The following is a 144179-nucleotide window of genomic DNA, read 5'->3' as shown; positions in this document are numbered from 1 at the left end:
TCCGTGCAAATCCAGGAGTCACGAAAGGCCACCCCGTCCCAAGACTGGGAGTCTTTAAGTTCTAATCTTAGCTTAGAAACTGACCCACTCACATTTTCGGGCTCAGGGACACAACATGAAAGGTCTTTGGGTAGAAAAAGACTTAGTCCTAAGGAATCAGACATCACACCTCCGCCCAGTAAAGTGTGGGATCAGACGTGGCACAGACTTGCCCAGGCAATGGTGAATCTATCCCTTAAGGACAGCCCAGTGTATGGGACATGTAAAATGCCTATGTAACATGTATGTCTCTAATCCATTTTTGAAGGCTATATGAAGACTTTATGAAAGTAAAAAGAAAATATTGACTTTATAAACAGTGTCTTTTCCTTAATAGAAATTTTCAACCTCAAGCTTGGGTTTGAACCAGTATCACGCCAGAACGCCGATATACTAACATATGAATATCTTATGGCGCCATCTAGTGTCTAAGGATTATATAGCCAATCTGCTCTACTAAGAATAAGCAGCCAAGTGATGAGTCACTGAATTCTACTCCTGAAACAAATATTAATTACACTGTATGTTAACTAATTAGAATTTAAATTAAAAATTTAAAAAACAATAAACATCTCTATCATAGGTATCTAGAGATTTCATGAGCCGTTGTTTGGAAGGGCTATGAACGCCTACAATGTTAGGTTAGCAGTTCTGTATTTCTGTTAAAATCATGTTCTATACATATTACCTGTGGAATCCATATGTTTTTGCTGCCCACATATCCCTACCCATTTCCACTGTCTGCACATGCCGGAATCCATTCTCATTCATGTCTGTGGCTGCCATGCTATATATACAAACTAGGAGGTAAGTCAATCTGCATGGATGAGAGTAGAAATATCAACAATTTGGTAGAATTACACTGTCATTTAAAAGGAAAAATTTTGATGCCCAAAGAGATTGCCTTATAAGAAAAAGGTGTATTTTTTTTAAAGATTTTATTTATTTATTTGACAGAGAGAGAGACAGATCACAGGTAGGCAGGGAGGCAGACAGAGAGAGGAGGAAGCAGGCTCTCCGAGGAGCAGAGAGCCAGATGTGGGGCTCGATCCCAGGACCCTGGGATCATGACCTGAGCCGAAGGCAGAGGCTTTAACCCACTGAGCCACCCAGGCGCCCCGAAAAAGGTGTATCTTTACAAAGAATGGCAATAGTCTCTCGTGGTAAAACTATATATAATCATTTCTTCTGTAAATTGCTTAACTGAGGCTTTCAGCATTTGAGGCTTGATAGCCTGCTTGTCTTGTCAAGGGTCTTTCCTTATTCACAGAAAATGCTTAATATTTGTGTGGTGCTCTGGAGGGATGAACTGAAGTCAGTGAGAGCATCTGCCCAACGAGAAGCTTGTGATCTCTCTCCTTAGGGCCGGCATGCCCAGTTTCAGGGAAGAAGAAACCCATTCGCTTCGTTTGCCTGGGTTGGCTTGTTTGTTTTTCAGGGGTAGGAATAGGTTTCCTAATTGTAAATTGAACTGTCTCCAATATTTCAACAAAACAGAGTAAAAAATTGATATTTTCATCTCTTGTGAGAAGTTGCCAGCTACTGGTAATAAGGGTTTTTACATGTTTTACATTTTCCATTTCTTTCATAAGCAAATGCCTGTTAGAGACCAATAACTTCCCCCAACTTGCGTAAAGACTTGACCGAAGCTTACCTAAAAGCATACACAAGTTGCCAGATCCACAAAACCGAGTGAGAACAGTGGCAAACACTCCAGAGTAACAATAAGGCCAATTCCTTTCAGCTCACACAAACATGGGAGCAAAGAACAGGCTAATCCTGCCGCTGCCTCCAAGTGAAGGTCATGAACCATCACTGCTAATGTTCCTCCAGGCCTGAGGTCTCCACCTTGACTAGGAAGTGCCTCCTTGGCCCCATCCAGGCTCTGAGGTGTGCGGTGTACAGTCAAAGGCAGGACAGGGCGTTACCAAGAATACCTCATGAAAATAAACTATCCTGTACTATTTGTCAATAAATTATAGAACAAGCTGTTACAGGTCTGGATTTGTTTGTCTTATTCCTGATAGGCTAAGGGGGGCAGAGGTTGAATTTAAAAAGCTTATCAAAATAACACATCATCCTTTCATACATGTCTTACTTCTGTTCTCTACTCTCTAATTCATCTTCGGGATCATTTGCAAGTGGAAGGGAAAGGAATCCAAATTAAATCAAGATATCATTTTTCATCTTTTTGAGTAAGATTCTTTTTCAATTACCAATATCCAGTATCTTGGCAAGGGTGCAGGAGGCATTCATTTATACAAGTTTTCTAGAAAGTAAAAAGTGCATGCCCTTTGACCCAGCAATTCCATTCTGGAGATGTATCCCAAGAACAAACGTGGAAAGAAGAACAGCACCAGGGTTTTTATTATACTATTTATTTGCAATAGAAAAATTTTGGAACAACCTGAATCTTCAAAAGTAGGATAATGGTTAACTAAGTTATGAGATGGCCACCATGCCATCATTTTAAAAGTATATGGAAGATTATTCAAAAGATAGAAAAATGTCACAATATAAAAGTGGAAGGGAAAAAAAACCACCAAACAGTGTGTACATGTTTATAAAATATGACAAGGTGAGCAATAGATATCTCTAGGTATTGGTATGGGCAATTTGATTTTCTTCCTGGGGTTTGTAGATGTGTCCAATGAGCACGATTTCCTACTATAATCTGAAAAATAAACAATAGGTTATGTATAAAAAATGCCAAAGTAGAAGAGTCATGTGTTGGATAGAGTCACAAGCCTGAGTGAAGAAACAAAAATATCCATTGTTCTTCCAGATAATCATGACTTTGTAATTGCAACTCAGCAACCGTCACAGGGGCCAGCCAAGTGTCGTTGCTGTTCATAATTTACGTGATAAGATTCCAGGAATCTACTTCAGATTTTCTTTTCAAAACTTACACTAGTAGAGTCCTATGGAGAACTGCATTAAGGCATGCAGATGTGTAAGATAAATTCGATTCGGTCGTGGTGAACCATCCTTTTAATATACTGTTAGATCCTTGTGGTGAGAATTTTTGCATTCATATTCATCAGGGATATTGGTCCGTAATTCTCCTTTTGGGTGGGGTCTTTGTCTGGTTTTGTGATCAAGGTAATCTTGGCCTCATCAAAAGTGTTTGGAAGTTTTCCTTCCAGTTTTTTTGTATGTTTGTTTGTTTTGTTTGTTTGTTTGTTTGTTTGTTGTATAGTTTGAGAAGAATTGGTATTAAATCTTTTTTAAATGTTTGGTAGAATACCCCTGGGAAGCCATCTGGCTGGTGCTGGGCTTTTGTTTCCTGGGGGATTTTTGATGACTGCTTCAATTTCCTTGCTGATTATGGGGCTCTTCAGGTTCCCTTTTCTTCCTGGTTCAATTTTGGTCATTTCTAGGTTTCTGGGAATGCATCCATTTCTTCAAGACTCCCTGATTTGTTGACACAGAGTTGCCATCCTATGCTCTTATAATTGTATTTCTTTGGTGTTGGGTGTGATCTCGCGTTCTTCATTCATGATTTTATTGATTTGGGTCCTTTCTCTTTTCTTCGGAGAAATCTGGGGTGTATCAATCTTATTAATTCTTTCAAAGAACCAGATCTTAGTTTCACTGATCTGTTCTACTGTTCTTTTGGTTTCTTCTCCATTGACTTCTGCTCTAATCTTTATTATTTCTCTTCTCCTTGTGGGTTTAGGCTTTCTATACTGCTCTTTCTCCAGCTCCTTTAGGTGTAGGATTAGGTTATATATTTGAGACCTTTCTTGGTTCTTGAGAAAGGCTTATAGTGCTATATACTTCCCTCTCAGGACCCCCTTGGATGCATCCCGAAGATATTGAACAGTTATGTTTTCATTCTCATTTGTTTCCATGAATTTTTTAAGTTCATCTGAATTGACTGATTGACCCATTCATTCTTCAGTAGGATGCTCTCCAGCCTCCATGTATTTGAGTTCTTTCCAAATTTCCTCTTGTGGGTTGAGTTCCATTTTCAAAGCATTATGGTCTGAAAATACGCAAGAAATGATCCCAATCTTTTGGGACAAGAATGAATATGGCTGCCTCCCAATCTCTGGCCCTGGAGCTGAGACCTTGGGGCCCCACTCCTTAGTGTGCCTCACAGAAAAGTGATCAATCCTTCCTGTCTCCCTGGTCTCTGTCTGCACTCCGTGCTGACTGGTCCTGTGACCAAACATCTCTACCTCTGGCCCACGACCCTGTTTGGGGTCTCCAAACCCAACAGACTCCTGCAGCATGCTCAAGGACCACTTCTCCTGGGGGAAGAAGGGGGCTCTCTCCAGTTGTGCCACTTCTTGGGCCCCTTCTCAAAGAAGAGTGTCAGACTGTGCTGTGGATCACAGTTTATGGCAACCTCCAGCTTAGAGTCTACTCCTGGGCTCACTCTATACAGCTGGCTTCCCCACTCTGATACCTGGGAGCTCTGCTGCCCTCAAGAACCCCTCCTCTTCCTGGGACCCCGAGGATCCTGAGAACACACTGTCCCATCAAGGATTCCACCCCTTGCTTTGCTGCCAGAGCAATGTCCCTCACCAGAGCAGACTTCCAAAAATTCCAATTTTGTGCTCTGCTGCCCCTAGCACTTGGCAGTAGTCGGCTGATGGAGGCTCCCCCCATTCCACGGTTTATCTTCCCTCCTAGAGACTTAGACTCACTTTTCTGTACCTCCTACCTTGTGGAAAGTGATTGCTTTTCTGTATAAAGAGTTGAAGCTATTCTTTTCCTTGATCTCTGCTTGAATTTATAGGTTTACAGAATGGTTCTATAGCTATCTAGCTAAATTCCTTGGACCAGATGAAATTAAGATCTCCTACTTCTCTCCATCTTGGGCTCTCTCTCTCTTCTTCTTTATTCAGATTGCTTTGGGTGTTTGAGGTCTTTTGTGATTCCATACAAATTTTAGGATTGTCTTCTATTTCTTTTTTTTTTTTTTAAAGATTTTATTTATTTATTTGACAGACAGAGATCACAAGTAGGCAGAGGGGCAGGCAGAGAGAGAGAGGGAAGCAGGCTCCCTGCTGAGCAGAGAGCCCAATGTGGGGCTCAATCCCAGGACCCTGAGATCATGACCTGAGCTGAAAGCAGAGGCTTTAACCCACTGAGCCACCCAGGCGCTCCTTGCCTTCTATTTCTTGGAATCATGCCATTGGAATACAGATGGGGATTTCATCACATCTGTAGATTGCTTTGGGTACAGTGGACATATTAACAGTATTAACTCCTTCAGTTAATGAGCATAGTGTATACTCCATTTATTGTGTCATCTTCCAAATCTTTGGTCCATACATTCACCCACCAACACACACATATTTTTCCTTCCTTCTCCACCATGCATTCAGTATACCAGGTCTTTCTCATTCTTGGTTACTCTTATTCCTAGATTTTCTTTGCTTGATGCAATTGTCAATGGCATAGCTTTCTTAATTTCTCTTTGTGAAAGTTTGGTATCAGTATATAGAAATACAAGTTGGGGTACTTGGGTGGCTCAGTCAGTTAAGTGTCTGGCTTCAGGTCAGGTCATGATCCTGGGGTTCTGGGAATGAATCCAGCATTAGGCTCCCTGCTCAGCAGGGAGTCTGCTTTTTCCTGGCCCTCTTCTGCTCCCCCTGCTTGTGTTCTCATTTTCTCTCTCTCTCTCTCTCTGTCAAATAAATACGTTCTTTAAAAAAAAAATGCAACAGGTCTCTGTATATTGACACCGTATCCTGCAGCTTTTCTGAATTTGTTTATTCTAACAGGTTTTGTGTGTGTGTGTGTGTGTACTCTAGGGACTTCTATATATGGTGTCATGTCATCTGCAAATAGTGACCATTTTCTTTTCCTATTTAGATTGCATATATTTTTTTGTTTTGTTTTTTGTCTAAATGGTTTGGCAAGGGCTTTCAATACTATGATGAACGAAAGTGGTAAGAGTGGGCATCATTATCTTGTTCTTGATCATGTAGAAAACTTTTCAGCATTTCACCCTCTAGTATAATGTCAGCCATGGGCTTTTCATATAGGGTCTTTGTTTGGTTGAGGTATGTTCAATCAATACCCAGATGGTTTAAAGTCTTTATCATAAATGCATATTGAATCTTGTCAAGTGTTCTTTCTGCATCTACTGTAACAATCCTAGGATTTTTATCTTTTATTTTGTTAAGGTGGTGTATCCCCTTGGTGGATGTGCAGATGTGGAATCATCCTTGCATCCCTGAAATAAATCTACTGGATCCTGTTGTGTAATTCTCCTGATGTATTGTTGAGTTCATTTTGCCAATAATTTGTTGAGGATTTTTGCATCTCTGTTCATGAGGGATATTGGCCTTTCCTTTTCTTGTAGCGTCTTTGCTTATTTTCGCAGCAGAGTAATGCTGCCTTTATAAAATGAGTTTGGACATACAGCCTTTTTTAAACAACTTGACACAGGGTTGGTATTAATTCTTCTTCTACTGTCTGGCTGAATTCCTCAGTGAAACTGTCTAGTCTTGGGCCATTTGTTTTTGTTGGGATGATTTGATTATCAAATCAATGTTTTTACTAGTGATCAGTCTATTCAGGTTTTTTTTCCTTCACAGTTCAGTCTTTCTATGTTGTTGTTAGGAACTTATCCATTTCTTCTAGGTTGTCCAAGGTGTTGGCCTCTCCTTGCTCATAGTACTCTCTTATGATCCTTCGTATTTTTGTGGTAATCATTGTAATAGCTCATCTTTCTTTCTTTTTCTTAAGTTTTTCTCATTTTTTAATTTAAATTCAATTAGCCAAACTTTAGTTTTTGATGTAATGGTCAATGATTCATTACTTGCATATAACACCCAGGGCTCATCACCACATGTCCCTTCCTTAATACCCATCACCCAGTTACCCCACCCCCCAGCCTACCTCTCCTCTAGTTTGTGAGACCACGCTGTCCCATCGAGGGACATCGTGTGTGTCATATGGAAGATGAATTGAAAACAAAGGAACCAGAGGCAAACCTACTAGTATGAAAGGTACTGCAGTAGGAATTTAGAAAAATAAATGAAAATTCCTGAAACGGTTGGACAACAGAAATGGGAAGAAGGAAACATATTAGAGAGCCATTGTCGGGGTAGAAGGAACAGGGCTTGATGACCGTGTGGAAGCAGAAAGTGACTAAGAAGACACTGTTCAGGCCCTGATGGTGCAGTTATCACAAACCTTGGATGTGTTTACCCTCACTGTCTATCTGAATAGACAATTTCCACTAATCTGTTCCCCTTTAACAAGTGATACTGTGCCATTCCACTCCTAGTTTATTACAGCTATAAAGAGCCCCTTCCAATCTGGGAGGACATGGCATTTGTTACAATATGTTATTATATATACTATTAAGTATGTTACATACTATATGTGTTACCACATATGCTCTATGCAGTCCAGCTACCTCTGCAGTAAGCACAAGGTTAGAGGAGCAGTGGTATGAATAATTTAAAAATAGGATCTTTTCCATTTTTTATTAATTTTTTAAAGGATTTTATTTTATTTATTAATTTGAGAGAGATAGTGACAGAGATAGCGAGAGAGAGCACAAGCAGGGAGGAGAGGGAGAGAAGCAGGCTCCCTCTGAGCACGGAGCCCAACGTGGGGCTCTATCCCAGGACCCTGAGATCATGACCTGAGCCGAAGGCAGATTCTTTTTTTTTTTTTTTTAAAGATTTATTTATTTGACAGAGAGAAATCACAAGAGAGGCAGGCAGAGAGAGAGGAAGGGAAGCAGGCTCTCCGCTGAGCAGAGAGCCCGATGCGGGACTCGATCCCAGGACCCCGAGATCATGACCTGAGCCGAAGGCAGCAGCCTAACCCACTGAGCCACCCAGGCGCCCCCCGAAGGCAGATTCTTAACTGACTGAACCACCCAGGCACCCCTAGGATCTTTTTAAAATACAGTTTTAGAATATAGGTATGTTTATAAAGAAACAAATTTTGACCTAGCCAAAACAAAAACAAAAAAAGAGAATTCATTGTATTTATATTTATAATTTTTTGTTGCTGTTGTTGCTACTGCTGCTATTGTTTTTCTGTTAAGTGATGTGTGAAGCAGACGTTCTCAGCTCTTCCCTGAGCCTCATTCAGGTGCAGAACCTGGATGGGCCAGACAGAAGGAAGCCAAATGGTGGGGTGGGCAGGGCTGGGTAGTCATCATCTGGTAGATAAGCCACAGGTGACCAGGAGTCGTAGGTCTGCCTCACTGGCTTCTCATGAAAGGGTATAACCATCTCTAAGCAAAGTGTGTATTTTCTGGTCATTGACTTTTACAGGCCACATCTCCCTTTTCATGTTCCTCTTGTTGCTTTACGATGGAAATGGTCATTGAAACAAATTTCAGAACTACCATATCTTTCAGAGCACAGAGGTGGTTGCCAGAGGTAGTGGGTAGGGATATGTGAAATGGATGAAGGTGGTCAGAAGATACAAACTTTCAGTTATAAAATAAATAAGTTCTGGACATGGTGACCACAGTTATCATACTGTAATTGATATTTGGAGGGTGCTAAGAGAGTAGAATTAAAATTCCTTATCATAAGAAAAAAGATTTTCCAACTATGTGTAATGGTGACCATTAACTAGAACTATTGCCGCCATCATTTCTCAATATGTACACATCCTGACTCATTCTGTTGTACATCTGAAACTATTACGATGTTATTGTAAATTATATCTCAAAAAAAGAACTAGCATATTTTTTGAAAGTATAGTATTTATAATATTTATCATTATTTGAAAATGTTACTGCAATCCAACGAAGACTTAAAATAGAACTGGTAAGCATACAGTTATATTTAAAGTTTGTTTTAACAAGACAAAACTTTTTAAGATAAAGCCTTAAAATAATAGTGCTTTGTATATGGAGAAAGCTTAAAAAAAAAAAAAGATGCTGATTGACTAACAAGGTGATATTCTGCTCCCAGAACAACTGGAAGGAAACTTGAGCTTCTGCCTCTCTCATTATCTTTGTAACATCTGCAAGTTGGTTCCTTCTCTCTGTAGCTAGAGGTGGTCTTCCCCATTTTTAAGAAAGCAATCAGTATCCCAAGTAGAAAACTATTAGCTTATTAGCTGTTACAAAGAAAATAATGGCATTTTCCATTTTCTCTTCTTGATAAATGTTAATAAAGTTGTGTTCATCAGTTTCCCCCTTCTTCAAAGGCTTGAATGGGTGGAAATTTTGAGGACTCAGTTCTGACTGATCTTGTTTATCCATTTTTCTTTCTTTTTCCACCCAGTGGACACAAAATATACTTTAAAGACTTTAAAGAAAACCCTATTTTCAGAATCACCCCAATCTGAACATAGAAAAACAGTTGCTCTGTCATACTGTCTTCCATGGAAAACAGTTCCCATGGGGACAACCCAAGAAGACCGTTCTCTGCACTGGCCAGGGGGCTCAGGACTTCATAAAGGGTATTTGTGCACTGTCCTGTTCCCAAACCACCCTGTTCCTCCCTGGCTTCCCTGACAAAGAGCAATGAGAGTGGCCCCTCAGTTGTTAGTGTCTCCTGCTGTGTCTGCAAACCCACTGAAACAAGTCCCCCCTTAGAAAGATGCAGGACCCTGGATTAGTGAAAACCTGCAACCTGAACTGGAATTCCCAGATTACTCGAGGACAGCTTCTCCACTTTGGAGGGAGACTTTGCTTCAACCTGATTCTGGCTGGGAAGAAGAGTCCCTCCGTTTCTTTATGCTAGAAAGGGACCATGTCCTTGACTTTCTTCCCTTTTATTTCCTGTTTCCATTCTGAGCATAAATCTCTCCTAAAAGGCCATGAAGTTCACTCTCACACACCATTCATGCCCTTCTCACTGCTCAGCTTGTCCCTAACCCACACTGGTGGGTATGGTATTTATGATGGCAGAAAATGTTCTTAGAAGAAAAGTGATGTTAATGCAAAGCATCTAGCCCTGAGCTTCACTAATCACTTTAAAAGGCCAGCTCTGGTATGGAGTGAAACAAGGTTCTTCTGAAGTTCCTCTACGCTGTGGCCAGAGCTGCCTCTCAAATCTACCCTTAGATGGTTTGTGAGAACAAACAGAACTCTGCCTCTAGGTCCAGAGGAGAGCTATCCAGCTCAACCTTGCAAGCTAGTCCCCTGGACAGCCCACAAACATGGAACAGCGTCTGTACCCATGCTCCATACCCTCTGCTCCACTATTTTAATACTAGAAGTACTGGTATTAAAGTGGGCAGGAGGTGTGAGCCGTCAAGGACCCAACATAAAAGTCTATGATCCTTCCATCATCCCAAACCATTGCAGCATCATGGAAAACAAATGAAATTGCCTTTTCTGTGGACTTGCTCTGGCATAAAGTAACGAAGAAAAAGGGTCTTGCTCTTTTGCTAAAACAAAGATTTTCTCTTCTCAATGAAGAATTGTCTTCTATCTATAGCTAGATCACTTATTTTTTTAAGCAAATGTGTTAGTAATTGGTAAGGAATCCAATACAAAATAAAACTAGGGGCGCCTAACTGACTCCGTCAGCGGACCCTGTACCTCTCGATCTCAGGGTTGTGAGTTTGAGCCCTGTTTTGGGTGTGGAGAGCCCTTAAAAATAAAACCCTAAAAACAAGTAAACAAAACAAAGTCATAAGTAGTCTTTTTAAAATGTAGCTTAAAAGGCGCTATTGTCACAAACTAGGTATGATGTTAATAGAGAAATGATTCTACCACCTGGTATCTGCTGGAAAGAAGAGCTAGTAATCATTTAAAATCAAAGTGATCCTTTTTGTCAGATAATCCTCAACTTTTAACCAGAATAAAGATATTAATTCTAGACAACATGCTAATTTATTGTTACCTTACAAAGAGTTCTTGATGCCATGTTACTACAGAAGAAGGGACACTAAGAAGGGATAATACCACCCCTCTAGCTTCTGTGAAACAGGTTGACATTTTTTTATATCTGAAGTAAATACTTTTCCACAGCGATTTAAAGATTTTTCAAATATAAAATTACTCACACCATGTGCGGTAGAGTTGTGGTGTCCCTGTTGCCCCTTCCTTAGGGCAGTGTAGCAGGCTCCAGTTTCTTTCCTGTGCCTTCATCCTGTCTTGCCCTGAGGGGCAGCTTCTCTTCAGCACGTGGGCACCATAGCCTGACGGTCCAACCTCACTGGCCGCCAGCTGGAGTATATGACAGTACCCTGAATTGGCACTGCGGGACAGTCACCCTCCAGCTTCTTGTCACAAGTAGAGCCTGGAATCACTACTGCACAATATAAATCAAAATAGTGCTAAGAAACCATATTTTGGTATACGCATTCCTTTAGATTTTCAAGAAATCTCTCTCTCCAGCTATTGGGACGAGCAAGCTCTGTGCCTGGACCATAGGCTTTTGAGTGCGCTGGAATTTTCACAAATTACTCCTTGGCCTACATTGAGGGACATCACGAACAAGGAACTTGTTGAGTCTCTCAGTGTGTTTACTGTAAAGAGGTTGCTAATTGCATTGCACATTCTCTCCAGGAGATCCCACAAGAAATTTTACTTTGAGTCTCAGAGTCAGGAATGAATATGGTTCCTCTATGTAACTAATTAAAATTAATTTGTTTTAATTTTATTGTCACTTTGAAGCATGTTATCTTTCTTGTTTGAATGGACTGCTAGAAAACTGAGAGTCAGCTTTTCTGAAGTTTATCCTTAGCAAACTATCCTCTACAATATTCAGTTTAAATTTTTAAAAAATATTTTCTGCACAGTGAAGGAAACAATCAATAAAACTAAAAGGCTGAATGAAAGATGATATTTGCAAATGGCATATCCAATAAAGGATAAGTATCAAAAAAAAAAATAAGGAACTGACACAACTCAACAGCCAAAACCCAAATAATCCAATTTAAAAATAAGCAAAAGACATGAACAGTCATTTCTCCGAAGAAAACATATATAAGGCCGATAGACCCATAAAAAAAGACGCTCAACATCATTCATTATCAGGGAAATGTAAATCAGAACTACAATAAAAAAAAATTAAGTGAGATATCACCTCATACTTGTCAGAATGCCTAAAATCAAAAATGTAAGAAATGAGTGTTGGTGAGGATGGGGAGAAAAAGGAAACCTCTAGCACCACTGGTGGGAATGTAAACTGGTGAAGCCACTGTGGAAAACAGTATGCAGCTTCTTCAAAAAATTGAAAATAGAACTATCCTATGATCCCAGAATCGCACTACCGAGTATTTACATCAAAAATACAAAAACATTAATCCAAAGGGATACAAGCACCCCCACATTTATTACAGCATTATTTACGGTAGCTGAACTGTGAGAGCAGCCCAAGTGTCTGTCAACTGATGAATGAATACAGAAGATGTGGTATAAATAGGTAATGGAATATTACTCAGCCACAAAAAAACAATAAAATTTTGCCATTTGCAACAACATGAATGGAGTTAGACAGTGTAATGCTAAGAGAAATAAGTTAGTCCGAGAAAAACAAATGCCATATGATCTCACTCATATGTGGAATTTAAGAAACATAACAAAGAAGCAAAGGAAAAATGAGAGAGAGAGAGACAAACCAAGAAACAGACTCTTAACTATAGAGAACAAATTGATGGTCACGGGGCGGGGGCGGGGTAAGTGGGGGATGCCTGAAATAGATGATAGGGATTGAAGAGTACACTTATCATGATGAAAATAAAATAAAAATAATAAAAATTTTTAATAGTTTCATTTTTATTTATAATTTTTATATACTAATCTTACCTTCTAGTTTTTTCCTATTCTTTCTACTCTCATTTTAATTTTTTCCTGCTTTTCTCTTCCATTCAATTCAGATTTTTACCTCAGTTTCATCTATTTATATAACTAAAAACCTTTGAAACAGGAAAAAGAATAAATAAAGACTGGAATACCCAGTTATTTTCCAGTGACAAATAAAATATCTCTTTTCTTCCTGAATTAATAGGAAAGAGAATGCAGTTATAGAATTTTATCAAGTTGGAATAATTATATAGAATGGTGTTGCAAACAAATCCACTGTTATTGCTCAAAGAACCATTGTATGAAGGATTGAAGGTGAACCCAAAGTCAGGAGCAAATGCTACAGAAAGAGGAAGACAATGGTTTAGGAAGCCAGAGCTAAAGGAAGATACCCAGCATTACCTCCAGAATGACAAACCATATGGGCTAATTCCTATCTGTAGCGAGTTGAATAGTGACCCCTTAAAGATATATCCAAGCAGAACCTTGGAATGTGACCTTGTCTGTGTTCAAAGGAAATGCAAACGAAGACCAGACTTGAAAATTCCCTGAGCAGACCAAACCAGCTTAGTCATACAAGGGAGGCTTAATTTAGTTTATTTTGCAAGACAAGCAAGGCTAACTTGACCGTGTGTCACTCCTTGCTTGAGCCTGTGAAGATCATAAGTAACAAATTGTTCCCAAAAATTGATATGAGGTAACCACTGACCAATTCCTTTTTATTTAAGAAGATTCTAATATTGCAACCAGTAGCTTTGAAGAGTACACAGCCACTGCCTCCAGATTATGTGAACTGCGTTCTAACAACATACCTCTGAGCATCATTCCATGTTTTGGTTTGGGTGCTCCTGGTCAGCAAACTGCCTATTTGATGTATACACGATACATTTTTACTAATTACTACTTCAGTGATTTATTGGTTTTACATCTCTTTTTTCCTGAACTTTTGGAATAAGTGTCTTTCAAAATGTAACGAAGGAAAGGATCTAGGAAGGAGATCATCCTAAATTAAGGTGGATCCTACCCCCAATAGAAGCATCCCTGTAAGAGACAGAAGGGAAGACAGAAGGAAAAGCCATATGAAAACTGGAACAGCAATCGGAGGGCAGCCACCAGCTAAGAAAAGGCAAGGAGATCATATGATAGTTGTCTTTCTCCGATTGACTTATTTCACTAAGCATGATACGCTCTAGTTCCATCCACGTCGTCGCAAATGGCATGATTTCATTTCTTTTGATGGCTGCATAGTATTCCATTGTGTATATATACCACATCTTCTTTATCCATTCATCTGTTGATGGACATCTAGGTTCTTTCCATAGTTTGGCTATTATAGACATTGCTGCTATAAACATTCGGGTACATGTGCCCCTTCGGATCACTACGTTTGTATCTTTAGGGTAAATACCCAGTAGTGCAATTGCTGGGTCATAGGGTAGTTCTATTTTCAACATTTTGAGGAACCTCCATGCTGTTTTCCACAGTGGTTGCACCAGCTTGCATTCCCACCAACAGTGGAGGAGGGTTCCCCTTTCTCCACATCCTCGCCAGCATCTGTCATTTCCTGACTTGTTAATTTTAGCCATTCTGACTGGTGTGAGGTGATATCTCATTGTGGTTTTGATTTGTATTTCCCTGATGCCGAGTGACGTGGAGCACTTTTTCATGTGTCTGTTGGCCATCTGGATGTCTTCTTTGCAGAAATGTCTGTTCATGTCCTCTGCCCATTTCTTGATTGGATTGTTTGTTCTTTGGGTGTTGAGTTTGCTAAGTTCCTTATAGATTTTGGATACTAGCCCTTTATCTGATATGTCGTTTGCAAATATCTTCTCCCATTCTGTCAGTTGTCTTTTGGTTTTGTTAACTGTTTCCTTTGCTGTGCAAAAGCTTTTGATCTTGATGAAATCTATCATATGATCTCCCTGATATGAGGACATGGAGAAGCAACATGGGGGGGTAGGGGGATAGGAGAAGAGTAAATGAAACAAGATGGGATTGGGAGGGAGACAAACCATAAATGACTCTTAATCTCACAAAACAAACTGGGGGTTGCTGGGGGGAGGTGGGATTGGGAGAGGGGGAGGGGGCTATGGACATTGGGGAGGGTAAGTGCTATCGTGAGTGCTGTGAAGTGTGTAAACCTGGCGATTCACAGACCTGTACCCCTGGGGATAAAAATACATTATATGTTTATTAAAAAAAAAAAATTGGTATATATACCACATCTTCTTTATCCATTCATCTGTTGATGGACATCTAGGTTCTTTCCATAGTCTGGCTATTGTAGACATTGCTGCTATAAACATTCGGGTACACGTGCCCCTTCGGATCACTATGTTTGTATCTTTAGGGTAAATACCCAGTAGTGCAATTGCTGGGTCATAGGGTAGTTCTATTTTCAACATTTTGAGGAACCTCCATGCTGTTTTCCAGAGTGGTTGCACCAGCTTGCATTCCCACCAACAGTGGAGGAGGGTTCCCCTTTCTCCACATCCTCGCCAGCATCTGTCATTTCCTGACTTGTTAATTTTAGCCATTCTGACTGGTGTATCATGCTTAGTGAAATAAGTCAATCGGAGAAAGACAACTATCATATGATCTCCCTGATATGAGGACATGGAGAAGCAACATGGGGGGGTAGGGGGATAGGAGAAGAGTAAATGAAACAAGATGGGATTGAGAGGGAGACAAACCATAAATGACTCTTAATCTCACAAAACAAACTGGGGGTTGCTGGGGGGAGGTGGGATTGGGAGAGGGGGAGCGGGCTATGGACATTGGGGAGGGGAGGCGAACCATAAGAGACTATGTACTCTGAAAAACAACCTGAGGGTTTTGAAGGGTCAGGGGTGGGAGGTTGGGGGAACAGGTGGTGGGTAATAGGGAGGGCACGTTTTGCATGGAGCACTGGGTGTTGTGCAAAAAGAATGAATACTGTTACACTGAAAAAATAAATAAAATGAAAAAAAAAAAAAAGAAAAGGCAAGGAGTGCCAGCAACCACCGGAAGATAGGAGAGAGGTATAAAGCAGATTCTCCCTCACATCCTTGAGAAGGAATCAAACCTGTCCATACACCAATTTTGGATTTCTGGCCTCCAGAACCACGAGAGAACAAATTTCTGTTGTTTTAAGCCATGCTGTTTGTGGTAACTTATTACAGCAGTCCTGGGAAACTAATGCACCATCTTAAATCTCCAGATTAAAATTCACACCAATTTGGGATCCCTGGGTGGGCCAGGTCATGATCTTAGGGTCCTGAGATTGAGCCCCACGTCAAGCCCTGCTCTAATCTTCATGTTGGGCACGGAGCCCACTTAAGATTCTCTTTCTACCGCTCCCTCTGCCGCTCCCTGGCACCACTCACATAGGCGCTCTCTCTCTCAAAATAAGTAAATAAATACAAAAATAAATATCACACTAATTCATGTTTTAGGTTTTAAAAACTTTATCTGTGAATTAAACTCTTGATTAAAGTGACTTTTTCTAAATGAAGTAGTTTAAATATTAAATATTTAGAAGAAATATTCCGAATACAAATCAGTAATTATTTGTCATATTAAGCTGAAGATGTTTACATTTCAGCCTAAATATTTTAACTTCCCAGAAGTGTATACACATAAAGACTACTCACCATCACATTTGTATTTTAATAGACAACAGTATAATATACAAGGGAAAAATACAACTCATGTGTGCATGATTTCTTTTATTCAGATTATGTCAATCAAGTATAGAATTCCTCAAAATATGGTTATTAACCTTGTGTTCATATCATGGAATGTAGATCTTATTGACAAACACTTTTAAAATACGCAAGTCAAGTTAATCATAAGTCATTACATACCCACCAGGAGAAAAGGAGAAAGGGTAAGAGAGAATTTACTAAGACAAGAAAATTCAGGACATATAATAATACAAGACAAAATCTAAATGGATACTAGACAGTGATGAAAGGTAAATTAATACTATTGTATTAATTAACAAGGATAAACTTGTTTTAGAAAAAAATAGAAATCATCTCATAAAAGAAATAAGAAGGAAATACAAGGTTTCTTGTATTTTTTTTTTACAAAATAGTTCGGTGTTCTTTTTACTCTATTCATGTTAAGCTCAGTGAAGTAAGAAAAGAATATCCAAATATTTAGAGATTAGTTTGCAATACCTAATTTCACCAGAGGATGGTAGAATAGGGTCAAAACATGAAAAAGTACTACTTCATATTTTTCTCCCAGTTCACACAGTGAAGTCATATGATATGTCTAACTTGGAGAACTATCAAAACCTTTTTATTCAAAAACAGATATTAGTGGGGCACCTGGTTGTCTCAATCAGTCAATGGAGTGTATGATCTTGATATTGGGGTTGTGTGTTTGAACCTCACGTAGGTACAGAGATTACTTAAAAAAATAAAATCCTTAAAATTAAAAAGAAATAGGTAGATAATACATGCATACTGTTGGCTGTTAGTTTGGTTGATTTGCTTGTTAGTCTGATTCTTCTGGGGTAGGGGGAGAAGAGTGGGGAACACTCCACCCTGGGACATTACAATATGACCTACAAGTTCCTTGTCATATCAAATCAACAAGAAATTAAGCCCCTGAAAGAACGGTTTTCAGAGACAGTTATAAACAAACTGAGTTGATTTGTAAGAACTTTACAAAAGTTGGAGGGAAGGGAACTTATTAACCAATCACAATCTTCCATTCAAAACCCTTAAAGCGTTTGGGGACACGCTGGGAGGGGCCAGGAGCAGCCAGCACAAAAGAGAAGGGTATTTTTTCCTACTCATGAAAATTCCCAGTGTGCACCCTACTAGGCCTCTTACACTCTTCTCATCTCATCCACCCAACTTCTAGCAAAAGATCAAGAGAATTTGATCTTCAATAGGAACTTTTGCTGCTGAATGGGCGAAAACTGGGGGACAAGGGTAGGCAGTAAATGGTCCACATCTTCTTTTCAAACAGTAACTGAGGTCCTGTTAGCTGCAGCCTACCACATTCTGGGGTTTCAAAGATAAATAAGGTCTGGTCCCTGCCCATGAGAAGTTAAAAACATTGAGAGTTGGGGTGCCTGGGTAGCTCAGTCGATTACGTCTGGCTTCAGCTCAGGTCCACCTGATCATTGCCCCACATTTGGGGGCCCCATCTAATGGAAAGGCACCCCTTTCCTGACCCTTCTTGTCTGGTTCCTGCTGCCCCAGACAGCCTCCCTGGATAACTCCCTGTCTGCCCATCTCAAGGACATGACCCATCTTCCTAAGCCTCTCCTAAACCTGGCTCTGCACTCCACAATCAGTTTCCTCTGTTGGCTGCAATAACCTAGTACTGACTTTGGGCCAGAGGATGCCTGCAATGGGCTCTTTAAGTGTTGCCTGAATAGGAAAGCACCTCAGTATCACCTGCTGTTTTAGGTTTTAAGCAAAGAACATGATAAGTAAACTATTCATGGAAATGACAAATAATTTACATCATAACTTCTGGCAACATTGTATCCCACTATTCTTTGTGTCAATATAGGCAAACTTGAAGGCATCAGGGCCTGCCTTTTGCATTCTTATCTCCTGGAACTGATCCAACATAGAGACTGAAGGAGGAGTTCTGAGCTTCTAATTCCAGATCTGCTACTTTCATGCTGTGTAACTGTGCAGAAGTTACCGCACATCTCTGAGCCTAGGCTTCCTCATCTGTAAAGTCAAATTAAGAATAATACTAACTTCACAGGTTTGTTATGAGAAGTAAATGAGATAATGTATGTTAAGGGTATTGGGCATAGTACTTGGCACAGAGTGAGCAATAAATGGTAGGACAGAATAACACAGCTACAGTTTAGAGCTAATTTTTTTTTACTTAAGAAATCTGAAAGTACTACCATTAGAATTTTTATTGCTGGAAAGTTTCAAGTGGAAAATATATAAACTATCCCATTAGATAAAGAACCAAGTTTCACATCTGATTACTCAGTCCCCAATTTCTCGAGGGCTCCATATTCAGGCTTCTCCCTTTTTTTTTTTTTCCCCTCCTGCCACTTGCATTTTTGACTGGATTTATTTCTTTTACTATAGATTTAAAGAAAATGCATCAATTTTAAAACTTTTAAAGTAAAAGTTTAAAATGAAAAATAAACCTTTCTCTTCCACCAGACTTCCTATTCTTTTTCCCCTGAGATAATTACTCTACCAAATTCTTACAAATCTTCAAGCTTCTGAAAATATTTTTCACACAAATAAGATCATATTATAATACCCTTCTGCACCTTGCCCTTCCATTTAATACAATAGCATACCATATAACAAAAGATATAGAGGTACCATGTCATTTTTTTTTTAAAGATTTTATTTATTTATTTGACAGACAGAGATTTCAAGCAGGCAGAGAGGCAGGCAGAGAGAGAGGAGGAAGCAGGCTCCCCGCGGAGCACAGAACCTGATGCGGGGCTCGTTCCCAGGACCCTGAGATCATGACCTGAGCCAAAGGCAGCGGCTCAATCCACTGAGCCACCTAGGCGCCCCACCATGTCATTTTTAATGTATAGTAGCTCTTTGCTTAAATGTAACGTGCTTTATTTGAGTTCCCCTATTAATGGAAATTTATTTGTGATTCCTGTTTATATAAATGCCAATGTTTTATATGCTTTTATACACATGTCTTTGCACACATTGACAAGAATCTGGGTAGAACAAATTCCTAGAAATGCCACTATTAGGCCAAAGGGTCAATGCATTTTTAATTTGACTATATTGCTGCCAAACTCTTACCCTCTGAGGTAGAATCAGAATGCATTCCAGTCTCTCAATGGAGCATGACACTATCTGCTTTCCTGTAACCTTTCACCAAATGTATTATAGAAATTTTAAACTGCATTAATCTGAGAGATGAAAAGTTATTGTGTCTTTGTTGTTTTAATGTCCTTCTTTTTAATTAGGAGTGAAAGTGAGCATTTTTTCACATGCTCATTAGTCATTTGGATTTTTATAAACTACCTGTCAAAATATTTGCCCACTTTCCCATTTTTTTAATGACTCTGAGTTCTTTAATAGTAAAGGAACTAACCCATTGTTTGCCATACGTGGTGCAGCATTACAATTTATAGTGAAAATGCTGTTGTCACTAATGACACATTCATATCCATATGTCACATATAATTGTTCCACTTATGAAACCTAAAAGAGAAAAATAAATTAGAAAATTAAGACTGATTTTATAGTTATAGAAAATGTCACTCTAGCATTTTATTATTGTACTCCATTAAACAAATTAAGTGATGTCAACTGATGAATCATTATTTACTATATCCATTCATACAAGTGTCCCTCAGATATACTTAATAGTAATATCATAGTCTTCATATCACTTTATAAAAATTTACTGTACTAGGGATCAGACCGTATGTGCCTTGCCTGGAGAATGGAGTTTTAGAGGTTACTTCTTTTTTTTTTTTTTAATCTTAAAGATTTAATTTATTTATTTGACAGAAAGAGCACAAGTAGGTGGGGGTGGGGGGGAAGCAGGCTCCCTGCCAAACAGAGAGCCCAATGCAAGGCTCGATCCCAGGACCCTGAGATCATGACCTGAGCCGAAGGCAGAGGCTTAACCCACTGAGCCATCCAGGGACCCCAGAGCTTACTTCTTTTAACAGACCATTTATAATTATTCTATGGTAGGTATTTAGGGCTATCAAGGTATTTGATTAAATGATTCTAGAAGAGAGCTGTGATAACCAGAAAGAACTGACAGTAGAAGAATGAAGCAAGATGATCACGTACTATTTTGTGAACTACAGTATGTGATAAAGTCTAACTGTAGAAAAAAATCACCATTGTCTGATTCCACAGAACTCCCATGTTCCAGTGAATACTGCCCGGATGAAACTGAGTCTCTTATGGATAGAAGAGATATCTTAAGATTCTTTTTAAAAAATTTTATTGTGGTAAGATGAACCTAGCTTCTTAACAAAATTTTAAGTGTCCAATACGTTATCATTGACTCTAAGTACTAGGCTGTACAGCAGAGCTCTAGAGTTTATTCATCTTGTTTAATGAAACCTTTATACTCATTAAGTAGTAACTCCCCATTTTCCCTCTCCTCGGCCCTTAGCAATGGCCTGTGAGTTTGACTACGTTAGATATTTCATACAAGTGGAATTACGGGGTGTTTGGCCTTCTGGGACTGGCTTCTTAAACTTTAGCATAATGTACTCCGGTCCATCCATGTTGTCACATACGGCAGAATTTCCTTACTTTTTAAGACTGAATGCTATTCCATCACATGTGGATGCCACATTTTCTTTATTCATCTGTTGATAGACATTAAGCTTATTGCCACATATTGGCTTTTGTGACTAGGGCTGCAGTGAGCATAGCCTTGCTAATATCTCTTCCAGATCATGATTTCAATTATTTTGGACAAATACCCAGAAGTGGGATGGCTAGGTCATGTGGTATTTCTATTTTTAGATTTTTGAGACTCCTGCATGTTGCTTTCCGCAGTGGCTGCCCCATTTTGCATTCCCACCCACAGTGTATCCACATCTCACCAACACTTCTGGTTTTTTGGTTTTCTGATAATAGCCCCCCAACAGGCACAGAGATATCATTGGGCATTTGACCTCTTCTTTGGAGAAATATCTATTTAAATCCTTAGCCCATTTTTAAAATCAGGCTATTGGTTTTTTTTGCTAATGAGTCTTAGGAGTTTTGGAGATATTTTGGAGATCAACCTCTTATCAGATATGTGGTTTGTAAATATTTTCTCCCATTCTATCCTTTGCCTTTTCATTTTGTTAGTTGTTTCCTTTGCTGTGCAGAAGATTTTTAGTTTGAGATAGTTTCACTGTTTTATTTTTGGTTTTGTTGCCAATTAAGTTTCTCTATATGCTCCATAATTAGCAATTTCCATTAATAATTGCTGACTAAATATGAACTTAAGAGGTATTTGTAATTATCTTGTTATTGTAATTTGTAATTTGTAATTACCTTGTTATGTAATTATCTAGTGGTTATTAACACCATACAGTGGTCATAAATATAATTCAGTAATTTCAGTATCAATACATTTAATTCCTCATTTCTAACTATCACTAAGTCTCTGATTCTTCATTTCTTCATATATATATCCCTTATTCCTATTATCCCCCTCTTTACTTAATCCATCAATTCTCAAGATATTTTCTTCATCTATTTCTAATTACATAAACATATTTAGTATTTACTATTTATCTTTCACAGAAGTATATTTTGGGGAATAAATACAGACATAGGAAACATTACAGACAAAAAGTGTTTAAAATTAAGGTCTACCTTTTCCAACGATAATCACATGTTCCCAGGTCCACGGAGCTTTCTTAGGTGCTTTAATCCTGATCGAATGGTCCCTACTGACCTAATGCTATCAGTGTTGATCTGCCTTAAAATTGGTTAAAGTGGTTTTGAAGGTTATCTGTTCCCAAAAGTGCAGACAGTGAAGATTCCTCTACTCTTACGTTTCTCATGCTCCGTATGTGCTTTGATTTGTGATAAGAACGTGACCTAGAAGACTGCGCAGACTCAGGACTCTGAGAGGGGAGAGACGCCCTGCGCATGAGGTTCCTGGATATGACCCTCTGGAGATTCTTCATGGAAGACCCGGCAGCCCTGGTGATCACCCAGGGATGATCCAGGGCCTGCCCAGCTGACATGCGATGACTAGCCTCGAACATAAGCAACTTGTCTATGAAGTCCTTCGCCAAGTGGGAAATATGTGGCCAAGGCTAGAAGGAAAAATAGATAAAATAGAATAAAATTAATAAAATAAAAATACATAAACACACATAGAGCATCATCTTCTTTATTACATGATTAACACATATCACACCTGGAAGACTTTTTCAAATAAACAAGTTAAATGCTATATCATTAAATATATTGGGAACCAGAAAATCCACTTTTGAGAGAGGAAAAAAAAAATCTATTTGGTGAAAGGAAAAGCCAAACACAAATTGTCTTCCAAATTCTCTGTTCAGTGAAGGAAACTTCCTTTCCAGAAATCTGTCCAGTGTGCTTCAATTAGCAATGTGAGTTCCCACATCACATTTATGTGGGCTGGACAAGGCAAAGCAGCTGTCTTCCATGAAGTACACCAGCCTTGGGTTAGTATTTACTGCACTCTGGTCATCTCCTAGAGTTTCCAGAACTCCAAGAATCAGCTAGAGTGGAAAGTGGAATGAATTGAGAAATCATCAAATTTTCTCTCTGAAAGCTTACTCTATACTTAGGATGCCTCCATCTCCCAGCCTCCAGAGAGAAAGGGCAGAACAAAATGGCCCTTCAGGGAAGACTTCTCCTGCTGTGCAGATCCTCATCACCCTCTGGGCCGCATTGTTCCCCATCAGGTAGCTCCAAGCGGGATTCAGCATGGAGCAGAGATACTGCAGGATGTGATGTGTATACCAGCTAGTTGATGTTTCAGGGATTTGTTCTGGTGATATTTACAGCTTTTGCACGTATTTTAAGTACAATAAGAGCAATTCATGGTGACTTTTGTGAGGATGGAGACGAGAGAGCTGTTGCTTTACACTTGTTTTCTGCATTATCTATCAACACATACCATAGACCAAACAAAACAAAACAGTAGTTCTGTATCCTTTGTCATCTACAAAGTAGAAACATTGACAAAATTACGTACATTTGCTGTATCTCAAACATTTTCTGGTTGACATGTGTTTTTAAAAAGTTGCCTCTCCCAAGAAAGATAAGGAAATCCTTACAACCTATTGTCTTTGTCCTTGTGTTAGGAAAAATCAGACTCAATGCAGAAGTCACACTCTCCAATCTCTTAACAGTCTACTAACCTAGAATTTGAATCAGAAGAAACCAGTAAAAGGAGTTGCTCTTTTTTGTTCCTTCAGCTTATTTAGGCAAATGAGATCTGAGAAATACTTTTCCCCAAAATAAAATGCATGAAATAAATGAACACATTTGCCAAATACTCAAAACACAGGGAAAATAAAATGTAAACACCACATGTCTAGACAAAGTACGTCAGTGGCTGACACTCACAATGGCATATCCTTTGCTTTGGCTAGACATCTATTTGGCTCTGGATCCAGACACATTTATCTAGGCTCAAGGTTAAGTTAGATGTCTCTAATGGAACGTTATAAGACAAGCAAGTGAATCTTTCTGGAAAATATAAAATATGTGTAATGAGATTTATGAAGAGCTCATTAAGAAGACCCCCCCAATGAATTTACACTTAAAATGCAGTTGCAGAAAAAAGGTAACATAGAAAAAAAGTTCTTCAGCCAAAGTGCATTATTTCAACATGGGTTAGAAATTACAGGATTCCTGAGCCATAAAGAACAACTGGAGAGTACCTAGAAGTCAATTATATATTACACAGTAGAAAATGACAGGTGTAGAAAAAAATGTCAGAACTATCTATTTTTACCTTCTTAATCTAAAATTTATTTTTGCCTATGTTGTATCAAGTATAAAATAAATTAATATACTATATGTATATATTCTATAAAGGAATACAAATTGAGTGCGCATGCTCATAATTTTTTGACTAATAGAGGTATATGACCAAAAAACGATTTAGAAGGGCATCTGGCTGACTCAGTCGGTAGAGTATGCGATTCTTGATCACGGAGTTGTGAGTTCGAGTCCCACACTGAGCATAGAGATTACTTTAAAAATTTTAAAAAATGATTTGGAGGCTACACATTCAATCAAGTTCATATCATGAACCAAATCTCACTTGATGACATTATTCAGTCCCTTCACCAGTCTGGACATCCACCTCGCCATTGCCACTCTTTACCTTGAAAATTCCTCTGTTCAGCTTTTCTCAGCAGTCTCAAAGAGACACTGCCATCAGTCAGCTGGTTACCCCATCATAATGTGAAGAAAGACTGGGAGTGAGCCGAGTGGATCTGGATTACAGGGCTGACCAGCCCTATACAGCTCTAAACAAACTCAGTTTCTTCATCCAAAAAATGGGCATCATATCTCTTTCACAAGATCCCTATTGGAACCAAATTAGATCAAGTATGTGAAAAATGGTTTTCAAAATATAAAATATAGGGTAAGCTTTAATTGCTCTTGTTCTTTTACTATTAAATCATAATGAAACTCCTTCAGTTCTTTTGCGGACATATCCACCTACTATATTCAGAGGACTGGAAGATGAAAATTACCTAAAACTTCTCATACTGAGTCCACTTACTATTATCATGATAAATGTGTGTCCTCAAAACAATGTTCTCCGTTCAGAGGTAATGAACCAAATAAGAAGAAAGGTAGCAAGACATACAAATGGCTAACGAACACATGAAAAGATGCTCAACATCACTCATCATCAGAATACAAATGAAAACTACAATGAGACATCACCTCACACCTGCCAGAATGGCTAAAATTAACAACCCAGGAAACAACAGATTTCTGCGAGAATGTGGAGAAAGGGGAACCCCTTACACTATTCGTGAGAACGCAAGCTGGTGCAGCCACTTTGGGAAACACTGTGGAGCTTCCTCAAAAAGTTAAAAATAGAACTACTCTCCAATCCAGCAATTGCACTACTAAGTATTTACCCAAAGGTTACAAAAATACTGATTTGGGGGCGCCTGGGTGGCTCAGTGGTTAAAGCCGCTGCCTTCGGCTCAGGTCATGATCTCAGGGTCCTGGGATCGAGTCCCGCATCGGGCTCTCTGCTCAGCAGCAAGCCTGCTTCCCTCTCTCTCTGCCTGCCTCTCTGCCTGCCTCTCTGCCTACTTGTGATCTCTCTCTGTCAAATAAGTAAATAAAAAAATCTTTAAAAAAAAAAAAATACTGATTTGAAAGGATACACGCACCGACTGTTTATAGCAGCGTTATCAACAAGAGCCAAATTTTGGAAAGAGCCCAAGGGTCCACTGACCAATGGAGAGGTAGTTTATGTATACAATGGAATATTACTCAGAAATCAAAAAGAATGAACTCTTGCCGTTAGCAATGATGTTGATGGAGCTACAGTGTATTATGTTAAGCAAAATAAGTCAGTCAGACAAAGACAAATACTACATAATTTTTCATTCATATGTGGAATTTAAGAAACAAAACAGATGAACATTAGGGAAGAAAAAAGAAAGAGGCAAATCATAAAACAGACTCTTAACCCTAGAGAACAAACTGAGGGTTGATGGAGGGAGGATGAGGATGGGCTAAGTGGGTGATGGGCATTAAGGAGGACACTTGTGATGAGCAGTGGATGTTATATGTAAATGATGTATCACTAAATTCAAGTACTAAAACTAATGTTACACTATATTTTAACTAACTGGAATTTAAATAAAAACTTCAAACTACAAAATAAATAAATAAATAAAGGTAGCACTAGGGGTGCCTGCATGGCTAAGTGGGTTAAAGCCTCTGCCTTAGGCTCAGGTCATGATCCCAGGGTACTGGCATTGAGTCCCGCATAGGGCTCTCTGCTCAGCAGGGAGCCTCCTTCCCCCCACCTCCCCACCTGCCTCTCTGCCTGCTTGTGATCTCTGTCTATCAAATAAATAAATAAAATCTTTTAAAAAAGGAAGTTAGATACTACAAACACACACAAAAGCACACACAGAATACACACAGTTCCTAAAATTCTAGATGCAACATCTCAAATTTTAAGGATTATAATTAATGTTAAAATTTGCTAAATATAGAGCTAACTGAAATACAGGGTAATAATTATTGACGGATTTAATTATAGAGTTTTCAGAAAACTACAAATATCTATTTTTAAGTGAATGGATAAGCTATCATTCAAATTCTTGGGCTAAGAGCACTCTAAGTAGCATTTATCTCCTTAAAAATAGTAGCTTTTAGGGGCACCAGCTGGCTCTGTCAGAAGAGTATGTGATACTTGCTCTCAAGATGGTGAGTTCAAGCCTCCCACTGGGTGCAGAGTTTACAAAAAAAATTAAATAAATAAAAAATTTTCTTAAACTTTTAAATAGTAGCATTTATTATAAAACTTCTACTAGGGGCACCTGGGTGGCTCATTTGGTTAAGCATCCAATTCTTGGTTTCAGCTCTGGTCATGATCTCAGGGTCCTGGTATCAAGCCCTGTGTAGAGCTTTGCACTCAGCCCAGGGTCTGTTAGAGATTATCTCCCTCCCCCTCTCTCTCTGCTCCTTCCCCTGCTCACCCTCTCTCTCTTTAAAATAAATAAATCAAATCTTAAAACAACAACAACAACAATAACAGAAAACAAAACAAGCAAACAAAAAAACCTACTGATGATGGTTCTCTGACTAGCATTTCTCTTCCCTTAAACTTTAGTGTAGGGCCTTGGTAGGACTTCACTTAAGCTCTGCAATTAAATTTTATGTAAATGTGCCCCAAAGTACCAGTGAACGCTCTATAACTTTATTACTTGAGACCAGGAAAATCACTCTTCCTTCTATCAGAAAGCAGGAGATTCTGTACATCATTATGTTATAAATATTTAGAATTTAAAATGTTTTCTTCCCAATCTGAGAGCAGACTTTAAGTTGTTTTTATCTTTGCCAAAGCTGAAATTGTTCAAAGACAAAGCTAATTATGTCAGAATGCTATATCCATTGGGGCATTTGTAAAACCTGGGAAAAGTCAGGAGATATATACAAGTTTATTACAGGTAACATCAAATTAAAAAACGGAAAAAGAACCAATTAATCATATACCAGGTTCATAAAGAGAATATTTTTGTGAGCTAAGGGGTTCTTGACATGAGAGAAATGATGCTTCCAGTTTTTCTTATAAGGAAAACACTGAAATTTAAAGAAGCTTGGACAAAGTCTAATTTGTTTGCATACCTATCATAGGTTAAAAAGAGATGTGTTCAATATTCTTCAAAAAAATTAACAAATGGGGCACCTGGGTGGTTCAGTGGGTTAAAGCCTCTGCCTTCGGCTCAGGTCATGATCCCAGGGTCCTGGGATTGAGCCCCACATCAGGCTCTCAGCTCAGCAGGGAGTCTGCTTCCCTCTCTCTGCCTGCCTCTCTGCCTACTTGTGATCTCTCTCTCTGTCAAATAAATAAATAAAATATATTTCTTTTAATTAACAAATAAAAAGTAGTAGAAGAAGAAGAACATAAGAGCAACAAAAAATTCAATTGGCCTTTGAAACCAACCATATATTGGGGCGCCTGGGTGGCTCAGTGGGTTAAGCCTCTGCCTTCAGCTCAGGTCATGATCTCAGGGTCCTGGGATCAAGCCCCACATTGGGCTCTCTGCTCAGCAGGGGTCCTGCTTCCCTTCTTCTCTCTCTGCCTACTTGTGATCTCTGTCTGTCAAATGAATAAATAAAATCTTTAAAAAAAAAGAAACCCACCATATATAGTATGTTCTTCCATATATAATATATATTAGAACTAGTTCTATTATAAACCCTATAAGCCAGAACAGAAACAACATAAGCATAACATTAAAATTAGATATTTCTCGGTTAGCAAGAGCTTTACACAAATAGTTCTTTTCTCTTCAACTCCATGAATTCTACTGATGATATCAAGGTCAAAAAGTGCAACATAATCAAGAAAACAGATAAGTACTTTCCAATCTAATCACTACCCCTTACACCAAAGGTAACATCTACATAGCCAAAGTGAAAGTGAAATGCACATGGTCTCAATTCCAAGAAGCACTCTGTGTGCTTGAGTTAAAGGTAAGACAGAATATACTTGTACAATTTAAGTCAGAGAAGAGATGAAGAAAGTGATAAGCAGAAAATGAAATATATTATGAAAGATCTTATAACCATTAAAATTATTTTCTGTAAAACTTTTAAAGTAAAAATATCACTGAAAAAGTTGAGCACCACATTTGTGTGAGCATAAGTGTTTTAAGAACTAAATCACAGGAATGGGAACCAAGTTACAAGAATTATGACCTAACTAAAATGTGGTTCATTTCATTATTGAAATTCTAGTCGTGATGAAAAGAGAATAATAGGGAATTGGGAACCAGATCTTCTGCTCTCCTTTCCCTTTTTCCTACTTAATAACCTGAATGGAAAAGAAATAAAGCAAAGAAAAAATAAGAGAAATTAATGGAGATAAGGATACAGAAAGAAAATTGGGGTCATGGCTGGTGAGTAAAATTCATCAGATCTATTCCTTCTAAGGGAGTGAGTGCATCAATGAATTTTTCCTACCAGTACGGCAATCACAGGTGAATCTAAGTTTGTGGGGACCATTTTCTATCAATATCTATATGGAATTTTTATTTTTTTTTTTAGTTTTTTAATTTATTTTTTTCCTTGTGGGATTTTTTTAAAATATGTTTTTAATACCAGTGTTTATCTTTGCTGGCTGGCTAATATGGCTATAAGACTCACTTTAACCCACTGAGCCACCCAGACGCCCCCTATAAGACTCACTTTATTATCAACTTTTTTCACATCAAAAAAAGATTACTGTGATACAGTGCAATATAATTGGGTAGTAATACAGGATTTCCAACTCATGGGCAAGAATGTGTAATTTTTACTAGCATTAAAAAGTTAATATCTCACTTTTCTCACTATTCCATTTAAAGGATGAAAAAGGTATACTTGGCACTGTAATAATATATTTATATATTTTTATATATAATAGTTATTTAAGCAAAATTCAAACTTGTATTTCCACTGTTTCCCAACAGAAAGAGCTAACACATACATAGCCCTATGGATTAATATGTGAAACTATTCTAAGCACGTGACATCTTTTAGCTCATTTGATCTTCACAACAATGCTGTTAGGTAAACACTATCATTATTACTGTTTCACAGATGAAGGAACTTAGATACAGAGAAATTAAGAAACGTGCCCAAAGTTACACAGTTAGTAAGTGGCAGAGCCAGGAAAGGACCCAGCCAGCATTGCTCCAGATCGTGCCCTTGACACTGCACCTTTACAAAATACCCGCATAAATATACACTCACCTGCACATAATGCTCTAAAATTCTTGTTTTTTACTACTATGCAACATATTCCCTTTTATGTGCTTTTGCATGTGTTGTTCTACTGGGAATGTGCCAATCTCCCTTTCAGAAACTCTTTTTTTTTCCTTAGTATTTTTTTTTAAGATTTTTATTTATTTGACAGACAGAGATCACAAGTAGGCGGAGAGGCAGGCAGAGAGAGAGAGAGAGGAGGAAGCGGGGCTGGATCCCAGGACTCTGAGATCATGACCTGAGCCTAAGGCAGAGGCTCTAACCCACTGAGCCACCCAGATGCCTCTCCCTTTCAGAAACTCTTACCCCTCCTCCAAGACACAGCACAAATGTCCTCTCCTTCATGAAATCTGACCCAAATTTCCTAGCCAGTAAGAGACTATCTTCCTTTGTTCCGTGGACTTTGCACCTTTGTTCCCACATGTATGAAAGCACTTACGTTTGAAGAGATACATAAGAATACTTGGTCTCTCAGGCACCTGGGTGGCTTAAGCATGTGACTCTTGATTTTGGCTCTGATCATGATCTCAGGGGTGTGAGATTGAGCCCCATGCTCAGCAGGGAGTCTGTTTGAGATTCTTTCTTCCTTGACCTCTCACCCCTGTTCGCTCTCTCTCTCATTCAAATAAATAAATAAATCTGAAGAAGAAGGAGGAAGAGGAGGAGGAAGAGGAGGAGAAGGAGAAGGGCGGGGGGAAGGAGGAGGAGGAGAAGGAGAAGGGGAGGAAGAGGGAGACAATGATGACAACAACCTGGTCTCTCAGACAAGATTACTTGAACCCACAGAGCAGGGACACTGAACATTTTCACGTGGGTATTCCCAGAGCTAAGCATGATTCCTGGCTGGAGGAAGACCAGATAAGAAGGAGGGTGGAGACCTCTAAGGACGTTTTCCAACAGTCTCTGGGAGAAACGATGAATGAGTCTTAACTCTCTCCAGCATGAGCCCTGCCACCAAGCTGAAAGCCATCATGATGGTATTGGTAATCAAAAAGATAAGTAAAGGCCTCCTTCACACAGTAGACACAGGGTTTCTTTTTTCTTCACCATGTGCTGTGTCTTTCTAGCCTGGTTGCCTCTCAGGCATTGCAGGAAGCAACTGGAAAGGGGAACTCCTACCCCTACTCTCAAAGCCCCATGAGTAGAGTAAATGTACCCTTCCAAACCACCCTAACATTCCAGAATGAATCTAATAAATTTAACAACTGAAGGTATAAGTTACCTAAAATCCAACTTACTCACCAAAGATATAAATGTAGTAATCTGAAGGGGCATCTGAACCCCAATGTTTATAGCAACAATGTCCACAATAATCAAGTTATGGAAAGAGCCCAGATGTCCATCAACAGATGAATGGATAAAGAAGATGTGGTTTACGGGGCACCTGGGTGGCTCAGTGGGTTAAAGCCTCTGCCTTTGGCTCAGGTCATGATCTCAGGGTCCCGCATCAGGACTTCTGCTCAGAGGGGAGCCTGCTTCCCCCTCTTTCTCTGCCTGTCTCTCTGCCTACTTGTGATCTGTCTGCCAAATAAATAAATAAAATCTTAAAAAAAAAAAAAGAAGAAGTGGTTTATATATATAATGGAATACTACTCAGCCATCAAAAAAATGAAATCTTGCCATTTGCAACAACATGGATGGGACTAGAGAGTATCAGGCTAAGCGAAATAAGTCAATCAGAGAAAAACAATTATCATATGATCTCACTGATATGTGGATTTAAGAAATAAAACAGGATCATAGAAGAAGAGAGAAATAAAAAAGATGAAATCAGAGATAGGCAAACGATAAGAGACTTGATCATAGGAAACAATCTAAGGGTTGCTGGAGGGGAGTTGGGTGAAGGAATGGGGTAACTCTGTGATGGACATTAAGAAGGGCACCTGATATAATCATATAATGGGTATTATATAAGGCTTCTACCTCTGAAACTAATAATTCATTATATGTAATTAATTGAATTTAAATTTAAATTGAATTTAAATTAAAAACCAAAACAAAATAAAATAAAAATAAATAAATAAATATAGTCCACCTTACTATAAATTAAAATTTGTATTCTATGCTCAATGCAGTTATAGTTGAGATACAATTATTCATACAGTTAGAAACCAGAATCTCTTAATTTTTTAAAAGCAATTGTTTTTCTTAATGCAGTCTCTATACTTAACTCTTCACGATATCTTATTGGATATAAGGCGGAAAATATGATACAGTCCTAGCCTTCAAAGAGTCAACAATGTCTTAGAAAGATGACATACAGATTAAATGTCAAACGAAAGAAATTTATTATAATCCTTAACACTATTCAGAAAAAGGAAAGAATAACACAAGTGGAATGGTCATCAAAGCTCCGTGAAAAGTAATATATTTCACACCAAAATCAAGAAGAATTAAACATTAATATTATAGCTATTTTTTTTTTTTGCTTATACATGGTTGGAGTCAGAGTATATCTCTCCCAGGTGTCTACAAAATATTTTCTACAAATAATAAACATCATTCCTCTTCACTATAAGAGATACAACACTCAAATCTCTGGAAGTTTTGTCCCATTTATTGCACTTCTTCACCTGACTTCTAGAGAAAAGAAGTGATTCACACAATGTGTCATACTTGGAATTTTAGTTATAGACAAAAGAACTTTAATAAACACCCACAATGGGATCCCTGGGCAGATCAGTTGGTTAAACGTCTGCCTTCGGCTCAGGTCATAATCCCGCATCGGGCTCCTGGCTCAGTGGGGAGCCGCCTTCTCCCTCTGCCTGCCACTCCCCCTGCTTGTGCTCTCTCTCTCAGACAAATACATAAGTAAAATCTTTAAGAAAAAACAAACAAACAAAAAAGGACCCATATTTATCTGACAGTTCTGCAGGTCAAAATGGGTCTAACGAGCTCAAATCAGGTATCAGCAGCGCTGCCTCCTAGAGGCTCCAGGGAATAGTTCTTTCCTTGCCTTTTCCCATTTCTAGAGACTGCACATGTTCCATGGTGCATGGCCCCTTCCTCCATCTCCAAAGCAAATCATTCCAATCTATGTTCCCTTCATCACATCTCCTCTACCTTTGACTCTCCCACCTACCTACTGTAAGGGCCCTAGTGATCACATTGGGTTCATCCAGATAATCCAGGATAATCTCTCTATCTCAAGATCCTTAGTTTAGTCACATCTGCTAATTCCTTTTTGCATGTAAGGTGGCCCACCTATGGATTCTGGGTATTAGAGTAGGGACATTTGGGGGGGGGGGGGGTGGTTGTATTCTATCTACCACACCTATGCTTCCAGAATTGATGGTCACCCCAGCATTTAAATAAAATTGGTGCATTTACAAATTAGTATGCTTGTTAATAAATGGCAGTTATACAATAATATGACAGAGAGAACATGATGATAGGCTTTTCTAAGTCTATCAATCTGTTACCCTGACATTATGGACTGAATGTTTGTGTCCCTCTGAAATTCATATGTTAAAGCCCTAATCCCTAGTATCATTATAGTTAGAGATGAGGCCTCCAAAGAAGTAATTAAGTTTTTTTTTAAAGATTTTATTTATTTATTTGACAGACAGAGCTCACAAGTAGGCAGAGAGGCAGACAGAGAGAGAGGAGGAAGCAGGCTCCCCGCAGAGCAGAGAGCCTGATGTGGGGCTCGATCCCAGGAACCTGGAATCATGACCTGAGCCAAACGCAGAGGCTTAACCCCCTGAGCCACCCAGGCACCCCAGTAATTAAGTTTTTAAATGAGGTCATAAGGGAGGGGTCCTGATTTGATGGGATTAGTGGACTTTTAAGAAGAGACACCAGAGTTCCTTCCCTTTCTACCCCATCTCCGCCCCCCCAGCACACACACAAAATAAGTCACATGAGCACACCATGAGAGGGCAGCTGCCTACAAGCCAAGAGAAGAGGCATCATAAGGAAACCTACCTTGTTGGCATCTTGATCTTGGACTTCTCAGCCCTTAGAACTGTGAGAAATAAATTTCTATTGTTTAAGTCATCCAGTCTGTGGTATTTTGCTATGGTATCTTGAGATGGCTAAGACCCTTTGTAATATTATAAAAGAATATGAGTATGATAGACATGGGTGCCTGACAAACACAGGAAAGAAAGTCAAGGGGATATTAACCCAGTATTACAAGCAGCCACAATCCTACTTTGTTGTCTGAAGTTACAAATAGGCACTTCCTCAAGAAGTAGAGATTGCCACCATGGAGACAATCTCAGTACTCCATCCAGACCCTAGCCCCTCTTTTCCGTATGTACACACACCCCCTTCCTTGGGAGTGCTTTCCTTCTAAAAGCCAACACCTTATTGTTGTTGTTGTTGTTGTTTTTCTCAGTGACCATCCAGGGGCTCCTGGAGCCACTTGCCTTTGATCCCCAGAGAATGTAAAAATTTACCACCAGCTCCCTACCATTATCACCCTCATTGACTAACAAAGAGTGACAGGTATGAAAACCCAGCTTGCCTGCCTCAGGTTGGAAGAATGCTGAAGAATCCTTCCCTGCAAGATGAGACTTACCCTTATGACTGGGGCCTCCTCATCTTCCCTGCCCTCCTTGCCCCAGTCCCTTACCTGTCTTCCTGGGAGTCTACCCTTACTTTGCTGGATCTAGTATTATCTCATTAGATTCTTAGAAATGGAATTACCAGAACAAAATATGTAAACTTTTAAAAGTTCTAGATGCGGGGCGCCTGGGTGGCTCAGTGGATTAAGCCACTCCCTTCAGCTCAGGTCGTGATCTCAGGGTCCTGGGATCGAGATCTCGGGGTCCTGGGATCGAGCCCCGCATCGGGCTCTCTGCTCCGCAGGGAGCCTGCTTCCTCCTCTCTCTCTGCCTGCCTCTCTGCCTACTTGTGATCTCTCTCTCTGTCAGATAAATAAATAAAATCTTTAAAAAAAAAAAGTTCTAGATGCATAATTTCAAACCGCATCCCAAGAAATCTATAAAATTTGCCCTCTACCAACAGTGAATGAGATGGTTGAACTCTTAATAGCAATGAGCAGAGTTGAAGTGCTTTTTTAAATCTTTTTTATTTCTTTTTTTAAAAGACTTTGTTTTCATTTGTATTTTTTGGTTATTAGTGAGGCTAGACATCTTTTAAACTTTTAATAGTCAATGGTACTACATTGTCCGTAAACTCTCCCCATCCTTTCCTACTTTCTCATGTAAGTCTTAGGTCTCAATTATCAGTTTATATGAGTTTTTTTTTTTAATGTACATATGTACAATAAGATATTAAAGCTTTGTCAAAGTACACAAAATACAATATTTAAATTAGTTATTTAGCTTTTGATTTTGCTTAAGATGTTTATATATAGATGTTATCCCTTAAGTAGCTATAATCAAACTATCAATATTTTTCTTCATGACAAAAAGAACCTTTTATAGTTGAACATATATTTGATCACTTGCTGAACATGAAATGAACTTCTCCTTTTGTCAAGCTTCCTACACACAAGCATTAACAACTTTCCTTCTCTACCCGAAAACAACAAGAAGTGAACACATTCATAAAAATTGGGAGTTCTAAGTTTAAACAATGGATAAATATTTTACACAAGCTATGAGGTTAAACATTTCACTAAGGAAACATTATATTACAGAAAGGGCTTGGATCATCTAGACTCAGGCAGAAAATCTCTCACCAGACACCCAAGTGTCATGCTGAGCTTCTGAATACACATCAGTCTACTCAGCTGATGAAAGAAAAACTACAAACTTCCCTTGTCTACTTATCAATGTCATGTGCTAACCACAGACAACTCAGTAACATAGGCTCTTACTACCTTGAGACCAATGGCTCTCAGCCAGGGGTGATTCTGCCCCGCAGGGGACATTTAACAATGTCTGGAGACAATCTTTGTTAGCACAACTTGAGGAAGGTGTTGAATCTAGTGTATTTACTAGATATCCAGCACCTACCAGTATCTACCAGTAATGTATGGAGGGTGGAGTAGAGGCCAGGGCTGTGGCAAAACACCCTGCAATGCACAGGACACCCCCACTCCCATCCCCTTCCCCCCAACTCACCCTGGCTCCGTAAAGAATCACCCAACCTGTCTCTCCTGCCCCGCCCCCGCCCCACAACCTCACCAACCTCACTGTGTGGCTCTGGGCATAACACATACCCTCCAGAACTTGTGAGTATAAATTACTAAATCTTATTTTGTTCAAAGTTTAAAAAAAAAGACTTATCCAGCCCTAAATGTCAACTAAATGTCAATAGTGCTGAGGTTGAGAAACTATAGTAGGTTAACTCAATAGGAGTGAAATTATTTCTTACCTCTCCTGTGTAATTATATTTGCCCTTCAGAATCTTCCTGTAAAGTCTTGTATGGCTTTCATCATCAAAAGGCAGGACTCCACTAAGTAAAACATATGTGATTACGCCAAGAGCCCACATGTCCACTGCACTGGTATATGGTTTCCTTAGCAAAATCTCGGGGGCTATGTACTCTGGGGTCCCACAGAGTGTCCTCATCGTCCAGTCTCCACTTTTGTTCCCAGAGTGTGCCAAACCAAAATCTGTGATTAAAATTTTTGACTCAGCACCTGGATGATAATATAAGAGATTTTCAGGTTTTAGGTCCCTGTGGGTTATTCGCAAGGCGTGCAGATACCTGATGCCATCAGCAACCATCTGGAGAATTCTGACAGCATCCTGCTCTGTAAAGGAGCCCTGAGTCATGAGTCGGTCCAAGAGCTCTCCTCCTGTAGCCAACTCCATCACCATGTAAACTCGATCTTGGGCCTCAAAGATCTCCACGAGCTGAACAATGTAGCAGTGTCTAACCCGCCTCAGGATGGTGAGCTCGGATTCACATGCTTCCCGGCCTTCCCTCACTCTGGTTTCCACCACTTTTATTGCAAAAGGTTTCTTGGTGGTCTTCTGCTCCACCCTGACGACTTTGCTGAAACTGCCTGTCCCAATTAGAGCCTTGATGTCGTATCTATCAGGAAGAAAAGCCGAATCTGTTATCCTCTGAAGCGAAGATTCTTAAAATCACCTAAATTGGTGCTTTCTATCATCTCTTTTTATCTTTACATCCCCCATCTGACTCCCTTGCTCATTGTTGCTTAATTGCATTTCTTATTTTTGAAAGCCTCCCCAGATTCTTCTTTGAAATGGAGGTAAGTGATAGAAAAGTAATTAGTTGGTGGAAAGGTAACTATTAAGACAACAGTCTTAATAACAGCAACGACCATTTATTATACATTTATTGTGTGTCAGAATATTTATTTTTTGAAAAAAATTCTAATTACAATATCCCTATTGGCTATCATAATACTATCCCCCTTTTTCAGATGAGGAAATTAAGAATTACAAAAATTAAGTGATTTTCCAAGGTCACACAGATTGTGGTTGAAATGGATAGGATTTAAATCCAACCCCTTCAAAGGTATTTCACCTACTGAGTGCCTATGCCCTATCTCGTCCACAGTGGCACCTTGAGAGACAAGCAGTGATAAACACATCAGATGGGGACAGTGTTACAGCCACAGTTTTCTCCCAGCTATCCCCCTGCACTTGCAATTTCTACACAAAAAAACAGAATTTTAACATGGGATATATGTCAATGCATAAAGTTATTCTCTCTCTCTCTCTCTCTGGGAAAGGCCAGAAGGTCAGCTAGGATTTCAAAGACTGGTGATCTTAAACTTGAATTATCTGTGTAAACGCCTATGTCAATTTGAGAATTCTATCAAGTTCAACCCTCTATTTAAGAAATGTTGAGAAAGGGGTGCCTGGGTGGCTCAGTGGGTTAAGCCTCTGCCTTTGGCTCAGGTCCTGATCTCAGGGTCCTGGGATTGAGCCCTGAGTCAGGCTCTCTGCTCAGTGGGGTGCCTGCTTCCTCTTCTCTCTCTGCCTGCCTCTCTGCCTACTTGTGATCTCTCTCTCTGTTGAATAGATAAATAAAATCTTTTTTAAAGAAAGAAAGAAATGTTGAGAGAGTGCTCCACTTAGAATCATGATTTTACAGCTGGAAAAAATATTAGAGAATGACTTACTCCAACCCCTCATTTGACAAATGAAGAAATTTCAAGATCAGGTTAGCAGATTGGTTGTTTAAATTCTACAGTGAGGGTGAGAACCCAGGTCGCATTACTTTTATTGTAATTTGCTGCTCTCCGACTTTGTTAAAATTTGTCCCTGGAAAGGATGCCAGCAAGTGGAACGTGCTCTGGGAGTATGTACGGAAAGGTAACACTTTCAGTTACATACTCAGTAACAGAGATTCAAATGCAAACATCAGTCTGTGCTGAAAATAGCCTCACTTCTTTTTGCTGAGTTTATTCTTCCAGTAATTCTTCCCTTTACCTATCTGTTCTTATAATCCTGTGCTTCCTGAATAAAAGTGTCATTTGGCTGTACCAGCTTACAGAAAACAGCTTTGTTCTATGCAGTGCATTTAATTTTCTGGCCAATTACTTTATCAAAACAGAGAGCAATTTACTCATCTTAAGTGGATTCTGTTGCCTCTTCTCTTTCCAACTTTGCTTCTTTATTCACATGCACTTTCAGGTTGATTTTGAAGATAATCACGGGCATTTCAAATTCTGTTACTTTGCAGACTAGCCAAAATTTACATTTACCTTTAATGGAGATGAAAGCACTTTGCAAATACTGATTTATCACTATGCCTTCAAAACTGCAGGCAAATTCATTTGCTCATGAAATTAATCATCAGATATCAGATGAATTACCATCTCTGAGGAACTACACTCTTTTGTTTAAAGAAAAGGAGCTTTATTCCGTACTGCTAAGGGGCCTTCATACACCAAATACTTGAAAAAAAAATGCTAGTAATTTGGCACTGAAGGGAACAGTAGGCTTTAAGCCAAAATGTAGAGTAGTGGAAATAAATGGTTTCAGATTGAATAACCAATGTCTCATAACAAATTCCTATAACTGCAGCCTTGCTTGTGATCCCGTGATGGTCATGGACGGTGACTATTTTTATGCTTTGAGTGGCTATATCTTCTGCAGCACCTGGTACAGAGTGTACAGCAATAAATGTTGAATGAAAGAATCACTCATTGAATACATATTATTTCCAAATGATCACATATATTTTGAAAACATTAAGGATCAAATCAAGCATTAGAGAAGGCATTTACAAGGCCATGCCATTCCTTCCCCTTCCACTCCTCCACTCCTCCCACCACCCAACAGGGCAGCCTCAACATTACTTTTGTAGGTGGTGCAATTTTACATCACCTTCAAAACCGAAATTATTACTTTAACTACAGCTGCTACAAACTGGAAATTTTTTCAACATGTGTAAAAAAATGAAACTCAGAAACAATAGTAATATCACAACCTGTTTGACAGAAGCAATTGAGAAAGGGCATATAGTCAGATTTAAATTCTATTGTCTCTATTCCGCAAGAATTCTAAGTGGATCACAAGGAAGAAGAAAGACAACTGTATTCTAGACTCAATTCTGTCACTAACTTGGGCAAGTCACTTAATCTTTTGGGACTTAACTCCTCATCAGGTAAGGAGCCTTGAGTTAGTCACTAGGGCCCTTACAATGTTGTGACCCTCCACCTCTATGACCCCTTCACACTCTAAAGGACTAGGACTACCCGCAGATGGAGGTTATGAGAGTAGATAAGACTGGACCACAGCAACCTCATTCTCTCTGGCTATAGATGACCAGAGATGCCATCTAACCAGTTCAGTCATGATAAGATCCCATGTCCATTCTGATTCAAGTTCAATTGGATCAGCCAACTTTGTCTCTAAGCTTAGCAGCTACTGGAGTAATCCAAAATGTTTCCTTGTATTAGAAGGTCCCAAGTAGGCTGGGAAATGGCTCTGTACAGACTGTGTTCACAGCACTGCAGTAAAGTAAGCATATCATTTGAGGGCTAGAAATGTCCCTGAGGGGGCGCCCTCAGGGTGGCTCAGTGGGTTAAGCCTCTGCCTTTGGCTCAAGTCATGATCTCAGAGTCCTGGGACCGGGCCCTGCATTGGGGCTCAGCAGGGAGCCTGCTTCCCCTCTCTCTCTCTCTGCCCGCTGCTCTGCGTACTTGTCATCTCTCTCTCTCTGTCAAATAAGTAAATAAATAAAATCTTAAAAAAAAAAAAAAAGGAATGTCTCTGAGAAGCCAGATGAGCCACCCACCACTGTGTCCCACCAAGCCCTGCAGAGTAGAAGGGACTTCATGATTTTCTTCCTCTTTATGGCCAGCATTGGTATGTTCTGAGGAAGGTAGTTTTCAGGTCCAACCAACCTGTCATCCTCGTTCATTTCTTACAGGGAGTCAGCTAGGTCTTTTTTTTTCAAAAAAAAATTTTTTTTTTAAATTTATTTGACAGAGATCACAAGTAGGCAGAGAGGCAGGCAGAGAGAGAGAGGAGGAAGCAGGCTCCCCACTGAGCAGAGAGCTTGAAGCTGATGCTGGGCTTGATCTCAGGATGTTGGGATCATGACCCAAGCCAAAGGCAGAGGCTTAACCCACTGAGCCACCCAGGCACCCCAAGTCAGCTAGGTCTTATGTGTGCCTTAGGAAGACAATAAAAAATACTGCACTGATATCTCAATACAGACTTGTGTCATGCACTGTTCACCACAATTTGCATATATTACGTCAATTATCCTCACAACATTTGTATGGGGTAGATATTATTATTATTCCCACTTTACTGAGGCAAAACCTGAGGGAGGAGAAAGGCTAAGGAACATTCTCAACACACATGATAAAAAACACAAGAGTGGAACACAAGTCTGGCTGATTCAAAGACTTGTTTCTATTCCATGATTTATGGTCTCCTTTTCAAGAATGTGGTAAAGATCCTTCACAAACATACCTGTTTGGTCCCAGCCCCAACATATCTGTGGCAAGGCCCCCATCAGCCCTGTAGGGGTTGGGAGGCCTTCCTGAACTTCCCCACCTCTGAGTCAGGGATTCCCTCCCCTTCCTTGCTTTTGTTCCCCCTCTATTTTCAGTCTGGAATTTTCCTAATCCTCTGCTCTCCCTGCTCAGAGGTGTCAAAGAGAATTTGTCCCAACACTTGCTAAAAACAGTAGGAAAGACTTTATTCCAGACTATTACAACTGGAGTCAAAACTATTGCAGTAGGAGAGACAGACTGACTTCAACTCTGTTGAAACAAAAGGCAAGAAAGTACTCAGCACTGGGCAAGCTAGTATAAAAGTCCTAGAGGAATTTAGTGGGGGGGCTGGGGCGGGGCGGGGAGGGGAGATTGGTACACGTGACTAGGCCACCTGTGTTTGCTAATTAGTGCTTAGGGAAACTGGGCTCCTGCCTTCCCACAGAGACTGGGAGAAAGTGGCCTCCTGATTACATTTCAAAGGGATAGACCCCTAGTCCTTGGGAAAGACATTCCTAGGTTGTAGAAGACTTACATCTCAAAGAGGCAGAGAAAGTGGGGACATCAGAGACCTGTCATCTGAAAGAAGGCTGTCTAAGGTTTAATCAAGCTGGGGGGAACATTAAGGCCATTTTGATGGGTGCTTAGTTTATCTTCCTCAACCCAGTCCCAGGCCATCCCCTCTGCCACTGCTTCACCTGGTGCTTTACCTGGCAAGGACACGGGGGTCGAACCTGGCGCGGAAGTGGGCCACCTGCATCCTCTGAGCTGCCTCAGACACCGCCTCAGGTCCAGGTCCTACGCCTCTGGAGTTGCCCTGGCCTTGACCCTCCTGCTTGACCGGGGCCAGCACAGGTGACCCTGGGACCACCTTGGTGCTCACACCGCAGCCCATGCCTTCTCTGCTCTGGAGAGGGGCCAAGGGGATGGGAACTCTAGGTAGGGCTGAGCAGTTTTTTCCCCTGGAGCTTGGGGGTGGTGGGCGGAGAGGGACGCAGGACAGATCAGGTCCACCCCCAGGGCCAGCTTAGAAAGAAACCCCACTGTGGATCTTTGTTAAGAAAATAACTTTCAAAGGGTCCCGCTGCCATGAGGCCACCTTGATGGTCACTGACCACTTATCTTGTGTAGTGTTTGACCTGGTAAAAGCAAAGCAGACGGAGAAAAGGCAGGAGCCTTTCATACCTTGCCTTAATTCTCTGGGTCTTAGTTTTCTCATCTGAAGATGTGAACAACTATAAATAATTATAAATAAATAAAAATAAATAAATAAATAAAATTTATATGAGCCAATGAAGGATAGCATCTCCTTCATATCACATTATCTCCTTCATCATCCTATCCTAAAGAATATTTATGTCTCCAAGGCTGAGCTCATATCTAGATGACAGGAACATTATATATATATATATATATATATATATATATATATCTTAAACTAAAAGAACTTATAATATTGGATGTATGTAATATTATTGTACTCTGTTGCATTAACTAAACATGCATTAATTAAACAGACTCATTTGTTTCTGGTACTCCACTAACTCTCCTGCAGCTGGAAGAGCCTTCCTTCTGGATGATTCAACTGAAATAGAAAGACTGGAGAAAACCAGGTGTCTAGAACCCAGCCCAACACACTGTGCAAATGCAAGAATAAAATATGTAAAAGTAGTAAGAAGAAAATTATATAATTTTTCTATTATGTAGAGATTGTGTAATCTTATCTTATATAATAATTACTATATTATTAATTATAATTATACTGTATATTATCTTATGTTTTATATATTTCATCTTTGCATTCATAATTATCCATATATGCATGATATGCATATTTTATATATCTGGTAAATTTTTTTTGATAAATGGTATTTTATGTATTGAGTAGATATCAATATATTGATTATACAGAGTTTCCCTTGCTAAATTTTAAGTGAATGATGTGTGGAAAGTGAAATTCAGTGAAGACCAAGCCAATCAAGATCAGGCACTCCTAGCAAGTTGTAGACCCAACACTGGAGCCCAGTCTCCAAACGCCCAGGGTGGTGTTCTTTCGGGTGTGACATTTCCTTTATAAATTCATTTAATTTTTAGTTTGATTTAACACAATATCTGTGATGAGTCAGTTAGTCATGCATTTGCCCAGAAGAACTGTATTTTGAAGGAAAATTTGACATATGACTTGAGGGATGCTGAGAGAAAAATGAGCCTATCCTGCAAAGGGAGCTGAACTACCAAATAATGAACTTTTCTTGATTAAGAACCCTCAGAATCCTCTGAGTACTAGGAAATCAAGAGAGAAGACTGATTTTTTTCTTTTTTTCTAAAGATTTTATTTATTTATTTGACACACAGAGAGAGATCACAAGTAGGCAGAGAGGCAGGCGGCGGGGGGAGGGGGGGGGGAAGCAGGCTCCCTACTGAGCAGAGAGCCCAATGTGGGGCTCGATCCCAGGACCCTGAGATCATAACCTGAGCCAAAGGCAGAGGCTTAACCCATTGAGCCACCCAGGTTCCCGAGAAGATTGGTTTTAAGCTGGTGCTGGTGGCCCAAGCTGTTAAAATAATTCGCAGAGTAAACAATATAAAGGAAAATGGAAAAGAATAAAATGTCAAGTAAAATGTCAAGGTGATGCTCAAAGAACTACATTTGTTACTCAGAGGGCCCTCAAGTATGTGTCATTTGGATACGTGTGGCCTAGCAACGAGGACACATCCACTCTAAGTCTGGAACTTGGGCAGCAGGGAAAGAATCCGGTAGTTAGAAGACAGCCCTCTGGTGTGTCCCCGTCCTCCAGGTCTCACAGAGCTCTGGTCTCCTGGCTGCAGCTGACCACAAAGCAGGAAAAGCTTTATCAAGAGCCTCTCACTAAGCCTGAGCCACATTCCTTGAAAATCGGCTAAAACAGTCACTGATTTTAAAGCCTTTTAAAATGAAAACAGTAATAGAAACCATTGATGAGCTCTCTTTTGGGAAAGCATCAGCTATTAACTAGAAGTGTTATTGGTAAGATAAATCTTGTGCCTGGAGAAAAAATGAACTACTTAATGCATTCAAAACTGCTACTTACTCTTAATCTCACAAAACAAACTGAGGGTTGCTGGGGGGAGGGGGTTAAAGAGAGGGTGGTTGGGTTATAGATATTGGGGAGGGTATGTACTATGGTGAGTGCTGTGAATTGTGTAAGCCTGAGGATTCACAGACTTGTACCCCTGGGGCAAATAATAATACATTATATGTTAATAAAAATAATTAATAATAAAATAAAATAAAATGGGGGAAAAAACTGCTACTTTTAAAGCTTTCACCAAGTTTTGAAATGTTGAAATGTTAAAGTCACATCATAAGCAAGTTCTTTTAGCCTAAGTAACCCTCGAGAAAGGATGATAGCTCAAGTAACGTGTGGCATAACACCATACGACACAATCTCCTACGTGGATTTCTCTTTATCATGCGTAATCGCTATGTTATTAGGACACCTCTCAAACACTGCTTGGGATACATGCTATGTATACATTAATTAACTATTTGTAGTTATTTAAATTACACATTTTATCCTATTTTTTTTTTAAGATTTTATTTATATATTTGGCAGATAGAGATCACAAGTAGGGAGCGAGGCAGGCAGAGAGAGAGAGGAGGAAGCAGGCTCCCTGCCAAGCAGAGAGCCCGATGCGGGGCTCGATCCCAGGACCCTGGGATCATGACCCGAGCGAAAGGCAGAGGCTTTAACCAACTGAGCCACCCAGGCGCCCCTACACATTTTATCTTAGTTGAAGTAATAAAATTGTTAAAATGAGCTTTAGACTTAAGACTAGTTTTTTTTTAATTTTTTATTTATTTCTTATTTTTTTATAAACATATAATGTATTTTTATCCCCAGGGGTACAGGTCCATGAATCGCCAGGTTTACACAGCACTCACCATAGCACATACCCTCCCCAATGTCCATAGCCCCCTCCCCCTCTCCAAAACCCCCTCCCCCCAGCAATCCTCAGTTTGTTTTGTGAGATTAAGAGTCACTTATGGTTTGTCTCCCTCCCAATCCCATCTCGTTTCATTTATTCTTCTCCTATCCCCTAACCCCCCATGTTGCATCTCCATGTCCTCATATCAGGGAGATCATATGATAGTTGTCTTTCTCCGATTGACTTATTTCACTAAACATGATACCCTCTAGTTCCATCCACGTTGTGGCAAATGGCAAGATTTCATTTCTTTTGATGGCTGCATAGTATTCCATTGTGTATATATACCACTTCTTCTTTATCCATTCATCTGTTGATGGACATCTAGGTTCTTTCCATAGTTTGGCTATTATAGACATTGCTGCTATAAACATTCGGGTACATGTGCCCCTTCGGATCACTACGTTTGTATCTTTAGGGTAAATACCCAGTAGTGCAATTGCTGGGTCATAGGGTAGTTCTATTTTCAACATTTTGAGGAACCTCCATGCTGTTTTCCACAGTGGTTGCACCAGCTTGCATTCCCACCAACAGTGGAGGAGGGTTCCCCTTTCTCCACATCCTCGCCAGCATCTGTCATTTCCTGACTTGTTAATTTTAGCCATTCTGACTGGTGTGAGGTGATATCTCATTGTGGTTTTGATTTGTATTTCCCTGATGCCGAGTGACGTGGAGCACTTTTTCATGTGTCTGTTGGCCATCTGGATGTCTTCTTTGCAGAAATGTCTGTTCATGTCCTCTGCCCATTTCTTGATTGGATTGTTTGTTCTTTGGGTGTTGAGTTTGCTAAGTTCCTTATAGATTTTGGATACTAGCCCTTTATCTGATATGTCGTTTGCAAATATCTTCTCCCATTCTGTCAGTTGTCTTTTGGTTTTGTTAACTGTTTCCTTTGCTGTGCAAAAGCTTTTGATCTTGATGAAATCCTAATAGTTCATTTTTGCCCTTGCTGCCCTTGCCTGTGGTGATGTTCCTAGGAAGATGTTGCTGCGGCTGAGGTCGAAGAGGTTGCTGCCTGTGTTCTCCTCAAGGATTTTGATGGATTCCTTTCTCACATTGAGGTCCTTCATCCATTTTGAGTCTATTTTCATGTGTGGTGTAAGGAAGTGGTCCAATTTCATTTTTCTGCATGTGGCTGTCCAATTTTCCCAGCACCATTTATTGAAGAGGCTGTCTTTTTTCCATTGGACATTCTTTCCTGCTTTGTCGAAGATTAGTTGACCATAGAGTTGAGGGTCTATTTCTGGGCTCTCTATTCTGTTCCATTGATCTATGAGTCTGTTTTTGTGCCAGTACCATGCTGTCTTGATGATGACAGCTTTGTAATAGAGCTTGAAGTCCAGAATTGTGATACCACCAACTTTGGCTTTCTTTTTCAATATTCCTTTGGCTATTCAAGGTCTTTTCTGATTCCATATAAATTTTAGGATCATTTGTTCCATTTCTTTGAAAAAAATGGATGGTATTTTGATAGGGATTGCATTAAATGTGTAGATTGCTTTAGGTAGCATAGACATTTTCACAATATTTATTCTTCCAATCCAGGAGCATGGAACATTTTTCCATTTCTTTGTGTCTTCCTCAATTTCTTTCATGAGTACTTTATAGTTTTCTGCATATAGATTCTTAGCCTCTTTGGTTAGGTTTATTCCTAGGTATCTTATAGTTTTGGGTGCAATTGTAAATGGGATTGACTCCTTAATTTCTCTTTCTTCTGTCTTGTTGTTGGTGTAGAGAAATGCAACTGATTTTATATTCTGACACTTTACTGAATTCTTGTACAAGTTCTAGCAGTTTTGGAGTGGAGGCTTTTGGGTTTTCCACATATAGTATCATATCATCTGCAAAGAGTGATAGTTTGACTTCTTCTTTGCTGATTTGGATGCCTTTAATTTCCTTTTGTTTTCTGATTGCTGAGGCTAGGACTTCTATGTTGAATAGCAGTGGTGATAATGGACATCCCTGCCATGTTCCTGACCTTAACAGAAAAGCTTTCAGTTTTTCTACATTGAGAATGATATTTGCGGTGGGTTTTTCATAGATGGCTTTGATGATATTGAGGTATGTATCCTCTGTCCATACACTTTGAAGAGTTTTGATCAGGAAGGGATGCTGTACTTTGTCAAATGCTTTTTCAACATCTATGGAGAGTATCATATGGTTCTTGCTCTTTCTTTTATTAATGTGTTGTATCACATTGATTGATTTGCGGATGTTGAACCAACCTTGCAGCCCTGGAATAAATCCCACTTGGTCGTGGTGAATAATCCTTTTAATGTACTGTTGAATCCTATTGGCTAGTATTTTGGTGAGAATTTTTGCATCTGTGTTCATCAAGGATATTGGTCTGTAGTTCTCTTTTTTGGTGGGATCCTTGTCTGGTTTTGGGATCAAGGTGATGCTTGCCTCATACAATGAGTTTGGAAGTTTTCCTTCCATTTCTTATTTTTGGAACAGTTTCAGGAGAATAGGAATTAGTTCTTCTTTAAATGTTTCATAGAATTCCCCTGGGATGCCGTCTGGCCCTGGGCTTTTGTTTGTTTGGAGATTTTTGATGACTGTTTCAATCTCCTTACTGGTTATGGGCCTGTTGAGGTTTTCTATTTCTTCCTGGTTCAGTTGTGGTAGTTTATATGTCTCTAGGAATGCATCCATTTCTTCCAGCTTGTCAAATTTGTTGGCGTAGAGTTGCTCATGGTATGTTCTTATAATTGTCTGTATTTCTTTGGTGTTAGTTGTGATCTCTCCTCTTTCATTTATGATTTTATTTATTTGGGTCCTTTCTCTTTTCTTTTTGATAAGTTTGGCCAGGGGTTTATCAATTAAGACCAGTTTTAAATGAATTTTTATTTTACATCAAGCGTTTCATGCCTACGAGTGGCTTCCTATGTTAACTCATACCAGCTGAATATATCGAAATGGTGTTTAGCATCTGTTTCTGGGGTAAACTTGACTCCAATGGTGTTTTTTGAAGAGGATTAAATGAATTGAACCTCCAGCTTCCAAAGGAAAACACCTTACCTCATTCTCAACTTCCACTCATTGCCCAAAAATCACAAATTCTTATGAAATGGTCAGCTGTAACATTCCTAACCATATGTAAATACTGCTCCAATCACTTTGTGCCAGGTTCCATCCTGTAACTAGTTTTTGTTTTGTTTTGTTTTTTTAATGAGAGAAAAGTTAAATCCTAAAAAATGAGGATAAATCTTAAAAACCATTCTGGGCAATACATATTCTGAACCCATAGAAACTTCCTAAAATAGCCCTCTGGCTTATACTTCATAAATAGATTTATGCAACTTGACCTGTGAGAGCTATATAGTTATAATCCAGCTCTTAAAGAGTATTCCACTGAGAGCCTGTAAGGAATTATGTCAAATCAAAACCCATTAAAGACTCATATTATCATTTAGAGAGAATTCATTTAACTCTTACATGAGCAAGATTGGTGGAAAACATGAAAAAATTTTTAAATATTTTTGTATTCTAGTCTATTGTCAATCTTCGGTACACTGTAGTAAAGAAGAGCAAAAAAGAAAATAGGGTTATCACAAGGAGTGAAACACTGGGAAGCCCTGCAATTCTATGCCCTCCCATATCTTAAAATCAATATATCTCTATAACCAAAATATATATATATATATAACCAAAATATGTATATAAAACCTACACACACACACACACACACACACACACACACACACACACACATATATATAAAACCAAAACACATTTTAAACAGATAACATGAAGAATTTGTTTCATTTAGAATTAGATCCTCCTGGAATAGCTGCAATTTGGCTGTGGTTATTTTTCCAGTCTTACTTCTCTTTAGAGCCCTCCTGCTGGGTTCCATTTTCCCTAAAGTGATCTCACGCCTGAAACATCAGTCTGAAGGTGTTCCTCTGATTGACTTCCTTTTTCCCAAGGTGTAGGATTTGTGTTTGTAATGACAACTCGCACGGGGCTCTTTTAAGCCAATTTCACATACCCAGCGATGCCACAGCATGCAAGCAAGAGCGCAAAGCTGCTCGCTGGGCTTTGTTCTCATGAACAAATAATACAAGTGTCTCTAAGTAGGATGCCTTTGTGTGGAAGTCAGAGGCGGGAGAAAACTTCCAGCTTCCCTTGGTAGATCATTTCTCACTCTCAGGACACCTCACCAAAAAAGAAAGAAGAAGGCGGGGGGGGGGGGGGAAGACCATAATCCAGACAAGTCAGGAAGAAATTTTCAATGACGGAAAATGTTTTTACTTCACTACAGTAATGAATTATTCATGTTAACTTGCCTCTCTCTGCATTGGGCACTAAATAAGAGTACTTAACTTTTGTACGATTTCAAGTTTAAAACATTCTTTATCTTGCAATTACAAAAAAGAAGACAAATTATTAGTATATATAGTACTATACTTTAGGTACGAGCTCTGCTGTCAAGTAAAAACACAAATTTCACTTTGTTTATAGTAGCGAACCAAAGAAGTGGACAGACATCATGGTGAAGTTTCCCTATTTTAGTGCATCAGTTAAAGTGGGAAAGTATTTTGCTATTTTAGCTGATTCGCCTATTCTGTCATTTCAAGGTGGCGATTTGAATCCAAAGCCTTTAAAAATGATGGTTAGACATGTTTAGTTACATCAAAACATATTTACAGTATGTTGGCGGGTGGGGAAAAAAAAAGCCCTGTATGGTGTGATATCATTTTTAAACTCACTAATGAGATAAATTCCTGTGGTGAGGAGGGAAGCCTCTGGCTAATAAGCAGTAAGGAATTAGGCCTGCTGACAATGATGTGAATGAACTTGGGAACAGATTCCCCAACCCCCACTGAGCCTTAAGATGGCTAAAGCTCCAGCCTATAGCTTGATGCGACCTTCTGAGAGCTTGGCTCAGAAAATGGAACTCCCATGTTTAAGTCCCAGTGACACTCTATACCAGCTCTATGACCTTAGGAAGATTACTTAACATTCTGGGGGACCCCCTACAGCAATTTTTCTCATCTAGGAACCTGAAATAATAAAAATATAAATGTCATAGGGTTGTTGTGAATAACTTAACTCATGTAAAGCCCTTAGAGCAGTGCCTGGAAGAGCATAAATGCTCAATAAATATCATTTTTGTTATATATTATATATAATTATTATACGTTACATTCAAAACAAATATAAGTAAATGACTTCAAAGGATATTACTAATCTATTATTATGTAACAAATTTCCCCCAAATTTAGCAGCTTTCAGACAACAAGCATTTATTTTTCCTCAGTTCTGAAGATGAGGCATCTAGGAGGTGTGCTCCCTATCTGGGTGCGTCTGGCTCAGGGTCTCAGGAAGTTACCGTCAAGCTGTCTAATGAGGCTGCAGGCATCTCGTGGCTAGACTGAGCCTGAATGCCCTTCCAATTTTATGTCTGTCAGCAGGTCCCAGTTCCCTGCTGTTGGACAAACAGCGTCATCACACGAGCTTCTCCACAGTTTGCCTGAATGTCCGCTCCACACAGCAGCCAGCTTCCCCTACGACAGGGAAAGAGAACAAGCGAGCATGCACGAGTGAAGGAGGAAGAAAGCACTGAAAACAGAAGCTGCAGTCTTGGATAGCTCCATCTCAGAAGTGACATCCCATCACCCTTGCCATCTGTTCTTGGTCACACAGCATCTCTGTTCCTATGTGGGCAGGAGGCGTGCAAGGCTATGACTACCAAGAGGTGAGTATTTGAGGGGGCCATCTTGAAAACTGGCTTCCTCAGAGGTAGAGCTCAGACCAGAAAGGGAAACTTCATCATGAAGAGGTATTTTGAAAGTTTAAGATAGCTAGCGATGAAATTGTAGGCTCTTTCTCTCACTGGAATGAAGTAGTCTTGCAAGAACTTGGCCTTGTTGGGGAAGAGAATATTCGACATGATTGGACTTGATGAACATTCAAACCTCTTCCAAGCGTGGGTTTCTATGATCTTTCATGTGGTCAAGTCTAATCATTACTAGAGAGTAAGGCTCTTGAGGATCCAGATCGCTGTGCCCATCCAGCTGTTGAAATAAAAGGAAGATCTCCATAAATTCATGTTAATTCAGTTTGTAACCAACAGACATTAAAACTACTATCAGACTGAATCAAAATGAATGTATGCACATCTGTATGTTTATACATTTTGATATACATTTATATCCATAATTTTGTAATCAAACACTTATTTTGCCATAGTAAGTCCTTTATATTCACTTCTTTTTTTAAAAAAGATTATTTATTTATTTGAGAGGGAGAGAGAGAAGGTGAGAGGGCAAGCACGCGCTGGGGGACGGGCAGAGGGAGCACAGGAGAGAGAAGCAGACTCTCCACTGAGCGGGGAACCTGACATAGGGCTTGTTCCCAGGACCCCAAGGTCATGACCTGAGCTGAAGGCAGACACTTAACCGACTGAGCCACCCAGGACCCCCTTTATATTCACTTCCATTGCGTTTCTCTAGGGACTTCATTTTATAAACTTTTCAAAGATCTGAGTTTAACTATTGAAATAAAAAAAAAATTAAGTTGTGATAACTACAAACACACGTGATTTCAGATAAAACCCCTCGCAAGGAAGATATGCAGTTGCTAGGAGACAGAGAAATAAAAATTTCAAAAAGGATCCAAGATACCTAAGAGGAGAATAGGGATACAAAGGGGATATATGACTACCAGTGGCATCTCAGCAGAGTAGGACATTTTGTAATTTTCCATCCCTGCAGTCTAGATTCTAGCTCCATATTCTTCAGTTATGAAAACAAAGAATGTATGTCTACTCCTACACTTCAAATTCAACCACTTTAACCTCCCATCACAATACAGTTCTGAGGGGCACCTGAGTGGCTCAGTGGGTTAAGCATCTGCCTTTGGCTCAGGTCATGATCTCAGGGTCCTGGGATGGTGCCCCAATCTGGCTCCCTGCTCAGCAGGGAGTCTGTTTCTCCCTCCCCGTCTGCTGCTTCCCCTGCTTGTGTTCTTGATCTCTGTCAAATAAATAAAATTTAAAAGAAAAGGAAAAAAAAAAAACAAAAAGAATGCAATGCTGAGGGAAGAAACCAAAGAGATACTGTGTAATTCCAGTCCCTGCAAGAAGCAGGTGTCGAAATGGGACTCAATGTGCAAGAATTTTATGTGGTGAAATGCGTGTGCAAAAGGAAACAGGGAGGGAGCCAAAAAAGACTAAAAGAGCCATTAAAAAAGGCTGAGTTCTAAAGTGCCATGCAGAGTGTCATCAGGAAGTCCTTGAGCCAAATCATCTGAAAAGAGTCCCCTATTTCTCAGGAACAGGTTTTGGGATTTCCACCACAACGATGTTGGGGGAGTAGGCGGCCTCTGGACAAACACAGTGGATTTCAAAGTGCAGAGGCTGGACCTCAGTCAAGTTCCCGGAAGTAAGAGTTTCTCAAGGTGCAGTTCTCATGGCTGCCTCAGATACCAACTATCAATACAATTACTAGGAAAAGAAAGCAGTATTTGAATTATCTAGACAAACAGTTTTCAGATGAGCATTTTAACAAAAATCAAAACTTGTATTCAAAAAATTTTTGCAAAGTTTTCATAAAAATCTCAAACACCAGTGGTTTAGAGACTGATTTCTAACTTAAACCAACATTTTGCTTCCTATTTACTGAAACATGCCTTGGATTTCCTTGCTGTAACATTTAAACCAAACCAAACTCTTTCAAAGAAGTTAACAAGGAAAAGAACCTTGGTTCTTGATTGACTTGTGGTCTCAGGGCATTTCCACAGGTACGAGATACAATTCTCACACAAGCCTTTCTCTCCAGGGAAATAGTTTTCTCTTCCTACAACACCACTGCATTCTTGGCAATACTTTTCTCTCCAACTGTTAGCCTGTGACCAATGTTTTCACGCCGGCATTTTTGGAGAAACCTGCTGTGGATTGAAATTGGAGGTCACGGTTTCCTTCCAAACATTACTCTCAGAATGTAGGACAAACCCCTTCTACCCAAGAGGAGCCCGTGGTCAAGCTGAAGCCAGCTGTGAAAGCTTTCAAGACTAATTTTCTTCACTCTATTGTCAACCCTTTTGGTGTCCAAATGTGTCAGGTGCTGTTTGGCTTCAGTTATATGAGAGTGTTTAAGTCCAGATTTTATTCCTCCAGTATGTAAAGTTTTATTTCTGAAATGCTGTTTTGTGTTGTTTTTCAAGACATTCTTTCTTGGTTTATTCACTTCAATTTCCAAATCATGCTGGTGTTTTAATGAAGTAGTAAATTGCTGGGCTGCCTGGTGGGAAGATCTCAGGTTATTAAAATTACATGACTGGTTTGTCCCTATATGTTTGTGCCTTTTAAAGTGTTGAGTATAGAACCATTTGCCAGAAAAATGGTTCAGACAAGAAGTCTAATAAATAAAATACAGTGCTGAAAATCATTCACTAGTTCAAATGTTTTTGCTCTCATTTTTCTCACCCTTGATCCCAGCCATTACCAATCATTCTCAAACTCTAATGTACCAAAAAAAACTCAGGGAGCTAGTTTAAAAGGCAAATTCTTGAATGCCATTCCCCAAATTTCAGATTCATTGAGCCTGGGAAAGAACCCAAGAATCTGCATTTTTAACCCAGTGCAAATGGTCTAAAATACTATTTTAGACATTCAAATTTAAAGTCATTAAAATGTAACCCAAAGATTCATGGCCAAAAAAAAAAAAAAAATTCACAGCCATACTCACTACTATAACTCATAAATGGCAAAACTGGCCATCTAATTCATAGACCCCAAATGCCTTACCTCTAGGGAAATGAGGATATGAGGTAGCCACCACAGGATAGGGGGGTAGAGAGGAGTGGAGAGAGAGAGAGAATCAACTTTAACTTATAAATGTATATAAATGTCATTCATTTCCATGTTTGTAACTTATTATTTATTAAAAATATTGTGGTGTGATAATGCAAAGTAACATTTTTTTCTGCCTGTCAGTATCCTTATTTTCTCATGCCAAAAAATTATATGCATTTATCTAAAGGATGATTTGATTGATTTTTTTAAAAGAATTTATTTATTTACTTGGAGAGAGAGCCAAAGATAACAACTGAGAGCAGGAACTGGGAGAAGAGAAAGAAGCAGGCTCCCTGACCACAGGGCTCTACTCCAGGATACCAGGATCATGACCTGAACCCAAGGCAGACATTTAACTGACTGAGCCACCCAGGCACTCCTCTAAAGGATGAATTTTAAATGGCTGACCAGCATTCCATCATGTACCTCTACAATGTGATTAAGCATTGCTTTATTACTGAATATTTCGTTCCACTGTGTAGGGGACACTAGAATATGCTACCAAAATCACCTTCAACACACAGGATTTTTTTTTTTTTTTAGGTAACTAAGCCTGAGACCAAAAGTCTCCTGAACTAGGGACTGAGCCAGCCAGGTGCCCCATGATAAAAGTATTTTAAATATTTGTGGAGAAGTCTTTTCAATTTGTTCCTTTATTGTTTCTGCCCCTTACATTGTACTCAGAAAGGTCTTCTACAGTGGGAACATTCTGATGCCAAAATGCACTATGTAATCAGTCTCCGTAATCTTGATCAAAACTTCTCGTTTTCTACTCAACACACAGATGTGAGATCACCAAAGCAAATTGTATCTCAGGGTTCAAGAGTCATTGGAAATGGCTCTCACTGCTTTCCGAGTGAAGTGAAGTGGGGGGAAATGATGACCTCACTCTCAGCAAGCAAATCCCTTTCACCTAAATCTTTACAACTTCCTATCTTTTGTGACTTTGCAATTCACTACTCTTGTCAATGACCCTAGTTACCACTCTAGATCTACAGGAGGTCCCGAGCATATTGCATGTCATTCAGTAACCTTCCATCTAGTGGTGCGAATAGAGAAGAAGGCTTTTCTCCCCCAAAGAATAACTCCATTTCAGAATATAGCTCTAAGGACAATTGAATAATAAACTCATATTGTGTAAAATTATGAACAATTTATAAGTCACTTTTAAAATAGTGGAATGAATCATAAAACCTGTTTTCAGAACATTTTTGCTCTATCCCCAATTCTGCCATTATTGGTTTCTCATGTCTGTTAAAAAAAAAAAAATCCTCAACTCTTTTGAAGCTGTGTTTCCCTTTTTTTTAAATGAGAAGGATGTTTTTTATGTTCCCAACTTCTCTGTCATTTCCCTATGTTTTATAACTCTATTTCATGTGGCATTTGAATCACTCTTACATCAAAAGATTTCTTTTCCAGAAAGAAAAAAAATCATATATCAAATGTTTTTTAAAAGCCATTTTGTAATGGTGAACTCAATCATCTTTAAAAAAACCTATCTTGCTGAAATAGAAATAGTGTATTGGAGTTCTGTGAAAGCACGATTTTCTCTGCTAGAAAATAGGTATTTTTAATACTTGGAAATATCTGAAAATTTAATGATTAGCCTCAAAAAACCATGAGTTCCTCCTTATTTCTGCAGTTGGTTTGACATTATGTCAAATGACATCCAAGATGCCATCTTATTCTGATTGTAAGGTTTATTAGTATAAAATCATTTCTGATTATAAATCTTCTGTGACATTTTTCTAGCCTTATAATAATGTAAAATAATGGCCTTTCTACCTATAGTAATTTATTTTTCTCAGTTCATACTTTCTTATAGAAATAATGTTCTTGGCGTAATAATGCCATTTATTATACCTAGTGGTGAATTTTCCATCATTAGTTCATGTAATTACTATAAGAGCTTACTGCTGTAGCAAGACAGGTCCTGGGATTTCTGCCATCAAGATTGAAAAAATTTAAAAATGGGAAATACTTATAGGAGAGAAGAAAACACTGTAAGGTTGTTACATCTTAAAATACATGTGAATTCAAAAATATATATAATTTCTTCAAGTTACAGATAGTTTTTTAATATAATAGTGCAATATGAGCTTTGTAACATTTTAAAAATAATTAACGTTATAAATCAGGAATTCCCTAACGTTCCAAAGAATACTACTTCTGGTTGTTAAAGGCATGAATTACCCAAAGAAAGGGAGCCATCATCCAACCAGCTGTTTGAAAAATGCTGTTTTAAAGTTAACCATCTTTAATCACCAAAGGACTTCTCAGAGACTTTTTCTGTTAATATGCACTTTGTCCAAGATGGGATACACTTATCTCTTGCATTTCTCAAAGCTGTTTGTCCACAGAGATTTTCTTCCCCTCCCTCCCGCAGACCATCTCTGAGGGATGCTGAAAACAAGATAAGTTGCTGTGAATATAAAGGTTAAATGAAACCAATTTGTGAAATAACACATGAAAAGGTAAAAAAATAATTTGTAGTCTAGAAAGAAGAAAAGAAGGGCTTGCATTTAAGAAGACCAATGATGGCTTGGGGAATGGAGTAAAAGACAGGTCATGGCAAGACTCCTTGAGCTTAGTGAGATGCCTAAAAGAAATCTTTTAACATAAACAACTGGAAGTCACTTGTTTAAACTTTGATGTGACATTTTTCAAAGATATACAGGTAAGGTAAAGCAAACAAAGAGAGGCTTACTGTAATGTTATGGTGACCTCTTGTGGTTCAAAACCGAAATGACCCTCTCTTTGAAAAATCATGTCTGGGGGCGCCTGGGTGGCTCAGTGGGTTGAGGCCTCTGCCTTCGGCTCAGGTCATGATCCCAGGGTTTTGGGATCGAGCCCCGCATAGGGCTCTCTGCTCCGCAGGGAGCCTGCTTCCTCCTCTCTCTCTGCCTGCCTTTCTGCCTAGTTGTGATTTCTCTCTGTCAAATAAATAAAATATTTAAAAAAAAAAAAAGAAAAAGAAAAATCATGTCTGGCACCATAGCGGTAAATATGTTGGAGCTTAAAGAACCTTTTCCAGTGTCCATCCAAACTGTCATCAGTGGTTATCTCTTCAGAGTGGTATTAGAGGAAATTTCATCTCATGTATTTCTGTAATGGCTGAAGTTTTGCAAAAACTATGTGTTGCTTTGGTGAGCAGAAAAGAAAACAAAAAGAACAAAGTATAAAATGTAAGAGGAAATGATCTTTCTCAGGTAACTATTCAGAATATGGAATTTGGATTAAAGTACTAGTTAATGTCCTTAAGCTCTGGAAACAAATATTCATTCCAAGATTTTGAACTTTTTAACTTTGCATAGTCATACTTACGTAAATATTGTATCTGGATATTATGAGTGATGATTGATTTTTGTTCTTTTCTAATCGGATTAAAAATTTTTGCCATAGACCGGGTTTTGTAGTAAGAAATGAAATAGGGCCACTGAAGAACAATGAGATATTATGAAGGAAGGCATGTACTGTCTAAGATCCAGATTTAATTAGTATATGAAAGCAAAAATACTCTTTTGTTAAAGTACAGAAAGTGAATCATTAGGGCAGACAGCACATTGCAGATCACTCACAGAATGGGTTTCAGAGCCAGCCAACACCTGAAATACTTGTCATTTTCTCTTCAGGAAGAAGAAAGTATTAGAATACCCTTAAAACTTTGAATTTCCAAAATCAACAAAGCATAGATAGTTCCACTTCTGATCCCAAGCGTAAAGTAGCCCGGAAAAGTCAATGATTCTGATGACAGTTCGCAAATTCTCCTGTTTATAAGAGGCAAGTGAGCCCAGAAGCGTCTTCGGGCGGGGTAACAAGAGAGCTGTTCGGAATCAACGACAAGGGAGCAATCTTGGTTTGCTTACAGCGTTCCTGAGCCGAATTCAAAATTCAGTCACAGGCTTTCTCTTTTTTCTCAACATCATTCACGTTAATCAAGTTGAGATTCTTGAAGAACATACACAGGAGTTCAGTTCATGTGGCTTTAAAACTCATTTTCGCCAGGGTAATGTTTTTCTTGGGCTGACATGGGAGGTTTGCTTTGTTTTGGCAAGTTCTGATTAGAACGGCTCAAGTGCAGGGGAATGTTACGGAAAGGTAATGGAAAACGCATCTACAAAAACACGGAGCATCTACCCAGCGCATCCGCTCTGAGCAATCCGCAGCCCCTGGTTACTGACCTAAGCTTCCGGTGAACAGTGTGGGGCCATCTCCACCTGTACCGCCCACTATGCTGCCTTTTCCTGAACGCAGTGTGAAACCAGAGCTTTCTGAAAAATGGCTGATTCCAGGCCTGGGCAAAAACTGCAGAATGAGCATGGAACGTCCTGTCGTTACAGAAAGCAAGGAAGCTGTCAAAGACTACCAGAGTTACAGCAAAAGAACATGCTGACTACGTTTAAATACATAAATTAAAAACACAATTGTTTATAAAAAATAAATATAAAGCTCTTATTGGTCGTTTTTGGAGGATGCAGGGGAACAAACTCATTATATGGAAAAGTGGTAAGTAGTAGTTAATTAAGCATTTAGCTTGCCTATCTATATAAGAACTATAAGTTAGGGGTACCTGGGTGCCTCAGTCTGCTAAGCATCCAACTCCTGAAATTACTTAAAAATTTAAAAAAAATCTTTAAAAAAGCGAAGGGAGAGTCAGATGTTACATGTATCCTCATGGAAATATTCAACACTGCTGTGATGTGTTCTTACAAAACAATCTAAATTCAAAAGTGATCTGGCTTCCAGATCTAACTACCAATGTATAGGAATTACAGGAGACAGAGCAACAAGTTAAATGACACCTCAGGTGTAATCACCAAACTGTGGAAGCCTTTAGAGAACACGTGACCCAGCTTCTTAAACAAAAAAATAGCACGAGCGGCAGAGAAAGTATACGTAGAAGAAAGTTAAGAGACATATAAACCAATTGTAATGTCTCCTCATTCAAACTAACCAAATGTAAAAAAAAAAAAAAAAATGCTGAGACAATTTGAACAGGGGATATTTAAGATTAACAAATAACTTTAGTATTATAATATAGTGATATTACAAAAGGGCCCTTATCTTTTAGAGATCCTGAAATTTGTGCATAAAATAATATGCTATACTGGGTTTAGTTGAAAATGATTCAGGGGGACGAGTAAGTGGTCAAGGTGATAGCTCAGCCGGTGGCAAACTATGGCCCAGAGGCCAAATCCAGCCCACCGCCTGCTTTTGCAAATTAAGTTTATTAGAACACAGTCATGCTCATTTGTTTATGTGTGGTCTGTGGGCGTTTTCCTGCAACAAAGGCAGAGTTCGGTAGTTGCGATAGGAACAATATGGCCCACAATGCCTAAAATATTTGTTGTCTTGCCCTATGCAGAAAAAGCTTCTGATACCTGGTATAGCGAAATCAAAATGGGCTATGAGTGGATTATTAGCACAGCTCGGTGATGCTTATATGGCGATTAGAGACTGTATTATGGAACATGTAATGTTTTAAAATCTAAACCAACCAACCAGTACATATAGCTTTAGGAAAAGGCTTTGACTAGGCCCTTGACTTTATCATTGAGGATGGCATCCTTGTTCCACCCTAGTGGATCCTAACCAACACTCAAGACACTCCCAGAGACTGTTCAAATGTGGTGTGTCTGTTCACCTTGAGAACTACCTCAGAGCTTAGCAAGACCTTGGCCTGCCTTGGTCTGCCACATCAGAATGTCCAGTGACGCCTGGGTGGCTCAGTCGGTTAAGCATCTGCCTTCGGCTCAGGTCATGATCTCAGGGTCCTGAGATAGAGCCCCACATCAGGCTCCTTGCTCAGCGGAGAGCCTGCTTCTCCTTCTTCCATTCCCCCTGCTTGTGTTCCCTCTCTCGCTATGTCTCTCTCTGTCAAATAAATAAATACAATCTTTAAAAACAAAACAAAAGAGAAACAAAAACATCCAGAAGATTTCATAGGAAGCAGCTTGGATCGTCTTTGCTTACTCGCTGTCCTTTGAAGAGCCTACTGTTTCTAGAAAGAAACCCTTTGTTTTCAGGATAACAGACACTGTACCTCTCCAAGGAGTATCTCTATTTCTTGGAAAAATAAGTTGATCCTCTCATGCTGTGAAGCTAATGACACGAAAGTTGTCAAAATTGAAACAGAGTCATGATAAATCCTATATATCTCATAGATAAGCATACACACACACGTATATCATGCTGCGAAAACCCCAAATAACCTCATTTCTCAAATACATTGACCAAAAATGGGGTTTCCTAGAGAAACGCATGGCTAATGACTGTAAAAGCAAGTTAGGTCATTTTAGAAGTCCAGTTCTGGTTCCTCCAGCAAACAGGTCCTCTCAAGATGTGCTACTGAGCAGCTGAGAGCCAGAAAGATGAGTGAAACACTGTTCCTGGCCTGAAGGGTCTGGTGTTAAAGGATTAGGATTGCAGCAGCTGGTAGAAATGGGAGGAAGAGGAGAAGCCATCACAGTAGTTTCTCTTATGACATAATTAGTACACACGCCTACATGTGTTAAACATTCTAAGGATTTTATCTCACTTCATCTTTATAATCAACTGTGAGGTAAGTATTATTGTCCTCATTTTACACATGGAAACACTAGTGCTTAGAGAGGAAGTGACTTACACCCATGCTCTGCCATAGTCCAAGCTGCTCTCCTAAACTCTGTTGGTCGTTTAAACATCGAAATGAACATTTTTCTTTTGTTTGCACTGTGGGGACGCATTTATAAAGAAGCTCCAGATGCGTGTCCCTGCACTGGGTTTCCCCTCATCTCTCATGAGTTGGATCTCATCTCTGATGAGTAACTTTAACAGGAATGAGACTTTTGTTTAAAGATTAATTGAGTATTTATTTGTTTATTTATTTGACAGAGAGAGACATAGCGAGAGAGGGAACACAAGCAGGGGCAGGGGGAGAGGGAGAAGCAGGCTCTCCGCTGAGCAGGGAGCCCGATGTGGGGCTCATTTCCAGGACCCTGGGATCATGACCTGAGCTGAAAGCAGAGGCTCTATGACGGAGCCACCCAGGCACCACAGGAATGAGACATTTCTGTTTGTGCAAAGTTTGAAGGATTATGTGAAGAGAAGAAATTGACCTGCCTCATTCATGAATTTTGTAATCACTGGGGAAGTTGGTGTCTATCATTGTTTCTTTATTCTGTAGTCTTTTAAGTAACCTCTACACCCAACGTGGGCCTGAAATTCGTGACCCTGAGATCAAGATCACATGCTCTGTGGACTGAGCCGGCAAGGAGTCCCTGTATCTACCATTTTAAAGAAACACGGGAAGTTGGCTCTGCATATAAATGTAAAAGATGGCAAATTAAAAAGTCTTTTGGGGGACACCTGGGTGGCTTGGTCGGTTGGCTCAGGTCATGATTCCAGGGTCCTGGGATCAAGTCCCGCATCGGGCTCCTTGCTCAGTGGGGAGCCTGCTTCTCTCTCTGCCTCTGCCAGCTGCTTGTGCCCTCGCTCTCTCTCTCCCCGCCGCAACAAATAAATAAATAAATAAATAAAATCTTTAAAAAGTCTTTTTGCATACACACATACACAAAATTCTCTTTTTTTAAAACAGTTTTGTTTTTTTGTGTGTGTTTTTTTCCTCTCTTTTTTTTAATTTATTTATTTTTTCAGCATAACAGTATTCATTGTTTTTGCACAACACCCAGTGCTCCATGCAAAACGTGCCCTCCCTATTACCCACCGCCTGTTCTCCCAACCTCCCACCCCTGACCCTTCAAAACCCTCAGGTTGTTTTTCAGAGTCCATAGTCTCTTATGATTCGCCTCCCCTTCCAATTTTTTTTTTTATAAACATATAATGTATTTTTATCCCCAGGTGTACAGGTCTGTGAATCGCCAGGTTTACACACTTCACAGCACTCACGATAGCACATACCCTCCCCAATGTCCATAACCCCCTCCTTTTGTGTGTGTTTTTTTAAAGATTTTACTTACTTATTTGACAGACAAGTAGGCAGAGAGGCAGGCAGAGACAGAGGAGGAAGCAGGCTCCCCACTGTGCAGAGACCCCCCCCATGCGGGGCTCGAACTCAGGACCCTGGGATCATGACCTGAGCTGAAGGCAGAGGCTTTAACCCACTGAGCCACCCAGGCGCCCCACAAAATTCTCTTTTGAGCATGTTGACAAGCAAGGCTATCTCTGGGCAAAACTATGAGGGTTGCATGTTGTACCATAAGTGTTTAACAACTGGCTCTCCTCCCAAAATATGTGTCTATATGTTTATGATAATTTTTACTATTATAAAGAATGTGTGCCACCCAATTTACAAATAACTATAAAATAATACTCTGTATTGTAAATTCCATATAGTCGATCAATTTTCACAGAATGCTTTCATTGATCTTTGTTCAACTCCAGTATCCGTAGTCAAACTTCCGTTTCAACCAACAGATAAATTCAGTTGATGTGTTTGTGAATGATGGTTGATGTGTTTGTTTATACTGAAGAGTAGAATGAAAGTGAAACAATAAAGACATATACCAGGACTTCACTTAGTCCTTATTACGGGAATCCTATCTTTGCTAAATCAGATAATGGGTTTTGAATACTGAAAGACTATTTCCCCAAAATTTGTGATTCACAGTGTAATGGCTAGAGAGATTGTACATACTTTTGAGTTTAATTTGCATTGTTAACATTTTCTCAAGTCTAGACAAACAGCCAGCAATAAATCAAGCCCTGATTTATATACCATTTGGCTATTTCCCTGTTCCAAACACTCCCACCATGGTCAACTTCAAACTATAATAATGATATCATTAAACCTTTACTTGAAAAAAAATGCATGGTAACAAGCCATTACACAGAAATCCATCATATATCTACAACAGACATAACCTCAAGTGCATAAATTTTAGTAATACGCTGAAATGATTAGGGAATGATGAATTTGTTTTGTAATTTATTTAATTGTAAGTTTGTATTAAGTCAAACTATATAAAATTGCTGATAGGCAACCATTTTTTGATCTACAAAGGTTAAGTTCATACAATTCAACCTAAAACATACTCAGGGAGTTTGGAGATGGTGGAATTATTGGAGGGAGGGTTGGATAATGATGATGGTAATCAAAAGAACCTTTACTGTTTATTAAATTAAGTTTTCAAAGTGCTGGACACTGTGCTAAACCAAGTCTGGCTATCTGTGATTTTTCAAAAACTACAGCAGAATTTCTTGTGATTCGATCTTATCTAGCTTCTCCCAGTTGGAAAATACTGAGACAGAGACTGGAGAATTTCTAACGCTTTTAATTCAGTTAAGAATTTGACACAATATATATGAAAGTGAAACACTATATATGTAAAATAGCATTCAGGATATTTGACACAATTTTTGAGCTAAGTATAGGAGAGAACAAGCACTCTTTTTGGAGCATGAAACTCAGTAATTGTCCTGGCTTAATTAAGTACATACTGTATTACCACCTGTGCATTTTGAGCTGTCTCACAGATTCTAAGATCTGGTTTCTTATCTGTGATTCGGGTAATAATATTATCTGCCCAGATACATGTTCCAGTGATTGTGAGATTTAAATGGGAAAAGAAAATAAAGAGTGCCTTATGAACGGTCCAATTTTGTAAAGGTAGAGTCTTATAGAATCACAGCTCTGTGTTTGCCTCCAGGATAGCTTTCTGGGCTCTGCTCCCAGACTTGGGGCTGGGGGCAGGGGATAGGGAGCCGGGCGGGGGCTGGGGGAGTGGGGCGGTGGGGGATGAGGGGGTTAAGAGCTATCAACTTTAGCAGTGTTAAGACATTACTAAACATTTGTTTTATAAACAACTGCATTGCTGAATTAGCTTCTCAGGATTCTTTGAACTGCCTGTTCCCAACTGATCTATTTACAAAACATAATTTTTAAAAAGAGAAAAAAGCCTTCCCTTTGTCCTCAAGAAATTCAGGACAAATGCAATTCACAATGGAAAGCTCCAAAGCTCAGATGGAAGGAGGAATGTTCACAGAAGCTTCAGGTGTTTCAGGACTTGCAATGGCAAAGCTGGGAGGGGACCAGCTCCCCTGTGAGGGAAAGAGCCCAGACCTGACCCTCCCTCTCTCCTACTCCACTTCTCCCTGTGGCAGTTTGCTTCTGGGTTTATGGGGCTTATCTCGCTGATTCATTGTTGCTGTGAAAACAGGGATGAGCATGCTGTTGAAAGTGGCAGAAACCAGAGGAAACTAGTCACGAAAACCCTGACTCTCAGCTGATAGATTTCTTCCTGATAACTGCTACTACTACTTTTTTCCAGACTAGAGGAGATCTTCAGGAGCACACCGGCAGCCAGAGCTGCTTCAGCCCAAATTGACTGTGATCTCTTTCCCCATGCTTGAGGGCGCCGAGTTCTACTTTAACGCGGACCATGGCTACCTGGAAGGCCTGGTGCGAGGGTGCAAAGCCGGCCTCCTGACCCAGCAGGACTACATCAACCTGGTCCAGTGTGAGACCCTGGAAGGTACGTGCTGCTCTTCTCCCCATTTAAAAAGGGGAAAAAGGAAATGTTGCTGCTCATTGGAAGCATGGAAAAGGTACTGTGTTCCCATGGCCTGAGAGTCCAGACCAGGTTCTTATTCCCTGGGTCCAGACTTCAGGCGTCCATGAACTTAGATGGGGAAAAAAAATTATATCTTGCTTTTCAGTTTTCTCTAAGTAAAATTTCAGCATTTCTTTTTGTTATGAATGGAGGCAACAAATCACAGTACTTTGTCAACAAGCAGTAAAAATTCAATATTTTCATATCTCTGTACAATTCTTGCAGATATTTTGAAATATTTATAATTTCATGGTTTCACAATTATACTAGGTATTGCACTTATTCTTTTTTTTTTTTTTTTTTAATTAGAGAGAGAGATCACAAGTAGGCAGAGAGGCAGGCAGAAAGAGAGGGAAACAGGCTTTCTGCCGAGCAGAGAGTCGGATGCAGGGCTCCATCTGAGAACCCCGAGATCATGACCTGAGCCGAAGGCAAAGGCCTAACCCACTGAGCCACCCAGGCACCCCAGTATTGCACTTATTCTTTAATCTTGGTATTTAATCTCTTAAGAAAGAAATACAGTGTCATACTTAATTTTTTTTTTTTTTTTTTTTTTTTTTTGAGAGAGAGCACAGGTGCGAGAGAAGGGGGAGATGTAGAGGGAAAGGGAGAGAATCTTAAGCAGACTCTGGGCGGGGCTCGATTTCACCCTGAGATCGCGACCAGAGCCAAAATTGAGAGCAGGACGCTCAAACCACACATCTTAAAACATCTTGATAACCTAGTTTAACATATTGTGTTTACTTTGTAATTGTATGTATTTTCATTTTACATATTTATAAATAATATTTGCAGAAGGACTTAGTCAAAGTACCCAGGGGCGAATGCCCCCCCACCAAATGCTAAGAAACTTGGGCTAGAAAATTTTATTCTATACCCAGTTTCTCAGTATATATTGATAGGAGATTTATTTGAGGTTTTCTTTAACTGAAGCTTAAGGATAAGCCAAGAGGTGGGTGGGTGGTGAGGCCAGCCCTGTATTCAAAAGTACTGACTTTGACCTCTGCGCTATCTAGGTAGGGTGGCCTAAAGCTCCTGGCCTCTGAGGCTGAGTCCTCACTTGTAAAATGCAATGGTAATGTCTGCTTTGCCTGCTTTGCTTGGAGAAATAAATGAAGTTAATACCTGAAAGATACATTGGAAACCATGAAGCACTATGTAAATATACTTTTTTAAAGCACTTTACTGAGGTATGATTGACAGACATAAAACTGTATATATTCAATGTATGCAACCTGATGAGATTAGAGGTAAGTATACCTCCATGAAACCATCAGCATCATCGGTGACATAAATCTATCCATTACCTCCAAAAGTTTCTTCCTGCCCTCTGTTATTGTGTGTGTGTGTGTGTGTGTGTGTGTATTAACTACTTTCTGTATGCTGTATAGTAGATCTCTGGGACTTAACCTTGTGTTTCTGAAACCTCGTACCTGTTGACTTATACCTCCCCCTTTCTCCCTTTATTCTGGAAATCATCTTTAAGCTACAATATTTTCAAAACTTAACCAAAGATTTCACATCTGTAATACAGTATTTTTATTATAAAAACAGCTACACTAGTTCATTTTGAAATGTACTTATAAAATCAACATATGTCAATAATGAGGTGCTTTAAGACCACAAGATTATTCTAGAAAAAACAGGGAAGCAATATGGATCAAAACTGCTAGGAAAGGTGTTAAAAGCAAAAACAAAAAAAACAAACCTACCTGAAGGTGACTTGGCAAGGCTGGGGATCCTGGGTCACTTGTTTGTGGTTCTGAGCAGTTAGAGCCAGAGTTAAGGCAGAACTGGTCAGTCTGAAGTAGATGCTCTCCTTTCCCTAGCAGTGGAGACAGCTAGAAAAATCTTTCAGATGATAAATAATTCTGTTAGCTGCAAATAATCACAATATAATTCCAACCCCTAAATAACATATTCAGCATATTAAATGAGGAGTTTGGTGACTGGAGAATGTGAATCGTGTACAGAAAATCTGGGCAAGTATGGTGGTAACTTCATAGTGTGATAGATAGTAACTACACTTACTGTGGTGAACATTTCATAAGGGTGTATACTTGTGGAATCACTGTGTCGTAAACCTGAAACTAATATAATGCATGTCAGCTATACTTGAATAAAAAGGGAAAATGTACTTAAACTGAAGTACAAAAAGTGAATGAATGCAGGGAAGAATGAGTGTTTCTAACAGAAGCCACTTGAATGAATTGTACTTAGTTTTCAGTCAAGCTTTTACTTTCTTAATTTTTTGAAGTTTATTTATTTAAGTCATCTCTACACCCAGCGTGGGGCTTGAACTCATAACCCCAAGGTCAAGAGTCTGAGCTCCTCCAACTGAGCCAGCCAGGCACCTCCAGCCAAGCTTTTTAAATGAGCTAAGGAATGTAAATTTTAACACAAACAATACATAAAATACCTAAAATGTGATACGAAATCACGTTTAGCCAACTCACTAAAGAACCCTCAACTTCAATTTGGGAGAGAAAAAAGGGTTTCAGACCCTTTTGAAGACCTGAAGAAAGAATCTTCTTAGAGAATACACAGGTGCATGCATACAGAATTTTCCATGTACTATCAGGGGTCATGGACCACCCAGAGCCGTCCCTGTACCCTCTTAAGAAACCCTGGCACCTACACCATTGCTTTATTGTCCCTGTGCCTCAACTTTTATCTTACGTCCCTCCTAATGATACATTTTTTTCAACCATTCATTTCACAACTATGTTTGAATCTGTGTGCCAGTCTGTTTGGAGATTCCCAGGAATATCATGTGTGTGAGTCATTAACCGCAGGTTCTAATGGCTGCTGAGAAAAGAAATCTAAATAAGGATTTCACGTTTGCAGGTGACAGTTGAGCACACCGATGCTTAAAATGTTCGCGGCTGGTCTGACGCTCTAGTCAAGGAGTGCAGGCATATCCGCATCTCTTTTTCCACTAAAATCTCCATGTCTCCTGAGCATGAACTGAACATAAATGATTATTGTCTATGTTGATACCATTTTTTTTTTTTTTTTTAAGATTCTATTTATTTGTTTGACAGACAGAGGGAGAGCGTAGGAAGAGAGAGTGGCAGGCAGAGGCAGAGGGAGAGGGAGAGGGAGAAGCGGACTCCCTGCCAAGCAGAGAGCCCTGTGCTGGGCTCAATCCCAGGACCCTGGGATCATGATTTGAGCCTAAGACAGACACGTAACCAGCCGAGCCACAAGGCACCCCAGCTCCATCTTGATAAAGAGAAAATAAGGTCTGCTCTACTGATTATTCCATAGGATGTTGGGAAATAACTTGTGAAAAGCAATGCAACTGTTGCACCTGCAAATGTGCTGAGAGAAACCCAACGGTCTCCTGAGCTGGATTTCTTGAGAACTGAGAAGAGGGGCAGCAGGCTGGCTAAATCAGTAAAACATATGACTCTTGATCCTGGGCTTCTAAGTTCACGCCCCATGTTGGATGTAGAGATCACTTAAAAATAAAATACTTTTTAAAAGAGAGTTGGAGGGGCGCCTGGGTGGCTCAGTGGGTTAGGCCTCTGCCTTCGGCTCAGGACGTGATCTCAGGGTCCTGCAATCGAGCCCCGCATCTGGCTCCCTGTTTGGCAGGGAGTCTGCTCTCTTCCCCGCCCCCCGCCCCTCCCCCCCCCCCCGCCTCCCCCCCCCACCCCCGCTGCTCTGCCTACTTGTGATCTCTCTCTCTCTCTCTCTGTCAAATAAATCTTTTTTTAAAAAAAGGAGAGAGAGACTTGGAGAGACGAAATCAAGGTCATTTATTGGAACAGATGTTAAGGACTTTGGGATTTCTATTTACGTTTGCACAAAATATGCCTTGTGCCAGTAATGGATGAAGAAGAGTAGGTAAGACTGTCGCTGTGGCACCCTGTGTTGACACAGACACTTTCTGCAAAAGAAAAGCTAACTTAGCAAAGATTAAACTTGCTGTTAATCTTTTCAAGTTCTCTAGACTTCAGAAGTGTTCTGATACTGACAAATTATTTTAGAATTACTTTGAAAGAATACATATGATTTCAGGAAAATTTAGAAGAGAAAATGAAGACTGTCTAGCAAAGCTTTGAAACGTCCTAGAATTCATTCTTGTGCTTAACTGCATATATAATTGTGCCAGTGTGATCAGAAATACTCATCTGTTCCAAGGTCTGCCCCTGACTCTCAGTGACCTGAATCAGTTGCTAGGACATTCGGTGACTCAGTCCTTCCCAGAGACAAAAGAGCAAGGCTAGTGCACATGGCGCGTCCCACTGGGAGTGCTGGAACTCTGTACCACATGGAAACTTGAAAAACTTTAAAAGTGACTTTGCAGCGAAATAATAATGCTAAAGGGACATGAAATATTCTTTTAGAGAATTAACCCTGTTTTTTAAGAATTAAGACTTTGTTTTTCTAGAGCAGCTTTTAAGCTAACAGCAAAATTGACGAGAAAGTACGGAGATTTCCTGTACACCCCCTGCCCCTACACCCGCACAGCCTCACCATTGTCGGCTTCCCCACCACAGCCTAGGGCGCATTTGTTAGAATCAATGAGCCTGCACTGATGCATCATAATACATAGAGTCCATAGTTTACCTTGTGGTTCACTCTTGGTGTTACACACTGCGGGTTTGGACAAATATATAATGACATGTATCCGTCATTATGGTATCATACAAAGTACTTTCACTGCCTAAAAGTACTCTGTTGCACCTGTTCATTCCGCTCTCCCAACCCCACTTCTGGCAATCACCAGTCTTTTTACGGTCTCATAGTTTTGCCTATTCCAGAACGTGGTATAGTTAGAATTATACAGCATGCAGCCTTTTCAGATTGGCTTCTCTCACTTAATAACATGCATTTTTTCCCATTTCTTTTGATGGCAATATGGCTATTTTCATTAGAATTTTTTAAAAGATTTTATTTATTTATTTGACAGAGATCACAAGTAGGCAGAGAGGCAGGCAGAGAGAGAGGAAGAAGCAGGCTTGCCATGGAGCAGAGCCCGATGCAGGGCTCCATCCCAGGACCCTGAGATCATGACCTGAGCTGAAGGCAGAGGTTTTAACCCACTGAGCCACCCAGGCGCCCCCATTAGAAATTTTTTAATGATAAATAAGACTTAAATATTCATCCCTGTTCAAAAAAGACAAGATGGTAAAATTAACACTTTAGAGCTCTAGAATTTAGTACTTGATATTTTCTAAAATACATGGTGAGAAGTGTCTGCTGGCTCTGTGGATTGAACCTTTCCTTTGTCCTCTCTGCTGTATTTTTTTAAAGGAGAATGAGGGACTCTGATTCTATCTTACTAACAATTACGTCTCTGTTAGGGGACATGACCTTCCTTTTCCAATAAGAATTAATCTAACAACATGTTAAGCATTTCTAGCTAGAGTTGAGGAAGTAAAACTAAATAAGATATAATCCCTGCCCTAAAAGGGCTCCCACTCTGGGGAATAAAAATATTGAAAAATAAGACTCTTAATGGGGGCAATTGGGCAATACCTGTCAAAATTCCAGAGGCATATACACTTGGCCTAGGATTTCATATAGCATCGTTTAGAATAGCAAAAGATGGAAGCAAATCAAATGTCCATCTGCAGGGAACTGATTAAACAAATTATGTAACATTCACATAACAGAATATTCTGCAGCTATTAAAGGAAAAAAAAAAAGGCATGAGGATACCCCCATAAGAGGACTGATATGGAAAGAGCACCAAGCTCTATTAAGGGAGGAAAGCAACGGGAAGAACTATGCGTGTTATAGTACTCTTTAATAAAAAGGCAGATAAATTTAAAAATACATTTTCTGTATGATGGTCCAGATACTGAAAGGATCCAACAGAAACTAAAAATAGTAATTACCTGCATCTAGGAGTGAGTGGGCGGCGGTGGTTGACAAGTTTAGGCGACCTTTCACTTTTTACCTATATTTATACCTACTATCTATTTTTAAAGGAAAATATATATATATAGGAGGAAGACTTAACTCAAAGAACTTTCTTCATGCTCCCTTAAATACTACTTGTGCCTCTAATTATAGCACTTTTCCACCTTGTATTAAAAGTGCATATCCAATGCCATCGCTTTCCTGTTCAAAAATACTTCAATGGCTTTCATCAGGCAGGATCAACTTCACCCTTGGTTCAGAAGGGTGGAGGAGTCTTGCTGATCTCTACCTTGCAAGCATTTCCTCTTCTATCTTTTGTAAAGTTCTTCCTTCAGTCACAAATTCCATTCTCTATCCTGTTAGCCTGGAGAACACTCATTCCTCTTTCCAGTCTCCACTCAAGTTACTTCCTCTGTAAATCTTTTCCTACTGCAGCCATGTTGGGGTGCAGTTGACAAGCCCTAACTTCATACTCTGTTGTACCTTGTGATGGACCTGATTCTGTGACATTTGCATGATGTGTCAGACTGGGGGTGTACATTTGTCTTGCTTGACTATCTAGCACCCTGAATTAACAGTTAAGGACTTAACTCATAAACTAATAAATGAATCTATCTCCTTCTGTGTTACAAATCTATCTCCTTCTGTGTTACAAACTTCTTTAAGGGCAGAAAGTATCAGTATGTGAGGCCACTGAAGTGTCAGATAGGTGGGGGGGGTACTTTTACATTGTATATGTATATCAGATGTATACTTGAAATACCTTACAGTTTTATTTGTCAGATGCACTTCAATAAAACTGAAATTTTAAAAAGAAATATCCATTTTTTTTAAAAAAGGGGTAGAGACTGTCTACTTTACTGTCCTAGTTCCCCGGCCCTAAGGCTATGTTTTGTACATAGAAAGAATCTGAAAATTCACATTAGAAAAGTGTGCATGTTTGGGTTCAAGTCCTAGCAATTCCACTCTCTGGCTCTAGGATATCAAGCCAGACTGCTTAACTTTTAACATGGTGCTTTCTTATCTGATACTTAGATAATATCTCTCTGGCCTAACTCCCAGTTATCAGGAGCATCAGAAATTTCTGAAAATGTTTTGTAAACTGCTAATCATAAGAATTCCTAGGAAATCATAAGCCCTTCCCTGAACGACTGTGTGTATACAACAAGAACTAGTTTTCCCTCTTTTGCTAGACTTTTGAATTCCTGAAATAATTCTTCCCATTTCATGGTTATGATTAATGGTGTTTCATATATGGTCCTACGTAGCTGATTGTGTTCTTCAGAGAGCACCTGTTTGGTGCATAAGAACAGAATGAGGAGTTTCAATCCTGGTAACACGCATGGAATTATGTAATGAAATGCGATATGGCCCTAGGTGTTGTGTTGTTTTGGGTTTTTTGGGTTTTGTTTGTTTGTTTTGTTTGTGGGGTTTTTTTTAAAAGATTTTATTTATTTATTTGACAGAGAGAAAGAGAGAGATCACAAGCAGGCAGGCAGAGAGAGGGGGAAGCAGGCTCCCTGCTGAGCAGAGAGCCTGATGTGGGGCTCAATCCCAGGACCCTGAGATCATGACCTGAGCCAAAGGCAGAGGCTTAATTAACCCTCTGAGCCACCCAGGTGCCCCTGTTGTTTTGTGTTTGTTTTTTTTTAAGATTTTATTTATTTATTTGAGAGAGAGAGCATGTGAGAGAGAGAGAGAGAGCAAGCAGGGGGAAGTGGCAGAGGGAGCAGGAGAAGCAGACCCCCGATTGAGCAGAGAATCCGATGTGGGACTTGATCATGGGGATCATGACCTGAGCTAAAGGAAGACACTTAACTGACTGAACCACCCAGGAACCCTGAGGTCCTAGGTTTTAATCAGAAATTAAATCTACTAATATTTGAAGCTAATCTATGTTAAAAATTGTATTAGGTGATGTAAAGAATATGATAAACAAAATATTATGCACTGCCTAAACAGCTCTCTAGTTGAGAAGATATCATAAATAAGTAAAAACAATAAAAGTTCTAAAATACAAGAACAGTTTTAACCTATAGATCAAACATATATTCAAAAGCAAAGTAGATCTCCAGGGCTATAAGCTAGGAAAATGCCAATGAGATGCTAGCAAACAGTGTTGAGGTGGCTGGGCGTTCTGGGCCAGGAGGGAAAATTAATGAACTACAGATTCCTGTATTTAAATAGAAGCATATGGGTGAGGAGTAAACCAGTTTGGCTGCAATACTAGAATACCTGAAGATAAGGCCGGAATTTAGGCTGAGAAAAAAAATCTTGAAGTACCTTGGAGTTCTGATTGTGGAGCTTTAGGAAAATGAATGAGGCCAAGAGGCATATCTGAATCTTCTGTCAAGTACTTGCAAGCATAGAAAACATAAACATACTTCTCTGGGCCTCAGTTTCTTCATCTATGAAATGGGAATATTTGTTCAAGTTAAGAGACAATGTCCGTGAGAGCCATTCTGTCAGTAGTAAAACATTACAAATTTAGCAAAGTCCTTTTTAATCTGCCTACAACTGTCAGTGACTCCAAGATTCCAAATAATTCTTAGGAAAGATTGAGTTTGAGGCAGAAGTGCATGAGGAGAAGGGAGCTTGGGAGATTTAATTAAAGAGCTCACGGTAGGGCGCCTGGGTGGCTCAGTGGGTTAAAGCCTCTGCCTTCAGCTCAGGTCATGATCCTGGGGTCCTGGGATTGAGTCCCGCGGCGGGCTCTCTGCCGGGAGACAGAGGGAGCCTGCTTCCCTTCCTCTCTCTCTGCCTACTTGTGATCTCTGTCTGTCAAATAAATAAATAAAATCTTTAAAAAAAAAAAAAAAAAGAGCTCACGGCAGTAATCTTGATGTCAGGTGGCCATTCTAAACCAGGAGGACGTGGAGTGGAAACCAGAGAGGACAATAAAGAACAGTGCAAGGGATTGGGAATAAGAAAGCACCAAAAAGGACTTGAAGTTTTATCACCGTAAGAAAGGCACTAAATTAGCAAAAATGGAGGGAGATGTCCTACTTTTATAGAAATTGGTATATGTATTAAAATCTGAGTAATTATAAGATCTGATGGCTGATGCCAGTGTATTGGCTGAGAATATTCTGACAGTAAGAACCAAAGTCTTTAGCCAACTGAATCAGATTATCGCTGAAGTAGGTGGGTACGAAGGAGAAGAGAAAAGGTAACAGTATGGAGTAGCTCCTCCATACGAATGCTGGCTCTTCAGTTATGTCCTCTTGTTTAATCCCCACATCAACCCGGAAGGATGGATTCTGTACCCATTTGATAGGTGAAGAAACAGAGTTCAGAAAAGCCAGATACCTTCTGACGTTCAGCGCCCGCAGAGTGTAGGGAAAAGGCAGGGGTTGGCTCAAGGAAAACACCCCTTGTGGGTTCCTCTCGAAGGTGCTTACTTGGCATAAAACCTACCTGGCGTGTGAAAGGTCTGGACGTTCAACTTGTAGAGAGAGCCCCAGACTGGAAGCTGCATAGAAAAAAAAAATTACCATTTTTTAAAACTAATCTGACCAGCGAGCTAATAGAAGATAATCATGATGTCCCAGAGCATCAACCTACCTCACGAACCAAGTGATCTCCAAGAATTCACTGACCCTAGTGACGGCAAGCCACAGAGGACACATTTTTACGCTGCCCCATAGACACACGTGCACACGTGTGGGTGCTACACTGTGTGATATGCTCATATTTGTTACAATGGCCTAATCTAATACTTCCATTCTTTGCTGTTTGGGACCTATTAAAGTGATTCAGTTGGTAGTGATCCCAGTTTGGAAAACATCCCATTTCCTCATTTGAATAAAAAAGAAAAAACGTCACTTCTCTGCATAAAAAAGTGGTGTAATTTTCCAAAGTGTGCTCTGTGGTGGCTCCATTGTTTCCTAGTGGCTTGGGAGGTTCTGAACATACTCTTTTCAAAAATCACTCAAAGTAATGTGTTAAAGGCTTTCAGTTCCTACAACTAAGAAGCCCGTTTATTCCAAATTTATTTGACCACAGAGTCCTTTTTATTACATACCTATTTAAATAAGCGCTTGGGGAAATGCAGAGAAAAAATTACGTGAGCCCATTTTAAAAACTATACAACTATAGACGTTGTTGATATTATTAGCAGTCTGTTATCATCTCAGAGCAAACATTTCAGATTTTGAGATTCTCTGAAAATCTCAATGCAAGGATCCTTTGCATTGTTTTGGTGCTGGGGAAAAAAAAGGTTCCTTCTGTTTCATTTGCCTTTCCATTGACTACAGTATTACATGATTGCTATGGGGTCTGAAACACTTGAGACGCTGAATTTCAGGATCTCACTGGCAGCTGAAAGGTTTGGGAGTTATTTTGCTTAAAAGAAACATATGCCGCATGAGCAAAATATCATGGTTTTGAAAGAAATAACATTTGTGTTTCTTCTGTTGGCAAATATTCCTCAGTGCTGAGAAAGCAAACTGTCAAACTGTATAAAAAAAATCTGAGCTGCCAAAAGAAAAGCCAAACAAGACATGGCCCAAAAAAGTATATATTTTTTAAAATTAAATTAATTAAATAGGTACTTGAACAAGTAAATTCTACAGTCAGGTGAAGAATATTTCCAGTGCATAATCTTCTCCAGGTACTAAGGAAGCATGCCTGTCCTCTGAATCTCAGATACTTAATAATCATTTGAGGGCCTAATTGCAAATTCACTGTCTCATCAGCTACCGCAGCAATCAGTTCATAGCCAACAAGGGCTCCCGGTAAGCCTCAGGATAAAAAGGAAGCCAAGCCCAGCCTTCCTGGGGACAACCTCCTGCTTGCTGGTCTAGCTTCATTTCTTACCTCTCCTCTTGTCCCATGTAATGCTTCAGCACTTACCTAGCATTGGAAAACATTGCCATTTACAGGATGCCTGGTGTGGTCTTCTGGAAATGATGTTGGATTTTAAGAGTAAGGAGAGCCATCTCCCAGTTCAAGCCTTATTTCTTAGCCCCCATTGAGACTCAGTTTCTTCATCTATACTAAAAGGATATTATTGATTGCCCATTCCACCTCCCGTACCCGTGGTAAATATTACTAATAAATTTCTTGTTTCCATCAAGCCGAGATGAAGCTTTAGGATTCTTCTCAGCTTTCTGAGCAGCTAGTCCCAAATGACTACAACTGGCTCAGGTAAACTTAGGACTAGGTGGTTGTTAGTGTTCTTTTCAGCTGTATTAAATAGTTCTACATTGTTTTGATAATTGAGTCTGTTGTTGTTGTACTAGAATATCTATACTAACTGAATTTTTTTATTGCTTTAGAGAGTAACACTCAAGGCTAAATCATACATAGGCATACACATCTAATAAGATAATAATAATTTAATATACATTTATCATAAAGTCACAATATTCAATTAATGTTGTAAAAGCTATTTATGCATGTTCAAACTTTAATCTGATTTGAGGTTTCATTTAATTTTCAGATGTGAAAATTCATCTCCAGACCACTGACTATGGCAACTTCTTGGCTAATGAAACAAATCCTCTTACTGTTTCCAAAATCGACACGGAGATGAGGAAAAAGCTATGCAGAGAATTTGAATATTTCCGGAATCATTCCCTGGAACCCCTGAGCACATTTTTTACGTACATGACGTAAGTGGTAGCAGGAAGCCCAATTAATCCCCCGTGTGATTGTGCAAATGACTCCTAACAGTTACAGGTAGGGCATTAGGCTGGCATGAAGCTTAAAACCCTTTTTCTTTTTTGTAAGTTTGAATACATTCAGATTTTAGCAACTAATAAACTCACAGAGCCACATATTCACAGTTGGAAAAGAGATTTCATTCATTTATAAACGTGATTATGTAGGTGATGGCAGCCTCCACATAAAGGCACAGTTTCAGGGCTGTCTGCCTGGCTTGGTCAGTAGACCATGCAACTCTTGGTCTCAGGGTCATGAGTTCAAGCCCCACATTGGGCCTAAAGCTTAGTTTAAAAAAAAAGCGGGGGGGGGGTTCAGTTTTCATTTTAAGAAAAATGGTAAGTGTGCTATTAAAAGGTTCTGCCTGCTGATACTGAAAGTAAATACCATGTGACATTTTGTATCACTTGTCAGGCTAGAGCTGAAACATCAAAGTTGTTGGTAAAGCCACATCTACCCTTTGCAACATTCCCCTTGCAACAGCAGAAATAACTCCCATCATAGTTCTATATGTTTTATTTTTTTTTGCTTTCCATAACCAATAGTTTCAGTTTCTCACTACAAGGATTTTCATTCTAAAAATGCTTGAATTTCCACACAGTAATGAATTATACTTCTATTAATCCAGTTAATAAATCCTGTCCAGGGCTCAAAACTTTGGGCCTCTCCAGTTGTTCTATTAGATAAGCTGGGAACAAATGTCCACAGTAGATGAGCTGATTATTATGTATATACCATTCCAATGTAATATACACAGATATGTATACTAGACCTGGGCCCTACACTGGATTAGAAAAGTAAAAGTATAAAATAAAAATATTCCTCTATTCCACATGTCCCCTTCTTCTGCACTCGATTCCTTTCCCCAAAAGTAAATGCTTCCATTTCATCTGCATTTTCTAGTAAAATATTTATAGTTGAGTATGTTCACTGATACTCACTCAACCCACCCCACTTCCATACTTCAAATTTATGCAAATGGGGTCATATTCTTTCTACACTTTTTCCCACCTCGTTCTTCTTAGAAATATCCTCGTCAACATCATTCTTTTTACAACTGCCTAGAATTCCATTTTGATGTATATCACGACTCAGTTTGCCAGGAATCTGTTAACAAATAACTCATTTTTTTCCAATGCAAAAAGTTTTGCAACTAGCCTATTACTGTGTAGGTCTTGACTTTATTTCTAAGATAAATTTTTAGCAGTGGAAGTAGTGAATTGAAGGAGTGTTTTTATTTTTGTAAATTTTGCTACGTTGTACTCAACAAAAGTAGCACCAGTTTGTACCCCCAAAACAGTGCATGAGAAAGCCTGTGTCCTTACACCATTACCAACATTGAATATTATCGTTTTAGTTTTTGCCTGTCTAATAGGTTAAAAATTGTATCTTTTGCTTTCATTTATATTTCTTCATTATCAATATTGAATAATTTTGTAGTTACTAATCATGCGTATTTGCTACCTGACCAAACACTTTGTCTTTTTGTTATTGATATATTCAGCAGTTTTTCTTGATATGGAAGAGCTCTTCGTAAATTAAGAGAGTTAGCCCTTCATAATATATGTTGAAAAATTATTTCCTCAGTGTGATATGATTTAATTTTTATACCCTTTTTTTCCTGTAGAAACATTGAATTTTTTCACTAGCTATACCCATCAGTCCTTTCATTTGTTGACTTCTGATTGTTGTGTACTGCTTAGAAAGTCCTTCTCCACTCCCAATTTGTAGGTTAATCTACCTTTTATTTCATTCATTCATTATTGTTGATTTTTTTTCTTTTCTTTCTTTTTTTTTTTTGATGTTTCATTTTTAACATTTAAAACCTTTGTTCATCTAGAATTTATTTTAGTATAGGGAATGAGACCAGGGATTCAGCTCAAAGTGTTTTTCCCCAATAGCTATCCATTTATTCCTATACCATGTCTATAAATAAGTAAGTAGAAGAGATGACCATAGTTTGAGGCAGGAAGTAATCATTGGTATACCTGAGGTATGTGATTAGTGCCTATATACCTTGTTTGTGCAATCAGACCTCCTGTCAGTGCTAGAGGCTAAGTTTTTATTTATTGGCAAGATCCCAAGTGCTGATTTTTTAAAGAATCACAAATACACAGCTAGTTAGAGATGAAAATTAGGTGTGAACTTGGGTCTACTCAGTCTGAAGCCCAGGCACTTTCTTTGGGAAGGATTCTAGGAAGCCTTCCAAAGATCTGACATTGCTTTTGATCCTGGAAATAGGGTGGAATTTGGATATGAGGAAGAAGGCTGAGCATCTGGGGTTGAAGCATGTAGATGGGAAGGACACAGCATGCACGATGAATAACAGGTCAGTTTGGGCAGGAGTGGGCTGCACCAGAAGTGGAGGGGGGCAACAGGGAAAGGAGGTTAGAAAAGTCAGTTCCAGCTAGATAATGCAATTCTTCAATGGCAGACTAAGGAAATTGGGCTTTATCACATTGGAAAGGTGTGTGTGTGTGTGTGTGTGTTGGTATCTGCAAGACCCTTCCTTAAAAATCTGAAGGGGTGCCTGGATGGCACAGTCAGTGGAGATTGTGACTCCTGATCTTGGGTTCATGAGTTCAATCCCCTTGTTAGGTGTGGAGCCTACTTTAAAAATATTTTCATACATACATACATATGTACGTACATACATACATACATACAACTGAAGCAGAAACCCAGAATGTAAAAGAGACAAAGGAAGAGGCCAGGTCTGCTCATAGGACTCTTACCTCCTTGTAATGGTTGGGGTGAAGAACAAAGTGCTTGGGCTTAGACTGAGTCAGCTCTGGGTTCATAGCTAATCTTCTGTGACTGCCTGTGAGACTCTCTGTGAGAGAGGCTTTCTTCCAATTTTAGTATATGTGCTGCCGAAGCGAGCACTGTGAGAGAGGCTTTCTAAGCAGCGATGCCTCCAGCAAAATTGTCTGACAAGGGTAGTTATGGAGGCATCATTATAGATTCTTCAGACAGGCAAGAGGGCTCTATCTGTGTGGAGGTAGAAATGACAATCAAAATACTGGACAATATTTATGGAATATTACTACATACCAACGCTCTGCTAAGTGCTTTGCAAACATTGTCTCCTTTAAAGATGACAAATCAGGGCACCTGGGTAGCTCAGTCGTTAAGTGCTGCCTTCGGCTCAGGTCATGGTCCTAGGGTCCTTGGATTGAGCTGGATCAGTTCAACTGGATTGAAGTGGATCAGGCTCCTTACTCAGTGGGAGGCCTGCTTCTCCTTCTCCCACTCCCCCTGCTTGTGTTCCCTCTCTTTCTCTCTGTCAATAAGTAAATAAAATTTTTTAAAAAATAATAATAAACCTGATAAATCTTAGTTCTTATCCTCACCATTTTGAGGATGAGGAAACTAAAAGTTAATTGCCGCAACTTGCCTGGGTCACGGATCAACAGATTTAAAAAAATATTTTAAAATAAAAATAAACATTGGAAATAGGCTTTGTAAACATCTTTTGCTCAGATTTTAGACGAGTTCAGAAAATCTAACCCATGATAGTGACAGAGGACAGTCCAATTTTAATAGCGTCAGAAAGCTGCCATATTTTGTACTTTTTGCGTTGAGAGACAAGTCTCACATGACAGAAACTTGCTCAAAATGTATTAGGAAGTACTTTAGCTCTAAGAATGACTCTGAGTCACTTGGTTAGTGTTTCCTCTTGTGTGATGACTCCATGATTTAGTGTTTCCTAACTATAGAATCTTAAACCTGGGAGAAGCCTTAGCATTAATTAAGCAAGCTTGCTTATTTCACAGAAAACAACCATGTTGATCTAGTTAAAATGTATTCTGTTTCTAGGGGCACTTGGGTGGCTTAGTCAGTTAAGCATCCAACTCTTGATGTCAGTTCAGGTCTTGATCTCAGGTCGTGAGTTCAAGCCCCATGTTGGACTCCACTTAGAAAAAAATAAATAAATAAAATTTAAAAAAGGAAAATCTACTGTTTCTAAAATAAAGTTACTTGGGGTGCCTGGGTGGCTCAGTTGATTGAGCAACTGCCTTCGGCTCAGGTCATGATTCTGGAGTTCCCGGATCAGGTCCCACATCTGGCTCCCTGCTCAGCAGCGAGTCTGCTTCTCCTGTTGACCTCTCTCCTCATGTTCTCTCTCTCTCATTAATAAATAAACTCTTTAAAAAATAAAATAAAATTACTTAAAATTCCAAATATTAACAGCGTTTAAAAATTACGTATAAGAATACAGGTGGTCACAAAGCCCTGTATAGAATATTAATGCAAAATTGAAAGTGGAAATGTAATTTGGGTGGCGTCAGTATTGTTAGTGGTACTATTAGTAATAGACATGTTTTGACTGACCTACTCTCTCTCTCTCGTCTAGTTCTTTTAGTATCTGTATCTGTACTTACTAGGGTAATGGGCACTGAATTTTGCTGAATCAGTATATAATCCCATATTTAGCCGCATCTTACAGAGAGCTGGAAAATATTTGCAGACTACTCAGGATTTTATATTTTATATACCACTTGAATATTGGATATTTATTGGCCAATATGTTAAGAGTAAAAACCAGATGTTATGCCTGCAAATACATTTTGTATAACAAAGTCAGTGTTTAAAGTAATTTTAAAAATGTTTTTAGTTGAGCTTGCATTCCTCAATTAACCACAGTCTCTAACAGTTCTGTCCTTTGTCTTACGATCATCTGATCTGTCTTGTATTTTATGCTCTTAGGTTACTTATCAGATCCCTGAAGATACTTACTCTCACTTAAATGTTTTATTTACATCTCCACTCAGGAACCCTGCAAAGGAGCACCTGGGTGGCTCAGTGGGTTAAGCCTCTGCCTTCAGCTCGGGTCATGATCTCAGGATCCTGGGATCGAGCCCTACATCGGGGTCTCTGCTCAGCGGGGAGCCTGCCTCCCCCTCTCTCTCTGTAGGCCTCTCTGCCTACTTGTGATCTCTGTCTGTCAAATACATAAATAAAATTTAAAAAAAAAAAAAGAACCCTGCAAAGAAGGTGTTTATATCTCCATTTTTTTTAAGTTAGAGAAACTGAGGGTCAATAAATTAATGAATTTTCTTCTCTTTTTCTCTTATAAGACTTTATTTAACAGAGAGAAAGAGATCACAAGCAGAGAGAGTGTCAGAGGGAGAGGGAGAAGCAGGGGGAGCATCAGCAGGGAGCCTGATGCTGGCCCCTGGAATCACAGCCTGAGCCGAAGGCAGCCATTTAACCAACTGAGGCACCCGGGTGCCCCAATTAATGAATTTTCTAAAGTCACAATACTATTAAGAGATTTGGAAGGGGTTTGACTCCAGGCCCATCCTTCTAGAAAGCTAAAGATCTTGCACTTCCCCAGCAGTTTATTAAAAGGCAAGTAATTCAGAATTGTCTGTGGCCCTTCAAAAAGCAAGTATATTCCTGATCCTTATTTCAGAAAATTCTGAGCTTGTTGGCCTTGGAGTGGGACAGACACCCTTTTGGAAGACACCTGGGTTATTCTGATGAATCATGGTGGCGCTTCAACTTTATGACTTGGAAGTCACTTTCACAATTATTCTCATGAGTTTCTCTCTATAGTTATCTGCACAGACAGCATCACCTCCCAGTCAGAGACCAGATAGCTCAACTGCTCCAAAACCTAGGTCTTCTAAATCTTAGTCCGTGAATTCGTCCCACCCAATCCAGTGAGTTGCCTGCCCAGGCAGCATCCAGTCGCTCTGGGCAGAACCTTGACACGTGTTACCACAACAAAAGGTGTACATATGGAAAAGAGTCCTAAAACTACTTAACTTCTCTTCTAGAATGTTTTGGGAAGTCAGGTGTCTAGCACCCACAAACCTCCATCAGGTAGGATTACTTTCTATTCTATCAGAAGTACCCAGGGCGAAAAAGAGTTTTCAGCAAAGTACAAAAATTTAAAGCATTCCTTTCTTTAATTTTGTAATTCTTTACTGTGGAATAGCTCAGAATGTCACTTCTGTTTTAAATAACAGAATTGATAACTGAGCAAGGAAACGTAATTTGGATTATAAAATTCTTGCTTTAATAAAAATTCCTTAAACAAAAAAAAAAAAAAAAAAAAAAAAGAAGTACCCAGGGCATTCTTTTGGAAATAGGAAGTCAACCCTAATAGAGACGGTCTAAATTTAAGTTATTATAATAATAAATACAATCTAAGTATTGCACATTTGTGTGATATAATTACTGTATATGTGAAACATTTTGAAAATCTGGAATGGATATTTTTAAATGCTTAATAGCAGGAAGATCTGGGGGTTTTGTATACTATAATTATACACAGTTGTGTGAAACAAAGGAATGAATCCATAGCATTTTAATGAAGAGACTGTTTAATATAGGGCTAGATTGTTTTATTTTCTTCCCTCCTACTCAGCACTTTCTGGCAGCATTTCAGCTTCCCATCCCTTTTGAGATGAGCCATCTTTTAAAAATAATCTTTCAATATTCAAAATACTCCACCTCAGGGGATGTACATTTTCTGAATATAGGAAGATCAAGGAAGAGCACGATCAAAATCAAACATAGTCTTAAGTACTTGGACTATTATTAGCCAAGAATAGGTTAAGGACCACACATTGAAAAAAAATCTTCAAAGATTTATTCATAAAGGCTAATCGAAGTCCTTGACTATTCAGATGATGTATTACGAACCTTCTTCAGGCTTTTTACTGCACTATACATTAGGAGGCTGTATATCCTCGTTTGCCCGGAGGGGTTTCTCAGGATGCAGGTCTCCCCCTGCTAAAACCAGCAAAGTCCTCAGCTGGCAGCCTGTTTCTTCCTCTCCCTGCTACTCGTGTGCTCATGCGCTCTCTAAATAAATAAATAAATAAATAAATAAAATCTTCAAAAAAGAAAAAAAAGACTTGCAGAAAAAAGTCAAATTTGAACCAAAGTGTTAAATGGGCATCACGTTGAAGGACTAACTTACACATTAGTGAGGCAAGAGAAGATGTTGTATTTGGAAATGACAAGTCAGCTCAGATGTGGCTGGAGCCAAGACAAGAGCAGGAGCGTGGGCTGGGAACAGAGAGTCTGGCCAGATTAAGGGCTCTGACCCTAAGTTTCTATGAGTAAAAGTCAATAAAGAAAGGCTTTTCAGAAAGGGTTCCACCACCGCCATGCTTCCTATGTGCTGTTGGCTGAACCCCTCACCAAATGGTCACCATCTTGTCAGGTGAGGCATAGTCTCCTGGGAAGCCATTTGGAAGAGCCTTTGAACACATACAGCCCCTCTGCCTAAGGCAATGTAACATGGCATTAATTTCTCCTCTAACCGATAGAAAATATCTGTTCTTATTGTCTACATAGTGTTTGTTCAGTAATTGGTAATTGTTATTATGATGCCCATTTTCTGGGCCATGGGAGGACCTTGTAGCTGGTAAGTAGAGAAGCTAAGATATCACTCCTGATAGCATTCCATAGGTGCTACTTTCTCTTCTTTGTTCATTTGTTTTTACTTTTCAACACTTAACACTGCCTTGAAAAATGAGGGGACTGATCTTAAGTTTATTTTAGAAAGATGATTCTGCTGGAATTGTGAAAGATGCTTGAAGGGATGGAACTGGAAACAGAGAAGCCAGAGGGAGATATTTTAAAAGTTTAGACTAGAAATAGCAGCCAAGATAGAAAGGAGGGGACAGTGGTTAGATACATTTGGGAGATAGACGTAACACAGTTTAGCATCTTGATTTATGATCAGTGAGAGAAAACAGGCAATAACTCCTGCAAATTCTAAGCTAAGGAAAGAGAATCTGCAAGTTAGATAAAGGATTTTGATTTTATTTCTAATCAAAAAGAATAAGAAGCCCACTGTAAATTAGAGACAATTATACAAATAAAGTACCCTTAACCTCACTATCATTTTCATATTCTTTCTTTCATACATTTTAAAAGAACTAAAATCACTCAAAATATAATTTCAAATTTTAACTTTTCTATATATACTATCAGCATTTTTTTCTATGTCAAAAATTTTTCTGACATTTGTAAATGACTATATAGCCTTCCATCTGTTCATGAACATTTTAGAAGGGCTGAGTTTTGTGTATTCTTTACCTAAAGTCCCCACAGTATTTAATTTATTACATTTTGCTTTCTGTAATCAAGTTCCCAATAATACTATGAGATTGACCATTTGACACCACTTTGCATTTGTGATTCTGAATCTCTGGCCAGAAAAGCCCTTCTGAAATCTTAAAGACTGCAACATTTTAAAGGTTTTATATCCAGAGATTCCATATGGATGTTCAGTGGCAAGCAAGTTCAGGGCAAAAATGTCTAAACCATAGGGCTGATAAGGCCTCCAGCATTTAAAACTCTCAGCACTTTGAGAATTGAAAAACCCTTGTGCAATACTTGATCTGTCTGGAATTGAATGACATTCACTTAATCAGCATACCGTATACTAAGTATACCGTATACTAAGTGCTAGGAGTGAAAGCCTATGCTAGGTTCTAAAATTAGAAATGAATTGAACATAAACTTGTCCTTTAAGCCAGTGGGATAGTTACTTAAGGAGCAGATTCCAAGACCTTTTCTCTAAAAACTATGTTTTATTAGGTCCTGGAATGTGGTCTGTGAATTTTCAGGTTTGTTTTTTTTTTAAGCTTTGAATGACTTGGAAAAAAGTTCCTTAGTCATTCAAAGCTTTGGTTTCCTTATCAGAATAGTAATAATTGTATTCAATTTGGAATTGTTAATGTAATTTGAAAACAGGGCCAGCTAGGTATTTTTCAAGGCCTTGTGCAAATGAATATACAGGGCCCTTGTTCAAAAAAAAACAAAAAAAAGTTAGTAATTTCAAAGAGAGCAACAGCAGAGAATTAAACCAAGCATGGGACCCTTCTCCACATTGGGCCCTGTGTGACTACACAGATGGCACACCCATGAAACTGGCTGATAGACAATATATGAATATATCTACACAGTATATGAATATATCCATACTTACAACATATCCACATACACATACTTTTAAAAATGCAATTAATTTTTTGCATAGAGTATAACCACCAGTGAAGGCAAGAAAAGATTGCACAAAGGAGGTGATGCCAAAGCTGAAGACTTGAAGGATGAGACCGTGTTTGCACGTGGACGTGCAGAAACATGGAACTGCTTACCCAGTATTACTGTTGTGTTGCCCGATGCCACGTGACAGCGGTAAAATTAGCGTCTGCCCGTTAGGGATGTTAAGGTAATGGATGTAAAAGAGCTTAGGATGCTATCCCTACAACAGTTCTCCCTGAAGGGGAAATAATCAGGGACAAGAGAGACATGTTTTTTCACTTCGTTCTTCGTCCGCATTCCAGGTGGGGGGGATGATAATCAACCACCAGGGGGCATGATTGATCCCAGTAGCCTGTTTGCCAGAGCGTTGCTCCCTCCTCAATAATTGTTTAGTAAAAGAAATTTGAGGCTGTCTCATAACCTGGAAGGATTGAAATCCACCCTGGTACTGATCCAGATATCCACAGCCTTAGTCATATTTTATTTTATCTTTTTAATTGAAAAAGAAGCCCGTGCCTGTGTTTTTAAAGAGTTTTTTTATTAAACATTTTTTAGTGTTCACTAGGAGCCAGCACTTATATAATGACTTTACGCGTATTAAATTCATTTAATTCTCATGACATCCGTATGGGTGGCACTAATATTGGCATTTTAGGAATAAGGAAACAGATTAAGTAGAGACCATATTTCCGAATGCAGTTCCCAAAACCCAGAGGTAACCCTCATAGTGTTTTTTGCTCTTGTTTTTATTTTTATTAGTTTTTATTTTTTTTTAGATTTTATTTTTAAGTAATCTCTATACCCAAGGTGAGGCTCCAACCTTCAACCCTAAGATTAAGAGTTACATGTTTTACTGACTGAGCCAGCAAGGAACCCCAACCCTTTATAGTTTGATGCATAATCACTTCCTATGTGAAAAAAGTTTTATATGTATGCAAATGTTTATAGGTAAACAAATATAAATATACATAGTTGGTGTTGTTGGTTTTGTTGTATTTATACTTGGTCATTTTTTACAAAATCTAGTCAGAATTTTCTACATAAGCATACAAGGTCTGTCTTATTTAAGGCATATATTGTATCCCATTGTGTCTACCATTGTTTGTTTAACCATTTCCCTTTTGTCCATTTAGGTCGTTTCGTTTTTGTTTTTGTTTTGCTATCCCAAGTAATGCTGCAACAAACATCATTGTACGCACATCTCTGCTTTCTCATGCCAAAATTTCTTCGACATGGGTTCCCAGAAGTGAAATTATCAATAGACATGCAGGTCTTAGACTGTGATAGATATTAGCAGATTGCAGTCTCATACTCCAGCAATATATGAAAGTTTTCTTCCTTAGCCTCTCAGCTGGTTTTTTTTCTTCTTTTCTTTCCTCATTGGAAGATACGAGATTTCCCAACATCTGTTGTGACTGGTGTTTTGAACATGATAAAGATGAGCTCCACCTATTAACTGTTCTTGACCAAATGAATAGGCTGTGATAGACACAGCTTATTTAAACCCATCTAACTGGCAAGAAGAATCATTCCACTGGTGTTTTCCTGTGAACTACCATAATATTTACATGCCTGGTGAGCGAAGGGATGATAGTGGAGGAATTTCCGTAGTGTTATAATTCTCCTCAATGGAAAAGCATAGAAAAGGCAAGGAAGAGATACCTATGACCCCTAGAAAGGGAGCTCAGGCTAAGCTACCAGGTAGCCAGTTAATCTCTTTCACTTCTGTTTACCCAGTATCAGAGTTAAGGTACTTGAATGACCATAAAGATGAATGTATTCACTGATTGAAAAAAAATCATTGTGTCCCTATGCTGTACAAGTATGGTTCAGGCTTCTTGGAGCCCACAAAAAATGTAACTAATAAAGACTGGTAAGAATTAATCTGCAAATAACTATATTTGAAATGAATATGTAAAACAACTTACCTCAAAGCACACAGTTGAACAGTGGCAGAATTAGTATGACACTCCAGGTCTTATTTCCTCAGATATGCAGTAAATATTGGTGAATGAATGAGCTGATGGTTCATGTTCACCATTGATACTGCCAATATATATTGAAAGTTAATATCACCCCAGGATAAATATAAATAAAAAAAATTTAGAGAGAGGAAAAAAAAAAAAGATCACTTCCAGCTGGAGATATTAAAAGCTTAATGAAAAATGTGGAATTTAATACGACCTTAAAGAATGAGAAGGATTTCGATTTCTAGCAACTGGTGGGGAAGGAAGGTTTTATGCATCTAAAAAATAATAAAAACAGAGACACTGATGTAGATAAGGACAAGTATGTTTGAGGAATTTTTAAATCCAAACAGATGGGTTAAACCAAGATTATAGAAGAGTACTAGAGAAAAGAGTTTTCTAAAGATTCCAGATCTACCAAGGGTTTGGGAAATGCATAGTGATCAGCATTCTCGTTCTAAAATATGCTATTATAGGCAATACTGACTTCTGAGCAATTTTTTAGTATTTTGTGAGAAGGAAAAAAATGAGTGACAGCAAAATTAATTGCTTTTAAAAATTATTTTAATTTTCACTTCTTCTATTCTAAAAAAGGGAAACTTTAGGGAAGTAAGAAATGCTACCCAAAAAAGTCAAATTTCAAGAGGGAGCAGATGTTTATGGGGGATATTCTGAATCTCAACAGTCTATTTAGCAAGTCAGACAAAACAGCAGAACTGCCCCCTGTGAGAATATAGAGTTAGCATTGGATTAAATGAATCTGGAGTAGCAGAAATGTTTACCAGTGTGATCGAGGAAACTTTCATTTGCAAATACTTCCAACATGGCCCTATCGTTCATGTCACAGTAAATACTGTCAGGCCTGTTAAGCATGGATCAGCAGCACCTTTCATGAGGAATGAAATAACTTCAAGTGCACCAAGTGTATTTTGCACATAGCCCATTCCTTCCCATGAAGAGTTACTCTTGATTTTGCATTTCGTGTCCCTCTCCCGGTATATTCCGTACATACAAGTGTGACCTAGCAACCATATCACAGTTCTAGTCACCTAAAACAGAATCGTTGTCATCAGGAACACTGTATATCGTGTTGCAGATGAAAGGATGCTGACCCAGCCTCTTGGTAGAAAGGAACCTATAGCAATCAAGTCCTGATACCAGGATGTGTCTCTTGGGATGAAGCCAGGTCGAAGTCAACAATGGCTTTCAGATAATGAACCTGTTGTAATCACCAAGTCACCAAGTTACTTACTATCCAACTGCACCCAAATGGAGAAGTTCAGATGGAGTCTTGAGAGCCTCCTCCTAACAAAGGGATTCAGGCCTTTTAATATATAAAAGCAGTTACCATTTATGACCACGAGCTAAGGGACGTTGTTTGGAGATTAATGATTACATTCCCAAAAGATAAACATAAACTGTTTGAAGTGCTGATATCTTAAAGGAAATATCATAAATTAATGACCACACAAGGCTCATTCTAGGGATGTGTGATGCAGAACAGGATGGGAACAGGTTTTCTAAAATCGGTATAAGTCAGATTTAATATTTAATATCCCAGCAGAAAACATAATTTATGGTCTTGTGGATGATGCAGTCTTCCACTCTGTCCCTTGTCTCTGCACCACAAAAAGGTTGATAACTTCTTATCTTCTAAGAGCAATGGGTAAATTTAGAAAAGATTGTATTGGCTAGAACTAAGTGTAAAACTACAAAGATGTAGAAATCTCAGATGATAAAAGAATTTAAACATTGTACATTTTTTTATATCAAAGATTAGGTGGCTTATAATTTCCTGTTCCCCTTCCTCCAAAGTCTGGTTTGTTATCTTCTAAGAGCTTATGATCACACCCTCCTTCTTTATCCAAGGCACTCTACCAGGATTTCGTATGTGGTACTAATCCCGTGCCAACCCCTCAAAGTGGAACAAATATTTCCATTTTAAGCCTGGGAAAATGGAGCTCTTGATAAACTGGTTTTTAGGTGACAGAGTTGGGATTTGAATTAGGCTTCTCTGTTTCAAAGCCTGGGCTCCTTCTACTGTGACAACTTAATGATTTATAAAATGTCACGTGTATGATTTGCTTTAGTTTACACAAAGACTGTATGAAGGCAGTAATATCCTACCCTTTCCCACACCTTGATGCTAAACGTCTTAAAAGGATAGTCTATACTCATCTGTTTTCTCACTTGTTTACTGAAACCACTTCAGTCTTGTTTCCTTCCTCGTTGTACCTCCCAAACCACTCTGGTTGCGAGGTCCCATGGGTATATTTTTCAGCCCTTCCACAACTCACTGTTGTATTCAGTTGTTGATGTCCTTGTCCCTTGCATTCTGGGATGACACTTTCTCTTTCTGCTCCTTTTTCCATTCTGGCCCTTCCTCAGTCTTTCTTGCAAAGTCTTCTTCCTGCCCCTTAAGAATTTTGGGGGGTCTGTTCTATTCACTTTTCTAAAATGCATCCCTTTTTTTTCTTTAAAGATTCTGTTTATATGACGGGCAGAGATCACAAGTAGGCAGAGGCAGGGGTTGGGGGAAGCAGGCTCCCTGCTGAGAAGAGAGCCCAATGTGGGGCTCCATCCCAGGACCCTGAGATCATGACCTGAGCAGAAGGCAGAGGCTTAACCCACTGAGCCACCCAGGCGCCCCTAAAATGAATACTTTTTTTTAAAATGGTATTATTCACATCTGTAGCTGAAGAAATAATCAGAAGCCAGGTAATAGAGAGCTTTGCATACAATGATGAGAAATCTCTGCTTTATCATGATGAGAAATCTCTGCTTTATCGTAGAGGCAAAAGGAAGCCATTGACAGATTTTTAGGAGTAAGAGTAGTGATGCTGCTGATAGAGATAGGGATTATAGAAGAAGGAGAGACACTGGGGGCATTCAGGTTTTGAGATAATGTAACTGAGGTGTCTATAAGAAAACCAGGCAGTCAGGGCCACAAGGAGGAAGTAAGAGTCTGGATCTGGGCTGAGCAGAGAGGTTTTGACTAGAGCTGAAGACTAATTTCTCTAACTCACCAAATTATGACTCTACATTGTCTGACCATTCAGCTGCTGTTGTATCAGCCCAGAATTGGAGGGTTAACCTACAGGAAATGTATTTTAGTTAGCTTCAAGATCCTTAAATAAGTTCGGGGGCAAAAAAGAGAAAGAACAGCACGAAGATCAAAAGGAAATGTTAAAATATCATCTGCCTTGAGCTGTTTTTTTCCGAATCTGATAGGAGCCAGAGTTTTGGCTTTGGGGTGCCAGCTCTGCCTCTTTCTCACAGCGTGACCTTGGACAAGGTATTTAAAGCGGTGGTGATAGTGATAGCGGTCCTTACAGCATGGCGTTGTGAGGCTTGCACGAGAACACACATGTAATGCCTGACACACAGGAAGAACCTCCAAGAGGGCTGGCATTTTAAAAATTACAATTTTTACAGCCTAAAATTTTTGCAGTAACTGTATCAGAATTTTAGGTGACTTCATGATTTTCACAGGTGCCAGTATTCAAGTTACAGAATAAAATATTTAGTAGGGGCTATAAATGAGGGTGTTTGTCTAGACCACTAGTGAGAGAAAAATTAGCCCAGCTCCTCCTGGCTCTGTCACTACATACGAGCACAATTATCTAAAACATGAGGACTTTGAACTAGTGGAACACCCCGCTGTCTTTAAACTCAAAAATTACTCAAGCAATATCAGCAGTGATTTTATTCCTTACTGCTCTGTATGTGGCTCTGAGGGTCTACAAAGGTTATAGGCGGAAGAAAGGAAACTGTTTCTGGCCGCATCACCCCTCTGCCACCCCAGAGAGCCAACGAGAGTTATATACCCAGTGCATATGTGTGATGTGGATGAGGAAGGGGACAGGACTCCTCCTGCCTCCTGCCACAGGCTGAGTCCTATGTTTTCACTCCATTTCCTGAACAATACTACGAGAACTGGTGTCACTGTTCCTTCTTAGAAACAAAGCAATTTAAATAGTGAGTTGAAATAAAACAGAATCCAGGCCCTATAAGCCCTTGCTCTTTACAATATATAGAGTCTAGCCTATTAGTAAAAAACATTTTTTGATTCTTATTTTCTTTTATTTTTTTAAGTGAACTCTACCCCCAATGTGGGCACAGATTCAAGACCCCGAGATCAGGGTCTCATGCCCTATGGACTGAGCCAGCCAGATACCCCTGAAAAGAATGTTTAACTCAGTACGGACATGGGCACACCCACAGGCACACACTGCAAAGACACAGGCATGAGTGTTACATGTGGGCTACATCCGTATAGCATAGACATTGGTTGCCCGTCAGCATGGTCTAATAGTCCTCTGCAAGTTGCGAATGTTGGCAGCTCATATGCTTTTACATTACAGAGGTGCTGTGGGGAACAATTAAATGTCTGGAGCCTGCTAAGGATTATTAAGTGCTAGCGATTCTCCTCTCAGGTAATCGCTTTTGAGCCATAAAGGGACAGTTAAATAAGCACTTCCTTTTTAATATCATTTTCAAGAGATAAAAGGGAGTCTAAAATTCTGTAATGGCTAAATTTGGTACTGCTGTTTGAGAGATGAAGAAACTTTAGAGTCATGTGCCTTTTGTAAAGGGATAATTGCCTGCTTCTAAATTTCTTCAGATAGAATTTTTTATTGGAGTAAATTATAGAAGGTCCACAATGAGGGAGACTCTCTTCCAGCTGGAAGTGCAGTCTTGCACGCAAGGTCAGTGACCCATGCAGCCAGACTCCAGTGACAGTGCTTCTAAGGGGCTCCACTTATTTTTACCTGGTTGTTTTTCAAGCCTGAATTGTGGTTGTGGTTTGTCCCATCGCTGTTAGACCTGAAGGACCTCAGCTCCTCAGGTGACAGCCCCTTCAGCGTCTTGATCCAAAACCTCACCCTCTCAGCTCCTTTCTTCACAGCACTGGAACACCTTCTCTTCTCTCCCATCTTAAAAAAAAAAAAAAAAAAAAAAAAAAAGACCAACATTCAAAGATCCTTGGCCCCTGGGTCTACATGGAGCTATCTTTCCCTTCCTTTAAGGTCAGCTTATAGTTTGAACTCTTTTTTCTTTTTTTTTTTTTTAAGATTTTATTTATTTATTTGACAGATAGAGATCACAAGTAGGCAGAGAGGCAGGCAGAGAGAGAGGAAGGGAAGCAGGCTTCCCGCTGAGCAGAGAGCCTGATGCGGGGCTGGATCCCAGGACCCTGGAATCATGACCCAAGCCGAAGACAGAGGCTTTAACCCACTGGGCCACCCAGGCGCCCCTGAATTCTTTTTTCTTTTTAGACCTCTTTATTTCCTGGTCACTTTATTTATTTGTTTTTAAAGATTTTATTTATTTATTTGACAGACGGAGGTCACAACAAGTAGGCAGAGAAGCAGGCAGAGAGAGAGGAGGAAGCAGGCTCCCTGCGGAGCAGAGAGCCCAATGCGGGGCTCGATCCCAGCACCTTGCGACCATAACCTGAGCCGAAGGCAGAGCCACTGAGCCACCCAGGCGCCCTTATTTCCTGGTCACTTTAAATACACAAGTTACATTTCTGCCACCATATCCCCTTTCCCTTCCACTAATAAACTGTCCTGGAAGTGTTTTGACCGTTGTCAGATGACCTGTAAGTTGCTGCATCTTACGGACATTTCAGTGTCTACCTTCACTTTCTTGTGGCATTTGAAGCTCTGGCCACTTCTTCCTAGAACTTCTAGAATCCACCCCCCCCCCCGGGTTTTCCTCCTATTCTCTGGTCTTTCCTTCTCAGGTTCCATCAAGGTCCTTGAATTTGAGGTTCTCCAGGGTTCTCAGGGCAGGACTCTTCATGTGCACTCGAAGATGTGATCCCAACCATCCCAAGACTTCTGCTTCCACCATTAAACTTCCGCTACTAAACCCCCCAAATGTCTGGTCCTGGCTGTCTTTAGGACTCTGACTTCTGAAACCTACTTAGCATCTCCTCTTGGATATCTCGCAGGCATCTAAGCTCATTCTGTCCAAAGCATCTGCTCCCACTACAGCCTGCTCTTCCTCTAATGCTCTCATCTCAAAAATGGCTCCACGATACGTTAAACCTAGAAACCTATGGATCTTCTTTGACAGCTAAACAAAGAGCGTAGTATACGGGCTAAGAGGAAGATTCCAGAAGCAGACTGCTTGAGTTTCTCAGTTGTCTCAGTTGTTAGCTGTGTCATCATGAGTGGAATTTTTATCTCGCTGGGCCCATCTGGTTCCTCATCTATGAAGTGGAGAGAAGAGCAGTACCTATTATCATCATAGTGTGTTCTCCTGATTAAATAACTTTTGTGAAGCACCTCACTATCTGTTCATCCCTTCTCTTGTTTAAATCATTATTCTGCAAGATCATAACACCCACTTCTGCTTAAAGGCATCCAGAATCTTCCATCACCCTCCACCCCCAAATTCCTCATTTTGTCTCTCAAAACCCTGCATGCTCAGCCTTGGCCTCACCTGCACTGCCCAGTGCCAGGCAGAAAACTCTTCTCTTCTTCTCTCTGGGGCTTTTTGCATGCTCTTCCTTCTGCCTTGAATACTTCTCTCCCTCAATTCCCAGCCACTTTTGCCTGGACAGCTCCTACTCATTCTACAAGTTTCAGCCTGAATATCACTCCCTAGGAAGTCAGATCCCAGACTGCTTTGGTGCCCCGATCTGAATCTCCATACCACCCTATAATTTGTCTAGCATCCATGCTTTGTTACAATTTACCATAATGGATTCTTTGTCAAGTTCCTCCCTCAAACTATATTCTCCACGAAGTAAGGAACTCTTTCTTTTACTTCTCAGCCTCACTGCTTGGAATATCCTGGGTGATGAGCACATGAGTGAACAAGCATATACACTCAGGATATTCAGACAGAGCTTATATTGAGCAACATAATCACATAAAATATGAACCTGTGGACTTTTGGGGACCTTGGGAGAAAACAGCTAGAAAGTTCACTACCTAGTCTTCATAGGAGGAAAAGAATATGGAATATTTTAAATTTCTAATAAATAAAATATTAATATTTTAATATTAAATTTAATAAGTATTTTATAATATTTCAAATCCTCAATCAGTGATGGGCTTTATTGCAATCTAAAAAGTAAGTTTTTAAAATAGAGTGAAATGCTCCAAATCTGTGTTTCTCAACTTCCTAAGCCCATAGTCTGTTCTGAGAAAACACACAATTTCACACTCATCCTCACCCTACCACATTTGACAGTTAAAATATATGGGTCGTTTTCTGCCTGTTACCACCAGCCTAGGTTTTATTTAGCTTTACTTAGTTATGATAACATTGATTTTCAAACTATGATATCCCCAGAGAGTCAGATATTTTACCCCATTTACAGCTCTCAACCCCAGAGTTTAAAATAAAAGAAGACTCATATATTTCCATAATGAAAGAGTATGTGCCTGAACTATATATATATATGTATATACATACACACACGTGTGTGTATATATATATATATATATATATTTTAACTTTTGGTATGCTTCATATTCTCATACAGTTGATTTCGTAATGCTTGAGCCTTCTTCTAAACCAGGTGCAGTTACATGATAGACAATGTGATCCTACTAATGAATGGTGCATTGCAAAAAAAATCTGTGAAAGAAATTCTGGTCAAGTGCCACCCTTTGGGCCGTTTCACAGAAATGGAAGCAGTCAACATTGCGGAGACACCCTCTGATCTCTTTAATGCTGTTCTGGTGGAAACACCATTAGGTATGAACACGTAAGCAATTTTATCACTACCTATGCATGTTTTCATAGTCATCAGAAATTGTACATTCAATTCCTTTTTCTCCATGAGTCCAATGTCATACTGTATAGATTCCTAGGCATGGAAGGGACATTAAGAAATAATTTAGTCCAGCTCTCTCATTGACAACAAATGAAAGTAACCTTCCCAGAATCACATAAGAACCATTGGTAGCTAAGTAGGAGCTGGGGCTCACCTCCCAACCTCCAAACCTTTGTATGTTGTGCCAGATCGTAGTAAATAAATGATAGAACTTGTAATTTTTCAAAAAAATTAATTTTCTAATTCGGTTTTATATGATTAATTCCTTATCTTTTGGTTTTAAACTTCTGTCTAAATAAGGCTGTATCGTGGCAGCATTTTGTTTTAGGAAGTTAAGGAATGCCATTTTCCTAAGATGCTTGGGGTTCCTGTCAAATTACCTGAAGCAATGATGAAATAAATGCTAATTTCATTATAATTTAACACTGATAATATTTCTAGCATTCAAAATGCTAGCAGGATCATTTTATTTATTGTCAGGAAAACTGGAGGGTGGCAATTCATAGCAATTCACTGTTGACCATGTGTCAAAATTTTTGCTGGTGAAAACAAATTTTTTTTTTAAGATTTTTATTTTATTTATTTGACAGAGGGAGATCACAAGTAGGCAGAGAGGCAGGCAGAGACAGAGGAGGAAGCAGGCTCCCTGCTGAGCCGAGAGCCAGGATGCAGGGCTTGATTCCAGGACCCTGGGATCATGAACTGAGCTGAAGGCAGAGGCTTTAACCCACTGAGCCACCCAGGCGCCCCGAAAACAGAAATTTTAAAAAGAAAAAAAAATGGCCATCCTTAAATGTATGATGGTAAGGGAGTGTGGTGGAAAGAGGGTAAGTCTATAATCATGGATATTTGACTCCAGGCTCTGCCTGGTCCCAACCTGGTGAGGTAGAGCAATGCAGTTCCCCCTCAGTTTCCTCATTTTAAAAATATTAGTATCTTAGTATAAAAGAGCTTTGAAAACTAAATAACGACATAGTTTTAGTACAACTCAATGCTTAGCACATAGTAAGGCTGCAAATGATAAATGCTGCTATGAGATGAGGAGTGGGGAGGGGGCTTCAAAAAGTAAGCCATAAAGTGAATAGTTCCAAGGTGTCGTCAGGATCGAATAAGATGAAATAGATGCAGTGTTCAGTGACCAGTTGGCACACAGTAAATACTCAGTAAATCATGACTCTTACTGTCATCGTCACTGGTAGCTGGATCCAGTCTGTGGCTTCACTGCACAGTGTTCTGGTCAGGAGTGAGCTCAGGGTGAGATGTTCAGGAAATCTTCTCTACAGTTACTAATCATGCTTTGAATTAATTCATTTTGTGTGGTAATTTCTGCTTTCAGCTCCATTCTTTCAAGACTGTATGTCTGAAAATACCCTAGATGAACTGAATATTGAATTACTGCGTAACAAACTGTACAAAGTAAGTGTCTCCCAAAATACTGTGTTTTTCTTTATGACATAATACATCTTAACCAGAGTTAGTTCTTCATTAAAAGTTACTTTGCCCATTAACCAACTTCTGCAATTATGAAGCTTTGCGGGCTTGGAATACAGCTTTTACAGTCCTCGCCTTGTAGTTCAATACATAAATGTCAGATTCCCCTGAAGCAGCAAGATTTTTGAGAGGAAGTACGCACCCCATTCTTCTCTTCATTCCTAGCTCCTTGCCTGGTGTGCCTGGGACATAAAAAGTAGCAGTTGGATCGATGGATATGGGTGGGTGGACAGATGAGGAAGGTGAACCATATCCATTTTTTAAAAACCCACATACAGGGATGCCTGTCTGGTTCATTTGGTGGAGCCTGCAACTCTTGATCTCAGGGTTGTAGGTTTGAGACTCGGGTTGGGTGTAGAGATTACTTAAAAATAAAAAATTTTGAAAAATAAAATATAAAACAATGAGCATACCTAGTGATCCTTGTGTTACACAGTATCCATCTCTGTCCTCCTTGAATTTCACTTTGCCAACCTGGCCATCTCTGTCTGAACTATGTTGCTACCATTTGAGTAGCTCTGTGTCCTTTGGGCTGAGCAAAATCTGGCTATTTTCACTCATACAACCATAGCATCTTTGGACAATGTCACAGAGTAACTAAAGGAGTGTATGCTGTCATGCCATTTATAGAACTGGTTATGCTAAAACATATGGTCCTTTCAAAAGCACTGTGTTGCGGGTAATTTTCCTTTTTGTGAAGAAATGTATGGACTTAGAGAAGGCATCCTTGAGATACAGCTAACAGAAGGCACTGTTCTAAACAGATTATAGGCATTAATTCACCCAATCTAGCCAGCAAAACTCTCTGCTATCCCCATTCCTCCGATGAGAAAACAGAGACATGGAGAGGTAAGACTTACTTGGCAGAAGTGAGTTAGCTAGTAAGTAACTGAGTTGGGATGCAAACAATCTGTTTAGCCCAGACTCTGCCTTCCAATGTGTCCTCCGTGTTCAAAGCCATCCCAAACATGTCTCCTGAGCACCAAGAGAGATTAAATGTCAGCACAAGACCAAATCTAGAACTCCTTGGTGAGTTCATAAAAGAGCTTGGCACTCTTATTAGAGTACCAAAAGTTAACCGTGTGAAATAAAACCAAGAACCATGCAAAAAAAAAGTGCTTATTAAGGAATCATAAGGTACGATAAATACAATTTTGTTCTTTTTTAAAACTGTGCAGTATGCTTCAATGTGAAAGTTTGTATAGAATTTTTAATAAAATATCGCCCTACGGGACAAGTTATTCAACCTCCATTAAAGTATTTAATAAGCCATGAAAAGCTGATCTACAAATTTCCAGAGGAAAATATCTTCATTTTATTGTTTTATGATCTTTCTTCTTTTTAAGTCTTACCTCGAGGCATTCTATAAATTCTGTAAGAATCATGGTGATGTCACAGCAGAAATCATGTGTCCTATTCTTGAGGTAAGAAAGTCCTTGAATTTCTTTATGCCAAATAATGTGCTTCTTTTCGTTTACATAATTGTACTTATATTTCTTTATATTAGAAGCTCCTTTATCTGCGGGTTCCTGTGTGGCTGGCAGTTAAGCGTCTGTCTTCGGCTCAGGTCATGATCCTGGGTCCTGGGGTCAAGCCCCATGTTGGGCTCCCCACTCAGCAGGGAGCCTAATTCTCCCTCTCCTTCCACCCCCCTGCTCATGCCTGTTCTTTCTCATGCTGTCTCTCTCTCAAATAATAAATAATTTTTTTAAAAAAGCTCCTTTATCTAAAAATAAAATAGGGGTGCCTAGGTGGCTCAGTGGGTTAAGACTCTGCCTTCGGCTCAGGTCATGATCTCAGGGTTCTGGGATTGAGCCCCGCATCAGGCTCTCTTCTCAGCGGGAACCTGCTTCCCCCTCTGTCTCTGCCTGCCTCTCTGCCTACTTGTGATCTCTGTCTGTCAAATAAATAAATAAAATCTCTAAAAAATAAATAAAAATAAAATAACATATTTTATCATTTGATGCCTTCAGTTAAGAGTGGCATTTTCTAAGTTTTCTACATAGAAATTCTAATTTTGGAATTACAAAAGAATGATGAATATAGAAGTTTGGTCATGATTTATTTTGATGTAATATAAACAAAGTAGATTATAATTAGTTAAAATTTTGGTGTACTATGAGCAATTGGTAGACCATAAGTACTTGTAATAATAACCCAACTTCCTCCAACATTGGGCAAGCTGGGAATTCTCACAATGTGGAGCCAAGGTCCAATGTAGGTCTGTTCCTTATATAAATCCTAAAATAAACGAGGCTCAAACAATTCTCAAGCATTCTGTCTGGGTAGGAAGACTCTTTGGGTTAGGTGATTCACAGATGGCATGCTCACTAAATTAGGTGTCAGATGCCACCGCTGCTTTCTAACCTGCCTCTCTAACTGATGCTATAATCTTTTTAATTCTTTATCATCACAGATTTCATCTGTGCTCAGAGATCATCTTGCTTGCTTGTGTGGATCTCAGAGATTCAGGCCAGAGATCAGAAGGATCTGGGGAGGGGCGCCTGGGTGGCTCAGCAGGTTAAAGCCTCTGCCTTCGGCTCAGGTCATGATCCCAGGGTCCTGGGATCGAGCCCCGCATCGGGCTCTCTGCTTGGCTGGGAGCCTGCTTACTCCTCTCTCTCTCTCTGCCTGCCTCTCTGCCTACTTGTAATCTCTATCTGTCAAAAAAATAAATCTTTAAAAAAAAAAAAAGAAGAAGAAGAAGGATCTGGGGATATCCTGGGCTTAGTTTGCATTGTTTTTCATATAAATCTCTTCTGCTGGCTTCACTTGGATAAGGGGCAACCGAGAGGCAGACACCATTGTAGACTTTAAAAAAGCCCTTTGCTTTGCCCTGTGAAACTAAGTTTTGTCTAAAGAATGTCTTTAATCATTAGATTACCTGCCACAGTGACTTCATTGGTAGGTAGATTAAATAGTTCAATGACTTCTGATTTCAAGAAAAAGCCTGATAAGAACTGCCCTTTAGGCAAAAAAAGGAAAAAACAAAAAACCTGAATACCTTCATCTGCATATATTTTAAATTAATGTTCTAAATAAGCATATGATAAAATTAGTTCCCTTCAAAACATCTAATCATTAAAATTTTACAGTTAAAGATACTTTGCTATCCCCTGTTGAAACTCTTCAAGCAAAAGCAGTCCTTGAAGTAACAGTTTGTCACTGGAAAACTCCAAGAAATCTTTTTTGCCTTTATCTATATTACACAGGAAGTGGGCATGGATAAATAAATAACATTTTTTATGGTATACTAAATGTCAGAAAGTGAGCTAGTCTCTTTCAGACATTCTGATCACATAACATAAGTGGCCTGCTGGCCCTATGAAGCACTCTCGTCATAAATTTTTAACTGCTCGCTACCCTGTAAGAAGCCACATTATCTATGGCTTGAAAATGTAATTTCTACTGACATAATTCCTGTGGTTTAGAAATGGCTTGTGTGCTTTATACGTACAAAATATGTGAAATAAGAGCTATGGCAAAACTCATAACCTTACAGAAGATGTAAAATGACACTATTAATAGTTAACATTTATTATGTGCCAGATAATACCCTAGGTGCTTTATATACTTGAATTCACTTGGACTTCAAAGCAGCACAATGAGGGCGCCTGGATGGCTCCACTGGTTAAGCATCTGCCTGCGACTTAGGTCATGATCCCAGGTCCCGGGATCAAGTCCCACATCAGGCTCCCTGCTTAGCAGGAAGCCTGCTTCTCCCTCTCCTTCTGAACCTCCCCCCATTTGTGCACTCTGTCTCTCTCAAATGAATAAATTTAAAAAACTAAAAAAAAAAAAAAAAAAAACACAGCACAATGAAAATCTAAAAAACAACACAACAACGTGGGAGTTTAGTATCTATTTCTCAGAACTGGCAACTGAGGTGCAAAGAAGGCTAGTAACTTGCCAGAGGACACATAGCTGATAAGTGGTAACGTCAGAATTTGAACCCAGGTAGCCTACCTCTGGATCCTCTGTGTTTGTCCACCATATTACCTCTACATTAACTTCACCATTCACAATCTTGGATAAAAGTAAGTACTAATTCGAGGCACCCGGGTGACTCAGTTAAGCATCTGCCTTCCCCTCGGGTCATGATCCCAGGATCCTGGGATCCAGCCCTGCATTGGGCTCCCTGCTCAGTGGGAAGCCTGTGTCTCCCTTTCCTTCTGCCATGCCCCCTGCTTGTGCTCCCTCTCTCTCTCTCAAATGAATAAAATCTTTTTTTTTTAAAGATTTTATTTATTTATTTGACAGAGCGAGATCACAAATAGACAGAGAGACAGGCAGAGAGAGAGAGAAGGAAGCAGGCTCCCGCTGAGCAAAGAGCCTGACGTGGGACTCGATCTCAGGACCCTGAGATCATGACCTGAGCCGAAGGCAGCGGCTTAACCCACTGAGCCACCCAGGCTTTTTTTAAAGGGCTAATTCATGAGCAAGATCATATTGCATGTGCTATAAAAATGAGGACTAGGTAAGAATTATGTCTCTGTAATCCTCAGTAATGTAGAAAGGACAGCACAGTATTCGAAGAATCCTTATCACTGTAAGGGTTTGATCAAACTATATACCCAGTGTTCCCGTTATCCCTTTCCTATGCCCATGATACTACCACATTAGATTAGGTTTTCTTCAAGCTGTGTTAAAAATAAAAGTACATTTAACTCTCTTTATGTAAAAGGACATTTAACTGTCTTTATGTAAAAGCATTATTACACATAACGTGCAGTTACGATGTTTCTAATGATATGATCAGACGAGATCTGTCAGATTTATATAAATTGATGTATTTTTAAAATAAATAAATAAATTGACATATTTACATAAATATATCATATCATGTAATTAGCCCCCATTTTACTCGTGCACCAGTAGCGCACTTCCAGTTACAGAGTTTTTCCATGTCTGTCCTTATTTAATCTCAGTTGACAGGAGACTTCAGAAAGCTCAGTATGGTAAAGAGAGCACGGTTAACCTGGCCTTGCATGCAAAAATTTGACCTAATTACAAGATTGTGACTTCACATGGAAAAAAAAAAAAAGAAATTGACTTATGTTCAAGTGTACTGCAGTGTAACGTTTGCCTTTGTGCCTTTTGTTATTTGTCTTTGCCCTTCTGACAGCCTGTATGTTTAACGAAACAGTGAAAAGCAAGCTTAGAATAAGTTTCATCTTCCCGAGCTAGCGAGGCTGGGCTCGATTCCCGTTCGCTTCACTCTCTTCCACGGCCATCAGCCCCTCTACCCACTGCTTCCACGAGGTATTCCCACCCTCCAATAATGAACCGGCAAGAATGTGTCCTGATCAGCCCAACTCGATCATGTGCAACTGATAATGATTTTGAATACGTCAACAGTATACTTTTGCAACAATAACAAAAAATAAGTTATGGTTTTAAAATGAATGAGTGTAAGGAAGAGTGAAAGGACACAGGACATCTGGCATCATCTGTGCCCGCCCTCCATAAATGACAGAGAAGGCTTAAGTGAAATCGAATACCACACATTTACTCTCGTCCGTAATCAGATGTTATATCAAACTGTCTGCTTAGGGATGGTCAAACACAAGAGAGCCCTTTTACAATTTCAAGATTGTAGCTCCTTTCACTAAGAATACACATACACACACGCACAGAACCTCCAGACTAGAAAAAATTACTAAGGTAGATATATCAGGCAGTTACAGTAAAAGGGAAATTAAAGGATAATAGGAATTCAAAGGAAATCATATCGAATTGGGGAGGAAATAAAAGGGCTTCTTGTTTTAAAAAAAAAAATGGCATTTTATGGGACTCTCCAGTGCCTGTAAGGTTTCAACATGGAGGTTTCTGGAAGGAAGGACACACACTGTAGGCAAAGACAAAGAAGTATTTATAAGAAAATGAAGTTGGCAAGTTCAGAGAAACTATTTTATCAATCAAAGTCCTCTCTTGGCATGGCCTGTGAAGCCTTTTCTCTTCCCAACTACCTGTCCAGGTACCCGGTGCAGCCTCCTTCTTCACCTGCTTTCCCAGTGCTTGACCCAAGACCATTCCTCCACAGGTCGTGCCCATAACTTCATGAGCCTTCCTCCTCTAGAGCAGCCTCTACTGCTCGGCACATCTGCAGTGCTGCCTAGTCCACCCTGCTCTCCTGAAAATCCTAACATCTCCTACAGCAGTGCATGTCAATGATTGCTCAATAAAACTCAAAAAAAGTGAAAAAAAAAAGACTCCAATGTCTTAGAACTAGAAAGCACATTAAAGGGCATGTGGAATAATTAACTCAATTGTTGGTCCTCCTGCTCTAATTTTTATTTCAAGGTTTCCGATTGCCTTGAAATCTCCCTCTTGTGTTTCTTCTGTCCCTGAAAGGTCTAAAATTCCTGACAGTTACAGTCAGTAGCCAGGGGCGGCTGCCTTTGCTTCCAAATGAGGTCACTCCCAGCTTGTGGGTCACCCATACTTGCCATGAGGTCAGTCAAAAGGATCAGAAGCAACCAATTCTCACCCTCCTGATAGGAAACACCTGTTCTAACCAAAGAGTTCCAGTAAAATCTGCTGCAAGTCTGGATTTGTTAATTCGTCAAAAGTAAGCTGATCAAAGGATGTTGTAGAGAAATTTATTTCAGCTATTTTTTGCATACAAATAACCTTGGAATCCTGTTAAAATGCAAGCCCTGGTTTAGTAGCCCTGAACTATGGCCTGAGACTCTGTATTTCTTTTTCTCATGACGTGAGCCGAAAACAAGAGTGGGACACCTAACCAACAGAGCCACCCCAAAACTGCATGTCTGATAAGCTTCTAGGTGACATCAAAGCTACCCTTCCAAGAAACACACCTTGAGTAGCAACATTGTAGAGAATATTGGAGAATTTTGAAAGTAGTAGAATCACAGATCATTGTATTGGATTCAGTAAATAGTTGTGGTCTTTGTACATTTCAAGCACTGGATATTAAAAAATAAACAATAAACAAGAGTGAATGATTTCCCTTAAAGATTTTACAGTGTAGTAAGGAGAAAAATAATTTCCAGATTTTAAATACTGTAAGTGCAGGATGTTTCAGGTAGATGGAGAATTTCCCAGCTCAAGGACACTATGAGAAACTCCCATGATAAGCAGAGAGGATCCCATGAAGGACAGACTAAGAAGGTATGGTCAGAGGTAGGAAGAGGTAGGAAGAGAATCAAGAGACAAAAGAAACATGGAGATGAAAGGAATAGTAAGAAATTTCAAGAAAAACTGAGTGGTTAGAGGAAATCGGCCTAACATGGAGCTGGTTGCTCAGGTGCCCGGTGGTGCTCAGCACAAAGACAGGACCTGAGTATATGTGACCCACCTGGGAGAGCATAAGGTCCAGCCCTGTCACCTTACAAGTGAGGAGATAGGCCTGAGAGGAAGGTACCTTGTCCTGGGCCAAATGATCCTGAGCTGTTAGACTGATTGATATCCAACCTAGGACTTTCAAGAAGAAAACCAAAACCACCAAAGTACAGACAAATGGTAAGTAGCATAAAGCTTCATTAGGTTAAAAAAAAAATCATAACATCAGGAACCAGGAAGAGATGTTAACATTTACAACACGCACTCTTTGTTCAAGACACCTGCCAGGCACTTCCACTTATCTTGTCCTATTCTGGGCAGACCCGAGCAAGTAGGTACTATTCCCATTTTTATGGAAGAGACATTTGAGATTCTAGTGACCTATGTGACAGAGACCCATGAGTAACTAATTGCAGAGTGCCTGGGAGATAAAGTTCAGTGGGGTTTCAAGAGTCATGGACCATTAACACTGTGTGATCCTTCTCTGGCAAGCAAAATTACTCCATTAAGGGTCGGGGCACCTGGGTGGCTCAGTCGGTTAAGCAGCTGCCTTCGGCTTAGTTCATGATCCCAGGCTCCTGGGATCCGGCCTCTCCTTGGGCTCCCTGCTCAGCAGGGGATTCTGCTTCTCTTTCTCCCTCTGCCACTCCCCCTGCTCATGCTGGCGCGTGCACTCTCTCTCTGTCAAAATAAAATAAAATCTTAAAAAAAAAAAAAAAAGAAGAGGCTAAGGGAACATTAATAACACATGTTTGTATTATAATTAGACAAAAATCTGGAAAGAAAAGCAAATCACTGTGGAAATGAATTTGTCTACTTAGGGTTCTGTTTATAGCATTTAGTACATGGTTAGATTTCACTGATTCTATGTCTTGCAAATTCAGTTTGAGGCTGACAGGCGTGCTTTTATCATCACTCTTAACTCCTTTGGCACTGAACTGAGCAAAGACGACCGGGAGACCCTCTACCCGACCTGTGGCAAGCTCTATCCTGAAGGGTTGCGCCTTTTGGCTCAAGCAGAAGACTTTGATCAGATGAGGAGAGTAGCAGAGCATTATGGGGTACGTAAGTACACCAGGCACCCTGAATTTCTCACATTTCATCACCTGTACTTTAGAAGTTCATACATTAAATTTACATGTCTTCTCTAAAGCATTTATGTTCTTAAGGTAGAAAGCAATGTCATTTTAGAACTTCTCCCAAAGAAGTACTTCAAATTTCCAGGCCATGTGGGTTTTTCTTTTTCTTTCTTTCTTTCTTTTTTTTTTTTTTTTTCCTTTTTGAGGTTCCTGCCAAGCAAGTATTTGTTTAAATCTCCAAGGAGCAGTCATTTGAGCAGGTCTTTTGAAGTGCTTCATAGAGCAAGTTCCCCAAGGGACGGGTGCAGTGTTCTGGATATGTGAGCTCATGTCAAAGTTAAAAAAAGAGCCTGACCCAGCAGTCCTTACCCATTGGGTAGACACACTCAGGTACAGGATGTCTACTTGAAATGCAAGCGAGAATATGGACATACTGGTTTCTACCATTCCGTTTAATCAGGGCCAGAAATAGCAATGAAAGGCGGGCTGCTATGTTGTTCCCCTACTCCACGTCCAAATGCTCTCTTAAGAGCCTGCGGCTTCTCAGTTCATCCCCTAATTCCATTCCTTCTGACTTACGGTGACATGATGCCCTCCAGGTAACTTTTCCAGAACTGGGATGACACTCTTACCTTTTCTTACGGGTTTCTGAAGCCTTCTGGGAAAGAGAAGTCAGCAAACTGCATAAATCTTTGCAGTAGCTTATGTCATCACAAGAGGCTTTTTAGCATAATATTAAATTTCGAGCTTCTCCCCAGTTTCCACCCCTTCCACACTTGAAATTCCATGTGAATTTTATCAACTGTCATTTCAAAGAACCCATGAACCCATGCTGGTTAAACCACAAGCATTCATTTATCCTCTATAATGTGCCCAGTTAGCCCTAAGAACCTAATGCAGAAATTAGCTCATCTAAGTTTATCCAGAGTGGACTCGCTCTTACCTCTTGCCCTGTAGACCTGAATAAGCTAGTAGGCTAGATATCCATCTTTTATCTGGGTTTTTTGGTATTGTTTTCAGGAGGCCAAAGATCTCACAAAAAAACATTCAGTCCTTCTGGGTAGATTAGAAGAGAGACATCATTTCTATATTGGTAGGAAAATATCTTCATACATATTTATAAGAAATGAGAATCTGTTTAAAAATAGCCTCTTTTTTTAGGTATACAAGCCTTTGTTTGAGGCTGTGGGTGATGGCAGTGGAGGGAAGACATTGGAAGATGTGTTTTATGAGCGCGAGGTATGATACAAATGGAAATGCTATTAGCTTATGTGTGCTTTTACTCTCAGTTTTAGATGTTTCTTACTTTAGGTTTTCCTTTTGGGGGGCTTCTTTTTTCAGTTGATCAATTCAGCTGATTAAGTACATTCACAATTTGACAGCCAAATGGGTATTAGTGTCTCTCTGCCTTGGAGGCCCAGTGGTTCACATAGGATGGCTTCCCGTTGACTTGTCCTAGCCAAAAACACAGTGTGTCCTATCCGGAACACATAGTGAAGCTCTGGAAAGAATGCAACTATTCCGTAATTAACTAGAGAATCAGAAGTAGGACATTCTCATGATCATATCTGGATTATCCTCATGGTGTACACTCTTATGTGCATCTCACCCTAATCCGTCCCCTAAGAAGGGATGTTACAATACAATTTAGAAACACAGTTATAACACTTAGGAATTATTTGCATGGAACTCTATCTGGAGAGTCTAGAGTATTCTCTTTCCCTGAAAAACAGAAGAGTATTTAATCCATTTATAGTCAATTCTCGGGCTATTAACTATTCAACAAAGGGCTTTTTTTGACGGAGATGGGGATACCAGGTAAGGTCTCTAAAATCTGGAGAATTTTTCTAGAGTGTTTTATCCGTTTCTCTAAAACCACTGGCCCTTCCCTTTCAGTTGATTGACAGAAAACCCTGAAATTTTATCCAAATTTAGAGTAGGACTGGCTCCAGAAAGCAGTTCAGGCCTCTTCCTCTAAGTCCTACTCCAGACATCTTCAAACAACTCTCTAGTGCCTTCATACAAAGAAGTAAAAACAATGCAATTTATCCCATATATTAGGGGGGTTTTTAAAATTTCACACTGTTGCACAACCGCTTCAAAGAAGGCTGTTAAGAAAGTGGCCCTTCACAGGAAAAATAAGTGTCTGTTGCTGAAAGCAAGGACTTCCCCTTCCTGAATACTTAGCTTGACACTTTCAGAACTGTGTGAGGGACGTAGTACCTCTCATCCTTTTTTCAAAATGGAACAGAATAAAAGAATTGTTTCATTTCAGACTTTACATCAGTTACACAATTTTTTTTAAGTTGTCTTTTACTGACCTACCTTCTGCAGAAAAACAACAACAACAACAAAAACAACAATTTAACCGAATGTCAAATTGCTGCCAAGCATCCTCAGAAAGCTCATTATGTCACTCATTCCAAATTCCAGGGGCCTGTGACATTGCCCTGGAGGAGAGTTAGGCAGCCTACAAACCTTTTTAACATTTTCAAAGTTGTGGAAAAATAGTTTACCTAAATGAGGCAAGCCCACTAGCTACAAGCCAACCATATTTTTGCTACAAAGTTCCACACATACATACACAAACACTAAGATTTTCCCAGGAATCTTTGTGCTAGCAGTGCTGTGAAGATTTGGAGTTTGTCTGGTGATTCTATAAACCTACTTTATTTTACTTATTTTTTATAAAGTTACTTTTTAAACTACTATTGTCTATCTTTATCTGCAGAGTGACACTAACGTTCCCTTTAGAACTTGATGAATTGCTACCATTTTCCTGTATTTGGTCTAATTTGGACACTGCCTGTTTGTTTATTTATTTGTTTATTTATTTTTAAGATTTTATTTATTTATTTGACAGAGAAAGATCACAAGTAGGCAGAGCAGCAGGCAGAGAGGGAGGGGGAAGCAGGCTTCCTGCTGAGCAGAGGGCCCGATGCGGGGCTCCATCCCAGGACCCTGAGATCATGACCTGAGCTGAAGGCAAAGGCTTAACCCGCTGAGCCACCCCAGCACCCCTGGACGTTACCTATTTAAATACAAATAAGCACTGTACAAATACAAGCCAGTCTGTAGTTTAATATTATTTCATAAATGTTGTACACTCCCGATAAGTGATGGTCTTTATTGTTTTTTCCTTCCTCAGGTACAAATGAACGTGCTGGCATTCAACAGGCAGTTCCACTATGGCGTGTTTTACGCATATACAAAGCTGAAGGAACAAGAAATGAGAAATATTGTGTGGATAGCAGAGTGCATTTCACAAAGACATCGAACTAAAATTAACAGTTACATTCCAATTTTATAAGCCAATGTGGGGCTTCCAATGCAGAACATCTTACTTATTAAGAAGAGTTTCCAAGGAAATTAAAAATTGTGTTATACTCTCCGGGCTACACAAAAATAATTCACACTGTAGCTTCACGAGTTGCAGACCCACTAGGAACATAGTAAACCAACAGAAACAAAGTGATTCTTTTTTTTTTTTTTTCCAGCAGCCTTAAATTTTTTTCCACATTTATGTCTCACTCTTTACCAGACCTTAGACATTAATTCTAATTAACCCTGTGGTACTTTTCCTATTTTTGTTTGGTTGTATTAACAATCAGATCTAATTAAAGTGTTTTACTCTTGCTTTCCCTTGGTTCTCCGCAGGCCCAAATTACTATCTGCTTTACTTTTCCTTCACTTAGGTCCACAAAAATCCAGGGTTGTGTGAGGCCAGTATTGACCATATGACCATTGACCATATGTGCTGAAAATATTGTGTTTCTTTTCTTTTTAATATTTTATTTTATTTTATTTTATTTTTTTGAGAGAGAGAGAGAGAGAGAGTGCATATACACAGAAGTGGAGAGGGGGCAGAGGGAGAGAATCCTAAAGCAGACTCCCCGGTGTGCATGGAGCCCAATGCAGGCCTCAGTCCTATGACACACGAGATCATGACCTGAGCTGAAACCAAGAGGTGGATGCTCAAGTGACTGAGCCACCCAGGCACCCCAAAATTATAAGATATTTAAAGTGTCAGTGTAATACTTAAATATATATATTATATGTGTGTGTGTGTGTGTGTGTGTGTGTAGTGAAAAGACTCCCCCATCAAGTAAGTTATACATCCATCACTTCACATAGTTGCCTCCCCAGCCCCCCTGCACCCTCCATGAGGACATTGAAATTTCACTCTCCTGCAAATTTCAGTTATACAGTAGTGTTATCAACTATAGTCACCATGTTGTACAGTTAGATCCTCAAACCTTATTCGTCTTATAACTGAAAGTTTGTCCTCTTCTCTAACCTCTCCATATCTCCCCATCCCCCAGCCTCTGGCAACTACTTTTCTACTCACTATTTCTAGGAATTAAACTTTTTGCCTTTTTTTTAGATTCCACATAGAAGTGAAAATTAAAAGGAAATGTATAGCTAAGATTTTAATAATCTTTAGACTTTTCAATTCAGTCATATTTTTCTTAAGATTTATGGAGGCATGGAAGAGTAGATGATGGTGATTCTCAGCTCTCAGTGTCCAAATCGTGTAGTTGTACACAAGGATTCACCTTGGTGGTGTGATGACAGTGATTTATATTGAACCAAACTTTCAAAGCCTCAAAGGCTTTTCAGTAGAAAGATAGAGGAAAGTTATACAATATCCACACATGCAAATACATAAACATAAATCATGTTATAGAGAATTAATACTTTACAGTTTAATTGCCCCTTGTGTTAGGTATAATTCTGTGATATACCAGAATTATCTGAGCCGTAGAATTTAACACGAGTGGTTAAAAGTGGCTTTAATCATTTGGGTTCACAAGACCCTTTAGGAATCTGATAAGCACTATGAACACTTACCCTGAGAATAATAGACATCTGCACATTCCCCAAAGTGGTTTCTGAAAAGACTGTTGATCCTCTAAAATCCATTCAAGTGCAACCTAGAGGGCCACAGACTCCAGGTTAAAAACCTCCATTGCATAGGCCAAGGAATAAAAGAACACAGGTTAGAAAGTAATGGATGAGAAAGGATTTAATTTAAATAAAATATAAGTACTTATATACCACTCCATCTTTTGGAAGGGCATCCTGTTTAGCTGAGCAAGCATTTTCAGGATGGAGCCACATGCTTGGGTAGAAAGGGCTCCTCACCTGGCCAGCAAGGTCAGTCATGTCAATCTTGGAGAAGATGGAAGGATGGAGGTTACAATCAGTTTGCTGTCATACTAAATTGAAATTATGATCCAAAACATGATCCAACTTTCCTTTTTGAAATGATTGATGTTTATATCCATCCAACGCATTAACTAATGTTACTATTTTTTGCAAGAAGAGTAGGTGAAAACTTCGTGGATTGGTTAAAAAATAAATGCTGATCTATAAATGGAGTTAACTGGTCTTGGACAAAAAAGCAAAAGCAATACAATAGACCAAAGATTGTCCCTTCAACAGATGGTGCTGGAACAACTGGGCATCCATATGCAAAAAAAGAAAAGAAAAAAGGCACTAGACACAGACCTTATACCCTTCACAAAAATAACTCAAATGGATTATGATTTAAATATATGACCTATATAATGACCTAAATATAAAACATAAAACTATAAAGCTCCTAGAAGATAACATAGGAGAAAACCTATATGATCTTGGGTATGATGATGCCATTTTGATACAACACCAAAGACACAATCCAGGAAAGAAAGAACTGATAAGCTAGAGTTTATTAAAATTTTCTGCTGTGCAAAAGATAAAATTGAGAGAATTACAAGACAAGCTATAGACTAAGAGAAAATATTTACAAAAGACACATCTGATAAAATAATGCTTTCCAAAATATATAAAAAGAAACTCTTAGAACTCAAGAATAAGAAAACAGGAGTGCCTGGGTGGCTCAGGTCATCATTCCAGGGTCCTGGGATCGAGCCCCGCATTGGGCTCTCTGTTCAAAGGGGAGCCTGCTTCCCTTCCTCTCTACCTCTGCCTGCCTGTCTGCCTACTTGTGATCTCTGTCTGTCAAATAAATAAAATCTTAAAAAAAAATAAGAAAGCAAACAAGCTGATCAATAAATGAGCCAAAGAACTTTTTTTTAAAGATTTTTTTTTTTATTTATTTGAGAGAGAAAGAGAACCAGGCAGGGGAAGAGCAGAGAGAGAGAAAGAGAGAGAAGCAGACTCCTTGTTGAGGGGGGAGCCTGACAAAGCTCAATCTCAGGACTCCCAGATCATGACCTGAGCTGAAGTCAGGTGCTTAACCAACTGAGTCACCTGCTCACCCCAAGCCAAAGATCTTAACAGACACCTCCACAATGAAGACATACAGGTGGCAAAGAAACATACGAGAAAATGTTCCATATCATATGTCATCAGGGACATACAAATTAAAACAACAATAAGGTACTGTTACACACCTATTAGAATGGCTAAAGTCCAGAACATGGGCAACTCCCCAAGCTGGCAAGGATAGGGAGAAACAGGAACTCTTATTCATTATTGGTAGGAAGGAGTTGAAACTTAGGTCTACACAAAAACCTGCACACAAATCTTTATAGCAGCTTTATTCATAATTGCCAAAACTTGGAAGCAACCAAATGCCCTTTAGTAGATAAATGGATAAACAGGAGTACATCCAGACAATGGAATATTACTCAGCACTAAAGGGAAAAGAACTACCCAGCCATGAAAAGACAGAAAAATCTTAAATGCATATTGCTAAGTGAAATAAGACAATCTGAAAAGACTATATACTATCTGATTTCACCTATATGACATTCTGGAAAAAAAAAAAAAAACTAGGGAGACAATAAAAAATTAATGATTACCAGAGGTGGAGGGGGTTGGGGGAGGAGATGAATAGGCAAAACAGAGGATTTTCAGAGCAGTAAAAATACTCCTTATGATACTATAATAATAGATACATAACATTATACATTTGTCCACAAGCTTATCATATACAACACCAAGAAGGAATTTTAAGGTGAACTATGAACACTGGGGGATGATGATGTGTTAGTAGAGGTTCACCCTTGGTAAAAAGGGAAAAAAAAGGACCACCCTGGTGAACGATGTTGATAACGGGGGAGGCCATCTATGTATGAGTGGGAACAAGGGCATGACTTGGAAATCTTTGTACCTCTTTCTCAATTGTATTACAAACCTAAAACTGCTCTTTAAAAAAGTCTTAAAAAATAAATTCTGAGCAGCTGGCATTTCCTGAAGCTTATCTTCAGGATTGAATGATCAAATGGGAAAAATTACTTTTAAACCTTCATCTTTGGTGAAAAAGAAGAAACCTGTGCTCTCACATTTCCTCATGGCACCTAGAAATGAATCATCTCTATCTTCTTCATCACCTTTTATTGCTTATAGCCAAGTAAAAGTAAATCATGTGGAATAGTGAGGAGCGGGCAGGACAGATGCATAACCTCCTTGGTAAATATTATAAATCCAGGAAGAGCAGGTGGAAATTTAAATCGGTGTACTTCCTAGAAGGAAAGGTAGATCTCTGTGCTCACGAAGTAACCTGTGCAATCCTGTATTGATGAGGCCATTTTCAGGCAAGACTTCGCAGAGACAAGTCGTATGTAAATCCAAAACAGCTGGGCATAGGCTAACCCTCTCCGGAGCCGCATAGAAAGCATAAATCGACTTAGGACAGGCATAATTGTAAAATATGGGAGGGCAGCAGCAAGGAGAGAAGGGATGCCTCTGTAAAAATAAAGCAAAGGTCAGCACTGAATTCAGAGAAAACGACTTCTTTCAAAATCAGTTCTCCGTTGAAGTCCGGAGAATAGACTCCTTTGAAAGATAACTTACCCCAGGAAAAATAAGTAAAAGTAAATGTCATGAACGTTGAATGAGGAGCATATTCTTTTAAACTCAAATTAATGCTTTAACCTTTTTCTACCTTAGTCCTTTCAGGTTTTCCCTACATATTTTCCCAGTAGGATATAAACATTATAAGCACTAAGTTAATTAGGGAAGAATAGGCTCAGAACAAGAAAATAAATGCTGATTTCAAATATAACTCACAGGCACTATGGAAACAGCAGGGTTTAACCTCTTGGAGACCAAGGTAAGGCAGTATGACATCTTTTGTTGTGCATCCAAAGGATCTACCCTAATAGCAACTTAAGTGCTCTGCACAGAGTTTATGAAGGCTTATCTCAAAATCAGCAAGTGGTTAATAGAAAGTGACCCCCTGCCTCTGGCATTCTATGAATGTGTTTGCAGGTATAAAGGAAAAGCTCCCTTTTCATTAAACAGACATCACAAAAGAGCCTGCTTATTGTCTACAGCTGATGGCAACTCAGGGTCTTTCTTTTCCAGATGGCGAAGTGCTAACATCCTTGTTAAGGTGTTTCAGGGACCTCTGATAACGATACCTGATGTAAGCCCAAAGCAAGAATTTAAGGAAAAAGGTTTTTGAACGTTCAATAAGAAAAGTAGTAACCATGGGGACATATAAGTCACAAATATTTTTTAAACCAGAGTTTCTCAGCCAGAATGTCAAAGCCCACAGCTATGCCTTGCATGGGTGATGGTGATTCCAATAGCCTTGGGGTGCCCATGGTCTCCAGTCTCCTCTGATCCACAGCAGTCTTTGCTGGTTGCCGCAGATGCCAAACAAATGCTATCATTTTATGTGTACACAGTGATGTGGAAAGAAACCAACAGATGAGTAACCCATGGTTCCTCTAAAGAGATAGAAGCAATACTAGCAGAGCCCATTTTTATATTTTTATGATACCCTTTATGGACTTGAGAACCCCTGGTCAGCACAATTTGATTTGTATGTTGCTGAGAGATTAGCATGCTCCCCATTCTCTGCAGCTGAGTCTTTGTCTTACAGCACAAATTCAAACTACATATCAGCACATCTCCATAAAAAAATTGACATATATGTACGATCCCCTAAGTTTTTACAGTAAATCTCTCTACTTTAATGGTCATATTCTAATCTGACCACTTTAGTACATTAGGGTGAATATTCTTTTGTTTCCTTATTCAATATAGCCCTCTAAGGAACACATTTTTATTTCCTCATCGGTGTATCTATCCTAAAAAGATCAAGAAATAAGATAGATGATTTAAGCTGGATACTGAAATACTAAAATTGGCAACAAGAAACAGAGTGTCAGAAACAGAGTGGACGCTAGTTTTCCAAATAAGCGAACTATAGTCAGAAGGGCTAAGAGTAGACGAATCAAAACTGGATTTCAAGTGTCCTGACTCTTCCATTGTGTGTGTGTGTGTGTGTGTGTGTGTGTGTGTGTGTGTGTGTGTGTATGTATTCTGCTTTCTTTGTGGTGGTTTCATTTTTTATTTTCTCCCTAATTTACAGCCTCCAGTCTAAGACAAGGGTTCTTGTTTGGTCGAAATACATTTTGTGAAAAACAACGGAAACTGGGTGTGCCAGGCTGGCTCAGTTGGAAAAGCATGCGACTCTTGATCTCGGGGTTGTGTGTCTGAGCCCCACATTGGGTGTAGAGATTACTAAGAAACATAACCTTAAAAAAATGATAGAAATCCTATCAAACCAGCTTGAAATCCAAAAGGGAAACATATTGTCTTGTGTCATTGGGAATTTGAATTGCTCATGGAACTGGACCCAGGGCATCAACGATTTCGTTAAGAATTGTCCTTTTGTTTTCCCCATGTACTGTCACAGGGGACCAACAGCAGCTCAGGGCCACATTCTACCAGCAGAAATTGTCCTTCTTGTCCAATACCAACAAACCTATTCTGGATTTTTACAGTGATTGATCTGTCAAAGCATTTCATGTACAGTTTTGTAATTATAGTATTTATTATTCTAATACTGAGAAATCAGGAAGAATTATTAAAAATATGTTAATTTACTTTTATAAATTATTAGAGTAGTAGAAACACTACCTACTTTTTGTAGTCATTTAATATGTACTTGAGCATTGACTTTTATAAATTATTAGAATAGTAGAAACACTACCTCTTCAATTAATCATTTAATATGTACTCAGTGTACATATTATAATATACTCAGTGTAATTTAAGACTTCCAGTTGGAAATAATTTTGCCATTGTTCAATGCTGAGTGCCAAATACATAAAATTATTTGGAATGCTAGTTATCAAAGCTTTGGTTTATTAAAATTTTAAATTTAAAATGTTAATAATTAAGTTATATCATGACATCATAATCTCCCTCACCTGTCATTTACAACCCATTAATAATAAATTCTCCCAATTCTACTAAAAAAAATATTTTTTTAATACACCACTTAAATCCAATCTCATTTTTGTGTGGACTGGGACCATAAACCTCTAACTGGTCTCTATTCTGTCATGATCCCCACTACAACTGAGAGAGCTTATTAAAACCTAAGATCTTATCACTCTCTTTTTTCTTTTTTTTTTTCTTATCACTCTCTTATTTAAAACTCTTCCATCAACTTTGAAATAAAAGCAAAACTTTACTATGGCCTGTTAGGCCCAGATTAGTCAGGTCTTTGTTGCTTTTCCATTGTCTTAATTGGCTTCTCCCTGTCCAATTATTACACGCTCACTGGCCTTCTTTCAGATTTCAAATACCCCAAACTTTGTGCCGTTTTGGGGCCATCATACATGTTCTTCTCTCTACAGGGAAACTTTTTCATTATATGTTCACATGGTAGGGCCCCTTTCCTTTAGGTTTTTTATTTGCTTTTTAATTTAATTTAATTTAATTTTGTATGTGTGTGAGTGTGTGTGTATTCCAAAATTCATTGTTTATGCACCTCACCCAGTGCTCCATGCAATATGTGCCCTCCTTAATATCCACCACCAGTTTTAATGTCACCATGTTACCCAACTCCAGTGGGCACCTTTCATAACTTTGGAATTGTGCAAAACACCAGTACACAATAATAATGCATATTCGCCTCCTCAAAGAGGTCCTCCAGTCTTAAGGAGATACCTCAAATTGGTCTCTTCACTTCATAATTCATCCCTCCTCCCACCTTTTTTTCACCTCATAATTCCTACCACAGTAACTTTGAATGTATTTGCTTGTTTTGTAATGTTGGTCTTCCCCATCCAACTGAGCTCTTAGACTAGGAAACTTATCTTTTTGATCACTGCTGTGCCCTTCATATTTGGCATAGAGACTGCCATATGGCAACATTTAATATATATTTCTTTAATGAATGAGCAAATTCTTCCACCAGTAAAATTCTGTAAATCAAATCACAGAAGTGCTAAAAGATAAACTGAAGCATATTACAAATTTTCTGAGTTTATTTAAACAAAAATTGATTCCAACTGGGCAGCTCCACACAGGAACTAGTTAGAAGTGCTCCAGTGACAGGAATGAGGAGAAAGACATAACAGAAAATGCTGAAGAAAAAGAGGAAATCATTCAATTGGCTGTGCTTAAGCATTTGCCTTCTTTGGAAAAGCCTATTGGCTATTTGTGATCTGTCCTTAGGTTTCGATTTCTTAACCTTGAGTCATGTACTGGACTAAGTTTGGGTTTCCTTACATAGGTATTAGAACCACCTCAGGTTAATGGCCTCCTTGTTTAATACATTTAACAGAACCAAAACATAACTAGGCTAGAGGACCCATAAATTTCTTTTGGGCACAGGTATTTTCAGCACCCAGGAAGACAGAAAAGGCAAAACAATTCGACTGAAAGAATGCCACAGTCTCACTCAGTCAAAATACAGAAACACGCTGAAAGGTGGAGACCTTGCTGGCTCATGCACTGAGGCACGTGGAGTGCACTGCAATACTCGGCCCCTTAATAGGCATACCACATGTATCCGTTAAACAAATAAGCACGTATGTGAGGCAAGTATTGCATCAGTACCCACATCTGACCCTTGCAGCAAAAGGGGGAAACAGTAACGTGGGATCTGTATCAAGCAGAGCATTTGCTGAGCGAGAGGAGCAGCCAGATTGCCATTCTTGCCTACACTCACATCTGGCATAAGTACTCACAGTCAGAAGCCAAGCCAATTTGATCACAGAAATAGACTTTGGCCAAGAACTACTTAACTAAATGGAGCCTACTTCCCGTGGTCTTACAAACACAGGTGTTTACAAAGGACAAATTTAAAGGACAGGGAAATTCACTAAAATTGCTTCATGGTGTTCCCTGAACACCAAGATAAACCTGAGTAATGATTCTCAATCCAATCTGCCTGCCTGCTTAAATACCTAACATTTACTTTGAAATTTATGGAGTCCAAGAATTTATAAAGAACTGGTTAGTTCCCCTGTTCTGAAGTGTATTGAAAGAAAAAAAAATTAGACTGAATTATCAAGTGAAATTTACTGTGCATTGCACTGTTTATTCAACTCATATATTATCTCTATATTATCATATATATGATATATAGTATCAACTATATCAATATCAATATATTATCAACTAATTATATTACCTCTCTCCTCCAAAAGGGTTTAAAACATGTAGATAAAAGAAGTACAGAATAGGGGCGCCTGGGTGGCTCAGTGGGTTAAAGCCTCTCCCTTCAACTCAGGTCATGATCTCAGGGTCCTGGGATCAAGCCCCGCATCGGGCTCTCTACTCAGCGGAGAGCCTGCTTCCCTTCCTCTCCCTCTGCCTGCCTCTCTGCCTGCTTGTGATCTCTCTGTCTGTCAAATAAATAAATAAAATCTTTAAAAAAAAAAAAGAAGTACAGAATATTCCATTTTGGTGATGAAAATTAATCAGTATATGCGGCTCCTGGGTGGCTCAGTCAGTTAAGCGTCTGGCTCAGGTCAAGATCCCAAGGTCCTGGCATAGAGCCCCACCCTTCCCACCCCACTCTGCTCCCCCGCCCTTGCTCAGCAGGGAGCCTGCTTCTCCCTCTCCCTCTGCCCCTCCCCTGCCACTTGTGTTCTCTCTCTCAAATAAATATATACAATTTTTAAAAAAAGAAAATCAGTATATTAAGAAGATAAAAGGTAAATGATATTTAGAAAAGGAGAGAGAGAGAGAAGTTATCTCAAACAACTGCAAATGGCATTCAAGGTTAATTGTGAAGTCCCCAACATTTCTGAAACCAGTGTCTGCCAGTCTACCAGGCACCAAGCCACACCCCATTCATCCTATCAAGAACAGAAAGATATTCATAGAGGCTACTCTACTTGCAACTAGAGGAATAGCAGAGGTATTCTGAAATAATTGTTCTGGGGGTTTCACATTTATTACCACTCTTAATATGGTCTCCTGATACTAGGCGGCATTTAGACATCTGTTCAAAACAAACAATTTTCTTTACTTAAATGTGGAACCCTTGGGGAGAACAGGAGAGTTATTCTACAATAGTGTCCTTCAGGTGTAGGTGAAGATTAAGTAAACCATCCCCAAACACAGACTAAAAGCCATATAAATGCATGGCATCTTATGAAACCTCTGTCGTTCTACAATTCTTTTTCAAGATGAAGAATGCTAAAAATGCACTCACTCTGGACTGACATTATGTCTCTCAATGACATCTGCTCTTCCTAGACACTTAAATAATATATCTAATCTGCTAAATGTTTCTCAATTACATCATTCCAAAGAAGACAGCTCCAAGTACCACTCCCCAAGTTAATCAGTTCTTTTTTTTTCTTTTTAAGATTTTATTTATTTATTTGACAGAAAGAGGTCACAAGTAGGCAGAGGGCAGACAGAGAGAGAGGGGGAGGCAGGCTCCCTGCTGAGCAAAGGACCCCATGCAGGGCTTGATGCCAAGATCCTGGGATCATGACCTGAGCCGATGAGCTGAAGACAGAGGCTTTAACCCACTGAGCCACCCAGGCGCCCGCTGGTTAACCAGTTCAGTAGGATTAATACTTTAATTTACTTCAATTTAGGAAAATGCTGAAGCCTAGACCTAGGTACAGTAAAGTAATCAAAGATATTTGATCATCCTGGTCATTATTTTGTCATTTTTCTAACCTTCTGTAATTAAGTACTTTCTCCAAAACCTACTTCACAGCCATGGAGAAATATTCTGAGACAAGGCTACCTCAAACACTATCATTGCCTTGACAGTATGTGGGAGTGGGGAGTTAAAAAAAATCAAAGTGTAAAATGGTTTTGTTAGGGCCAATTTAATGTTAAAACCTGTTTAACTATTAGGGCCTGCTTAGCCAGAGCAACTCCATATTGCCTAGGTAGCCATATTGTTGTTGACATCCATGGACTTCATTCTGGGAATAAATGCCCCAGTAGTTCCTGGTATGGTTCCGGGTATCGATTCTGGGAGTAAATGCCTTAACAATAAAAGTCACATACATTGGGTCTGCGGTTATGCCCTATAAAACCAGCATGTGAGATCGGGAGGGAGTCGCTCTCTTCGGAGGCGGCCCTGGCCGGTCAGTCTGACTTCTAATGCTTGGCATAGAATAAAGCTTCACATAACTTTCACTTTGTCTCAGTCTCGTTCCCCTGGCCGGTCAGTCTAACTTCTAATGCTTGGCATTGAATAAGGCTTTGCATAACTTTCATTTTGTCTCAGTCTCATTCCTTTGATAACGGACCCCAACAGTTTCAGAGGTAAGCTTCATTTCCCATATTCACCCTTCAGGATAATGATCTTCGCTCCAAAACAGATTGCCTTTACTCTGCTGGCAGAACTCAGTAGATGAAGGCCTCAAAAATGAATATTTCAAATCTTGTCAGATATCAAACAAACACAAGTTGACTCTAAGAAATTAATTGGTTAGAGCAAAAAGCCTTGAGGAATGAGTAGGAGTCAGAGGAATTTGAATCTATCTTCTCTAATTTCCAGAACATTGTAGCCCCAGGCAAGTTAACTGAACTTCTAAGATTCAGTTTCCCCATCTGTGAAAGTGAAATAATTATACCTACTTCTTACGATTGCTATAAGATTTAGATAAAATGATTTGTTTAAATGCTTAGTACACATCCAGGCACAAAGTAGAAGTTCAATAATTGTTCTATTCTTATTCCTTTGGACAGACTCACATTAGGCTGACTTGTGCATATGCCTATCCCAGTCACTCAACCAAAAGGACCTGGAGAGTGAAGACCATCTCTTTGTGTCTCACCAGACAGTGTTTGCTTAAAATAAATCATACATGCTTTTTAAATAAAGTCAAATATTTGATACTTGATCTCGACTAATATAGACATACGACTAAAGTAATTTTACTGTATTCTCAGATTACAGTTGGCTAAAGATTAATTAATTAAAATAAATGAGGACTACGCCTCTCATATCAACCTGCACAACCCTGGATGGGCCCCTTTGTATACAGTACTTTGTTTTGCTTCCAACCCAAGGCCTCCCCTCCCAAACTCTAGAGCAGGTCCTGGGCTTGCCTTGAAGTTCCAGTTAATCTGCCTGGCTCTCCTTTCCCACCACCTGCTGTTGCCCTCCAGGGCGGGGGCCATAGTCAAGTCTCCTATTTTGTTTCTGCAGACTTGTCGTTCCTCCTCCTTTTTTTTTTTTTTCCCTCCCCTCCTCATTCCTCAACTCAGTCCCACAACCAATTCTAATAGAAAGTTAGGCAAATATATCCCTATTTCTTAAATAGAAGCCTCCATGCTGGCTATCAACCCTCTGGATGGCTCAAGATACTTTCTTCCACTATCTCCTCCTCCATTTTTTTTTTCATAATTTATATTTTTATGATTTGCCTTTTTAGGAAATATCTGTGGAGCTCCAAAGACTGAGTTGAAGAGAGGTCCCAGGGAACCTGGACACGTGGAGTCCTGCCCCTGCCTAGTCCTTAGGGACATGGGGCACCTCCCTGCACCAGGAGCAGTGAAGGGGTCCACAGAGCCGTCAGCACCCTGAATGTGCCCCCACTACGTAAGTATATCTCGCTGTGTCCTGAGCCTCCTGCCCAACACTTGGAGGCAAATCTCTACACCAGAGCCCACCCAAACGCAAGTACCCTCTCCACAGCCCTCCCTTTGACAACTTCTATATATGTGTGTTTTATTTTCAGCGCATAATATTTACAATATTTACTTGGGTTCAAGAATTAAATTTATGCTTCTTTCTAAAAAACTATTGTTAGGAACTAGATATCTTTCATTATAATTTTCAGAATATAAAAAAATCATAAAAAAGACAAAATAATAATAACACAGTGTTGCCTCAGGGGCTGCTAAACTGAACAAGCCCATTTGCCCTTCTTTATTGCTTTTTTTTAAGCGGGCTCCATACCTAACATGGGGCTTGAACTCTGGACCCTGAGATTAAGAGTCACATGGTCTACCAAGAGAGCCAGCCAGGCACCCCTGTTCTTCTCTGAAATGACTCCAGACAAGTTAATGTTTTGTAGTTTAGGGATCGCTTTTTCTATAACTCCCGCTTCCTTTCTCTCCCTGTCAGTGTAATAGAAATTACATGTTTTTCTTTTTAAATCATTTTCTCTAGTTTCTTTTTATTGAACCTGATTTGCTGCTCACCTAACTGGGAGCAATAAAACTAAACTTTTATACCAACTCAAATTAGGTCTAAAAGAAGAGTAAATAGAGCTCAGCGTAAACTTTAATTCCTGGCACTGTGCTGCAGCTTTGAATTCTCAGTAAACCCTTTGGCTTGATGGATTATTCTATTTCCTGAGACCTGAGATTACTTTGTTAAATAACCGCTGGGTACGTGAAGAGTTTTTATATTAACATTCCTGTTGACAGGAAGTGGTGGGGCTGAAATGGCAGACTGATATGTCCTCTAAATCAGTATTAAATAATGTCTGTGTTGGTACGTAGAGACTTGTGGGTAGCGGAGATGCCAATTGCCAAACGGCATTACAAAACCAAGCCTTTAATTCCTTCTGATTATTAAGTATTCCGCTGAGTGTGTGATAACAAAACAGGAGAGGATATTTTCTTCCCAGGGTTCTGCCAATTCTCGGCTTGGATTTAACACTTTGGCTGAGCGCATTTCCCCTTTCTGTTTCATCTGGATAAATTTTGCTTTTCTGGTTTCCTGTCATATGAGGTTATGTTTACAAAGGGGTCGTATCATCTTTGGGTAGAAGGTATTTCACAGGGCGCTGTCGGACTAATTAGCAAGGAAAGCTGCTTAGTGCAAGCTGCTATGGAAACGTCAGATACTACATTATGTTAGACCGGGTCGTTTTAATTGGCATTGAGGGAAAGTAGACCTAATCTCTAGGAACAATTTAAGCCAAAATCCTTTACTAACTTGACATGGCATTTTAAATTTGAAGTGGAAATTCAGTTTCCACTGAAACTGAAGGGGAAACTGAAGGGGGAAAAAAAATGTTCTTTTTATAAAAAACATGAAAATGGGACACCTGAGAAGGAAAAAAAAAAGATTTAAGTTGAGTTAATTGAGTTGATATGGTTTGTAGAAAAGATTATTGTGTATTTGCCTGCCTTAGCTTCTGCTCAACCTAATCCCTTCGGGGGCTATCAAATCTGTAAGCTCAAAGAGCTTCACTGTGTGGGATTAGGAGAACCTAATCTTTAAGCCACAGAACAGAGAATCTACCAATAGTGTTCCCAATCCTTCAGTACTTTTCTAGTGGGTACTCTGGTTAAGATTCTTTTATTTGCAAGCAAAAGAAACTGACTGGCTAATTCAAATGAAACACGACAGTGTGTTAAAAGGGTTGTCCTCAAAATCAAAGGAAGGGCAGGATTCATCAACCTTGAAGAAGACAGAAATCCAAGCAGATGCAGGAAAATCACGGGTATTGGTTGTTCCTGAACCTTCTCTCCAGGACACTCACGTCAGACGACTCAACTCTAGAACCTTCAGATTTTACATATCTTAATTTATTTTCAAATGTCTGGGAAGGGAATATCCTCCGGGCCCAACTAGATTTAGCACCTCTAGCTTTGGATTAACAGCACAGCCAATGCCAAGAATAAGGGGAGGAGTAAGCAAAGACAGTATAGTCAGGACCAACTGGAGAATCACTGTGCACAGAGCAGCAACCCCACTTTGGTGGTGAGCTTATAATCAGGCTCTAGATTCATGTAGTCATCACAGAACATTGATTTTCCTATATTTTTATCTTTTAGAATTAATAAATAATTTCAACACTTTAGTAAGTACATACAGTATGCCAGGGAAATGACAAAATTCCAAGCCCAAAAAGATAAGCTCGTCCTCCAGAGCAAGACGTAGATGTGTAAGTGATGTAACTTGCATCATAAGAAATACATTCAGACTTATGCGTATTTAGAGGGTTGCAAGAAGTCCCAGAGGAAAGTGTCAATCCAAATGCACCTGAAGATGTCAGGGAAAGCTTCCTAGAGGAAAAACTATCTGAGTTGGGTCTTAAAGGATCAATGGGAATTTGTTATGTAACAGGGGAAGAGAGGCATGTCCTATAGCAAAAGCACATTTTTAAAACATGCAGCACCAGGGCACCTGGATGGCTCAGTCATTGGGCGTCTGCCTTCGGCTCAGGTCGTGATCCCAGAGTCCTGGGATCAAGCGCCACATTGGGCTCCCTGCTCCTCAGGAGGCCTGCTTCTCCCTCTCCCACTCCCTCTGCCATGTTCCCTCTCTCGTTGTGTCTCTGTCAAAATAATAAATAAAATCTTAAAAAAAAAAAAAAAACATGCAGCACCTACAAAGGAAAGAAGAAAAGGACAGCATGGCTTATTTGGGGGCTGTGAATAGTTTGGTATCGTTGGAATTTCAGAATCTGTAGGAGAAGTTGCTGAAAATAAGTCTGAAGTAAAAGGCAACTCCCTGAAGTTTCTATTATGAAACATTATGGTGAATGGACTAAATGCATTAGATAATGGAGAGTCTAAATGATTTATGATTTGGTGCATTGACATAATCAAGGTTGGTTTTAGGAAAGCTACTTCAGCAGTAAGGTGGAGGAGAGTCTGAGTAAGAGAAGAATACCAGCTCGAAGACCACCACAGCAGAGCAGAAAAGGGAGGTCCAGGGAAATTCAGTCTTCATTCTCAGGCAATAATCTAGAGAGTGGGGTCACCAAAGGAGATGTGGAATTAATGAAGAGAATGTTCATAAGGTCAAAGTGTTCAGAGGTCAAGTGCTGGGTCAGCAGCCAAGAGAAGATAGAAAGACCAGAGACTTGTATTTCTGAGTTAAAAACACAATTTAGCTATTAGAGTATGGATATTTATGACGTTTCACTTGTAGAATTTTAAGAATAAGCATAGGCTCATGATGGAACCCTGGAGACAAGTAAGGGGGGATAGATCAAGGAAAAGACAGAGCTGGAATTTAAGAATAATAGGAAGAAGACTAGCAAGGAACAGAAGTCAGAGAAAGTAAGCGGAGGGAAAGGAGAGGAGTTTCAAGAAAGAGTATGCATTGGTTAGGATCAGACTTAGCTGCAGGTTGCAGTGCTTTCTCACATAGGTGGACTTGGGCAGCGGGTGCTAGTGCAGGGGCTCTCGGTTATCATCCAATTCTTTTTCTGTTATACTCAGCATCTTACTAGTCTTAAGTTGGTTGTCCAAGATTCAGGCCAGTGTGAAGGAGGACATACTGAAGAAGGGAGCACCACTCCCTTTTGAGATAGTTACTCTACACTTTGTTCAACACTTCTACTTCCAATCCATTGGCAGAATTTAGCCACATGGCCACATCAATTTCAAAGGAGACTGGAAAAGGCACATCATATTTTGGGCAACCGCGAGTCCAGCTAAAAATGGTTCTCTATTTTATTTACTAAGGAGGACAGGGGAAATGGATCCAGGGAAGCAACTGGAAGTCTCTGCCATACAGGAATTGGTGAATAGTGACATAAACTGAAGACAGTTCTTATAAGATAAGGACTTAAATTGTTTGTTATTAGTCAGCGACAACCTTGGCAAAAGTAATTTCTTACCTCGTGAAAATGTGAGTCAAATTACAGTAGATAGAAGCCTGACATTATGATAAGGAAAATGAAGAGGAATATAGATTCCACTTTCAACAAGCTGGCCTGTGAAAAGGAAGGTAAGAGGTTAAGACCATAGTTAGCTCAGCACTGTCGAGAACGGAGTTCATTCTGTGCAGTCTGAAGGGCAGGAAGACAGTCATGAGAAAGAGGACAATGGATCGATCTTCTTTTAGAAACTGATTCCTCTTCCCACCTCCTCCTAGTTTTTATGGCTTTTTGAGGTTTTTTTTTTTTAAGATTTTATTTACTTATTTGACAGAGAGAGAGATCACAAGGAGGCAGAGAGGCAGGCAGAGAGAGAGGAGGAAGCAGGCTCCCCACTGAGCAGAGCTCTATCCCAGGACCCTGAGATCATGACCTGAACTGAAGACAGAGGCTTAGCCCACTGAGCCACCCAGGTGCCCCAGCTTTTTGAGATCTTATATTCTTATATGACCTATTTCTTGGTCCAGGTTAATTGGTAGAGGGTAAATCTAATCGAAATTGATCCAAAGAATCCTACTTCATGAACCAGTTGAATCAATGAGGAATGGCTAAGTTACTCAAATGAACCAAAGTGTCTCTACTGTGGGATTTTTAGATTTCATACCAGAGGAAATACTGAGTCAATATCATTCCATTGATTGAGCTGTAAAAATAAGTTTGCAGCCATGTTTTTTCATCATGGGTTGAAAAGTAACCTGTAATGAGAAAGACAAACGAAGCCAAGATTAAAAGGAATATAAAGGCACAAAAGTGACAGAAAAAAGAAAAGATCAGAGTCCTAGCAATATTTAGATCCTTGCTTCTGGTTGTTCCTGACATCCAGCAACATTCTTTCTCTTGAGATGTATGAGATCATTAGGGTCCTCATAATAAAATTCCCCCTTTCTGCTTCAGTGAATGCTAGCTGAGCTTCTGTCATTTACCATCATCAGAAGTGTTCAATTAATACTGAGAGGAACATGCTTTTATGTTTAGGAAAGAGACCCAAGAGAAAGGTAAGATACAAAAGACAGAATTGAGAATGATCTCAGACAGCAATCCTATTTCTGCATAGCTCCCTTTAAACTAAAAGTCCCAAATCCCTCCTGTCTTTGTGACCTCGATCCCTGGCCACACAGCTGTTTGGATCATGAAGAGACACCTGACTTCCGTAGATGTCTTAGAGGAGCTTGTCTGATTGGATTCTTTTGTGGGGCCTGGAATTGATATGTGTAGAGACTGAGCTCATAAAAAGTAGAGGCTAAGATAAGTTGAGCCCTCACTCCCTTTCAACTAATGTAACCTTGCAGAAGTTATTTAACCTCTTTAAATCTGTTTTCCCATCCATAAAATGGAGTTAATAGTAGCATCATTCTCATAGAGTTGTCATTAGAATCACAAGAAAGATGTCTATGAAGTACTGAGCAGGGTCTGACCTACGGTAAACTTATAACGTTAATCACACATTACATATAATATGATAATCAAAACGATGAATAATAAAAATTATCTCTTAGTTCTGATTCCCATCAATCCCAGATCCTTTCTTCATTTCTCAGTGAAATCTACATATCCTTATAATAATCTTTCTTTCTTTTTGATCTGAATAGATTGAGATTTTGTTCCTAAGTAACACGAAGTTAAGAATGCTTGGCTCTCCATCCCCAGGGTGAGTTTGGCAAAGTTACTCTCTGAATAGTCATTCAGAGGTATTGCCCTCTCTGTCCCTCCTGAAGCACTCTTGCCCTTGGCTTCTGTGACCCTACTCTCCTGGCTTTCCTCCTACTTCTCTGGCCATGGTATTCCCTTGCTGGTTCAGTCTCTTCTGCCTGCCCCTTAAATGCTGTAGTCCTCAAGGCTTACTCCTATGTGTCCTCATTTTTCTTACTCTGTATTTTCTTCCTAGACAATGATGTAAGCGCATGGTGTCAATGATCACCTAATTGAACCCTTGACTCCCATAGGGTTGTCTTTATCCCAGACCTCCTCTACTCTCCAGATCTACATATCTCACTGCCCACTCGACATTTTACTTGGAGATCTCAAAGGTGACTCACAACCTCCAAGCTCAAAACTGATCTTCTGATCTTTTCCCTCCAAACCCTGTTTTCCCCCAGGGTTTTCTGTCTTGATACCACTACCCACCCACCTGTTCAGCTTTGCAGCCAGAAAACTCCTAAGTTATACTACAGACCATTCTCTTCCTTATGCCCTGGTCCATCACTAAGTCTTGTTGATTATCCCATCAAAATATTTCTTGAGTTTTTCTACTTCTTTTTCTCCTTGCCATCACCCTTGTCCAAGCCATCATTGTCTTTCACAGGACCCTGCAACAGTAGTTATTTCATTACATGCTATCATATTTTTCTACTATCTTTTCTTCAGACTATAGCCAAAGCTATATGGGTTTCTGTTGTTCCTTAAGATAATAAACTCCTTATCACAGCCTATATGGCTCTGGATGATCTGGCCCTTGTGTGAGAAAAGGTGTGTGTTGGGGTGGGCTCATACTGGCTGGCAATGGCATATAGATGGTTAAGTTCTCCAGAATTTTGCAAACTGATTTTTGAACATTTGCTAGTTCAAAGTTGGATGCAGTAAGAGAAATAGGCAAATGTTACAAAGCAGGGTTTTCTTTTCCCCTGGGAGAAGCAGTTTACCAGCGCACTGCTTTTCTCTGTCTTCAGTCTCAGACTCCCATTAGAATTCTGTGCTTTCAGCACACTAGCTAACTTTAAGTTTCTCTAATATGTCCTACTTCCTCCTATACCAAATCTATTGGCCCTTTAAGTTCCTCTAATATATCACACTTCCTCCTAATATCAAATCTATTGGCCCTTCTTTCCCAGGACACTATAAATTCTAAAAGGTCAGAGACTCTACCTATTGCCCCAACATTATTCTCAGTGCCTACCAGTACCTGGCACAGGGTAGATGCTCAATAAACACCCTGTTCTCACAAGGATATTATAAATTTCAAAACAAGGTGGTACCTGTGATAATGATTTGAAAATGATAAAATAATATTTAAATATGATACACAGTAAAAGATGTGTTTCTTCTTGAACAAATGTATTCCTATTTTTACTAGATTTTCTATTTTCCATTTAAGACAATATCACAATTCATTTTCTATATGATGAATTTTTATTTCTATGAAATAGTCATAACTGAACCATGATATTAATGTTTATTTAACTTGAATTATAGATGACTTTTATTATCATAATAAAATTACATCAGATGAGGGTAATATTTAACAATGAATTCTTTGAAATTTCTTCTTTCCCATTTCAAAAGTCAGCATTCCAGAAACACATATTCTTCCCCTTTATACAGTGAGGTAGTTAAAACATAATGTGAACTATTTCCTCTCAAAAGAGATTGTTTAAATTATCAGAACTGTCTTGGAAAACATTTCCAGTAACTTTTAATGAAGTGAAAATTGCGTCATCATCATAATTATTAAGATTATATCCACCAGTAGAATTTTCCATTTATGTGGAAAAGAAATATATTCATGACTATTTCTCTATCAATGCTTTTAACTATTCATTCATTTTTCATGCTACTTTTTTCCTCACAATGAATATTTTTCTTTTGTCCCTAAGGCACTAAATGCAAATTGGATTTATTGTAGCATGTGAGCTAATTAGCCAAGGCAAGACTTTGTTACAAACGTCATAGTTTTATTAAATATATATTTTATATTTGTATAATATATGTATTTTCAAATATATATTTACATTTATTTATATATAAATATATTTTAATAATATATTTTATATTTTTAAATATATATTATATCTATTTTAATATATATGATTTTATATATATTATTTCTTCCACCTAATTGCAACTTAATTTTGGGAAGAACAAGTTACTCCATCATAGAATAATATGGGATAACATTGTAATATGTAAACTAATATGGAGTAATTTGCTACTCTTTACCATAATCACTAGTTTTGTTGTAGTATTTAATGTTGGTACCAGGCGTGATTGAGTAGGTATATTCTAGATTAATATTAAGGATCTAGTCAATCTTCTGTGGTTCCAAATTCAAATTATCCCCATATTGGGCATAACAGAAATAAAGATTCTGTATGGAATGATCATCTCAAGCTCACATGGAACATTGAGCAAGATAGATCACATTCTGGGCCATCAGATGTATTTTAACAAATTTAGGAGAATAGAAATCATACAGTGTGTGTTCTCAGACCATAGTGGGATTAAACCAGAGTAATCAAACGTGCTCAACTCTTAGTGCATGTGTTGGTCTCTCCCTACTGGTTTTCTTATTCTTATATCTGGATGTGATTCAGCAATGCAGTGTTGCTTGTAAAATGGCATATTTGTGCTTCACCTTATTAAAGTTGCTATGTCTCTATCATTTGAAAAGTGTCTTCTATTCTTCAATGAAACATTTGTTGAATTTTATGTTGTCTTTCCCTGTCAGTACACACTATTAGTTGTAATTAGTCGCTGCTTCCAAGTGTACATGAAGCAAACAGACAGTTGCACAGGCCTTTAGTTGTACTTGATCATTGTGGACAAAAAGCCAACAATTTAGACCAAAAATAACTTCATTCTTTTCCTTAATAAGAGAAATAGCTTGAAGTTTCTGTTTGGATTTCTTATGCATTTCAGCTGTCCTCATACGTTTGTCTATGTTGATTGACTTTATAGAAACTTTTTCCCGGGGCACCTGGGTGGCTCAGTGGTTTAAGCCTCTGCCTTCAGCTCAGGTCATGATCTCAGGGTCCTGGGATCGAGCCCCGCATCGGGCTCTCTGCTTTGCAGGGATTCTGCTTCCTCCTCTCTCTCTGCCTGCCTCTCTGCCTACTTGTGATCTCTCTCTCTCTGTCCAATAAATAAATAAAATCTTAAAAAAAAAAAAAGAAACTTTTTCCCTGCTTTTTTTCTTTTTAAACTGAGCCTTATAATTTAAATACTGATAATGTTGGTCTGGTAAGGATTTAATATGTTTTCCTTTCAAAAGACCGATAGCTTACACAGCTTACTAGACGCTACTCTTTGGAACTTCATCCTAATTCACTGTCTTATAAGATACTAGATACTTTTTAACTTATTATATTACTTCACTTGATTATTCTGTATATACTAACATTTGTAATTGCTCCCTCAAGTCCAAAGACCACATCAGGCAGAGAAATTTATGCAGAAAAGTATTTAGGCCATGGCTTTCCAAAAGGCTTATTGTAAAATCACTGTTGTACAAGTTGTCAAATACTATACCCAATACATCTCTGATGCTCATTTCATTCCTGATCTTTCTGCAATCTTCCCCGACCCCCAAGACTAAGTCAAATCTCATGTTATGCTCTTAAAACACCACATCCTTTTCTTACATAACTGTATCTCAGATTGTAATTATATATTTATTTTGAGATTTATTGATGAATGTCCAAGTTTCTCTGCAGATTTTAAGATCCATGAAGGCAGGGATTGTGTTAATTGGGGTACAGACTAAAATGCTTTCACAAGGAGAGCCTCAAATAATGGAACTTATACAAGTTGTAAGCCTATTTCTCTTTCATATAATGTTCCACTTAAGGGCAATGTGGAGCGGGTGGGATGGCTCTCCTTTCCTCAACACATGGCTTCCTTCTCTAAGTCCAGAAAACCAATAATTTCTTACAATCTCCCTCTCAATTAAAAGAGAAAAGGGCCAGAGTAGCAGCACAAGGTCAATACTTTAAAGGGTGAGACCACTAAAGCCTACACTGCTTCTACTCACAACTCATCAACCCTAACTTAGTCACAGAACCAAAAGTAATTACAAAAGAATTTGGGAAATGTAGTCTTTAGCTGGCAATCACCTATCCTAGGGAAGAAGGGGAAATTAAATCGAGGGGGACAGTGAGCAGTCTGCCACAATATCTCTGTTATTACTACACAGTCTACCTCCAGAATCTACTCCAGTGCCTGTCCCATAGCAAACTCTCAGTAAATATTTTTAAGGATGAATGGAGGAATGTATTTCACATTTTCATACCATCACTGACTTTTCCCCAGGCTTTGATAGCTGTGGACCCAGAAGATCAGAAGGCTCAGGGGAGTTACAGTTTTGGGAAAGTGGCTAAACAAGCAGCCAAGAAAGCAGCTTTTTTTTTTTTTTTTAAGATTTTATTTTATTTATTTTAGGGAGAGAGAGTGTGTGAGCAGGGGCGGAGGGGTGGGAGGGTGCAGAGGGAGAGGGGAAGCTGACTCCCCACTGAGTACAAAGCCCAACATGAAACTCGATCTCATGACCCTGAAATCATGACCCTGAAATCATGACCCTGAAATCATGACCTGAGTCGACACCAAGAGTCTGAGGCTTAACTGAGTGACCCAGGCGCCCCCAGGAAATAGCCTTTTTGCAAGGCAGAAGCTGATGAGATAAACTGAGACTCAGGCTGTGTGAATCACTAATCCCTAAGATAAAATGAAGATGTTTCAGAATCTACCCAGGTGGAACCATCTTCCATTGTGCCATTACCCATCACTCTTAAGTTGAAGGGGTGCCAATTTCTTCTTCCAGCTGAACACAAAAGGATTGTCGAAAAGGACACACACATCTCCAGAAACCATAGATTAATTCTGAGAGATAGGCAGTAAACATACAATAGAAAAAGAAACATTTTTCTCTTTCACAACTGAATTGTTACTAACCACTAACAATTGAAATAAATGAGAACTAAAACCATGACTCTCCAGGAAAATTTAATTGTGACTTTCTCCATTCCCACCTAGCATCCTCTATAGCACTTATCACAGGGTATAATAGTTAACTACACTATGGGATATTTGTGGACTGAGAGCATATCTTGTTTATATTTATGTAATCCCCCAAATACTACATAGCACACAGTAGTACTTAACAAATATCTGTTAAATGAGTCACTGAATGAATGAGGAATTAATGACTGAATAATGAATCTCCTGAGTTGTGTTACTGCCAGAATAAAAGGTAACTTGAAAAATAAAACCTTCTCCTCTCTTCCATCAAGAGAGGGAGCAAGGGAAGCAAGGGAGGAAGGAAAAGACTATTTTTTTCTGCTTAACCCAAAAACTGTGAAGTATTAATTTGGTTATGGATGAGAAAAATGCTTCTCTATTTTATTATAGGATTGGAATTTACCATCTATTAGAATTAGGGTGTGCTTTGGGAGGTGGTGAGTGTATATATTTTAAGTATTCCTCCATGCAAGACTGGGGGAAGAAACTGCCATTCCATGACCTTACCGTGCTTTCATGGAAAACTCAATATCTGTTCTGGCTGTCACCAAGCTACTTAGGGAGTGTCCGCACAGATCATTGACTCCCCACCTCCCACCCACCCACCCAGAATGTTATTTTGAAATGGATGACTCAGATTTGGGAAAATGTACTTTCAGTGAAGAGAAGAATGGATTGTGGGAGGAGATCAACCTCTGTAGTTGAGAGGCATGATTTCTCAAAAGGAAGTTAAAGATTTGCAGGGCAGAAGTCAGATAAATGAAGCATGGGGTGTAAGAAACCAGATAGAAACATGGATGTGGGGGCGCTTGGGTGGCTCAGTGGGTTAAAGCCTCTGCCTTCGGCTCAGGTCATGATCTCAGGGTCGTGGGATCGAGCCCCTGCTTCCTTGTCTCTCTCTGCCTGCCTCTCTGCCTACCTGTGATCTCTCTCTCTGTCAAACAAATAAATAAAAATCTTCGAAAAAAAAAATTAAAAAAAAAAAAAAAAGAAACATGGATGTGTCGGAAAGGGGTCCTCTATGAGGAGTTTCAGGTGCTGTCGCTGTGGACCTTGGGAAAGGTCATATTTGGTGCATACTTGGGAACACCCTTGACTTACAGTGAGTTATGTAATTGAGTGTGAGAAAGTTATTCTCTGTACCATAGTGGTGGTCACAGTGTAGGCCCACTCAGTTAATCTTGCCCACCTTGGTGCCCATGGACAGAGCCCTGTGGCTTTCCCCCAGGCCTGGGATAGAGCCAGAAGAGGGCAAGGATGCTATGGGAGCCGGGGGTAGCACTCCCACACAGAAGGAGGCAAGATTTCAAATCAAAGAAAGCAGTTCTCCTTCCCCAACAGGCAGATGATTTTTCTCTAAAATGCTCCTTGTTTCAATCTCATTTGGGTTAACATGTCAAAAAGTTCAGAGATTTCAGAATTCTGTTTATCTATTTTTTTTCTTTCTTTCTTTTTTAAAGATTTTTATTTATTCATTTGACAGACAGATCACAAGTAGGCAGAGAGGCAGGCAGAGAGAGAGAGAGAGGAGGAGGAGGCAGGCTCCCCGCTGAGCAGAGAGCCCGATGCAGTGCTCAACTCCAGGACTCTGGGATCATGACCCGAGCCAAAGGCAGAGGCTTTAACCATTGAGCCACCCAGGCGCCCCTGTTTATCTATTTTTAATTTATGTTCAATTAGCCACTGTATAGTACATCATTAGTTTTTGATGCAGTGCTCAATGATTCATTAGTTACATATAACACCCACAGCTCATCATGGCATGTGACTTCCTCAATACCCATCACTCTGTTATCCCATCCCTCCACCCCCCTCCCCTCTGAAGCCCTCAGATTGTTTCTCAGGGTCCATAGTCTCTCATGGTTTGTCCCCCTCTCTGATTTCAGATTTCTGAAAAGGACTATAACTGTAGCTCACTTTGTTCTTAACGTCTTCATTTCCAAAGTGTTTGCCTAGAAGTAAAAAGCCAGAGAGCCTACAGACATTAAACAATTTATGTTTGTCATTGTTACCTAAGTAGTCCCAGAGATCCATGAGATCATTGATGGGAAGCTAGGTGTCATAATAAAGCTGTGCATTCACAGAACATAGTACTCTAAGGACCTAAGGCAGTTTCATGGTGGATTTGTATTAAATATCATTTATTTCCTAAGCTTAACATCACAGTAAGTAGTTCACTAACTATTAAAAAAGATTTTGAAAGGCTTTTTAAAAGATATATTGCTTTCCATATAAACTCATTATTACCTGTTCTCAATTTGAATGTATCATCTCCAGTCTGGACACTCATTCGAAGCTAAAATAGCCATTTGGCTATCAATATGCATTCGTTTTACAAGGATGTGTGTATTTACATTCAATTTTTATGTTTATGTTTAATATGCGACTGCTCATTTCTCTGTTAAATCTCCTAGAAAGTCTTGATCCCTCTTCTGTGGTTTATAAAGCCTGCATATTTCTAGTTAAAGGGCATCTATCCAGAAGACACTCAATAATTATACACTGATGATGACCATGCTAATGATAATTTAGGAGGTAAGATGAGTTAAATTCAACATTTTCTTCTCATCCGGCAGAGATGGTTTCTCTTCCCCATGGCAGAATTCCAGCAGCAAAAATGAAACCTCAAGGCTTCCACAGCAGAATTTGCTCATTTGTCTGCACTTCTCTTCCTTTTGCTTCAAGACTTCTCCCAGGGTGTCTTACAATAAGCTGTACTTATGGCCATGCCTGCAGCCCCTCCACCGTTTGGAAGTGGGTTCGCTAGTCTCAGGCAGGAGCAGCTCCCCAACCCTCACTACCAGCATCAATTAGAAACAACTCCCGGGACTACCATTTGCGAAGGTGACACATGGCCCCAGCTCCTTGGAAAGTTCTCTGGCTCCTAAATGTTTAGTTAGATGGACAGATCAGAGCAGTGCCACCAGTGTTAATACTCGGAGAAATGTGAACCAAGTTGCACAGAGGAATTGCCACTTTCGTATCTGACCAGATCTGCGTTTCCACCCACTATTTGGCAGGAAGTCAGTTGTGAGAAGTTTCTTAAAACTTCACCCAGTTAATCTGAATTTTCCTCTTAAGCTTTAGCCAATAAACTTATATTCTCTTATCATGAATTAAGTAACTTTTAGCTGGACTAATTATAGAAATAAGTTTGGTCCTACACAAGGCGTAACGCTGACCTGGTCTCTTTGGTGCCTCTGTCTTTAGTCACAACTGGAACTGTACCATATAAATTCCACACTGACTCATGGCATTTTCTCCAGGCAGGAAAGCAACACTGCGGAGGGAGGATTAATCATGTTGGATGGGGCATGATACTATAGCCTCCTATTTATTCAATTACTTCCCATTTCTACCCTCAGAATACATTTGAAGTCTTAAAAAGGTTTTGCCTGGCAAACAGTAGGCCTATAAATATTCCTAAAATGAGAGAATCATCTTGGTTTTATACTTTCTAGGACAAAATTTTTTTCATTTATTACTTTATGTGTAGGCTTTCGAAATTGTGTACCATTTTATTTTAATAAGTAGGACAATTTAAAGACTTTCTGTGACCAGATATTTTTGAGAAGCCTCAAGTAAGTTAACATTAGAGAAGCTTATTTACTGAAACTTTTGAGAGAACTACGTTGTTTAAGGTTATAAAGATCAAAACAAGATATTTGTCAAATGCTCAGAGCATGATTTATTTATTCTGCAAAAATCAGTGTTAATTTTCACTGGCCATCATAATTCAATATACCCTGGCTGAGCTAATTAAAACCAGTGAGTTGGGTTTTCCCACTCTGTTTTCAAACTAAGAGTTTTCAAATACTACTAAAAATCATTCTAAAGTTAAAGGCCTGATAAGTTAAACTTTAAAGATAAAGTTTTGAATTCAATATATGGCCTAGGTTTATTAGAAAATATAATAAATATACTTCTGGGAGTTATCTAATTGTGGAGTTTTTTTCCCACATTTCTAATTTGTTTTATATTTTCTACACTGCCATAATCACATTTATTCAATGATTTATTGTTTTCTAGTATGGTCTTTACAAGGCACTGGTTCTTGACGTTTTATAAGAAATGAAGATGGATAATACGAGGAAAACTTATCAAGGACTTGGAGATGGCCAGGAGGTACTCCTTGCAGGGGAGTCCTTTCAGGGGAGCCCTGGGTATTAGAAGGAAGACCCTCTAGGGGTTATCGGATTGTATAGATGTGTGGCCTTTGACTCTCTTTGGTTGACTAGTATTTTGCAACTCAAGGAAGACAGAATCAAAGATGTAGAAAACTGATAAACAATGTAAATTACTTCTGTTCCTGCCAGTGCAAATTAGTTTTATTCTGTGAAGAACCTAAATCTCTGTAAATCGAATTCTTATTTGAAACACTTTTAACATCTTACTGGTTCTCTCATTAATGACCTAAATAATTTTTCTACATATTCCTTTTTCATTGGTATATGGCTCATGATTTCACTAGTTTGAGAAGTATACTTTGACAGTGAAATACATCCCTACCCTTTAGAAGCTTATAATCTGAAGCGAGGAAATATACATATGTACTATATCCATAATACATGTCAGAATTTGGGAAATTCCCTATAATAATTGTGTATTCATTAGGAAGATTATTTTTACTTGGAGCAGAGATTTCAAGCAAGGATTCAGGCCAGTGTATTCTGATAAACAAAGAAATAAAGGAAAACGTTCCAGGTAGGGATATTATAAACAAATACATGGACACAGAGAAAATAAACTGAATGTTGAAGGAACAGCAACCAGGTCAGTTTAATCAGAGCATGGGTGTACATAGAGGAGTTGTAAAATGAAAGCCAAAAAGGGAGAAGAGGCAGGAGAGAACGAGCAATGGTCTCTTTTGGGCATCCCTCCACAATTCATACTGTTTCGTGGTTTTTAAGGTAACATGTTCACATAATGACTTTTAAGATTAAGAAAAAAATACGTTAGAGGGAGAAATGTGAAAAAAGCAGCAGCCTGAACACTTAAAAGTCAGAAGTGCTGCCATCTTTCTATACAGCACATCCCCTTCCTTGTGCATTTCACACACATACCCCTGCCATCAGTGTAACCTCTCTTTCCAGGCCCAGACACCCACCTCTCTAATGTTACAGTCTGGCCACCTCAAGGTAAAAGTAATACCATGATGGAAATATTACGAGTGTTGACACAGACAGATGTCAGTTCAACTCTTGACTCTGTCACTTACTAACTCTGGTGTTGAGAGCTTTAGGATCTTTTGCAAAATAGTTGCATCTGAGTCTTGAGTTCCTCACTTCTGACCTTAGGGTGGCAAGTCTGGGGGATAGGGAAGCTGGGGAAGGAGAAGATGGGTCAGAGATTTGGCATTATTTTTTTTCCAGCTCAGCTTTCTCACACAAAAATAGAAGAGTCCCAGTACCCTGCTATTCAGTTGGCCTCTGGGCATAGTGAGGAGTTTCTACTACCCCACAGAGAAAATTCCAAGCCAAGTTCAAGAAGCCCTGTCTACTGTGCTCAAGGTTCCAGGGATAAAATCCTAATGACACAGACTTAGGGAGAGGGGTGGTATTTCACAATCTATTCTAGTTATCTTATAAAAAATAAAGAGTTGACCAAATGTCCATCCACAGATGAATGGATAAACAAAATATGGCACATACATATAATAAAATATTATTCAGTCTTAAAAAGTAAAGAAATTTAGACACAAGCTACAACATGGATGAACCTTGAAGACATTATGCTAAATGAAATAATCCAGTCGCAAAAGGACAAATATGTGATTCCACTCACATAGAGTAACTAGAGAAGTCAAATTCATAGCGACACAAAAAATGATTTCAGGAGCTGGGCGTTGGGAGAAATGGGGAGCTAGTGTTTAATAGGTACAGAGTTTCAGCTGGGAAAGATGAAAAAAATCTGGAGGTAGATGGTGGTAATGTTTGCAAATAATGTGAAATGTACTTAATGCTTCAGAACTATACATTTTTAAAATAATTACCATGGTAGATTTTATGTTATGTATATTTTATGTCATGTATATTTTACCACAGTAAATAGAAAACAATATAGAATTGAGCTGCCTAGCTCTTCAGGATGCCCCCAAATGAATGCTTCCTAAGTTAGGAGATTGCCCTGTCCTTACCCTCTCTCTTCTATCACTTTCTCTCCACTTTCTTCATCATATTGCTCTCCCCCCTTCCCCACTTCCTGAGCACTGCAATTTCCCTAGAAGTTAGCTGTTCATAAGTTTCTTTAGCACCTGGGAAATTTTGTTTTCTTCCAGTGTAAGTTGTGAATCACAGTCATTTCCTTCCTGCCCTTGGTTTTCACTGCTGGGAAGGCAAGAAGAGGAAGCTTCAAGTCTCAGGATGGGGGAGGAAAGGAAGATAAGACTCCAATGAGAGCTGGAGTTTAGGTCTTTGGTTTGTTTTTCTTTGGTTGTCCTCAAGCACATGAAACAAATTAGATAGCCTCCCTGCGGCTACCTAAGAGATTCCTATCTCTCCAACTAGTATAACTTCAAGTCTTTGTGTTAAAGACCTTCTTCTCTCCTTGGTTGCATTTCAAAACTTTCTTGCATTTATTCATCATGAGAGGCCTCCACGACCAACTGCATCTTCCCAGTAACCAGAATATACCTACCCACCCCACAAAGACAAGGAGTAGGAGAATTGTTGGTCGAGTCTTACCATGCTGACCTAATAATGAGAACCAAAGGTAACACAGGTGAATCCTCCACCTGTTCTTGACATGGAAGCTCAATAAATGATGCAAATTTTAAAGACGAGAACCATGGATACCTGGGTGGCTCCCTCGGTTAAGCCTTGGCCTTCAGCTCAGGTCATGATCCTGGGATCCTGGGACTGAGTACCGCCCTGGGCTCCTTGCCCAGCAGGGAGCCTGCTTCTCCCTCTGCCTGCCTCTGCCCGCCTCTGCCCCTGCTTGCTCAGTCTCTCTCCCTCTGACAAATAAATAAATAAAATCTTTAAAAAAAAATAAAGATCAGAACCATCTCTAAGTGTCATGGAAGAACTTTAAACATTACACAAATCTTTTTAGGAGAGATTCTGTGGGATTTTTGAACAAGGGAAGGACATGTTCATAGCTCTCCTTCAGGAAGATAATACCACTGAGGAAGATATACTGAAAAAGAATGCACTAGATGCTGAAAAATTAATTAAAAGGTAAGGGTTTTTTCAGGTAACACTTCGGGCACCAACTCGAAAGTGCTTTCTGAAACATGAAACAATTATCTGATTCTCTGAACACCAAGTGGGTGTTCAACAATTCAATTCAATACTGATTCTTAATACTGATACTTAACTGAAGTTAGTGCAGACTCCACAGGTTAAAGGCTCAGTCCCACAAGACTGTCCCCTACTTCAGATGCTAATCACAAATCCTGAACCTCCCCCATATTTGTGACTGACGGGCTGCAAAACCATGGTTCCCATTACCCCTCTTCAGGTTTGATAATTTGCTAGTAGAACTCAGAAATATACTTTACTTATATTTACTGGTGTATTATTAAGGGCATTTTAAAGGATACAAATGAACAGCTAGATAAAGAGGCACATAGAGCAAGGTCTGGAAGGGTCCTGCTCCCAGGAGCTTCTGTTACCCTAGAGATACAGAGTGCCACCCGCCTGACATGTAGATGTGTTCACCAACCTATAAACTCTCTGAACTCCATCATGTGGGGGTTTCTGTGGAGGTTTCATTACATGGGCACAATTGAGTAATTCATTGGCCATTAGTGATTAACTTAATTTCCAGTCCCTCTCTCCTCACCAGAAACTGGAAAGGTGAGGCTGAAAGGTCTGAGATTCTAATTAAGACTTGGTGTTTCCAATGACTAGCCCCCATCCCTAAGCTACCTCGGGTTCCACCAAGAGTCACCTTGTTAGAACAAAAGAAGCTCCTATCACCCTATCACTCAGGAAATTCCAAGGGTTCAGGAAGAATGCCAAGAACGGGGGACAAAGACCAGATATTTTTCTATGACGACACAGAAACTGCTAGGAAAAAAAGGGGGAAAAAGACATTGGTTGTTGGTGTTGGAAAAACCCCATAATTGATGATCAGAAGTTAAAGGCTTGTGCTAGAAAAATAGAAGCAACAATGGAAAGGAGAAAAGCAATCATATGAGAAACACTGTCAAGGTAGAATTAATAGAATGTAGATGGTCAATTAAATACAAGGAAGTGAGAGAAAGGAGGACTCTTTCCCACTAAAGATGACCCTTAAGTATGAGTCTACATTGCTGAGAAGATGTTGACGCTGCCTACTAAGAAGTAAAAGTAGAGTGGATTTGGTAGGGAAGATGTTCAATTTTATACATCCTGAGTTTGAAATACCAGTAAAAGATTTTAGTACAACAGCTCAAGTAGGAACATGAAAATATTAAAGTTAGATAACAACTTTATGCTGTATTGAAAAAACTGCTCCTTTGAGATTGTATCAACCCACATGAAACCTTGAGACATGTTGACATTATATCCTCTCCATCTAATATCCTCTATCTCCAACTTTTGAAAGAAACTAACACATTTGAAAATAATTTTCACTACCAAGAAAGTAAGTTGAGAAATAGAAGAAATAAGAAGAAAATATAAATTATAAATGAATCCTTAAAAGACTTAATTTTAGACACTTTCCAGAAAATGTCTTTCACTGACCTAAGAGCTAGAGAATGCTTTTGTGTGTATGCTATGCTAATTATAGTCATATTTCTGAAGATGGGTTCATATCTTCCTTTGTCCTTTCACGTATGTAGCTTTACAAGGTTTTCTCTTCTTTCTGATTTTCTGTACCCCTTCAAAGTTTGAAAAGAACACATAGCTTGATTGTGTTCTTTAATATACTTAACTTTTTTCTCAAGTTGCCAACCATTGGTAATAGAAATAGAAAGTTGGCAAGATGTAGTGGGAAGGGAGAGAGAGGAGAAGAGAGGTTTTGAGGCAGGTGAGACTGGCAGGTAACTTCTGCAGGATCTCAGAAACACTTTGGCAATGAGCTCTGGTTCTAGTAATCAGCATTATCGTTTTAACTTTGCTGAAATTGCCTAGTGCTGTTTAAGGAGCCTTGACACTTGTGGAATGAAAGGTAATTCTCTCCTAAAATGTCAGAAATTCTTTCATCCATTCTATCTTGCTATAAAAATAAGAGTCAGTAGAACATGGATGTCTGAGATCAAATGGCTGACTTGCTCATTTCATAGGTGCCTGATCTGGAGCAGTGTCTAAAAATCATTTAAATAGGGGTGTCTTGGTGACTCGGTCATTAAGCCCCTGCCTTCAGTTCAGGTCATGATCCCAGGGTCCTGGGATCAAGTCCTGCATCAGGCTCCCTGCTCTACAAGGAGCCTGCTTCTCCCTCTCCCACTCCCCCTCTTGTGTTCCCTCTCTCACTGTCTCTCTCTGTCAAATGAATAAACAAAAAAAATTAAAAATTAAAAAATAAATAATTTAAATTTTGAAAAAATAATCTAAATAATTTGCATCTGTAGAATGACTATTTTTGCTGCATATATATATAACATTTGCAGGGTACTTATTATAGGTTCTGCAACTTATTTGCATAATTTTATTCAAGGCTCACAACAATGCTATGAGGATGGAATATGGTCATACACACCTCCATCATCAATGTGAATCTACAAACAAAATCTCCACCTCCAATATGGAGAGTGATAATTGTCATTCTCAGACTTTTTCTATACTCTAATTTAAAAACTCTGGCTGAATATTCTCTCACACTGGAATCCAAGCCATCATTTTACTAGTTGTACCACAGCTAAAATCTCCTCAATATAGTCAGGGTCTAACTAAATCCACCATACCATCCCTCCTGTCATTACTGATTCACTAGTTTGTGAATAAACATTTTCCCTCATCAGAACACAAGCTGTGTCTTCCACTGACTGGGGTTTGAAGACTATTCATCCCATGAGACTCCACAAACACCATTTTTCAGCTCATATACAAGATGAAGAAGGCATATGGCACTGTCCCATTAGTGGCTTTTTTCCCTCAACCACAGATGTGTGCCCATAATCTTTCGATGGCTTTCCAGAAGAGTGACCAAAGAAACTATGGCATTAATTCTTCGATGGCTTTGGCTTTTCAAAACCGAAAGTCTCAGGTTATGCCTTTAGGCTCATAAAATATTTAGACATAAATCATTTACTTGTTTCCAGCAGATTTTACACAAATTTAATCATTGGTTTAGGTCATTTCCTTTATACTGACCCGAGGTAACTTGGATGCTGTTGAACCAGCATCAAAACATCACAAAGTCTTGAGCTCTTACTTTTTAAATTATGATTTCTGCACAGCTTGCACCAAGCTTTTAAAAAATTCCAAAACAGGAATGGGCTTTGAGTTCAGTTGTGACATCAAGAGTTATGTGAGCCAGAATTTTCAGTGAGAAACACAATGTGTGTTTCCTGTAAGCAAAAGAAAATAATATTATCTTTCAATTTTATGTATGTCTTTTAAAAGTACAGACTGCTGTGATAAGATTGAGACCAACAGATGATGAAATTCAAGTTGGAACTCTGGTTGCTGCCCAGAATGAGCCCATCAATTCAGAAGAGGAAGAGAATTATAGAGGCCACAGTCTTTTATGAAGAACACCTTGTTCCATAGAAATTTCTGTGATGCACTCAGTTTGTTTTAATGAGTTCTGTTTATGGCAAAATGCTAAATGCATATTACATAAACTGAAATTTGATACTATTCAAGCCTGTAAGATTTTCAGATAAAATCCCAGATAGGGTGAGAGACAAGGTCTGTCCTTAATGCAGTTCAAAGAGATTTCTCAGGAGGAGCTCCAGCATAATTTCCCATGATGCAATGGACTACTTAATTTGCAGTAAATGGCACAACACAAACTTCTATGTAGAGTTAATATTTTTCTATTGATATGGATATTCGTTCACTTACTCATTTATTCATTTATTTGTATATGTATTACATATCTACTGTGTTCATTTGTTCATTTTATGGAACATTTACCATATGCCACATATGAACATGAAAATACTTACATATAAGGCTGTGCCTGCCTCCAATTAGCATAGTCACATTAGGCCAAATCATGAGTATTATTAGTAAGACAGTTTTTTTAAGTGAAAAAAGGTAGACGTCCTAATTAATTTAAAAGTGTTAACCACTATTTATTTAGAGTTTGCTATATGCCAGTTACTGAGAAAAATACTTTATCTTATTTTTAATATAATATAATTCTCATACAAACCTACATGGTAAGTTTAACTCCAATTTGTAAATGATAAAACAGACTTAAAGAGATTGATTACCATCTCTCATCACTTAGCAACCACCACCAAACACCCTGAATTTTACCACTCTTGCCAGCCGAAATATATTTTTTAAAGATTTATTTATTTATTTTAGAGAAAGAGAGTGTGGTGGGGGAAGGGCAGAGGGAAAGGGAGAGAGAATCCTAAGCAGACGCTGCACTGGGCAAGGAGCCTGACATGGCTTGATCCCAGGACCCAGAGATCATGACCTGAGCCTAAAGCAAGAGCTGGAGGCTTAACCAACTGTGTGACCTAGGCACCTTGCCAGTTAAAATGCTTTTAGCTCAAAGTAGAAACCTGGTAAAAGTGTCTTAAATCATAAGCAATTAAGTCACAAAGCAAGAAGTTACAGACAAGCAGTGTCAGGAATGGTTAAATTTTCAGGTTAACAATATGAGGGTTCTATCTGTTTCTCCATGGTTCTTCTAACTTTCACCTCAGGTGTCCTTCAGCGAGAAGATTAGAAGATTTCTCTGAGGAAGCTGACCAGCCCAAGATGACAGATACACAGATTTTATCTTGGGGGAGGGGGGTCCTTAACAATTAGTCCACCCATATCACCATATGCAGTATTCACTCCTAACCCATGGATTATTCATTCCAAGACTCCCACTGGCTGCCTCAAACTGAAGATAGTACCAAACTCTACATATACTGTTTTTTCCTATGTACACCTAAGTATGATAAAGTTTAATCTATAAATTCGGCATAGTAAGGGATTAACAACAGAAACTAGTAATAAAATGGAATGATTTTAACAATAAACTGTAGTAGAAGTTATGTGAATGTGGTCCCTCTTTCTCTCTTTCTTAAAATATCTTATTGTATTATCACACCATTCTTTTGATGTGAGAAGATAAAATGCCTACGTGATGAGATGAAGTGAGGTCAGTGACATAGACATTGGGACTTTATGTCAGGCCACTACTGACCTTCTGACAAGATGTAGGAGAGGTATCTGCTTCCAGACCACAGTCGACTGCAGGTAACTGAAATCGCAGAAAATGAAACTATGAATAAAGAGGAACTATGATAGTCAGTTTTTAATTTTGTAGACTTCATGCATACATTCAGAATTCCCATCAACTTTTTGGCTCATTAATCATAAGGAGACAATTAAAGCATACAAGTCATCTGAGAAAAGCTCTAATTCAACGTAGACAATAGAAAAACAAGTGCAAATATTGAATCTATGAGCCAAAAACAATATGTTATTAAAAAGAAATACAAATGAAACCTTGGAAATTAAAAATATAATAATTAGAATGCAGGAAGAGAGCAGCATGAAAAAAAATCTCCAGAGAATAGGAATAAAAACAAAGATTAAAAATAGGAAAGAAAAGATAATATCATAAGACCAGTCCAGGAGTTCCAACATCAAAATAATAAAAATGCTGGAAAAAGAACAACATAAATAGAAAAAAGGAACTTATCAATGAAATGATTCAAGAAAATTTCCCCAAAACCAAAAGAGAGTATTTTCTATACTGAAAAGTCTCATCAAAGGCTTAACACCCCAGGTGAAAATAAATGAAAGCTTAGTTTTTTCTCTCATCTCAAAGTTATGGAAGTACCTTGTACAGAAACATAAGGCTGAAGCTTTAGTCCCTACAAATTTACTGTATGACTTCTCTATATTCAGGTAGTTTGTTTTCCATGCTTCTAAATGAGCACATAGCTATATGCTGGGAAATGTCCCAACATGCCTAAGCCATTGGCATAGAGTTGACACTTAAACAAATTGAACAAAAGATGACATCTCCAAGAACCCCATCTTCTAGGCCTAATGGAAAGACATGAACAGAGCCACTGAAGCACAATTATTTTCTTTACAACCACATCATTAGCCTAGACAACAAAATGTGGCATAAATAGCAACGTCAAGATTCTTGCTTGTCAAGAATTCTTTGTCTGCTAGGGTCTCTGACATCAGGATCGTAATAACCCAGCTCTAGAGATTACCTGGCTATGATCTTCAAGTCTAGTTTATGGTCTCTTTTGAAATACTGATCTGTCCTTTCAGGACACGTTGCTAACATGGAGGCTCACAGTACTACATCCTGACATAGGGTTTGAGATTCTTCCAGATGATATATTTTAGCTCCACCTCTAGCGTGTGGATGAATTGGCCTCCACAGAAAGAAGTAAAAACAAGGTGGCCTACGTGGATCAGCCTGTACGGCTGTAAGATGTTACCACACAAATAGGGAATTGAATTTGATAAGTAGGAAGACCTAGCTCAGTAGCTTGAATAGCAGCTCCCCTAAAAAATACCCACTTGGAACGTCAG

General features: G+C 39.2%; 2 protein-coding genes across 2 annotated transcripts; one reads left to right on the top strand and one right to left on the bottom strand.

Annotated features, from left to right (window-relative positions):
- Positions 1-22142: 22142 nt before the first annotated feature.
- PSKH2 (protein serine kinase H2) lies at positions 22143-41412 on the bottom strand. The gene is made up of 3 exons (XM_046008232.1): positions 41228-41412; positions 35959-36625; positions 22143-22484 (listed from the first exon to the last, which is right to left on the bottom strand). Exons 1-3 carry the CDS (start codon positions 41410-41412, stop codon positions 22143-22145), a joined length of 1194 nt encoding a protein of 397 aa, XP_045864188.1.
- Positions 41413-63563: 22151 nt separating this feature from the next.
- Positions 63564-107671, top strand: ATP6V0D2 (ATPase H+ transporting V0 subunit d2). Its single transcript, XM_046018515.1, has 8 exons — positions 63564-63761; positions 75160-75331; positions 93903-94081; positions 95497-95576; positions 96998-97075; positions 103841-104017; positions 105197-105274; positions 107184-107671. The coding sequence occupies exons 1-8, from the start codon at positions 63632-63634 to the stop codon at positions 107343-107345; spliced, it is 1056 nt and encodes a 351-aa protein (XP_045874471.1). The 5' UTR covers positions 63564-63631; the 3' UTR covers positions 107346-107671.
- Positions 107672-144179: the final 36508 nt, after the last annotated feature.

Source organism: Meles meles, chromosome 1, assembly GCF_922984935.1.
Source record: "Meles meles chromosome 1, mMelMel3.1 paternal haplotype, whole genome shotgun sequence".
NCBI lineage: Eukaryota > Metazoa > Chordata > Mammalia > Carnivora > Mustelidae > Meles > Meles meles.
Note: the sequence above shows the minus strand (reverse complement) of the source record. Positions and strands in the feature narration are given on the sequence as shown.

Excerpts from the sequence above, each read along its gene's own strand:
- PSKH2 (XM_046008232.1), bottom strand. The coding sequence starts at position 41,412 with ATGGGCTGCGGTGTGAGCACCAAGGTGGTCCCAGGGTCACCTGTGCTG. Across the intron at positions 36,626-41,227 it reads GACCCCCGTGTCCTTGCCAG|ATACGACATCAAGGCTCTAA; the intron begins GTAAAGCACCAG and ends TCTTCCTGATAG. Across the intron at positions 22,485-35,958 it reads AATATAATTACACAGGAGAG|CCTTGGCCACATATTTCCCA; the intron begins GTAAGAAATAAT and ends TTTTCCTTCTAG.
- ATP6V0D2 (XM_046018515.1), top strand. The coding sequence starts at position 63,632 with ATGCTTGAGGGCGCCGAGTTCTACTTTAACGCGGACCATGGCTACCTG. Across the intron at positions 63,762-75,159 it reads CCAGTGTGAGACCCTGGAAG|ATGTGAAAATTCATCTCCAG; the intron begins GTACGTGCTGCT and ends TTTAATTTTCAG. Across the intron at positions 75,332-93,902 it reads ACATTTTTTACGTACATGAC|GTGCAGTTACATGATAGACA; the intron begins GTAAGTGGTAGC and ends CTTCTAAACCAG.